Source organism: Poeciliopsis prolifica, unplaced genomic scaffold, assembly GCF_027474105.1.
Source record: "Poeciliopsis prolifica strain line A6 unplaced genomic scaffold, Auburn_PproV2 SCAFFOLD009, whole genome shotgun sequence".
Lineage (NCBI taxonomy): Eukaryota > Metazoa > Chordata > Actinopteri > Cyprinodontiformes > Poeciliidae > Poeciliopsis > Poeciliopsis prolifica.
In genome coordinates this window covers 12083892-12196042 of record NW_026562384.1, presented here as the reverse complement: position 1 = coordinate 12196042, position 112151 = coordinate 12083892, and the positions used below count along the sequence as shown (strand labels likewise).

The 112151-nt window shown below is 39.5% G+C and overlaps 12 protein-coding genes across 27 annotated transcripts; 4 read left to right on the top strand and 8 right to left on the bottom strand.

Moving 5' to 3' along the window:
* Nucleotides 1-653: 653 nt before the first annotated feature.
* On the bottom strand, nt 654-12959 carry LOC129362828 (E3 ubiquitin-protein ligase RNF38-like). Its single transcript, XM_055034586.1, has 12 exons — nt 11590-12959; nt 7017-7069; nt 6693-6874; nt 5701-6103; nt 4547-4687; nt 4257-4445; nt 3228-3389; nt 3035-3135; nt 2853-2934; nt 2644-2765; nt 2163-2262; nt 654-1601 (listed from the first exon to the last, which is right to left on the bottom strand). Exons 1-12 carry the CDS (start codon nt 11879-11881, stop codon nt 1539-1541), a joined length of 1890 nt encoding a protein of 629 aa, XP_054890561.1. The 5' UTR covers nt 11882-12959; the 3' UTR covers nt 654-1538.
* A 1078-nt stretch (nt 12960-14037) lies between these two features.
* Nucleotides 14038-19046, bottom strand: zcchc7 (zinc finger, CCHC domain containing 7). Of its 2 annotated transcripts, none has more exons than XM_055033929.1 (8): nt 18249-19046; nt 17143-17204; nt 16905-17015; nt 16623-16793; nt 16342-16377; nt 15101-15205; nt 14888-15005; nt 14038-14747 (listed from the first exon to the last, which is right to left on the bottom strand). In XM_055033929.1, exons 1-8 carry the CDS (start codon nt 18613-18615, stop codon nt 14281-14283), a joined length of 1437 nt encoding a protein of 478 aa, XP_054889904.1. In that variant the 5' UTR covers nt 18616-19046; the 3' UTR covers nt 14038-14280. The 2 variants fall into 2 exon arrangements, with proteins under 2 accessions (XP_054889904.1, XP_054889905.1); XM_055033930.1 differs by having other exon boundaries at nt 14888-15002.
* A 1956-nt stretch (nt 19047-21002) lies between these two features.
* LOC129362729 (paired box protein Pax-5-like) lies at nt 21003-23556 on the top strand. The gene is made up of 6 exons (XM_055034436.1): nt 21003-21045; nt 21130-21295; nt 21383-21580; nt 21668-21837; nt 23109-23222; nt 23552-23556. Exons 1-6 carry the CDS (start codon nt 21003-21005, stop codon nt 23554-23556), a joined length of 696 nt encoding a protein of 231 aa, XP_054890411.1.
* A 2240-nt stretch (nt 23557-25796) lies between these two features.
* On the top strand, nt 25797-33135 carry LOC129362967 (signal-transducing adaptor protein 1-like). Of its 3 annotated transcripts, XM_055034813.1 has the most exons (11): nt 25799-26005; nt 26466-26537; nt 26718-26834; nt 26959-27015; nt 28037-28194; nt 28285-28416; nt 28630-28699; nt 30237-30339; nt 30414-30593; nt 31414-31515; nt 32364-33135. In XM_055034813.1, exons 1-11 carry the CDS (start codon nt 25898-25900, stop codon nt 32375-32377), a joined length of 1113 nt encoding a protein of 370 aa, XP_054890788.1. In that variant the 5' UTR covers nt 25799-25897; the 3' UTR covers nt 32378-33135. The 3 variants fall into 3 exon arrangements, with proteins under 3 accessions (XP_054890787.1, XP_054890786.1, XP_054890788.1); XM_055034812.1 differs by having other exon boundaries at nt 25797-26005; nt 30417-30593; nt 31414-33135; XM_055034811.1 differs by having other exon boundaries at nt 25798-26005; nt 31414-33135.
* On the bottom strand, nt 32894-41677 carry ankrd13d (ankyrin repeat domain 13 family, member D). Of its 2 annotated transcripts, none has more exons than XM_055034810.1 (16): nt 40855-41677; nt 40617-40752; nt 40393-40517; nt 40116-40161; nt 38965-39108; nt 38699-38888; nt 38515-38581; nt 37901-37982; nt 37460-37521; nt 37221-37351; nt 36978-37135; nt 36662-36787; nt 35930-36102; nt 34745-34824; nt 34124-34391; nt 32894-33401 (listed from the first exon to the last, which is right to left on the bottom strand). In XM_055034810.1, exons 1-16 carry the CDS (start codon nt 40936-40938, stop codon nt 33393-33395), a joined length of 1881 nt encoding a protein of 626 aa, XP_054890785.1. In that variant the 5' UTR covers nt 40939-41677; the 3' UTR covers nt 32894-33392. The 2 variants fall into 2 exon arrangements, with proteins under 2 accessions (XP_054890785.1, XP_054890784.1); XM_055034809.1 differs by having other exon boundaries at nt 34158-34391; nt 40855-41676.
* Nucleotides 41678-42340: 663 nt separating this feature from the next.
* kdm2ab (lysine (K)-specific demethylase 2Ab) lies at nt 42341-57802 on the bottom strand. The gene is made up of 23 exons (XM_055034808.1): nt 57609-57802; nt 57170-57208; nt 54269-54407; nt 54026-54104; nt 53896-53942; nt 53351-53529; nt 53068-53174; nt 52849-52942; nt 52377-52530; nt 52085-52200; nt 50665-50791; nt 50283-50560; nt 50126-50203; nt 49752-50006; nt 49338-49466; nt 49042-49128; nt 48727-48948; nt 48588-48617; nt 46836-47881; nt 45437-45600; nt 45186-45332; nt 44388-44603; nt 42341-44310 (listed from the first exon to the last, which is right to left on the bottom strand). Exons 2-23 carry the CDS (start codon nt 57203-57205, stop codon nt 44129-44131), a joined length of 3912 nt encoding a protein of 1303 aa, XP_054890783.1. The 5' UTR covers nt 57206-57208; nt 57609-57802; the 3' UTR covers nt 42341-44128.
* A 1177-nt stretch (nt 57803-58979) lies between these two features.
* stx3b (syntaxin 3b) lies at nt 58980-77637 on the bottom strand. 8 transcript variants are annotated; one of them, XM_055034815.1, is made up of 12 exons: nt 77240-77637; nt 68897-68971; nt 68703-68802; nt 68320-68394; nt 68127-68197; nt 67793-67901; nt 67639-67712; nt 66532-66666; nt 64572-64682; nt 64185-64295; nt 59662-59753; nt 58980-59572 (listed from the first exon to the last, which is right to left on the bottom strand). In XM_055034815.1, exons 1-11 carry the CDS (start codon nt 77267-77269, stop codon nt 59676-59678), a joined length of 969 nt encoding a protein of 322 aa, XP_054890790.1. In that variant the 5' UTR covers nt 77270-77637; the 3' UTR covers nt 58980-59572; nt 59662-59675. The 8 variants fall into 8 exon arrangements, 7 of the variants coding, with proteins under 7 accessions (XP_054890790.1, XP_054890795.1, XP_054890793.1 ...); XM_055034820.1 differs by lacking the exon at nt 64185-64295; XM_055034818.1 differs by lacking the exon at nt 64572-64682.
* Nucleotides 77638-80535: 2898 nt separating this feature from the next.
* ran (RAN, member RAS oncogene family) lies at nt 80536-83708 on the bottom strand. Of its 3 annotated transcripts, none has more exons than XM_055033886.1 (7): nt 83613-83708; nt 82644-82701; nt 82415-82499; nt 81554-81679; nt 81272-81459; nt 81015-81185; nt 80536-80917 (listed from the first exon to the last, which is right to left on the bottom strand). In XM_055033886.1, the coding sequence occupies exons 2-7, from the start codon at nt 82686-82688 to the stop codon at nt 80873-80875; spliced, it is 660 nt and encodes a 219-aa protein (XP_054889861.1). In that variant the 5' UTR covers nt 82689-82701; nt 83613-83708; the 3' UTR covers nt 80536-80872. The 3 variants fall into 3 exon arrangements, with proteins under 3 accessions (XP_054889861.1, XP_054889860.1, XP_054889862.1); XM_055033885.1 differs by lacking the exon at nt 83613-83708 and adding an exon at nt 82902-83105; XM_055033887.1 differs by lacking the exon at nt 83613-83708 and adding an exon at nt 82821-82871.
* A 794-nt stretch (nt 83709-84502) lies between these two features.
* Nucleotides 84503-89536, bottom strand: ndufs8b (NADH:ubiquinone oxidoreductase core subunit S8b). 2 transcript variants are annotated; one of them, XM_055034775.1, is made up of 7 exons: nt 89489-89536; nt 88207-88255; nt 88066-88131; nt 87371-87460; nt 86760-86932; nt 86477-86605; nt 84503-86348 (listed from the first exon to the last, which is right to left on the bottom strand). In XM_055034775.1, the coding sequence occupies exons 2-7, from the start codon at nt 88253-88255 to the stop codon at nt 86217-86219; spliced, it is 639 nt and encodes a 212-aa protein (XP_054890750.1). In that variant the 5' UTR covers nt 89489-89536; the 3' UTR covers nt 84503-86216. The 2 variants fall into 2 exon arrangements, with proteins under 2 accessions (XP_054890750.1, XP_054890748.1); XM_055034773.1 differs by lacking the exon at nt 89489-89536 and adding an exon at nt 88942-88990.
* tbc1d10c (TBC1 domain family, member 10C) lies at nt 89361-97313 on the top strand. The gene is made up of 10 exons (XM_055034769.1): nt 89361-89469; nt 89655-89902; nt 91446-91545; nt 91704-91811; nt 92528-92634; nt 92833-92947; nt 93267-93332; nt 93628-93817; nt 93940-94097; nt 94735-97313. Exons 2-10 carry the CDS (start codon nt 89766-89768, stop codon nt 97207-97209), a joined length of 3456 nt encoding a protein of 1151 aa, XP_054890744.1. The 5' UTR covers nt 89361-89469; nt 89655-89765; the 3' UTR covers nt 97210-97313.
* Nucleotides 97314-97318: 5 nt separating this feature from the next.
* Nucleotides 97319-103452, bottom strand: rad9a (RAD9 checkpoint clamp component A). 2 transcript variants are annotated; one of them, XM_055034771.1, is made up of 12 exons: nt 103191-103452; nt 103016-103086; nt 102811-102884; nt 102683-102731; nt 101095-101209; nt 100813-100912; nt 100615-100721; nt 100212-100318; nt 100047-100111; nt 99859-99954; nt 98370-98601; nt 97319-97718 (listed from the first exon to the last, which is right to left on the bottom strand). In XM_055034771.1, the coding sequence occupies exons 1-12, from the start codon at nt 103222-103224 to the stop codon at nt 97602-97604; spliced, it is 1167 nt and encodes a 388-aa protein (XP_054890746.1). In that variant the 5' UTR covers nt 103225-103452; the 3' UTR covers nt 97319-97601. The 2 variants fall into 2 exon arrangements, with proteins under 2 accessions (XP_054890746.1, XP_054890747.1); XM_055034772.1 differs by having other exon boundaries at nt 103016-103055.
* Nucleotides 103453-106178: 2726 nt separating this feature from the next.
* Nucleotides 106179-111658, top strand: zgc:113229 (uncharacterized protein LOC550612 homolog). The gene is made up of 7 exons (XM_055034770.1): nt 106179-106272; nt 106543-107267; nt 107503-107636; nt 108650-109067; nt 109168-109303; nt 110447-110661; nt 111034-111658. Exons 2-7 carry the CDS (start codon nt 106929-106931, stop codon nt 111289-111291), a joined length of 1500 nt encoding a protein of 499 aa, XP_054890745.1. The 5' UTR covers nt 106179-106272; nt 106543-106928; the 3' UTR covers nt 111292-111658.
* Nucleotides 111659-112151: the final 493 nt, after the last annotated feature.

Here is a 112151-nt window from a genome sequence, read left to right as displayed (position 1 = left end):
ATAGAACAAAATCACTGAGTTACAACTGCTAAATGTTTCTGCAACTGTGTTTGTAATAAAAACCTCATTCATAATTTTACTCATTATATACCAGTTTTCTCTCGAGCAGAAATATGATCGAAATTAGTAAATGCAGAACAGTGGCAACATCTAGTGGTCAGTTAGGCTATTGCAGCCAATAAAATCTGTCCGCTCTAATGCTGCGTTCCAGTAACCTCGTAACTCAGAAGTCTGGATTTCAAAATGACCACGACCATTGACATGGTTTGCAGTACCTTTTAAAAGCACCATTTTAAGCTTTAAATTTCATAAGCAAATACCACTTTCAATTTTATAGTTGGAGACAGGCGTTAAATGTAACATTTGATTTTAAACTCACAGTCAATAGAGTCCAGTAAAATAACATTACTACAGCTTAGTAATGTTGATGTGAGGGGTAGCCGTAGTGTAAATTTGACTTTGATTAGCATTCCCGTTGATTTCTTTGACTAGGACGTTAGAATTTCCACATTCCGAGTACAACTTGAATGCGGCATAAGCTTCAGGTTTATATACATCAAGACAACTTGCCCAACAAAACCCACATCTTTGACTCACTGTAATTCTCAATCTTTACTCAGAAACAATTATTACAAAAAACAATATTTAAAAAGTTCATATCAAGCCTTTTATTTGGTATATTAATATTCATATATTTTTACAGTATATATAGATATATGTAACATGTGCCACTGCAAAACCACAGACAAACATTTTCTTTGAAAAGAAAGGAAAATATATTTGTTAAATTTCAAAGTGGTGCTATGAAGCATTTGTAATTAGAACGGAATGATGAGGTAACTTTCAAGCAGGAAAACAACCAGTTATACTGCTAATAATAATAATAATAATAATAATAATAATAATAATAATAATATTTCAAACAGGCAACTGAGAAATACAGTGGCAGCATGGACCCTTAGTGTCAAACTAGAGAAAAGTCTATAACATACATACACACCGAGTATGCATACAGACAGTGCATAAACATATAAAAACAGGAAGAAAAGTCAATTATAAGAGAAAAAAAAATAATAATATTGTTACTTTTGTCCAATACAGAAGAACAATTCGTGCATGCTCCAGGATCCCTAAAATCCATCCCACACCGACACACACTGACAACACAGTCATGTACCGAAGCCCTGCAATACAGAGCTGACCAATGTCTGCACAGTTGTGCTGCATACACATCTACGCAGACACACACACTTGCACACAGTACTGCAGGAAGGTGGGTCATTCACTTAAACGTGAGGACCTGTGTGCATGTACTGAAAGGAGTGTGATAAGTTATCGGGCTAAAGAAAACATGTATGATGCAATATTTTAAACAAAAAAAAAAGAACTATGGGGAATAAAGTGCTCCACCGACATGTAAGGTAACGCTGCATGTGTCTGTGTGTGTGTGAGAACGCAGATGTGCATCAATTTATCAGGAGCAGGCAGTGCTAGATGTGTTCGACCAACAGCAGGAAGCGTATGGCTCCCTCCTGTGGTCACTCTGAGTCTCTCTGGACCTCGGAGGCGTCGGCTCGACAGATCGGACACGTCCTGTTGGCCTGAAGACAAACAGAGGAGACATTTCATATTGGCAACCGTGTTCTCAGCAGCAACACTGAACCGATTTCTTTTTTAAAATGACACAAAAATTCACTGACAAATTAATATATCTTGCAGGAAATTAGAATATTGGCTAAAAGTTATAGATTCACTTGACACAGCCCAAATTATGATTTCACGAAGATGAATATAACAAGACAGACATTGCATGTTATAGCTATATTATGATCTATAGTACACAATTATGGGGAAGATACATGACCTGTCAGGTGTTCAGCAGACAATTTCTGACCTTAAATGTAATCGCTGTAACAGTTACAGAGCTCTGGAAACAAGATTATTAATGGACAGTTGAAGAGAAGAAAAGCATTCCAACCAAGTCCTGTTACATACTGTGCAGCACATGAACGTACTTTTCAGTAAGCACACCTTTCCACCGAATCGTTTTTTTAAAAACCAAATTTTCTGATAACCTCAACCGTGCGCATTTATACAAGTGATGATTATCGATAAAGACGAAGGTTTCCAGTTCCTCCTGGACTCAGCGGGCGCCAACTCACCCTCAGCCACTTGTCGACACACTTTCCATGGAACTCGTGGCTGCAGGGAAGGACTCGCAGCAGTTGACGGGACTCAAAATCACTCATACATACCACACACCTGTAACCAGACTTGTGTTAGAGTACAGTTCTGTAACACACAAATCCTGCTGTGCAATACAGAAATTTAAGAAGCTTGTGCTTGACGTAAAGATCCAGAGTATTAAACTGAAGAGACCTTGTCTCTTCGGACATTATTTATCACCTAAATAATGTCTGTCTAGGTGACGTTATTCTAACAGGAGACAGATATCTGTAGTCATTTTAAAGTAGCAAAATCAAACCAAGTATGGAGAACTTCTAGATGCTTTGAGGTTTAGAGAAACACACAAAACATGTAGATTAAAGCCATCACTTTTAAACTGCAGTCTGTAACACAAAGAAAACAATTATATTTGTCTTTTGTCAGCATGTGAAGGTGCTTTGAAAGGGCAGTGCTCACAGTGTTTGCTCAGACTGATGGTTATTTGGGTTGAATCGATAGGAAGGGAGTTGCTCAATGTCTCCCTTGGTCAGTCCGCGGAGTTTGGCTTCTCCCAGGCGCTCAGCGAGATTCAGGAGGGCCTTTGGGGAAAGCATCAGCGACAACGAAAGTGTAAAAAGTCTGCACCTAGCAACAATAAATATTAACAGCAATGGCATAAAGCAAACCTCATAATTCTCCACTTCTCCATCATCTACATCCAGCTCCAGGCTGATTGCAGGACCAGTGGGCTGGACTGGCAGCATTGATCTGTGCAAAGAGAAATCAATTAAAAAGTCATCAGGACAAAATTATGAAACTGTAATTATTTTTTGCTTTTTTAGGCTGGCAAGCTTCCCAGTGAACTTACAGGAAGTAAGGCAGGAGGCTGGGGTGATAAGGCGAAGGTGGAAGCTGCTGCGAACGGTACCGCCGTCCTGGGAGACGCCGAGGAATGAAGTTTGGATAAGACTTCAGGGAAGATAAACGAGACACATGTCAGAGTCAATTCACACAGGAAAAAAAAAGAGAAATGTTGTGAGCCTCTATTTTTCAAGGCTCACCACTCCAAAGAACTCCTGTGGCAGGGGCTCGTGGGAGAGGAAGTGGAGAGGCGTCGAGTGCGGCGCGAGGGCCGGGTGTGCGGCGGGGGAGTAGTGGAGCCCAGCACCCAGAGAAAGATGCTCCCCCAGCAGCTCCACGTCGTTCTCTATCCTCTGTAAAGGCTGCAGAGGACAAAACTGTATTACGGAAAATCATTTCACTTCTCTAACGTTCACAGAAAATGAATTCAAAACAATTAAAAAGCTGCAAAAAAATAAATAAATATCGGAAAGTAGTATTTTTTTTAAAAAGCTGTAATTTTATTTTACCATCTTTTTTAAATCTGACTAAAGAAATATAAACAAAATAATTTGGGTCTAGAAACTAAATTCCCTAATATAACCTTCAGAAAAAAAACTGACAGGATTAACAAACATCTCTCCAACTTTCAAAATGAAGGGCTAATTTCAGCAAATGTCTTTTTAGACACCATTACATCACATATAACCTAGTAATTGTGATTACAAAACACAAGCAGCAAAATGTGTCAAGCATGAGTGGCAGCAAGTGTGAAAAAAAGAGAAAGACTATCTGCCTCTGTAACAACCAGTATCAGCAACATTCATGTTGAACAATCTTGATCCATTTCATCAGACAAGATTCTGTAATTCGTCTTTATCCATTTTGCTCCTTGTTCATTTACACAACTGTAAATTGTTAATAAATTAGAAGTTTAAATGATCATATTTTTGTTCACACAGTAAGGAACAGCCTTACTGCTTTTTGCTAAAGTTCAAGCAATGAGTAGAGACGTCCCTAATAGATGAAGCTTCAAAAAGTTTTTACATTTACAGATTTTTTTTTTTCCCCATCCAAACAGCCACATTTCACATCACAGGACTTAAATCTCTCTCATGTAACTTATAAAGACAGTCATTGTTTTGCATTTAGACTTTGATACAAATAGCTTTTGGCAATTACCAAATGTTTTCACCAAAGATGTGAACGAAGATTACTTTGGCCCGTCGGCTGCGAGGCTTCCTACTCACCGATCGAGCCTGCTGCGCCGGATAAGGACCAAACTGCGCCGGCTGCGGCAAGTGAGGCGGGTGGTGGGAGAGATGCGTTGGAGGGTGGGCGAGGTGAGGAGGGGGGATCAAGAAGGTCGGGTCACTGGACAGCAACGAGGGGAACGGGTAGGGCATGGGCAAATGCTGAACGGAGCAAGTCTGAAGAACCTGACATCGATATGAAAAGACATATATGTTCACTGAAGAAAGTCAAAAATGTCATGTGGAGAAAAAATTTGCTTGAGAAAATGTTGAACTCAAACACTTACAGGAGGAGGGACGCTGCAGACGGGATAGTGCTGGCCGCTGAAAACCACAGAGCATGCTGGGATCTGCTGCGCGGCAGAGCGAGGCGGCAGGCCGGGCGGCATACCCTGAGGCGAGACTGGGTACGATACCGGAACCGAACCCTGAAACCAAACAGAAGATGTAAAAACTTCGGGGACACACAGTGATTAAAAGATGAGCGGCCCACAACAACGCCTGCCAACTCCTGCTTGTTGCTCCAACTGCAATATCACTGAGAGAGGAAAACAGAGCTGAGCTGCAGCTTTGATCGTCTTTCTTTCATTTGTGGTAAATGCTTTGAAATGTGCTTGGATTTCTGCAGAAACATTTTTTTTTAAAGTGAGGATTTAAGTTTTGCCAAAATCTCAAAATTGTAGAAACTCTAGGACATTTTGATTTTTGTTTGATTATGTTTAGTTATTCCTAAGAACAGTTAAAAAAATATATATACAAGTTAGGAAAATGTTGCTGATTCTTTGAGTTAGAACCAGCATTTTGTTTGCATCCAAACAAAAGGGAGGAATTTTTTTGTTTTTTTTCTGTAAAAGAAAAAGAAAAAAAATTGTTGCATTAATTGTTGCATTAAAGCAAATGTCCCTAAACTGTAACAGATTTTTCTTTAACAAAGGTTCAGTTGATTAGTATATAGATTTTAATGTTGGCAGTTCTTAATTTTTCATTTGACCTATGAATTACCAATCAAGCATCTGCAATTGTTACACATGGCAAGATCCTTTCTTTTTGAGAAAACTTATCTTAATTTTAGTTTATACACTTATTAAAAATACAAATATGCCAGAAGACAAGCCCAGCTAATAAAGCGTTCGCTTAAAAAACGATTTCTACGGTTCTAAACGATGTCTCGCATCAAAAAGTCATTTTCAGTTCTGAAGTATTTGCTATACATGGTAAAAAAAAAATCTCCAACATACCCAATTTAAAAGCAAGCAGACAAACGGCAAGAAATTTTGGATCAACTAAACCTGGATTACTGCGAATCTAGACAGCCATTTGTTGCACTGTAAAAAGTCGGTCTTGCTTCTGATCTTTAGTCATTTTTATTTTAATCTTCTCTTTGCATTTTGCTGAACCTTTCTAAAATCAGTTTAATCTGCTTGGTTCCCCTTAAGCCCACCTGTTCCTGGAGGTCTAGGACCCCACTGCTCTGTTGCTGGGACGGGTGGGGGTGTGGGTGCTGCGGATGGGCTCCAGGGTGCAGCAGCCGGGGCGACAGGTTCGGTGACTGGTGCAGGGGCCTCGGGGAGGGGTTGGGGGGATGGTAACCTGGACGGTCTTCGGGGCCGGAGCCCGGCCCTCGGGGGGGTTGCTGGCTGTAGGGTGGGTAACCCTGAGGAGGAGCTGGGTGGCGGTAGTTTTCGTCCTGATGTCCCGGCGACGGGCCGTGGTGGGAGTGAAGATGGTGGTGATGGTGGTGGCTGTTTGGGTGGTGATGGTGGTGGTGATTGTTGTTGCCATTATAGTGGTGGTGATGGCGGGTCAGACGGTCTCGCCGGCCGCGCTGGCGTCTCATTGGAGGGCTGGAGAGAAACAAAGCAGGAAAAACTGAAGAAGACGCAAAAGGAACCATGTTGATAAACTACAAAGCAGTGGTTTAACTTGAATTTCTGGCTGAATTCAAATGAACAAATGGCACTATCCAGTGGAGAGAAAAATCCCACAGGTATTTTCAATAAGTAATTTATTCAATTATCTTGATTAGGGTGAGATAAACAAAAAATACCATAAATAAGTCACTAGCACTTTCTTCATGCATTCCTCATATGCTAAAACCTCACTGAAAATTTGTAATTGCTTCAATTACGGCACATTTTATGTGCAGATTTTCACCTTGTATAATTCAAACATGTATTCATCATACATTTATTCATGTTTCTCTTCTTGTTTATGTGTCTCTCATCACACCTGTCTATATTTAAAGACTTGATGTTTACTGTGAATTTTTGTTCACAACGTCTGACAAAGAACAAAGTGATAAAAGCCTCTCCTTGGTGCAAAAACTGAACCATAAGAGATAGTCTGCAGCACGCAAACCTTTTGTGTTTGTTCTTTTATCTACTATTCTAATCATTAAATGGCACTTGCAAGGGAACTGTGTCACAAACATACCTGCGGCGGTTTCTGACAGGTGTGTGGCATCTCTCTGGCATGTAGTGGGGGTGCGGCCTTCGGCTCGGGGGCAGCTCCCACGGCCGAATGGGAGAGGAAGGAGTGGAGGGAGGAGCCGAGCCGAGGTCCAACATGGACTGCTGGGAAAGACGCTGCCTTTTGGGGCTTGGGCTGTCCTCCATCTGCACATAAAGAAGAGGGAATAAATAAGGGAGCAGACAAAAAGGGAAGGACGCATGGGACTGAATAAACAGCGAAATACAAATTCTATTCAAACCAGGAGCAAAGCAGGGACAACAGGAAGTAATGGCCTTTGATGCTTACTTTGTCTCGATCATCACTGCACACGTTATCTGGATGAAAATGCAGCAACCCTCCTGCAGATAACAGAATAATAATAAAGAAAAAAACTTCATCAGATAAGAATAAAGTGGAGAAAAACAACATCACAAGACAGTGAGCGTCTCTGGCTTAACATATCAACAGTACACAAAAAGAAGGTCGGTCATCATGAACACCAAAAGACAAACAATAACTGCAACAAACTTTGCAGCCAACGGGTGACAGATGTTTGATAAAGATTTATGGTTTTGAGTTCACAAAGTCAGATTTTATTAAAAACTATTTACTGAGGTAAAGAACAAATAAAAGACACTGAACAACTTCAGACAGGCATCGATGAAAAAAGCATATCACACTGGAGTGTATCTGTATGTTTTAGTTACAACTCTCTACAGCTTTATTACTAAAGTTAAAGTGTGTCATCTACAACAGGCCAGGCAGAAACTTACTACAATATTTACTTATGCAAATAAGTCGTTCATTTGTTTATATCAGATGTTCAAATTGCAAGGGTGGCTTTCTTTGTCTGAGCATTGTAAGCTAAATATGTTTTGGTTACAACTGCAGGCTTGCTAAACCAAGGATGCAAATTGAAAATAGATGCAAATCTTAACATGCTCTTAATTGTGTGGATTAGGGTCAACATTTAATAAGCTGAAACATTAGCAACAGCAAAATCAGTCACAACATAGTTTTAACCTAGAGCTCAAAAACTACCATTTTACCCACAACTACTGTCACTATAAACAACCATTTTAAGCTCATATAATGGCTATAAGCTACCCTGAGCATAACTATTAACCATTTATGGAAATACATTGGCATTTTAGCTCCATTATTCAACATTTATCCACAATAAGCAGCAAACAAGGTTCCTTCAGCATAAATAAAGCAGCAAAAACAATTCTTTAACTTCTTTTATACAACACAAGATAACCTTCCAGATTTTAGTATTTTTCCCCAAAAATTGCATCTAGATGACATTTACTTTGTTTTCTAAAAACAACTAACAAGAGCTCTAAAACTACATTTAAAAAATGAATAAGATTTTTTTTTTTTTCTCATTTCAGAGAACACGACAGAGTCCTGCTTCTCCCCTGACAATAACATTTAAAAAACTACCACCATAATAACAAAGAAGAATATGACCACTGAACCTAATACCCAGATTTATGGAAAGGGTTCTCTCATCTATTTATATGACATGTGGAGTGTGGGTGCAACATGAGCACAGACACATTTGAGCACGACCTTAAACTGATAAACATTTTCCTGCTTACAAAAAAAAAAACAAAAAAACACAGGTTATGTGTCACCAAAAATAGGGCAGAAACTCATCCCTTTATTCCTTGCTGCTTCTAAGCCCGCCTTAAACCAAAAAAATCTTTTGGGTTAAACAAACCTCTTTGACTTTCTTTTTTTTGTGACGTCACTCTCGAGTCATACAACCTCTGTAGATGGGGACAGCTCAAACACTGTCAGTAGGTCATTACAATTACAGCAGGCTCAGTACACTTTTATACATCTAACATGTCAATTCTTTTCCTCTGTTACAACTCAAATTGTCCAGATCCCAACACACCCATTTTTATGGAAAACTAGGTCTAGCTATGCTGATTCGTCCCAAGGGCAAAAGGAGAATGGATGTGAAGCCAGAATGGACGGGTTTCACTGGCGAGCCTACATGACCCTGTTTCCTTCAAGCATAGTTGCTGGGGAAGACTGACACCATTTCTCCCTTCCCAGACAAATACGATCGAAAATCGAGCAAGGTCTTACTGCGACTAGCTTTTATATGTGAAACCACTAATAGAAGTGCCGTTTTTAGAGAAGCAATCCATCTACAGTAATGTGGTGTTGCAATTAAAAGTAGTTCTGTTATCAGTCCATGTGGGTGGGATGCAACATTGATTATTAAAGCTGCGCTGTGAAACCACATGCTCCAGACCCAGTACGCGCTGTCCTATACTGCACAAATTGATGCCAAGGGATGTAAAATGCCAAAAAGCACAACCACATAAGCATTAATAATCTTTGCTTGCACACGTAATATGCAGACAGTTGCTTAGAGAGAGATCACAACATGCATGTTTAAGACCCTATCAGAAACCTGCCTGTGGCCCGCAAGATTAGAAAACGACTCTTTGTATTTTGGTTTTTTGGGGACAGTGCTGCTAATACGACACAGTTTTATCGAAAGCTTAAATTTTAATCCATCTCAGAGCTCCACCTCCCTCCCCACCCCCCCCCTTTTTTTTTTTTTTTTTAAAATCCAGTCTGCTGTTGCAGAAGTTTTCTCCAGCAACTTTCCAGAGGTCAGCAGGGAAAACTCACTGAACCTTGAAGTGGAAACTCAGGGCAAAAAGAAATAAGGGTATCGTGGCTACTGCTTGATACTGAAATCCATTTCATTTGTATTATTCATTGTTGTTGTGAATAAATACTTTATTGTCGGCCCATAGAGATAAATCTGACATGGCAGTCAATGTTTGTGTTTTCACAGAACAAAACATAGATGTTGTCTTAACTTTTGTGCTTTTCAAAACATTTACTTTCCTCTGCTATGGCTAAGTCTGACAATTTGAGGACAACTCAGAGCTCCAAGGCGGCTGACTCCAACTTTAACACCATTAGTTGTCATGGATGAAAAGACTAAAAAAAAAAAAAAAATCAACTGAGAGTAACACTCAAGTCAGCTGGTGTCACAGCAGTTAGCAATCTAAGGAGAGAAAATAAAGAGATAAAAAAAAAAAAACTCAGATGATTTCATTTTAAGCTGTTTAGAACGGCTGCTTCAAGGATTTGAAGGGCTCTGCATCAAGAACATCATGTTTGGAGTCAACTGACTGGGGGCTTTCTGTGGGACATCTAAAACTCCGGGAAATGCACTCATCTCTCATCTGATAAATGGAAAATGGATTTTCAGTCCAAAACGCAACTTTTAGAAGTGCATGCATTTTAATTCTCTCATCCTAAATAGAAAATACCTAACTACCATTTAATCCAGACTCAACCAGCAGTGTGGAAAATGTGAAAAGAATCGAAGAATCCGGCTATAACACGTCATTAATTATAGTTCAAAGCCAAGCGCTTGATCACGAAGCAGAAAAAGAAATCTGCAGCAGGTTTTACCCACACTCAGTTAATTGAAAGTACAAAGAAAACACATTATGGGTCAAATTATTAATCAGTCATGTGGAAACGGATGCGAGCTAACATGAGCGTCTCTCTAGATAGCCAACTTTCTCCTTAGACGTGTCTCTATTGCACCTAAATGGACTACAATTAGAAACAAGCAATTCTATTTCTTGAAGGTTAAAAAAATAATAACTTTGACCCTGTCTAAGTTAATATTCTACTTTTATTAAAAGTGGACGGCTCATTGAATTTTAAATAAACCAAACGTTTGAGCAGTTTAAAGTAATGAACACCAGTGGGCAACAGGTGTTATTTGATTTGCTTGTGATCAATAGTTTTCCCCAAACATTTCACATCATCTAGAAATCAGATTTGGACCTTTTAACATGATGTTGGGAAACATCTGCTCCAGGATGTCAACTTGAAGGAACATTATGCCACTTGCAGCACAATGTTTGGGCATCTAAAGCAAACGTTTTCTTGTTTTTCTGAATGTGTCGGAATTGTCAAGGACAACCTAACAGACTTACTTTCACAAGTGGAGCATTACAGCTACGTAATGCAAGTAGGGTTTCTCTACTGAAGTACGGGGGTCAATTAAAGTACTCAATGATTTTGTGCGGCACACGACTCCAATTTAAAGAATAATATAAATCTGGGAGCCCAGCACAAGAAAGTTAATGTAGATGTAAACTTAAAAAAAAAACATTAATGGAATATTTTTGATTATATTGAAATCTTCTTAAAATGGAAAAATGTTGGATATAACACAAAGTGTTTAGCTTTTACTCACTAAGATTTTTCGATTGTAATTTCTGCATAAATGAGACCACAAACTAACTTGGGGAGATCCTTTTAGTAAACTTGACCAAATACAGCAAGAGAATGAGAGACCCTTGTTTGGGTCTTTCCACCGAGAACATGTTAAAATATTTATTGACCAAAATAAATAAATTACTTTATTTTATTTTTTTTTTACTTTAATAGGAGACTTTTTGCATTTCTTATGCTACAATTTAAAAATACAATTTATGTTGCCTGTAAGCACTCTAAACTTGTTAATTATGGGGTAAACCAGTTTTAACACCATTTGTTTTAACATTAGTTTATTTTGGAACAAATCTTTGTAAAAGTGAAACAATGGCTTTCAGAAATCTCCATGGCCTTATTTTTCTGACCTCTCAGATCAGAATAACCTTCACAGCTGAACTTCCACCACAACCTTAAACATACAGCTGGTCCCTCTACGCGTCAGCTGGCAGTGAAAACACTAAAACCTTTTACTTAAATGCCTCAGAGCCTGATAAAGCTGCAAGTGGTCTGCCTGCATCCCTCAGGGGGTTTATCCTGTGTGAGCGCGTAATGATGCATCTACCCCCCCTGGACGTGGGCCCCGTTTATGCTAAAGCCTGCTTACCTGCCCCGGGGTGTCTGTGAGCTCCGTGTGCAGAGTGGCGCTGCACCCCGGCGGACAGGTAGCTCCCCTGGGCGTGCTGCTGCGGCGGCGGCAGCGACTGCTGCTGCTGCTGGTTCTCCTGGTAGCTCCGTCCTCCGTGGTGCGGAGCCCACCCGGGGTTACTCGGAGGCGGGTAGCTCACCCCTCCTCCGCTGGCGCTCATCAAGCCCCCGTCGTTGCCTCCAACGCTGCCGTTCATGGAGAAATGGTAGAAGCCAGATCGAGACCGCGACCGAGTCCTGGGGGGGTCCATGGCCGGAGAGCAGGTGGGCGGCGGTGGATGGATGGATGGATGAGGAGGTGGACGAGACGCGACCAACTTAGCTATTACTTAAGACCAACTACTCTTAGTAATTTCTGATGCATTTAAACGAGCATTTAACTAAATGAGATAAACCTGGAAGCTACAGGTTCAGGGAAGCACAGCCCTTTAAACACCATGCAGACACAATCTGCCCCATCCGCTCACTGTGTGGAAAAACGTTATTTCAGTTTATCTTTTTAACACAATTGCAACCAAAATATCTAAAGGAATATCTGTGTTTGCTCTACCAAAAAAATAAAAATAAATACAAAAAAATCGACAACAAAAATCAATTCTGTTCCTCAATACCAGAACAAGCCTTTTTCCTCCTTTTGTCTCTCGCTTTGAACACTGTTACAAGAAATTAAAGTGTTTTATAGGCACTGGTTACACGAGTGAGCCCAATCCAAACGTGTACATTTAACATCAACTTAACGCCGCCTGCTCTTTGTCACCAAAACCCAACCAAGTTCAACACTTCAAGCCGTCAACCCGAGCAAAGATGGCTAGCCGAGGAGAGCTAGCAAACTAACCCGGATACTCGGCATTAAATAAAAGTTATCAGCAAAGATTTGTGAGGAAAAATAGAAGTCAGGTGGAAGGACTGGCTGTCGCAGGCAGCGAAGTTACACCCCCTCTTTTGTGTTGGCTAACTATACCTGTTCGGTCATTAACATAATGTCGATTTTCCAGCGAGCCCGAGGCTAACAGGAAGCGAGGTCTACGGGGGAAAACAAGTCCAACGCTGCCGACATTACAGCCCAGCTACAGTCGCTCTGCGCCAACGCCGAGCCGTTCCTCCGACACGCGAACCCGCGGACGATGCCGACCCGCAGGAGAACGCAGAGGGCAGCCACGTCCGTCAACCAAAGCGGACGGTTTTTGTCTAATTTAAATCCCCTCTCGCATTCGCTATCGGGTGTTTTCTCTGGTCAGCGGGGAGTGGAGTGGAGATCAATCAATGGGAGCCTCGCATCTCTGTCAAGGCGCAATCAATCGATAACAGAGACTCGTGGAGCTCGTCGGCGCAGACATTTGCGTCACATTTCAAACTGTGCTGAATGGAGAGGGACAAAGAAGAGGTTAATTTCTTAAATATACACGATTCTATATTTTCCGCATGCAGAATCCTTCGTGCGCCATTTTGAATTGGGTTGTTTTTATCAAAGTCGACTACTTTGGTCTGGAAAACCTCAGGCAGCTGCTCTGCTCATTAATAATTCAGCAGCTTCGCAGCACAACTACTATGAGACGAGGCTTTGAAAAACCCCACTGGCTCCACACGGCTTTTATTCGTTCGGCATAAACAAATGCAAGCTTCATATTGACAGAGCGAACCACTTTTGTTTGTTGACCTAAATATTGCACTTTCTTGCAGCCTCAGCATTAGCTTACACTCACAAAATACGGTGTTTACGGTTCAAATGTCACAAGCAATAAAGGGACTTTTTTTTACTACTCGGCATTTAAATGTATTACTGAATAAAACATTATAGGAATCGCCCAAAAGTAGTTTACTGTGTCCACATTGCGACACGTAACACAATCAGCAAAAATACTTTTCATTGAAAATGAATTTACAAATTTTGCCCAGCCAATGTGATCATAGCTAGGAATTTGGCAGTCAAACTATGTAGATTCAGTTTTTTTTTTCTTTAAAGCAATTCACACTTTAGATATATTATTGCGTTGAATATTAAAAATGCAAAGTTTCACCATAGTGAAAAGTGTACCTTGCAAACAAAATTTAAGTGTATTTTGAGAATACATATTCATGTGCAAGTAGTAAAAACACTAATAAAAATGTAGTCATAAAGTAATAGCAATTAAAGTGGCAAAAATCCACCTTAAATCCTCAATGCAGCCCATTTAAAGGCTGGTTTCTACAGTAGATGGTAAATATTTGAAAATTGTCAATGTTTTAAAACCAGATTGTAAATCTACTTGTGCAAATGACAACTTGTGACAACTTGAAATCGTTCGACCTCAGTTTACACAAACTTAAACTGTATTTCAGTTCAAAGGTTCATTCTTGCTGCATAGTAGTAATGAAAAGGAAGAAAATAACCATAGCAAATCAGAGAAACTTTAATGGATCACAAATATAAAGAGACTCTTCACATGAGTTGAATCCATTTGCGCAGCTTTAATATTTATAACATTGTTTTTTAAAAACTTAAAAACATAAGTATAAACTTTCACAAAATAGAAAAACAGGTTTAAGCTACTTTCACACTTGATTAAATAAATTTTTGATCAAGATTTTTTATGCATTATTAAATACAAATTATAAGTAAACTGGAAGGAATATTTAATATTACTAAATGGGCAAAATTTTATATCACCTTTCATCTCCTTCGGTGTCGTACTCTCTGCTTTGGAGACAAAAGGTTTTCACTTCCAATGTCAATGTCTCTGTGTGGATACAAATCCTTGTGTTTTATCCCCCCTCTTTTCCTCCACTTCTCTGCCTCTCTGCTCTTTCTGCTCTTCTTTCCAACACTCTCCTCCCTCTTGTTCTCCTGAGAGGTTTTGGCCTCTCTATGACTGCGTAGGATAGGTTTGTAGGGGTCAGCAGGGTAAACTGCATCATCAATGGTGCAAAAATGCCTCCTCAGAAATCCTCCTTCCTGCTTCGCCTGTGCCTCCCTCCTCAGTCGCTTCACTTCACGCCTCTCTTTGCGCCTTTCAGGCCAGGTCTTCCTCCTTCCAGGATGAGCGCCAGGCTCCAGCTTTGTCCTGCATCTTCCCTGCACCAACGGCGAATCTTTGCAATGTTCCTGCTGTGAAGTTGGGGATCCAGCACTCACAAGGCCTGAAATCACAGACAGTACTTATTACATGTCAAATTTCACAATTTCAAAAACCTTTTGTATAATTAGTACAGCTGAAACACATAGTTCTAAATGTAGATGTATCTTTTTCAATAATTATTTAAAAGCAACTTTTAAGCACCTTTGGCTGGTGTGAGCGTCGGGGCATTCTGCTGGAGAATGTCATCCAGAGTGTCATAATAACAAACATAAGGCAGTGAGGGAAAAGTGCCACTGATCATCCTCCTCTTTGTGCACTTCTGATGTCAACAAAGACAATCATCCAAATGAGTGAGAGAAAATAGACAAAATGTAAGAACAGGGCATCCTGAGATGGTGAAAGTCATCCACTTACATGACCAAGATGTCCCCTTTTTGAGCAGTTGTAGCAATGAGCATGGTGGCTCTTACGTTTGAGACTGCTGGCGTTTCTGGGTCTGAAAGGAACCCCTAACTTGACCTAGAAAAAAAATGAAATTGATCTTTTATGATTTGCTAGGCATTAGACTAAAATGCATTGACAAACCCATACTTCAGTTACTACAGAGTAAATAAAAAATATTTTCCTCAGTTTTTCTTCTGCCTTTATCCTCACCTCTATTATTGGCATGTAAAGTATTGAGACCACATGTACTTTTCCATAGTTTATCACACTATAAATACAAACTTTATTGTGAGTTTTTGTGCTAAATCACCGTAAAGCAGTAAATAATTGTAAAGTGAAGGAAAAATGATCTGTGATTTTCAAGTTTATATTGAAAAAGTGAAAAGTGAGCCATACTTCCTGAGTCAATACTTTGTACAACCACCTGTAGCAGAGCTGCAGCTGCAAGTCTTTAAGGATGTGTCTAGCTTTGGAGACATATGGAGACAGAAAATTTCACCCAGTCTTGCTTGCAAAACTGAATGGAAAGTGTCTGTAAACACTGATTTGGATAATGAACCTTAGCTCTAGTCTTGAGCCATTTGCGGTCTCTAACAAGCTTCCTTGTAGGATTTTTTTCCTTTACTTCCATTGCATGCAAGTACCTCTTGATTTCATGGCAAGTTGAACAATTATTGTCATTCAAAGAACTTCATTTTATTGTTGACCTGCATATGACAAACCAATCAGAATCTATCCTTTAAACAGCTGTAATCATCTCTCAATAAATCCTGACCTGTTTTTCTCCCCCTGTTACAAGATCGTTCCACTATCATGATTAACCGTGGGGTTGGTGTGTTCACGCAAGGATTTGCATGAAAGTTGTATTTTGATCATATCTGACCAGGAAATAATTCTCCACATGTTCGCTGTCTCTAACATGGCTAATGGAAAACTGTAAGTTGATCTTCTGAGGGCTTTCTTCTTGTCTCTTCCATTGACGCTGTATTTGTGGAATGCAAAGCAAATAGTAGGTCTGCAGGCAAATTCTACTCCCTGAGCTTTGGACCTCTGTAGCTCCTCCAGAGTTACCACCAGATTCCTGGCTATCTCGATGACTAATTATTTCCTTGTCCTGCCTGTATATAAAGGTGGACGGCCATGTCTTGATGTTGTAGTTGTGATGCATCTAATTCCAGATTAATTTGGAATAAAACTAAACTTTCTCTTACAGTCAGGTGGTATTGTCGCCATGAATCTGGGCAGGCCTAAAAAAAAAAAAACACAGCAAACAAAGAATAAGAATTTTCCTCTGACCAACATCCAAATACACACCATAGTTTCACAGAAGAGGAGATGCAGAAACAGAGCAACACTTTATAAAAATTGGGCTAAAATACAGGCATATTCACAAGATTATAGAATAAAGTTTTCAAGAATTTCTTTAACACTAAACACACTTTAATCAAAACAATCCAAAGAATTTCTAATGGTAATTGACAGACGAACTCACATCAAACACGTGGCCGGTCACCCCGCAGCGCTGGCAGTGCTGCTTCCACATTGGAGGCACTCGGCAGGGCTTGAGGGCATGCGAAGGCAGCCCACAAGTGGAACAGGGCCGGCTCGGACAGTCTCTTTGGACGTGGCCCTGGACGCCACAAAGGACACAAGTGGGACTTTTCTGCAGGGGAGAACAAGATTTTTTATTGTTTTCGATTGATGACAAGAAGTTGTCAACTAAGTCTTATTATTTCCCACATTAGGAAACAAACATGGGCGACTTTAGCTGTACCTTGTGAAAGTAACAACTTCTGGCAACGTGTCCCATCCTGTTGCAGATGTTACAGACGGATGAGCGACCAGCCATGAAATAGCGACTGCTCAGAGACTGAATGCTTCCATACTGGACACATTGAAAAATACAAATTGTGTACAGCAAATAACTATTTCTGAGCTCTTGCAACACATTTGCACTGAGTATTCTTTCAATAATCAAGCTTAGTGTTTTAAATCCAGATAATAAAGATTACCTTGTCTTTGTCTGAGACAGCCCAGATATCCCCTCCTGATTTCACTTTCTTGTCTGGTTTACCTTGATGAAGAAAATGACCACAAAATATCACCTTTACCTGTTAGTGCAGAGGCCACAAGGGCTGCACAATATGAGGAAAATATGCACTAATGACGGTGAATTCTGGAATAGGAACACAACCGGCAACAAGTGATTAAGTGTATTTTGGTTTGATAGACCCCATGCAGTCTGTCTGGCTACTGGTGGGGATTAAAAAAAATCAATCCATCTTAACAAAAAAAAGTTGGATTGATTTGTTCTGCTTCTGCTTTGTTTATTGAAGTAACTCAGTTGTTGTTTCTTAAGTTTCTTTTAAGCTCCAAAACTTTTTGTGCTGCATTATGTCACCAAATATAGCTCTGGCATTCAGAACCTGAACTCTTAAATAATTTGACATTACTTGTTGGAGTTCAGGCAGTTCTTGGCAACATACAAGGTATGTGCGATAATGATACATTTGCGATATATTGTGCACCCCAGGGAGCGCTGTATCAGCATCAGGAGTCTAGAAAATCTTTACTGTATTAAACATCCACATATTGCTGTACTTTTTGTGTAGCTCTATAATACTGCCTTCACATAAACAATAGATGGCAAAAAAGACCAAGTATAAAAAGATGACTGAGTTTTATTGAATGTAGGGAATTAATTACAAAATTCAAGTCTTTAATACCAAACTTCATTGATTTTTGTAAAAATTATAGTTACAAGCTACTTTGATAAGGCGAGCACTAATGAGAGAAGCAGACAAAGAGCCCGTAGTTACTCTGGAAGAGCTGCAGAGATCCACAGCTCAGGTGAGAGTATCGGCTGAAAGGAAAATAATTTGTGCCCTCCTCAAATCTGCAATCCTGTAAAAAAAACCTGACAGAGGCTGCAGCAGTTTCCTCTTCAGCATGACAACAACCCAAACTTACTCTGGACTACACTGAAATAGGGGCCCTATGCAATCCATTTAGCTAAATTTTATTTATTTATTTTAGTTAAAATTAGACAAAAAATGTTTTGCACTTCATCTACTGTGATAAAAGTAAATACATAATGTTGGCAAAGACGATCTCTAACCTTCATCTTCAACATCCTCCTCAGAGCTCTCCCAGCAGCCGAGGTTGAGCTGGATGCTTGGGTCCTCCGCCTGCTCCTCTCCATCCAGGATCATCCACTCCTCAATAGGCTGATCACTGTCTTCTTCCAGGTGCTCCTGTGAATCAGCACTGGAGATACTGCTGGTGTCCTGCTGAGTCTTTCCAGAGGTGATGGAGAAGGCAAGGAGCAGCGGAGGAGAGCTGTCTCTGCTCAGCTGTGAAAACAGCTTGGCGCTTTTCTCGTGTTTCACGTATCCAGAACACGCCTCTTCTCCACTCTCTGAAGTGATGGAATCCTCAATGAAGAATAGCTGGTCCGATACTTCATCTTTATTGACAGAGTTCATAGTACAGTCTTAGACCGGCTACGCAGCGCCGCTCAATGGTGAAGCCGTGTATTGCAGCTAAGCAGCGCGGGACGATAACGCATGTTACACTGCTACTTCTCAGTTCTTACCCCAACCGAAATTAAATTGGATCAAGTTATTTTAAAACTTTTTTTTCAAATACGTTAAAGGATGTTCAGTAAATGTCTCTAACATGTCAGAAACACGCCAAGGCAAAGGAGCAGTACACTCGCAGCTAGCAAGAAAGCTACATCACAAACACGGCTAATGCGACGTCAAAACAAATGCGCTTTTGTGTAGTAAACTAATTTATTGGACTGCATCTCGGTAGCGATTACCTCTGTTAACTCAAAAGCGCATTCCTTCTATAAAGCAGAGGCAAATGTAGTTCCCAATAAGCAGGTTTTGTGTGCATGTGGTTATGATTTGAATTACCCAGCCGGCGTTTCCGGAAAAAGTTGGACACCCAAAAATAAACCCGGAGTTACGTCACTTTTCTTTTCCGGGGAAATTAATTAATGGAGAAATTACATTACAACTTATCTGAGCCAGAAAGGTCTGCAACCTGCGGCTCTATGAACCTTCCGTAGTGCTTCCTAATAACTTTGACTGTCTGTTTTTAAAAATAGACATGATAAAATTCTGGTTTTAGCAGATTTTCAGTTTTTTTGATGCAATAATTGCATTGAATCTTCACAAGAGATAGTAAAATGTGCATCGTTTTCCACAAGTATCAACATCCTATAGAAGAAATGTATGTCTCTACTTTTTTAGTTAACTCATCAGTTAATTACAAAATATACAACTTTGCAAAAGTTTTTTATTTGAAACCTGACAACAAAAATACAATGAAGGTCTTTAAAAATGACCTATAACATACTTATCAAATTCAAATTGTCTTTTATTAAAATATGTTAATTTTGCAACTTTTTATGTGTTTAATGTACCTGGACTGGGGGAAAGTGGCTTTTTGAATAATAAAGATTGTCGACCTCTAAAACAACTCGTATAGCCTACTCCTAAAGTCTACTGTGTATTTTTTTAATTAGTTGAGGAAATTATATTTTACAGTTGTTAAGGCTTTATAAAATGAGTTACTGTGTCCTATTTTAAATATAAAAATATTCATAACACTTTTTTGTCTTTTTTCTTTCTTGTGATATTACAGCACAAAGCTCAATGCATTTTATTCATAATTTTATCGATATAGCCTATATATATATATATATATATATATATATATAATATATATATATATATATATATATATATATATATATATATATATATAATATATATATATATATATATATATATATATATATATATACATACTGCTGTTAGTTTACAAATCACTGAACGGTTTAGCACCACAATACATCAAAGATCTGCTGTTGTTGTATCAACCTTCCAGACTCTCAGGTCTTCTGGTTCTGGTCTGCTCTGCATCCCAGAACCAGAACCAAGAGAGGAGAAGCAGCTTTCAGCATCTATGCACCAAAAATTTGGAACAAACTTCCAGAAAACTGTAAAACAGCAGAAACCCTGACTTCTTTTAAATCGCAATTAAAAACACCTGTTTAGAATTGCTTTTGAAATGTAATATGTAACAATGTATTGTCTATTATATGTTGCATGACTTAGTGTTCTTGTGTTTATGATGTAAAGCACTTTGAAATGCCTTGCTGAAATGTGCTATACAAATAAATTTTGATTGATTGATATATATGTGGGGGGGGGTTGCGTGTGTGTGGGTGTGTGTGTGTTCGTGTGTGTATGGGGGGGCGGGGTCTTTGTTGTGTGTTCCAAACGTTTATCATTGTTTCATTCTTTAAAGTCCTGCTTTTTGTTCAAACTGATGCATAATAAAAAGTACATTATATTGCAGTTCTTTCTCTCAGCATTGCAAGAGCTCAATGCTGGGTTAAATCTTTATAATATTTCAAAAGGAACAATTGAACGACATCGACAATATGAAGTTGAACATTTAGAACTTCCTTTTAAAATCCAGATATACTATATAAAGCGAGTGTTCGCTTAGGGCTAAAAACGCATTTGTTACAATTTGTCCCGTCTGCGCCCTTCTTTGCGTAAATGCGCTCGACGGAACCATAAGCGCCTCAGCCCCGCCTATGCGCTCAGAGGCTTTCGCCGCTGTTCACTGATCAGGTGCTGAAAGTGTCGCAGGGAGGGAGTCTGCATTTGAAGTTTGAAGTACTTTATTTTCAATTTCTCCGTTTGTTTGAAGGTCCATCGCCAAAAACTTTGGACACAGAGCTGGATCCAGGATGTAATTTTCTTGCACAAGTTTCTGTGTCTTATCTAAACCTTGGCGGTAGAACCGCGACAAGTCCGGCAGGTCGTGGTACTTTTTGACGCGTTCTGTGATGGAAGTAAGCTTTGGACCGGTTCCGTTCACAGTTGCGCACAGTAAGTATCGGAGCCTCGCATCCTCTCCACAGAGGCCACCTGAAGTCCTGGAACTTTGTCCTCTCGTTCTGCGGCGCCTCTCAGGGCTCGGCGGGGTGAACCAGCTCGGCGGAGTCTTCATCAACGGGCGGCCGTTACCGCACGAGGTCAGACACCGGATCGTGGAGCTCGCGCAGCACGGCGTGCGCCCCTGTGAGATCTCGCGCCGTCTGCGCGTCAGTCATGGCTGCGTCAGCAAAATACTGACCAGGTAGTATCAGTCATATTGTCATTCGCGTGTGTCCCAATGTGGAATCAGGAAGTTATGACATCATAAAATCGCTCCAAACCATGCCAGGTATAATGAGACGGGAAGCATCAGACCGGGACTGATTGGTGGCTCCAAGCCCAAGGTGGCGACCCCCACCGTGGTGCAGAAGATCCTGCAGCTGAAACACAACAGTCCCACGATGTTTGCCTGGGAGATCCGAGACAGGCTGGTGCTGGAGCAAGTGTGTGACCCAAGCAACGTCCCCAGCATCAGCTCAATCAACAGGTAAGGGAGTCCTGGTGTGTTTCAGCGTTTCTGCTCATTGACAGCAAAGATCTGCAAAATACGTGTTGATTGTTTTGGTGTTTGTAGGATCATCAGGAGGAAAGTGAAGCCTTGTGAAGATGGTGAGTCTCTCAGTAATACTTGCACCTCTGTATCGGCAGCATCATCTGTTTCCATGGGAGCAGACTGTCCCTTTGAGTCCAGGTTTTCAATAGGAGGGATTCTGGGACTCAGAAAATTCAACAAACAAAACGAAGGTGAGAATCATTATATGTTCAAAGAGCATGTGTCCGTAATACAAAGAGCAAATTTAAGTGATACTGACATTTTGGTCAAATGACTTAAATATTTCTCAAAGATTCAACATCATTTTTGTTGTGAAATGATCTTTGTTCTGTAGCTGGCAAATATGTGTGTTTTGACAAGGGCTTTCTGTAATCTCTAATTTTATCCTTTTAAAATTAAAGGGAATCAAAAGATGTAAATCTATTGATTTACATTATAGACTTGCCCATAATATTTATCAGATATACAGAACAAAAAAAAGTGGTTTAGGTTCATGACAACTGGTATTTCACCAATTAGTTTCAAACAATCCAACAGATGACAGATTGTTTTTTGTCTATAAAATACTTGGTGGGTTTTTTTTAACAAGTTGAGGTGTGATAATTGATGTGGTGTGTTCATTTCGTCCAGATAAACCTGTCATGTTTCAAATTGTTTTAAATTTATCTGAATCAATTTTAGTAAGCTGAGTGTGCATACAATGTTACGTCCGTGTAATCAAATAAGCTTGTCTATTTAGGATATCTTTCATCTGAAATGTGTTTTTATACTAAATGAATGTCTTCAAAAAAATAAAGACATTCATTTATGTCTTTATTTATGTCATAGAATCAAAAGATTTCAATCTTTTGATTCTATGAACTGTTGCTTTTCTGCTTTTCACATAATCTTTGTTGAAACGGTTCACTTAGATGGCAAAAAACTGTTTTCATAATTTTGGGTGATATGTTTTATTACTTTTGCCTGTACATTCATGCAAGCTATATTATTTTATTTTTATATTATTTTTCTCTCCACACATCAAAGCGATTCAACATGTTTAATCACAATTTAAGTTTTTAATCGAAATCTTTAGAGATAAAGGTCACAAATGTTTATTCTCAATAAGAATAAACATTTTAAGAAGCTACGAATACACACAGCATTTGTTAAAATGGCTTTTAACTGGAGACCACACAGAAGACTGATGCATAAGACTTTGTGCTTTATGTTAATATAAGTCAGACGGAGACACTATAGGCAGCAGGAGGTCCACTTCATCTCCACAGGTCTACATCCTCCTCCCTGCCTCCCTTTCCATCACAGAGAGAATTAGAACAGGCGGCTTCAGAGACAAATAAGCGTAGTTATCTGCACGAATACAGCCATTCATGTGGGCTGTTTTCCATTCTTCTAATGAGAACAAATGGAGGTGGAAATGAAGATAAAACTAAACCTATGCTGAAGCTGTTCTGTTTTCCAGGAGCAGACGAGTCCTGCGGTGAGCACCACACCCAGCCCTGTTTCTGGAGCAGGTCTGACCTCAGCTCGACGTTTCGCTATCAGCTGCCGGCGAACCACCATTCAGATCTGTTAGGTTAGTCTGCGCTGATCTGACATGGCACCCGGTGGATCTTTCGCCTTCGGTCTTCGTTTCACAGAAGAACAGAATTCGTCATGTCTAAAATCGGAGAAAACATATTCAAATAAAACTAAAACCACCCTCCTCTTATGTTGTTATTTGTTTACATAATTTGGAGGAAAGAACAGCCAGGTTGCTGTGATCAGTCCAGAGTGTTGTGGCCTGTCCCTGCGGTCATTTTCTGCTCAGTCAGTGGCTGTAAAGCAACATCATTAGAGGCCCCATGATGGACAACACTGACTGCTTGCTCTCCTTTGTGTCCAATTCCCTCGCCTGCTCTCCAGGATGAGGAATCTAGGAAGATGAGAGCTGCTGAAGGGACCAGCGGGGTGAAAAACCCCATCAGAGTAGCTCAGTGCATTATTGTGTGAAGGCATACACCGACCAACAATCAAATTGATTTATGAAGCAGATACTGACAGAATTTCAGATTGATTCTGTTTGTTTCTGCAATGCATGTGTGTTGTGTTGTGATTGAGCAATGAACAAGCTGCCTTTTCACATTTTACTTTTAACATTTCTCAAAAATGTCCCATTGACTTTGTCTCTGTTATGTTGCAGTACAGTAATTCTAATAAGAGGACATTATCATAATATATAGATAAACTACTTTATATACATTGATAATATTAGAAAACAGTACATTTGGTGGGAAAGTGGTCTATAAAGAACCTCAGTGTTTTTCAGCACAGCTAGAAGTAAATCAGAATGAAGCCACAGAAGAAGAAAAAAAAAGGTAAACTAAAGAAAAAACATCTGGGCAGACTTTTTTGTTCTGCTATGTCCATACTCAGTCTCTAGAGGGCAGTGTTTGCATCACAGAGAGTGCCACAGGTTTCTTGCTTATATCTGTGTTAATAAACTAATAACACTACATAACAAGTGACACAAAAACAATCTAAGTTTAAATCCCGCTGCTGCTGTTAATCAATACACCTCAGAAATACTACAGTTTGTAGACCATGTAGGAAACGTCTGTGTTGTCATGGACTCAGATTTTGGTTTTAGCTGTAATGAGTCGACTACCGAGCTGCCATTCTGATAACATTTCCAGAATGAGAGTTTTCCGTATGAATATGGTGCAAAAAATTCCTGTGATCCTTCATTTCCTGTAAGTTATAACAATCTCTGCCTGCCTGCTCATCTGATATGCAGCTGTCAAAAATAAATTCTCATATCACACAAGTTTTTTTTTAAATTATTGCACTGGCTATATTTTTTCAGTTAAATCAGAAAGGTGAATGTTTTATTTCATGTACAAGGCACTGAATGGTGTTGGAGTTTCAGATATGAGTCATGTGGGTCCTTCAGGACATCAGAGGTCTGTTCACTCAGTGCTTCCTGGACCAAAACTAAACAAGGCAAAGCAACATTTATATTTATTTTATTTTTTCTCTGCTCTGCAACAGATTGTACAAACAAAAATGGGGCTGCAGATCATGTTGGCTGCTTGAAACAAGTCAGGTATGATGATATATAGATGCTTTATCCATATCAGGAGTTGATTTACTTTGCATTTTTATGTGGCACTAAAATATCTCATCTAGAGGGAGACATGCTTTATAATGGCCAGAGCAGTAAAAAGCTGTATATGTTCTATCAAGTGACTTTGGAGTAGCTTGAAACTGCAACACCACACACTGAAAAAAGTGTTTCTTTGAGCCAACTTTAAAAAAAATTCTCTAATTTATCACAGCTAATTGTATTAGTTTTGCTCAAGCTATAAATTAAATCTGAATTATAGCTTGAGCAAAACTAATAAGGTTAACTGTAACAAATTATTTTTTTAAAGTGAGTTCAAAGAAACATTTTTTCAGTGCAGTCCGTAAGACATTAAAACTTATTAGAAAATAATGTAAAAAGTTGAACATCCTTAGAGGAGACATGGGCAACATTTATCGATATAAATCTAATCCATTCAGGGAATCTTTAAAAACAACAACAACATATTTTCTTTGACTTTTATATTTTGAAACACAGTGTAACATTTTATTTTCACGATACTTTTTATCTGATATGTTACTGCTGTCGTTGTCACTCTTCAGCACTGACTGCAATAAATCCAGCATACTTAAACCCAGTGTCAGATTTCTTTATTGCCATAAATTCAGAGCTTTTGTTCTTTGCATTATAAAGTCTCACCTTATAGGATTCAGGTATTAAATGGGAGCACAAGAAAATCCAGTGCGAAAAGGAATCTAAACTGAGACTCCAAGTTGAGCTGTTTATTTACTCACACCTCATTTTTTATTGCTAATGATTAATCCGTCCTACATTGAAAAAAGCCTGTGCGTTTGTGTGTGAACTAATGCCAACACACTTTACTGCACATGAGAATAAAAAGCAAATTATCAGGAGTCATGCCAGGTACAAATGCTGATCGTTCTTTGGCTTTTTTTAAACTAACTACTTCCTTCTTTGTAAATCAGTGCAGAATTTCCCGGCTCAGAGCCAGGGCAGCTCTGAGGCTGCGCCGGAAAAGTTAGGATGGGTGGGTTTATAGACCAGTGATAAATCAGTGCATATCAGCTCGCACAAAAATACAGAGGAGCTCAGTTTTCCCAGGACTCAGCTGAAAGGCAGACGAGCGTTGAGGCGAACCGGGCAAGGAGAAGAAAGTCGTTGATCTGATGGAGGGCAGGCCGCACCCGAGAGCTGTGCACAGGAGGAGGGAGACAATCACAGCTTTGCCTCTGTACCACTATGGAAACCTGCAGAAGAAAACCATCAAAGAGCAGGTAAAATAGCCTACACTGCAATTTAGTAGAAGTTTGAAACTGGAGATTTAAACACAGATACTGTCAATACTGGAGGTATTCATGTATTTTTATTATTTTTATTTTTGGGCTGATTCTCTTTGTCACTAATTTTTTAGAAACCTGGTCTTGTTACCGAGGTCGGACTGTGAGTGCTTTATTTTGCGGGAGGCTATTTTCAATCAATAGTTTATGAAGAGGATTGATACCTACTGATAGATGCACATTCTTTGAATAATGAGTCCAAAAAAACTAACTTAAAACGGTACTGTTTTTATATATAAGTAAACTAGCAATCTCAATTACTTAGCCGGAGATTAAAAAAATTAATTGCACTTTAGAGTACCATAAAGATGAGGGTCAGTTTATTGGATTGCAGTTCTGTGCAAAGGTTAACATTTCTTCCCCAGCAGCAACTCAAAAAGACATTTATGACTTTCAGGATTTCAGGAACTTCTACGGAGAGCTCAGAGGATCAACACTGTTTCTGTACAACAATGTCTCACAAGACACAGTAAGGACACAGTTAAAGCTTGTCTGTCACAAAACAATGTGGTCAAACTTAAATGAAAGTATTTTTCATGTGCAAGACACCAAAATTCCAAAGAAACTTATCAGAGGGGCAATAAGGAAGTACAGGTCTGTTGATATTTCATCCATTAAACCGCCACGGGACTTTCTGTTTGTTTGCCAGTACTCAGAAAGGCTGGACCTGGGCCTGATAAAGTCCATGAACATGGAGTCTCCTTATAAAAAAAAAGTGCCAACCATTTTCACCTTAAGCTTTCCCCTGGAGGAGGTGCAGCTAAAGGTTTGTGAAACTTCAGACGGACTCAGCATTCATCACAAAAATGTCACTCAGCTGATTTTAAAAGCTGGATGATGTGAAAACACACTGTTCACCAACACTCGTGTTGTTTTCTGTGACTCTGCAGGTAGATAATGTTGACACAGGAGCGGAATGGAGAGGCTACCTTATGACTCTGGTTAATGTAAGTCAAAGATCTGAAAAGCAGAAAAAAAACTCAGGATGAACACGAGGCTCACAAGCTTGAAAACCCTTGTTTTATTTTGTGTTCATGGGAAAATTACTTTTTCAACGTAGGTCAAGTACTCTGTCATTAGATAAAGTTAAATTCATTTGTCTTTCCGAACTCCATCATCTAATTTCAAGATAATTAATTTCATGTAGACAATCAGTTCAGCTGGAGATGAACTGATTGAATCATTAGCAACACATATGAGCAATAAAATTAATCTAATTAATATAATTGAGATGATATAATTTAATTTTTCAACATTTCAGATTTGTAAATGAGATTTTAAATGTTAGTGGGGTTTTTTTTTCCAATTAAATTCAGTGAGAATTAATATAAAATTAAATATGTCCAAAAACATTGAAAAGTACTAATACAATATTTATCTGTAAAAGTTGTTTTCTTGTGGAAAAACTCATCTAGCTAAAATTTAGGACTGAGCTTGTGTTAACTTTTACATTAGCAGAAAGAATTGATGGAAATTTTATAAAAGATGTTCTTTTACTATCATCCTCCTGCTTGCCATGGTATTGCAGCTTGCAAAACATGTTCATCATCTCTGCTTGTAGAAGAAATACAACATTAGTTGTGGCTGATTTGTAAAGTTACGGCTGAGCTCTTGCTAATCAGTGTCACTGTGTAATAAAATCGAATAAACAATGTGTTTCCACAGCATACGTTGAAAGTTTGTCCTTCAGATTACTGTACATCTCTATAGAATGACTCACAAGTCAGTTATTAACCTGATGTCATAAAAGACTTGTTTTTGAACATTGTTTACCTCAAAGTGCTAAGAAGGGGAAAAAATCCCTCCAAAATTGAGAAAGTGGTAACTCTAATACATAAAGCCTCCTAAATGTGGCACGTTTCAGTTCGTGTTAATATTTTAAGAAAAGTCTGCATTCAATTTTCTCTCCTGTATTTTAATGATGAACTCCGTTGTGTGTTGTAAACAGTAATCTCTATTTTATTGCAGAAGGAGATTCCCTCAGACCTTCAGATGCTGCCTGGTCAGAAAATGAAGCTGGAGGAGATGCTGGTTCAGGAAAAGAAAAGAAACCCTCAGCTGCAGCGCCCTGCTCTTCCACCCCGACCGGGCTTCCTGCAGACCAAAGATATTCCTGACATGCCTGCGTGAGTTAAGCTGACAAAAACAAAACGATTCACTTTAGAAGCTTTTATAGGATGTCGATGGTGTCTTTTTGCTTGCTTTGCTCCCTGCAGTTGTTATTTCGACGTGACCCGACAGGAGGCTGAAAAGCTCCTCAGTGAGAACCCGGAACATGGAGACATCATCCTCCGCCCGTCCACCATGCCCAAGAACTACGCCCTGACGCTCAGACAGAAGACAGACAGGTTCACTCAGACTTCAGCCTGATCTCATTCAGCAGCTCTGATTCCCCCACAGAACTTCAAAAATAAACCAGCTGGCTGTGAAAGTTCATTTTTATAACTGTTATGTTAAACAGACAAAGAAGGAAAACCAAACATTTCAGCCAGTTAGACCAACGACAGAAACAACGTTAATCTGCATTCAGAGTAAGTCTCTTGCTGTGCATTGTGTTGCAGAGGGCATGTCCTGAAGAACTACAGGGTGACCTCCACCAGCACTGGCTTTGTGATCGAACTTGAGACTCCAGTAAGTCAAAAGTATTTGTTTTTACGGTTGAACAGCTCTCCTCGCAATCCACACCCTGAAACTAAAGAAAGAAAATGGTGACATATAACAAAAATGAGAAAGAATCAAAGAACTATTCGGATTATTTACTGAAGTAAATGTCAAAAAAACAATTCATTGATAAAACTATGTAGTCAGCTTTACTGTGCAAACACAGCAAAGAAACCAATTCTAACCAGGATTTTTTTTTCTTTCTCAATGCTTCATTCAATTTATTGTTTTCTAAAGGAAAATGCAGTTTCGCACATTAGCATCCATCCATACTGAGGAAAAAATATTCAGACATTCTGGCTTATTGATGTAAATGGTTTGAAATAATTTAATGACAACAGCCAATAATTCTGTTGTTTTATCAAATAATGTTGTGACGAATTTTAAATAAAGTGCCTAAAAGAAAATTACATTAGTGATTTTTCATATGTAATAACCACTGCATATCAGTTTCATGCGTGTTAGAAAGAACTGTGTTTTTAGCTATTATGTAACTAAGGCTGTTATGAAATGTCATAATGTCATGAGATTGAATAGACGTAGACAGTGCGATCGCACCACTCACAACAAATCAGTTGTGCAACATTGTAAATGATTCACGTCCAATTAAATAAAAAAGATTCAAGGATTTCCTTGTTACATCAGAAGCTAAACAACAATCGACACAATGAGCCACGTCAGTTTCTCCTACAATTTTCTCTCATATTTCTGTCTTAATTCTGGGACACAAACATCGCTCAGTGGATTCATATCCATATTCTTTTCAATAATAATAAGAAGAAGCTCCCATTTCTTTTCACTTTTCTTCCTATTTTGTGATTTTAACCAATTGTTCTTTAGATGTTTCTAAATGGAATCAAAAATTGTTTTGGCACCATATTGTGGAAAATGCTCTTAGTTAACACTAAAAAAAACCTATTCTGTCTTTCAAGATCTGTGCAGGTTTGACTGATAAAACACAAATTGCGTGTTTGACGCAGACTCCAGTGAACAAACGATCGAATGACGTTTTGTTTCATGTGTAGACTAATATCTGGTTCATCTCTTGAGTTCAGGGTGCCTGAAAATTAAAAGGGTCAGCGGGGAACAACGAAACAAACACTCTTGAACAGAAATGAAAAATTTCAAAATTACTTAAATAAATACACCAAGGCCTGATTAAAAGATTAAAAGAAGATCTGGTTCCATCTAAGGACAATATTAGGAAATGAGGGGTGACTGAGCACATTCAGATCACTGCGTGTTACATAGGAATTTATGTTATGAACTTTATATATCAGCAGTTTCATAGTTGATTGCGATATGCAGATTTTTTTAAAAAATCTTGTTTTATTCATTTTTATTTATTTCAGAGAGATCATAGGGGAAAAAATAGCCATGTTTATGTAGTTACTTTGTTGGGACAGTTGAATCTTAGTCTGGAATATGTTTCTCTGACGTCACATGATAAGTACACCAGTGAAAAATACATTTAATAGCTAATTCGTCCTTAATGTTTACTCTGCAGATGACAGTCCGCTCACTGAATGATGTACTGAAGTACTTCCTGGAGAAGACAGAGTATCGTCTCCGTCCCTACGTTGTGGCTCAACCCTACGACACTCGGATTGGTGAGGATTAGCACTCCTCTGAGAAACAAATGAGTTCGCATTGACACAGATTCACATCTGTTTTTGTTTGACAGTAGTGGCTCCTCCCCCAAAATGTGCCAACATGCCACCGCCTGCTGTCCCCAAAGCTCAGGTGGCCCCCATGCAGCGATCCCAGTCCAAAGACAAGCGTCTTCCACCCGTCCTCAAGCCTGATGAGGGAGAATATGTGTTACCAGAAGATCCCATGATGGACGATCAACTGATGAAGAAAGGTAAATAGACACTCAGACAAATTTACTTGGATCCTGAGTAAAGATGTCTTGAAAAACTACCGTAAAATAGATTTTCTTTTTTTCTTAAATGATACCATTTAAGAAAAAACATTGGTTTACACAATCACAAGTGTGTCAGTTATTGGTAACCCTCATTAACAAGGGCAGTTAGAGGTGAATAAAACAAGTCACCATTGGAGAACTGCGTCGTAACAACCATTGGACAATATCTGCATAGCAACTGGTTGGACCTTCTCTGTCCATCCACTTGTCCAAACATGGGGAGTTTGTTAAACTGGGATTTTAATTCAACCTATATGTTTTTGTTAGATAAGATCCAGACAGCCGTTTTTAACTAAAAATATATACAGCTTATTTGATGAGAAACTCAGCAGTATCATGCCCACAGTCAAGTACGACAGTGGAACTATGATGCTGTGGGCCTGTTTCTCTTCCAAAAGAACCTTGTTAGGGGGTGTGGCATCAGTAGACCTTGAAAGAAAATCTGGTGGACTTTGAGAAAACAAAGAAATTGCACAAATAGAAAAACAAAGTTTATTCATGCTCCAGCCTCGGAAAATAGGTAAAAATAAATGTCCAGCTGCTGATTGTATTTCTGAATATAGAAAATGATCCACTGAAAAGAATATGCTCAAATGCGAGGTTACATTTTTCTGAAATGTTGAGTGTGAAATAATGCTTCTGGTATAAAAGAAGAGATTAATTCACATCATAACTAAAGTTCAACTGAATGCATCATCACTGTTTGTGTCAGTAGATCAAACTGATTGTAACACTCTTTTCTTTGGGTCTTAATCAGCTCAGGTGGCTGATGAGCTCCAGGCAATTTTGCAAAAGAGAAAGGAAAACCTCTACATGGAAACTGGAAAGGACCAAGACTGCACGTACCAGAATGAAGAAGGTGAAAAATTCAAATCAAAGGTCCAGTGGACAACCAACGTCTCCATGCCATGAACTTTAACTTCCTGCCTAATATGTGGCTCAAAGATTACAGGTTTTACTGAGTTCTGCCACCAGAATCCATTTTTTTTTTCCTATGGGGATATTAAATGTGTACAAAAGTTAAATCAAACATATATCAGTTCTTAGTTAATTATCAGAGAGGCAGAAGTGTGTGGGAACCATTGAATTCATTTCTTTCAACTCTGTCCAGAGTTAAAAACAGAAAGCAAACATATAAACAGAAGTTTGGGGGATTTATTTCCAAAGAAAGTCACTTTGATGACAAAGATTTAAAACAAGCTACTTGTTTTAAATAAAGGAAATAGTGCAACGTGATTTTTTTCCAAGTTAGGGGGATTTGGTCAAACACTATAGAAGTTTCAAGTTACACCTGCAATCTACAGTCAGAAACCAGTGAAGGAGTAACAATATTTGCTAAAAAAAAAAGTAATATAAAATTTGGTGCTTCTGATGTTTTTGGATAGAAACTTTAACTTCACAACAAACTAAGAAAGACTGTATGTTTTATTGTAAAAGTTGTTAATATTCAACTTATTTGTTGTATTTTATCAATGCACATAAAGCTGATAATGTCTGGATTCGATGCCATTTCATTAAGAAAAGCGTCTTGTGTCAAAATGACTAAAAATCTGACAAGCTAATTGTAGAAGACTGAAATAGCAAAGGAAAAAAAAGTTATTTTAAGAAAGTTTCTAAATCTAGGGTTTTTGCACCACCAGCCCTCCATACATTTGTAGCTTTATGATAAAGTAGTATTTTCTGAAATGGTCCCCTTGTGTCATGAAGGGATTGTCGGCTAGCAGTACCTACACTGAGCTCAAGACTGTCTGCGACCAGAACACGGGCGACCCAAACTTCAACAAACCCCAGAGAACCCAGCTCTTCTGAGAATCTCCCCCTGCACTACACTTTCTCTTTCTACACCATCACATCTGACAGAACCTGCCTGGTGCTCTTCCCTCCACCATATGTGTCTACATATATATGTGTATATATATATTCTCTATATATTCTAGCCTTCTGTTAGTCGATCATTACTGTTAATTGGCTACTAACAGCCTGTTAGCTTTGATATTAGCTGTTTTATGTTATAGCCTCATTTGACTTCTGCCAAATGCATTTATATAAAGTGTGATTTTGTTTCACAACTCACTGTTGACACAGAGAGAGAGAGACTTTCACATGTGAGAAAGCCATGTTACTGTGAACATTCGGCAGATTTTCTGTTTAGAAAGTTTCAGTTTTGGCTAAATATACTTTTTTCATTATTGTTATTGTGACAATGTCCAATGCAAAATAATTCCATAATGAAGATGTAAACATGTAAAATATTTTAATGCAAGTTGAAGACAGAATAATAATCCAAGATTATCTTTTATTTTTTATTTTTCCACACTTAGGAGTAATCCAACATAAATGCTTAGAAGTTTTTTTTTTATTCCATTATGTTTTACTGTATTTTTTTTTCAGTGTAGTGGATCATATAAGCTTAAGGATCATTCATCACTCAAAAACAGCAAGACTGTGAAAAATATTCAATAAAAAAAGAAAGAAGCTCCCTTTTTGTCATCTCCCTCACTTAAAGTGTACAGTATTTTATTCAGAGTAACCCATTTCGCATTTCCTGCATCAGTTCCTTTCAGTCTGTGCATGTTAGCAGCCTTCATGTGACGAAAACAAATAAAATATCTGCAATAATAAATTAATGTCTTGGGATTTAAAAATTAAAAGTGTGGATCCGTCCCGCTGCAGCTGCAGCATCACTTCTCTGTGAGAGACAGCTGCAGGATCCTCTCCAGCTCCTCCTCTTCCTCCTTACACTTCCTGGAACAGAAAGACGAACTGGGTTTAAGAGTTTTGACCACTCAAAGTTTTCGTGGATTCGGTGTTTATGCAGGAAAAGTTTGACTGGACACGTTATCGCCTCTATAATGGGAGCTTCACGGACCAAAGAAGGTGTATTTGTAGAGCTCAGATATGGAAAAACTACAATTTATCCCATCATTTGTCAGCTTGTATTAAAAACTATTTTTACAGAAGTAATCAGAAGTCATCTTACATCTTTGTGGACAAATGTTGAAGAGTTTTTATTTTATAATGCATCTTCAAAACAATCGTAAAGAGGTTTGAAGACATTAAGTCATACAAAACCTTGTAATAGATTACGTGCAGCAGGGAAGCTGGAGTCTGGACTGTTACTGGGAAACTGCAGCACCTTTAGTACATTTTATTGGAGTTTTGCTGCTGTTTTTGAGGATCGTTATTCAGCTGCATCGGCCACTTCGGGTCAAGCTTAAACACACTTCTTCAGATTTCACTAGCACAGTAATAGAAACTGTTAATGAGATGAATTTTCATCACCCCAGTGATAGCAATGAACATAAATACAAACAGCAAATAAGTAGCTGTAGGCACAAAAGGGGAAGAGGGGTTCTGGTGAAGTTTAACCAGAGACACACCAAGTATGTCTCTTCCTTAACGGCCCTGATTGCAGACATCCGTCACTCGCTCAGAGAAGGATCAGATCACAATCTGTCAACATGAACCTTTTGCCTGAGGTGACCGCCAGGCAGCCCCCACCTGTCGATCTCCTCCTGCTCCCTGCACGACAGCTCCATGGCGAGCCGCAGCTGCTCGTCGAAGCTGGACGCCACGCCGAAGGGGCCGGAAAGCCTCGGGTTGGTGGCGGCGCTGTAGGAGAGCGGCGAGTTGGAGGCGGGGTCCTGCGGGGACACGGAGGGGGGCAGGCTCGGGTCGGCCGCGTCTTCTCCCTCTCTGCTGGCCAGAGAGATGGAGAGCGACTCCTGGATCGCCCTGAGAGGAGGCAGAAAGAGTTGTCCAAGACGGTTGTTTTCAGGGTCCTTCTGCTTAAACTCCAGTAGAGGATAAAAGAGACGCGCTGCTCTCAGGAGGAGAGAGAAAAAGCTAATTACTGAACTCTATTTTAATATCTTTCCTTAAATTACAGCTCAAGCCAGAAGTTCTCTTCAAGAAAAAAAGATTAAGACATCATTAGAGTTTTAATTCCCACACATTCATGTCTGCAATTTCTTTATGTATTTATTACCTAGATTACTAATCCATTAAAACAAACAGCTAATTATTCTCGACTAACAGTTCCAGTAGAGTGATGACTGCAGAGTCAGCAGCAGATAAAATCCTCTCACCTCTCCAGCTGAGAGTCCTCTTCATACAGCGGAGACTGCGGACCCGGGCGGCTGTTTGTCAGCGCCTCCCAGATGGTCACCTGCAAATTCAGAAGCAAATGATTCCTGGCTTTAGACAGGAGTAGTGCTTGTTGAGAGTTAAATGATTGATTGAGAAACTATGGAGTTAAAACGAGCTCTGCGCTTTTCTAACTCGAGGAGAAAAACTGATGCAAAGACGACAGTAAATTAAAAAAAAAAAATTTGCTGCTTCTGTAGAAGCTACATCAGACTGGACCGACAACGCCAATGACGCAACATTTTTATGCTACATTATTGGCATTTATAACTAAATATAGGGAGAAAATGTCAACAGTTTTCTGAATTGATTTAATGTCTTAACAATAAACTTACTTTTTTCTTCACTTCAAACATGCACATGCCTCTATCAGTTTTTATCCAGCCTTTGGAGGACAGTCAGTCAGGCATCTTGAACTTTTGCACAAAGTCCAGAGCTTAGTCCAGGTGGACTTGATATTTAAGAGATGATTTACTTTTGCTAAACGTGTAAAGGCGGTAGAGACGAACAACGAAACAGAGATGGTTCGACAAAATATTGGCCAGGGGGGATTGATATCTCCACCGACACTAATAATCTAAATAATCTTCCTAATTAGTTGTGTTTTCCTGATTTTAACCATAAATTCCTCACAAATCCTTATCTACATTTTTTTCGTTTTGTTTTTACAAATAGTTCAGCAATATATGGGGTGTGTCATTAATATGCACAAAGATAAGAGGTGACACTGGGAAACATTCAATAGCTGCATCACATTACAGGGAAGAACAGCCCACCTGCTTCATTTCACAAGTCTATAAAAAATATTTATTCTTGTAAATGAAACTGCAGAATAAAATCTATAAACCTGTAACATGCTGCACAATAATCATCAGATCTCTGTGCAGAACTTCATAAATGTTTTCGATCCACCTTACAGACATTCTTCATGGCCTGTTGGCGGAGCCTCTACTCGTCTTTATGACTCACATTTTATTACTGCCATATTTTGTCACATTCTGCTTGTTATAATAAAGCTATCTATCAATAAATCTACCCCTTTATCTATCCTGTCCAAAGTCTCTTGTCTGTCTGAGCCGATCTGAAGCGCTTCCCTCTTTGTGCCGGGCTGGTTACGTTGCTCGGACCTGATCGCTCTCAGTGCCGGCGTCCAGCAGACTCTGCTGGATGGCGAACTGCAGCAGGTTGTCGTCCTCGTCCCTCAGCGGCTCACTGCGGCCCGGCCCGAGGGTGGTGTAATCTGGAGGGGGCTCGAACACCGAAGGGTCCACCTCGCAATGGAAGTCAGAGGGAAGCTGACCTGAGGAGGAAATGAGATGCGTTCATGACTCGATGCCATTAAAACCCCCTGCAGGCGGGGAGGGAGTAGGAGCGCAGCGTAAAACAATCACAGATTGTCTTTGATTGCTTTAAGCCATTATCACCTGGAGATTTTTTTTTGCCCCAAAGCTCAACCTCCAATACAGACCGTCTCGTTTAAAGTTTCAGTAGAGTCCAGTAAACACTCATGAAGATCAACTTAGACATATGTTACTTAAATATGTTCTCTTGTTTTGAAGAGTGGCGACGACACATGGGCCTCTGTGTTACTTCAAATTTACACAAATATTGGAAACAAGGATTACAGATTGAGAGTTCCTACATACTCAATGAATTTAAAAGTAAAGCATAAACTCACTTTGTAAGAACAGGTGAGCAAAATGTTTTGTTACAGGCAACCACATAAAAAAATATGAAATTATTTTCCACTGAAATGCTCTCAAATTAAAGGTTTGATATGGATTATTGTAATATTTTTCAGTAAACGTAGTGGGACAAATGTTTTCAGTATTTCAGGCATGTGATGGAGTCGTACTTACCCTGAGTTCTCTGTAGTTCTCCAGAGTTCTCTGGCTGGTGAACGATCACAGAGCTGACTGGCTCGTCGCAGCCACACAGATTACTGAACGTCACTCTGGCATTCAACACGTGAAACAGGGGAATCTCTGAGGGGCAGAAAGAGAAACTATTGAAAAGGGAAGGTGCAGCTGAGCGGATTTCCTGTGGCTGTCATTCTACTGGATCAAGCAACGTTTCCAAACTAAAGCTTCAGGATTTAAAAAAGCCAAAGTCACAGAGAAGCTTCCTGCAGAACCGAAACATCCCATCAGACGTGCATCTAATGACCGCACTCGCCTATCTTCACAGGGAAGCCTGGTGGGAGCCGCAGGGTGATGAAATCCCGCAGTTTAGCAAAGTGAGCGTTTGAGATGGCCATGAGGTCGATGATGGGCGTCACCTGCTCAGCCAGGGACAGAGGGTGTGTCTCACTCAGCCAAAGTGTGGCTTTAAACCTGAAAAAAAAAAGATCGACAAACAATGTAGTGTGACAGAGATAATAAACGTGACTGATCAGATCTTGCTCTCCCTTCACCAAACCTCTGCACTTTGCTTGTGAGCTCGACGGGGCGTCCGATGTCGCGGCCGTTCAGGTTGAACTCCGGGTTGAAGTATTCCTCGGCTGTGATGGCCGTGGGGTTGTGAGGACTGGCGCACTGGGACACGTTGCTCTGACAGGAACACACACACACAGAGACGCACAGCGGCAGCAGTAAGTGCGTGTGAAAGGACGAATGAGGCAGTGTGTGGGAAAGAACGTGCGCCGGAGGCTCCGTTACCCCGTTGTGAGCTGTGTGCTGCTCTGCAATCCCCAGGAAGGACTGGAGGGGAGTCTTTGAGCCTGAGAAAAACAGGCAAAATACCCGTTTTAATCAATACGGCCAGAGAGAGGATCATGTACAGTACAGCCAAACCTCTGCTCTGTTTCCCGCTCTGTTGACTACCAAGTGACACACACACCAAGCCATTTTATTTTTACATACCAACAAGCCTAAAATGTAAAGAGGAATAAATATAAGTACAGGTTTTTTTTCTCCAAATAAGTACAAAAGAAATGTAAAACCATATACACAAATCTGACAAAATACTGGGAAGTACAGGAATAAAAATAAGTAGTTTAATGTCTCAGCAGCGACAAATTCCCTCTGCCATTGTTTAGTTGACAAGATTTTGCTCCCAAATCATACAGATAGTTTTTCTGTCCCTGTGAATTTTCTCACCTTTGTTTCTGGTCTTGTCTTGGTCTGATAAATGCTCCGTCCTCGATCGGGTCACCACCTCCACGTTGGTGGCACTGTAAACCTGGACACAAAGAGAGAGAGCGTGGACAACACGTCTTCTGACGCTTTCTTTAAAGCTCCCCGCAGTAATTCTGTCAGCATCAGACAAAACAAATGTCTGGAGTGAAAGTGAAACAGGTCTTTTTTTTTTTTTTTTTGCAGACAAACTAAAATATAGAAACTGTTTTTTTTTTTTTACAACCATCAAGAGCTTCTCGTATGAAAACCAAAAATATGACGACTGGACAAAAACAAAACAAGAACAATGTAGGTTAGTTGTTATGAGACCAGAAGGAACTTTTATAAAAAAATAAATAAAAATAAGTATTTAACTATGTAAAAGTGTCCTATTGTGAGTTTAGTAGTGAGCATCACATCTTTTAGCTCCTCTTAGAAATCAGTCTGAGGTGAGAAACTTTTCTTCTCCCACACAACAAAACCTTTGTCAACTATAAACAGAAGTAAGTTCAAACATATAATTAAGACGAAGTAAAACAAAACCAGTTCTATGTGATAAAACCATCAACGCTGAGCTGGAGCCTCAGCCTCCTAACCTTGGCTTCGTAACCGCTGACGACCTCGGTCTTCTCAGAACGCCAGCCCCAGATTCCCGACTTATTCCTGAGACAAATACAAAAACGCAGGCCAAACTTTACGTTCGGCTGTCATCAATATTTCCATTTTGACTCTGCGAAAGCGATAAACGTCGGCAGGAACGTTTGAGTATTCAGTCGTTACCGCTCAAAGGAAATGTTGCGCGTGTTGAGGTGTGTGGAGGCGATGGGCGACGTGAGCCTCTGCGCCGTGTTCTCCTGCGACGGCTGCATGGCTGCCAGAAGGGACGGCGCGTCACGAGGGGACAGCACGAGCGGTTCCGTGTACACCACCTGCTTCTCGTGGTCCACCTCCATCACCACGGCGCCGTCATCTGAGCAGAGAGACGGACGTGCTGCGAATCCGCTCTGGTGCTGTTCTTCATTCATTTACGCATTTATGTCACACACCTCCACCCTTGAAAATGTAGCTTCGCCGTCCTTTCAGCCAAGTCATGTGTTCAAAGCCCAGTAGGGTGGTGTCAACACGGAGGCATGAGCCGCTTTTCCAAACCCGGTAGACGTCACTGGGGCAAACCTTAGACACTAAGGGTACTGCAAAAGGAGGGGCGAGAGGAAGGGGCTTTTTCAAAACATGTGGCAGAGAAAGCAAAAAGCACATAACCAAAGAAGAGGTTATAAAAGAAAATCTTGTTTTATGTTTTCACCAGTGCATCACATAAATTAATCTGATTAGTCTGAGTAGCACATTTTTCTGCCATTGGTCTCCCTGCGTTCTAAATGCCTCAGACTGAGGAAAGTGTTGCCTAAAACTTCTTAGCAGGATCCTCCTGCTTCCTCAGCATTGATTTTTTTTTTTACGCTCCACACATTCGAAAATGAGGCTGCTGCTTAAACAGGCCAAGGACTTTACAGCCATGAGGGAAAGCCTGAAGAGCCAAGACATTTGTAAAACATTTCCATCACTGCCTGAACTGAAAAGTTCTCTCTTTATGAAGCAGGAGTTTAACTTAAAACCAATTTAAAATAAAATATTGCAAATCAAAGACGTTGTTTCACTTCTGATAGGTCATTTTGATTAGAAATGCATAGATTAGACGGTTTACATGTCGGGTACTCTCAGGCCTGCCGACTCCAATTTCGACCAATTCTGATTTATTTTCTTCAGACTGATGACAGATAAAACTTTTTTTTTTAAGTTTACCTTCTTTGTTTTATTAGATGGACAAGTTTTGAACGCAACAAAAAATTGAATCACAAGATCACCACCATTTATACATCACAGTATTTTCTAAACTATTATCAAATTTTTTATCAATTTAAAAAGTGAAAAGTTTTTAGTTTCATTTATTCATTCGAGCAAAAAAAATTAACAACTTTTCCAATATTTTTTACTGTGGATCTCCAATCAGAGGGAACCAAATCTACCAATTTCAGTCCCTGCTGTGTTAATTGGAGCATGTTTATTTAGAGCTCACTAGTTTTTCCCTCTTTTTCCAAAGGTGTAAATTCAATATTGACAAGGTCTAATGCTGAGGGAGCTGTCCAGCTGCAGCGGTGCTGAAATTCACCTCTGTGTGGGAAATCTGAAATCTACTCACCCCAGCTGGTGAACTCCCACTTCATTTCCACGTAAAAGTCCCGCGCCTGAAGAGACAGGAAAAGGATATAGAGACGGTGACCGTCCTCACCTAATGATGATGCTGACAGATTTTAGCAGCACGTTGGAAATATTGTTTAAAAAGAAAAAGCCACCCTGGCAGACAGCCTTATAGCTCTCACTTCAGTGGAAGCATCTTAGAAAAAGACTTTGGGAGAGCACAGAAGAGTGCATCGATTAAGGAGATGAGGACAAAGGGTGATTTTTTTTTTTTTTACCTGTCTCAGTTTGCTGAGCAACTCTGGGATGCCCGCCAGTCTCTCTGTGGCTCGTTTAAAGTCTCTGTACTGAAGCACCAGCTGCACCAGCTCTGGATCCCCGGTGCTCACCGCCTCCTGCAAGACTGAAGCAAATGTCCGGGTGTTCAACTCGCAGCAGCCTGAGGGCATGAAGCAAAGCAAAGCAAAGCAAAGCAGCAGCATTGGCAGCTCGAAGCACTCACTGGTCCAGCCCTGCGCGTTGCAGTGCGTCGGGTCCGCAGAGTACCTGAGCAGCACCCGGGTGGACTCCAGGTGACCCAGACAGACAGCCAGCTCCAGCGGGGTGCGCCCCCGTGGATCCAGGCGCTCCACGTCCTGCTGCATGTCCAGAGCACATACACACACAAGCTGCGTCAGTGCACTGCGGCGCCACAGAAACTAAAGCGCACCTGTAGAAACCCACCGCCCACAGAGACTCACTTCTTTCTTCTGCAGCTCTCGGTCCAGCTCTAGGTACTGATTGTTCCAGACGTAAAAATGCAAGGGAAAGGCCTCCTGAGCCATGGCTGACACGCACACTCTTACAAAGACTTTTACAGCCACAAAGATCGCAGTGAAACGGATCGGCACCGCTGGTTAGCTAGCTAGCTTCGGTTTTTACTTAAAAATGTTAACACTCTGACAGCAAAAGTTGTGTCACTTAGATAAAAAAAAAACACACCCCGCCACTTGGCAACTCTATTGTAGTAACTAATATGGAGCAGCAAAACTATTAGTGGGCTGAGTCAGGAAGGCGAACTCAGCCCACTAGTTAACTAGCAGCTAGCTGGCTAACCTTAGCTAACTAGCTAACAACATTGTTTTCAGCTTCTGACTTCCATACTGCGGGTTGAACGGGTTTAACCAACGAACAACTCAAAGCGGTGTCCTCTCATCTTTATTCACTTGTTTTCTGTTAAATACTTACACTGGAGCGGTTCAAATAATCTAGTTCAAAGCGCCTGATATTAAAGTTAGCTAGCTCGTCCCGGTGCCGACGGGAGCATCCTGTGTTTCCATCGCAGTGTTGTAACCAAGATAAAGCGAGATTCGGCCCCTTTAGTCCGCTTCCACATCCAGGTCACTCCGCTTCAGAGCCTGATGAGAAGCTGCCAGCTGCTGCCTGATCCCCTGCGATCAGCTCCGCCACAGTCAAGCTGTCCGAAGCTGCAGCAGCGGTTTGTTTAGTTTTGAAGGGGCTTTTTGTTTCCAGGTGGTGGAGAGATGCTGCTGGGTGGAGCCGGGAGGCAGGATCTCTGTCACCCTGCGATGCAAATCTGTCAACAGAGGACTTCCTCTGGATTTCTTCCCGTCTTCATAACATTTTTCAGATGAAGTAGATTTAAAAACAAAATGCAAAAACTCAATTTAGAAATTGTTCCATAAGATCCCCTTTTTCAGCATCACAAATAAACTGTAATTAGCCACATTTTAAAAGCTGGGTCTAATTTCACCAGCCACACCCAGGTCTGATTGTCTGAGCTGAAGGAGAATGAAGTCATTTTATCATTAGAACCTGTCTGATAACATGAAGTAGGCCAAAGGAGCAAAAACACCAGCACATCTTACTCAAATGTAAAGAACAGATGAGAATCAGTGTCACTGACTTTGTTTCTCAAGGGTTAAAAAGTAGTTTATGACAGCTTGGGACTTAAGTGCTATGAATATAGGAAAAACTTTCCCCATTTAAGGTAGTCCGGGAGTACATTAGCATCTCTTAGAAAAAAAAAACATCTAAAGTAATTCAAGTCTCACGTTTGCCAAAGACTTCAGAAAATCTTCCATGGACTGATACAGAAGTTAACTTTTTGGAAAGTCTGTGTCCAGTTATACCTGGTGTAAAACACAGCATTTCACAAAAAAGAAAAATCCTACCAACAGTCCAACATGGTGACGGTTTTGCTTCTTCTGAACAACTTGAACTGAAGGAAACATAAATCATTGATCAGAAAACCCTGAAAGACAACATCCACCCATCAGTTCAAGAGCTTGAAGTAAACCACATCTGGATGTGCAGAACAACACCAGGACTAACCGAGTAGTCGCTCAAAAACAAGGATTTTGAAGCAGCCTTGTCAAAGTTGGGGCGTCGGCCATTCAACACCTCAAAATCCACCAAATTGACCGATCTAAAACAATTTGACAAGAAGAATGAAGAACTCATTGCACCAAAGGCTGTCGCAGCCATTTCTGACTATTCAGGGGGAAATTAGGTCTTCATGTAGTCAGACTGATTAAAGCAAATTTTATACGTTAAAAAAAAATACATTAAAACTGCATTTGTTACTTTTATCCCATTAAAATTGAGCTGAAACATGTTGGAAGTAAGGCGAAGTCGCCGTTTCAACTTAGCAAGGATGCTGAAATCAATGTCAACTTTTTTTTATTTTTCTTGAAAAATAACAACATGAAGTGAAAAAAAGCTTCTGAAAATAATTACAATGCTACACGATCTGTTTAGAATCTAAAAGAGGAAGCCAAAAAAAAAAAAAAAAAACACACATTTACAAAAAAGTAAATATTTATATAATTATATTCATTCTTAGGGGTATGGCCAGGGGAGCAGTCCAGGAGGAGAGCTTTGTTTCAGTTTTAACACTTAAAGGAAACAAAAACAAATGAGCAAATTCTCCAAATAAAATCTTGCATCTCCACACAGACAGAGACAAGTGAACAAAAGTGACTACTTTCACCCCTCCCCCATCCATAAAAAAAAAAAATAAAGAAAATTGTATCAAAGAGGGGCGGGGAGCAGTTTTATCTACAATATTTTTGCTTTCAACATCTGTACAAAAAAAAAAAAAAAAAAACTAAGCAATACGTGTTTGAAAATAATAGCACCTGAAGTTGAACTGCTGTTTAAAAATGCACCATTTATCTGCCACTGTATCCTTGGCTTTTCCCCCCCACACTTATTACAACCTGCCCCATCCACGGGGTGAGGTCTTGTTACTATGTTGATTGCCTACTCACATAGTCTTTGTACCTTCTCAAGCTTTACAACAATGTATACCCCTAACAACTGCTGCAATAAGTCTTTTAATTACAAAGCTGGATGCACAATGGTAAACACAGGCCATTCCAGTAGTCTGATGATTTTACTTATGTTTAGATAAAAAAAAAAAAAGAATCTCCAAGCGTAGCTGTTGTGCATAAAGCAAATGTTGACAATTTAACCCAGAGAAGAATAAAAAGAAAAGCACCCAAATGTAGTTGAAGTCGAAGCGATTCTGTTTCGTCACAATGAAAATAAGATTTGATGATGATTTAGCATAATAGATGAGTTATTTATATCCCGAGGATGCAACTCAAAGTCTTTACTATTTCTGAAAGGCAGGAGTTTGTGATGAGAGCCAACAATGGGACTTTTTTCACACATAAAAAAGTCAATGTGGTCATCCACAGGACAAACTGAGCTATTTGATCAGTCTCATTCCAGTTAATGAAAAATTATATGCTCTTTCCAAAAATTATTTCTAAAATGAACAGCAAAAAGGCTCCTGAGCGTCTCTGTAGGTACACAGAAAAAAATTAAAGTAAGATGTGTTGATCTTGCTTTAACACCTCCCTTTACCAAACACCAGTGAAGTAAGCAAGCGCTCCAGTTCAGACCCCACCCCTCCTGCAGTCCAGTTTCCCTGCAGAGTCAGGTCCGGAGACGCGCCCTCTGCTCTTTGCATCTCAAATCACTAAAGCGCAGCGAGAAGGCAGGCGACTAGGATATCCGCTGGATCAGTTTCTCATCTGATAGGCAGTAGAGTGTGTTGACTGACAGCTCAGAGATGAAGGCCTCGCAGGCCTTTCTGGAGACTCCTTTGCAGCCTCGCAGGTCGAGCAGAGAGATGCATGACAGGCGGCGCAGATACTTCAAACACGCGTCTGTCAGTTTGCTGCAGCCTGAGAGAAACGAAGGCAAAGGTTAAACGTGGCGAAACGCAAACCAAGGTGTCTGTCCCGTTCTCAGCGTCGCTCACCTCCTAGGTTGAGCTCGGTCAGCGTGTTCCGGGTGGACGAGCCGACCGCGGTCAGCAGGTTGAGGGAGTGGTCGGTGAGGCTGTTGCAGTGGGACAGATCCAGTTTAGTTAAATGGGGCATGTGGCGGATCACCAGCCGCAGAGTGGGGTCGCCGATGTCCAGACCTGCAAGCCGCAAGCACTGCATGCTCCTCAGCCGGCTGCGGTTGTCACAGCCTGGCAAGCGGAGAAAAAACAAGTTTGGAGCAAATTATGGCCTAAAAATCAAGTATTTTTACTGCCACTTTATTGGGCTTTAAAAAAAAAATAAACAGCACCTGCAGATAAAAAGAAAATGTGCGCTTAAAAGTTATTGAACAAATAAGCACAACTGAACAAGTTTAGAAATATTTAGTAACGTTCCAATGTTCCAAAGTGTTGACACTTTTTGGCGGTAATGAGCTGCTCCTCTACCAGCTCTACCAATGCAGCTTCAACATTTTGAAATGTTCATTTTCTCTACCTTCCCCTCTATTTGACTTCTTGTTGGAGACTGTATGGGGTGGAGTCTAAAGACCACAGATTGTGCACAGAGCAGCGTCTTAAAGGGACATGAGCATAGCCTACCAATACAGACACAAACAAAGACAACTTTCCTTTTCTTTTATTTTCAATACTGAAAATACTGACATGGGTGAAATCATAGTCATCATCAAATTTTGGTGTCTGTTAAAATTTGTTCCATCACCCAGGTCTACATTAATATATTGTCAAGCAGGTCTTGTAATACCTGCAGTCCAAGGTAGTGATTCTGTTTACCTGGAGGTATGACTAAATCCCTGATCTGTGCGTCTTTGACGCCGTACGCGTTTCGCAGGTCCAGAGAACGAAGGAGAGGACAGCCAGTGGAGCAGAGAGCTGAAATCGACGACCAGGAACAACCAGACAGCATCAAATCCTTTAGTCCTGCAAAAATGGTTAACAGGTCACATTTGTTATCCTACTGTAGCACTACTAAATAAGGCAAAATCAAAATGAGGAGTACAACGAGGCTTGTGCTTGAGTCGTACCAGCCAGGCGGCCGATGAGCCAGTTGAGCTGTTTTTTGGAGATGTTCGTCCAGGAGAGGTCGAGTGTGACGGGTTGTCTCTTTATGATGCCTGTGAGGGCCTGAGGGGTCACAGTGCGCTTGATGCTCAGGTCAATTCGGGCCCAGAGCCTTTTATCTAAACACCTACAGACAAAGATAACTCAATGAAGCATTTCTGTCAAGCAGTTTATTTCAGATACAAAACCCACAATCCTTCCAAGAGGGAAAATGTCCCACGACTAAATTTATAAATCAGGCAAAGATAAAATTTAAGAGCATATTTGCCTGAAATTTCAAGTTTGTTTGAATCACAGAATCAACAAACAGAATCACAGGTTAACTGTGACTGAACGGCAGATTGCAAAATGTACATTTCCAGTTTTTACAGATACGTCTCTTGGATTTTAACTGTTTAAATCCCAGCCTCCATTTATAGCTTTTGTCCACAGAGGTGAAGCATAATCTGTTGCTAAAGCTTATCTGCCGAAGTCAAATCCACGTCAAAACAAGTGCAGAACTTTTTTCCTCAACTAAATCGTCCTTACACACTGGAGGCAAGCTATGTGAAATATTCTTAGATATTGCTTTTGTCACCTCACTACTCCTATAAATATCAAACCGCTGACAGTCACTCAATGTAATTTGATCAGAGGTCATAATCTATCAGATTTCCTAAATGTAAACTACATTACACGGAACACATAATCAATGGGAAGAAATTGTTTTCTGAAAATACTAATTTACATATGAATATGAAATGCAAATACTATTATGGTTATCTCTCTAAAGAGAGATGGTTATCTCTCTAAAGAGATAACCATAATTTCACTACCAAGAAAAATTTACTGATTTTCATTGGTTCAAGCCTGAAATTATGTTTAAAAATGTAAAAAAACAAATCATGGGTGAAGAATGAGAGTAGAAAGGGGTGAGATGACCCAGAGTCAAATTACTTGTTTTGACACCCAAATTACCTTTTGGTGTCTGTTAATTATCAAACTCAGAAAAGACTTTAATAAACATTAGTATGTCAAATATTGACTAGATGAGTAAGAATCTGGGATAAATGTAAAACGGAAAGGGTGAAGTTCACGCTTTAGGTGGAAACCTTCCGCAGCTTATTGTTAAAACTCCACATTAAGTCGATGTTGACTTAACTTCTCATTGATGAATGAAACCAAATCGTGAGCGACTGCTGTGACGGTATCATTTATCGTTCTGTAGCTCAGGTCTACAAATTTAAAATGGACCAGAAAAAAATCTGGTATTTACAAATTGGTCAGTAAAGCAAATAAGTTTAAGTGAGAGGAAATGGAAGGAAGTGAAGCTAGTCATAAACTGTTAATCAGATCTACAATAACTGTGTGAACAGGTCTTACCATTTGTACCAATTCTTGCAGACCGCCATGCAGACACAAAGATCCGTTCGGTTCAAGTAGCGAAAGACGGAGACCCAGACCTCCCTCTCACAGCTCGGACTGCCCGCGCAGCTCTCCCTGTCCGCTTCCCCGCCTCCTTCCTGCAGGGCGGAGAGGGGGACTCTGAGATGCTGAACCTCAGACGATGAAGAGGAGGAAGCCCTGTTGCTAAGTTTAGCTGGTCTGGCTGATCTCGTTTGTTTTGATGTGTCCAGTCTGTCTGGGTTGGAAGAACGAGAGTCTGTGTGTCTGCTCCGAGTGCGCGGTGGCGTCACCCGGTTTGCGTTTCGGTCCGGACAAGGCCCTCGATTTCTGATGGGGGGTCTGTGGAGGGCTTTGCTCTGGTTGGCTGCTCCAGAAGCTGCAGTTTGAGGGGCAACGGCCTCTAATTTCGGGACGATAGCTGAGGAGTCCTGTTTCGCTCTGGGCGGCTTTTGAAGCGTCACTTTAATAAACGAACCGTCTTTGTCCCCTTTTGGAATGTCGTACTCCGTCTCCTCCTCTTCGTTGTCCTTTTCTCCTCCGTTTTGGTTGCCCAGTCCACTTCCACACTCATCCTGTTCTGTGGCGGGCTGCCCTCGCCTCGACTGGGGCCTGTTCTCTTTATCCCCCACCCTCCTGTTGTTCAGCCCGTTTTCCTCCTCCCCCTCATCTTCCTCGCTGCTGCTGCTGTTGGTGCTGCTGCTGCTGCTGCTGTCCTCGCTGTCCTCCTCCGGCTCATGGTGTCTCCCTCCACCTCTGATGCCGCGTCCCGCTCCTCCTCCTCGCAGCCTCACGCCTCTTCCGTGACCCCTGCGAGGCTCTCCTTTGGGTTGAAACACCAGGCCATGGGAAGACTTCTGCTGCCCAAACGATCCATTACCTCCCAGAATGCCGCTGTGAGACGAACCAGTTGCCCAAGCGGAGCCCCGGATTTGGCCCTGAGACAATCTGCTGACTGGAGAGTGCAAGCGAGAAAGCATCCTGGAGCTCAGGAACCGGGGAGAGCGATCTAAAGACGACTGTTTCTTGGGGGGCGGGGTGAAGGTAAACAAGGAGAAGATATTTTTCAAATGCTAAATTCAATCAGTCAAATCTGAATGCAAAACAAAGGCATGGAATAATTCAAGTCAGGGGTGTCCAAAGTTTTTGTCACAAGGTCCAAAATCAGTGAGTTGAAAGGATCTGAGGGCCAAAAAAGTTGGTTTTACCTCATCAACAAAAAGCTAAGAATGCAATAGTTTAAACAAATAAAGTAGTCATTAATCATTCTGCATCAAAACTAAATACTTCTGCAGGTTTGCCTTATTAAAAGAAATGTAACTTTTCAAGGCATTAATAAAAAAATATATAAATATGAAAATTTTGTCAATTTTAAGCAATGAAGTCAGTGTTGAGGTAATCCTTTCTGTGAAAACACTTGGTGGATTTAGCCAGGTTTAATAAATTACTTCAAAGCAAATTTGAATGCAGCAAGACAGCAAATGATTAGTGTTCTTTCCAACATTTTCTATTGTAAGAACATTTTACTTTGTGATAAAAACTTTGTAAATAAACATACAAGGTTTGCATCAAACACCTGTGCTGGAGGCTGGGGTATTTTTATCATTTTTTTATATAAAATTAGGGCCACACACAATCAGACCAGGTCTGCAAATGGCCTGAGAACCACACTTGGGACACCCCAGTTTTAAGCACAATATTATAAATTGTGAAACAACAAAAGTTCCTTACTCTTAAAAGTTTGCTCCTCTCCATTTTTATCTGAAAGATGAAAAATGAACAAACATTGAAAAACAAGGTTTTTCTACAAACCTTCTTTCAGCAAGTAAAATATTGAATAGCAAACACTCTTGCAGTGCGTGGTATCTACCCTTTTCTTAAGTCTGTACTCCAGTGCACTCTCTCGTTTGCGACTCTGTTGATGCTGTAGCAGCAGTTTTTGGGAGGGAGGCGGCGCCGTTTGTCGGCCGTGCAGTCGGCTTCGTTTCCCTCGACTCGGACCTTCTTCACACACGTCATCCTGATACGAACGTTTAGACTCTGGCATGAATGTGGAGCCCTCCGAGTCCTCACTCTCCTCCTCACTGGAAGACTGAACAACACGATAAACCAGATGTTATACTGTAACTGGCTGAAAAAAACTGTTTCTAATGCAAGACCAAGAAACAAAAGCAAAATGTTGTACCTCTGAGTCAGAGTCATTCCCTTGGTAACATTTGGGACACTCCCAGCAGCTGGGCAGGTCCTTATTGATCTTCCCCTCACCGGGTTCCTGAAACAGAAGAAATACTTCTTAGAGTTAATCTAACACCAACCACCAACACAATAATGCATATAGTATCAACAGTGAAACCTTATCCAAGTATTAAGATGCACCTGCCCAAGTGCTGAAAGGCATGTACTAATCGATTTAATGTTTAGTTTTTATTTAGCCATCTCTGTTTCACTGCATCTCCTTCTACACCTGCATAAAAGACTCACCTTAACACACTGACGATGTACAATCTGCGAACAGGCAGTGCACTCCATTAAAGAGTAAGTACTGGGATCTGATTCATCAAACTCTCCTTCTCCACAAACGGCACATCGGGCTGTGTTTGGCAAGGCAGGCTGCAAAAGAAAAAAACATCCCACAAATATGATAAAAAATTCTGATCTCATACAGAAGATCACAATTTTTTTTTTTTTTTAATGCTAAGAATTTATATGACAGAAGAAAAGTAAAATCTCAATTTTGACAAAGAAACTCAATGACCAGTCTCTTATTCTTCAGAATATAAATAATATTTTTGGTATCATTTAACAGAATTTTAAACTAAACATTTCCCTTTGAAAGACATTATTGAGTTTTAACATAATTTTCACAGCACTCCATCACTTTGCATGGCACCTTACCATTAGACATTGCCTCATAACGCAGCTCTTTTTCATTCGTCCAGGACCACCAAATTTTCTCATGTCGAGACAGTACTGGCAGTCCCCACACTCCTTCCTGCAGCAGGCCGAGCATCGCTTGCATCTCACCCGCCTGCGCCGCAGCGCCGAGATGGAAGTGTGTTTGGTAGACCGCTTAGATTTGTGCAGAGACGAACCCAAACGGGGTCGATAAATAACAGGTGCTGGAGGCGTGGGGGGCTGGTACCATGACGGCTGAACCACAGCAGCAGAAAACGGTTGGAGAAACATGTTAGTGTGTAAAAGCAAAAAGAATCGAGCTTTTAATATCACAATATTAAAACAAAGTAGATATATTAAATATCCGTACTCACCCTTTCAGGCCACTTGACAATTGGCTCTCCAGTGCAAGATAGTTTGATGTCGTCACAGGCACACTCCCTCAGAACAGCCTGGACACAACCAGGTAAGATGGAAAATATTTAAGCTTTTTAGAACCATATCACATTCAAGAAATGTACAGCTACCCACCCTCATGTCCTCCAGCAGCGCTGCAGCATTTCTGATTCCTGCAGGGACACACTTTTTATGGGCTGGCAGCTCCTCCAGCTTCCCTAAAAGGTTCCACAGGCCCTCCAGTTCGAAAGGTGTCAGCACAGGTCGAGTTGTTCCCACTTTGCTTTCAAGCTCTTCGTCACCCTCCTCTTCCTTAATCTCTTCTTCCTCCGGCTTTTCTTCAACCTCACCGTCGACCCCATTGGTGCCATTAATGGGGGGATCGTTATTTCCGACATCTGCTCTAGTCAGTCCTGAAAAAGAGATTTAAGACGGAATTGTTTCTGTCCGATCCCGTTGTGGGAGTTCGAAAACTAGAAAAGCATAAAAGGAAAACTTTGTTTTCATTCATTCTTACCAATGCCGAGCGAATATTTCTGGAACTCCGGGGTGAGGTGAGAGATGTTGGTCAGACAGAAGAGGTATCTCTCTACGACGTACCAGCACATCTCATAGTAAAACGGGTACCTGAACTTCGCTGGCACCTAAACAATGATGACAGAAATATGTACATATTTTTAAATAATTTAGTTCACCTCATCATTACTTTTGTTTATTTTCATAAAATTTATTTAGCCACTCATGAAGTAACTGAAGACAAGATTTTCAGTAAGAGTGCATTCACACCAGTCCTGTTCGGTATGTTTTAATCAAACGCTGTGCAATTATACAGGTGAGCAGACAGACTGAACACTACGGGTGGCTACGCATTAGATGATTAACGTAAGTGTAGCTTTATGGACGAATCAGAAAATTTATTTCATATCATCCCAGTCTCAACAAACGTGCAGCAGCGCGCACCGTAGCTGGTAGATGTGTTTTTGTGACGAACAAAGGTGTCAAATCTCTTCGCCAACATAAACACAAAAGCTACAAATGTCAGGGCAAGGTGAGAAGTCATCTATTAAACTGACCGAAGATGAACACAAATGAAAAGCTGGAGTGTAGAAAATTTTTTATAAGCATATTTGTGAGCCTGCCTTTTTATTAAATTGATTATTATATAACTTTTCTTCAGGTTAACTTGGAAAGTGAGCTATTATTGTTGCAAGTTAATTTACGTCTAACAGCTCTTAGTGGAAACTCAAATGTGAAAAATTAGACAGATGTTGATATGCGATAGTAACACTGCTGTTATGTTAGATTTACCAATGTTTTATTTTATTTTATTTTTAATCCGACTACTCAATTAATTGTAAGAATAATCATTAGATGACTCGATTACTAAAATTTTAATGTACAACAGCCCTACTCCCAAGTGTTGAGACGCCCTTAAACTCCCATCAGCTTTTCCTGATCCATGACCAACCGGTTCTGAAAGGCGTGTACGTCTACCAGTAATTCAAAGCTAATACAATAACAACCATTGCTGTTTGTCAGCAAGATTCTTGCATATTCCTATGTTTCATATCATCCCAGTCTCTTTCTGTTATCATCCAATTATCAGCAACAATTATCTAGTTTAAGTAAGAGCAATAGCTTGAAATCTTCTCTTGCATCCCAGGCAGTAGATCAGGAGTTCAATTGCAACATCGCCACGATTTAAATCTTACATTACACAACGGTATATATGTACAAAGATTTACTCAACAAAACACACCAACTGCTGTAAATAAAGACTTAAGACCTTCAGTGGGAAAACTGTGAATCATGTGCAAAGAATCACTCTTATGGTACAGTTGTGTAATCACTTATTCTACACCTACTTAAACTGTGCCTTGCATTGTAATAATAGTAAAAAACTATCTGATAAGCTTAGGTATGATTTTTTTCCTCACCCGTGTGCGGTCTTCAATATTGTAGATGTTGAGCTGCATGGGGATGTTAAAGCTATGGAGAAAGTTCCCCCCAAAGACTAAAGTATCTTCTGGAGTGTACACGGCATGGATCCACCCTGCAGCACATGAAACATTCACAATAAATGTGACGATTAAGTGCGTACTTCTTCAACCTTTATGTAACCAGGATAAAACTCCTTATTTTATCCTCACGGTCAACAAGAGGAAGCAAATGCGTAGAGTTTCAAAAGACAAATGTGTTTGTTTGATCATCATTATTGGCATAACAAACCTGATGGAATAATGAAGGTGTTGCCCTGCTGGAGCTCTATCCTCTGGCAGTCGTAACACTTGTCTCCCAAGAAGATGTCCCCCTGCTTTCCCGATAAAACCCAGTTCTCGTACATGTCCAGGTTCTGAGGCGTTGGTGGAATCAACCAAAACACCTGCAAGAAGTAAATATGAAAATGTTCATAGATAAGTACAGAGTTTGAGTCATCTTAAATATTTTCTCCCAAACCAGATTAAACTTAATCATGTCTTAATCATCAGTCCTTTCAAACAGTCTCCATCTCAAAAATATTCCATCTTAGCAAATCGTTCAACAAAGGTAGGTATGCAAAGGTCACAAAATGAATTTGGAACCAAATTTTTATTTTAATTTCAACTAACGGGATGAAAAGTAATGTTAAGGAAAATTGGCCTATGATCAAATACAGCAAAAGCTCTCTCTTTTTTATATACAGCATCATGCCAAAACTGACCTTTGCCCCTCGCAGAATGTGGTACCAGACTGAAGTTCCACCAAAGTCAATATGGAAGTCTGTGAAGCAGCCCTGTACACTCATGAGACAGTACCTGAGAAACAAACACAGCCAGCTTCGGAAAACAATAAAGCAACTTTTCTTATACAACTATGTATTAGAAATGTTCAGTAGAGAACCCGAACTGTAGTGAATCAAATATCCAAGTGATTTACTCACTTCTGGACTTTGGGATAATGCATGTCAATGATTGCATTAGTGGAGTCTCTCTGTCTCTCCTTCAGATGACGAGGCCACATGTTGTCCACCCAATCAATAAGGTCCACCTGGACAGAGGAGAGAAGAAAAGAAGACTATGCCAATGCGTCTTCTACAATGCAATCTAGTAAATGTTGCCGTGGCCTTGTCAAACAGCCAAAAAGTCAAAAATATGTTAAGTTCTTTGTTATGCAACTGTAAATATGTGTAAAGATCTAAAGTGTGAAATAACTTTGGTCCTTACTGATGCTGGTCGTTTGACCAGGTTCTCCAGCCTGGTGTGGCTGAACTCCAGGCTGATCACGTTGTAGAGTTTCTCTCTTTCTGATGGTGGCGTCTCATAGTAGCGTCGCCACTGAGCCATAGACATCTCAATTCCCTTTTGGGTATTCACGTCCATAACATCTACAATCCGTCGACTGCCTGCAGGCCAGTTGACAAGAGTTCAGCGAATAACACCTCCATAAACCAAGCTAAAACTCAGCCCTGGAATAACTTCAGTTGTGAGCAGGAGGGAAACGTCAGCAGCCTAAAATACACTACCAAGCTAAAATAATTAAATATCAATTAAATTTATGACATATGTTTAAAAAAAGGTGTTGCATAAACTTTTAAATTGTGATAAAACATGTTAGACATAAAGATTTTGCTCAATTTGCATTTTTTTCAAGAAAAATGTATAACATTTAGCTTTCCAACATTTTAAAATAGTTGATCCTAAAGGCAAATAACAAGCCTAAGAAAAAAACTGTTAAATATACAAACAGACACCAGAAGTCAAGAACTTACCAACAAATAACTTGACATCACTCACACTGAAATCTGAGTCTGGCATTCTGTAAGACAGAGTCATTTTTTTAAGTGTTTCTAATTCTCATGAAATGATATTATGAGATGAAAGATAAATACACCGACTTACTGTATACCAAGCCCGTCGGTTGTCTTAAAAATAATGGGGTCCCTGAGCCCTTCTCTCTGTATATATTCATATGTAAAATCTATCAAGGAGATGGAAAAAGCAAAGCAAATTATTCAACAAACAGGACACACTGCTGTACTTGTAACTTTCACCTGCAAGTGAAGAACTAAGTGACATAAAAATAATTGCACTGCCTTTACACACCCTGAGTGGATCCATTTCATTTAAATGTGGGCGTCTCACCTTTACCCTCCATGTGTTTGACCAGATCACTGCCAAATCTCTCACACTGCAGCTTCTCATCCAGGTCAAAGGTTCGTTTCCCTTCGATCTCATCGTCTGAGATTCCATCGTCCTGGTACTGTCTTCGCGGAGCCGTCCGCTGAGGAGGAAAAGTGGATTTTAAGAGTCAGACAGAAACAATTTGAGTGACTCCAATAGCAGAGTCAGTTTAATGTATAGGTGGGAAAAAGCTTTGGAGAATTTATCTCCATATGTTCTCTTGTTTTTTGTGCCCCAAATTATTTTTTAATTCTTTGATTACACTTTTCTCACTTCCCTTTCTCCTTCTGTCATCTTGGTGACTGTATCCAATAAACACTGTTATGTTGTGATAGATCTAAGCTAGTTCAATTGTTAATCATGTGATTCTGTGAAAAAGCAAGTTGAATTTTTTTGAAGTCTAAAGACCCCCAGGATTTCTTAACTTATTGTGAGCACTGACAGAAAAACAAAACAGAACAAAGAAGCAACTCTGGAGACCTTGTGAATGACATTTAAATATAATTCACACCAACATTGAACTGCAAGTTCCTATAAAACTTTAACCCAGATACTTTCCGGGCTAAAAATGATCCTTTTCCAAATTCCTTGACAAATCAGCATCATAGCAACTAATGCAAAACAGAAAACAGCCACATGAGCAAATAAGATGCTCATTTAAAAAGCTGTGCTCCAAACCACAACTGGGACAAAGACTATGCTGCTATTCTAAAGATATTAATTTGGAAAACAGCATGAAAGACCTCAAACTACACAAAAGCAAAGTCAAGTTAAATTCAAAGATAATGGAAAATTTATCCTTTAAAAAGGTTCATTATAGAAGAATTGAAGGTTAAAACAAATAACTTCATTGCAAAGAACAATAATTAAAAGAATACTAAAATGATATTAATATTGTGGGTGTAGGTTAAACAAGAGAATGGCTTCAGAACCTGGAACTTATGAATAAATTTTGCCTTTCAATCTCCAATGAGACTTGTAAAGAAAAGGTTGCAACACAAGAGCACAAAACATGTCTGGCTTAAATGTGATGGAGGTGGCAGTAAAATATTTTATGAAGAATGTTGTGCCTTATGTGGCTGGAATAAATTCTTAATTAACCTTCAGCAGCTCCTTTACTCAGCACCAAAACCACTTTACAACATCATAAAAACTAAAAAGCAACTCACTATTTCACAATTGTTACGATTAAATTCAAGAACTTGGACAAAAAGACTGTCACAAATTTTTAATTTAAACCCAACAATCCAGGCTTTAGCAGAGCAGCTTGAACTTGTTCATAAAAATCTCAATAGTTTGGTTGAGAAACATTTCGGAGACATGGTTTCATCAGGGCAAAGTTTCCACTTTGATTTTTTTAAAAGTATGTAAAGGAGAAGATAAATTATGGTTTGACTTTGTTAATCACCAGGGATTTTTTAAACGGAAAATCATAATAGCAAATGAAAATATTTTTAGGCAACAACTAAAGCAAAAGCATAGGATGCGACAACTAATTGACAAAAATCATTTGACTTTTAATTAGCAGGTGAAATTAATAAAAATAAATTTAAAAAACTATTTGTCCTGATCATTAAACACTGCAAAACTAAGAGCTCAATCAATTTTCATTCTATAAACCCATCAACGACACGTTCTGACTTCTTTTTGTAAAAACAGATAATAGTAGAGACATCCACTTTAATTCATAAATGGGTATATCCTTTTAAGATTTTTATTTTCTTTTGAGTTCAAAACCATTTCCTCTCCTCCAGCATATATTTTTGTCCAATGTGCTTCTGTCATCAAAAACCCAAACACAAGGTTGGCCAAAATCTGAGTCTGCAGCTCATCCCTTAAAGAAAATCATAACTCACTGTCCATCAGAACAAGCTTGTTCCTGTATTTCTAGCAAAACATCAAGCAGCATACCTACTTACAGTACATGCAAAGACACTGGACAAAGCTTGTTTTTGATCTGCTCTGAAATCGTGATTAGTCTTAAACTAATCACGATTTCTTCTAGATGAAGACGAAAAATCAATTTGCCTGAGATCACTCAACCAGCTGCGGTATCACTTCATGTTGCACACAAAGAATTACCACAATACAATGGCAGGAGTTAATCTTCTACACACTGCCCCCTTTCAGCCCCCCTCCCACATGTGAAGCACTGTTTGGCCAGACAGATGGATTAAACCCCTCCACCCCCATTACCAAATATGTGCTTTTCTCACACCAAGCAAACAATTATTTAAGTTTCAAATTGCTTTAAGATTGAGGAGCATTCCCCAGTCTTAGAAACTGTTAATTTACAATGTAATCAAACCAGAACTGCCTAATTATGCTAAAATGTAAAAAGAGAACAGGAAGAAAAGTGATTCATCAATTTAACTTGCAATTACATTAAACTCTATGAGAAACTTAACAAGTGAGTCAACAGGGGGGAAAAAACTATAATTCCAAGCTTTATAAAATGATGTTTAACTACACCTGTCCAGCAAATAATAAGATAAAAGATTTTAAATATATTGTCTAGGTGGACTTTTATTGCTTTAAATCTGAAAGAAAACGGGTTGTAAAAAAAGGTGAAACAAGGTCGCTGAACAAACGCTATTAGGGTAGATGGTGAACTTGACCTTCTATTGAACCCAGGGTCTTTAAACAAGTTCATTACAACCAAAACAGAAAGGCTTCTGCATGGAATCAGATGCACAAAAGAAGCCGGCCGTTTCATTCAAACACATCACACAAAGGTTTCATAATTACTAGCAGAATAAGGCTACATATATTTATATATTCGCTGGGCATCAAATGGATCTTGGACGTGTTATAAACAGCTAAAGTGTTTAGCAGAGGTAGCATCTGGGCTAAGTTGCTTACCAGTCGTTTGCTGTACCGTGTGTGAGGATCTTCCATAGTCTGCAAAAGAGGAATAAAGTTAAATCTCTAAAACGGGCAAACTAAGCCCTTAATGACATTGCTATAATGTCACATTTTTCTTTGAAACTAATATTCTTCTATTTGAGCCGGGCGCTCACTGCTAGTTCTCGACTGCTACTATTGCCTTAGCCAGCGAGCTACGGCTAGCATCACACGATTGGTTTTTTCCACAATATATTCTTATTTTTCAAACTGCTAAAGGTCGAAGCTGACAGCAACATAGTTAATGAACTAATATGTGTCGCTGTAGCCAAACGTCAGCTGAGAGGGCAAGCTAGCTCCGCTGACAATACAGTTCTTAGGTCGTCGGCTACAAATGATGCTAACTAGCTAGTTGTCGCTAGCCCGTCTACGGTAGTTGGGAGATTTTCATCATTACCTTTATGTTTAAACTCCGCTAAGACGGTGTGGTGGAAGTAATGTGTCCCGACTAACGCGCCTGTAGCCTCTGGATACGGTTTCTCCCCATGTTATGCGGAAAAAAGACCAGAATTTTTGAGGTGTTTGTTATTGTGCGATAAAAGTTAGGAGCTGTCGACGGTCCGGGCCACCGCCATTTTCAGCTGGTTAGAAAACACACACAAACACTCACGCACACACACAAAAAGGAACAAGATCGAATCCCCGCCCCCTTCCCTGTTCACCACCAGACTGGAGATTAGAACGAGCTGCTGTGATTGGACACAGCGGGTGCTATTTAAAAAGCTATTACAATATATTAACATTCGAAGGCGTTTGATTTATCCGCCGGCTGACGGATTGGTTACTTTGTTTCATTAACGTCCGGATCAGAGCCGACAGTAATTTTGAGAAGTGACAAACAAAAGAAAGAAAAACAAACTACTTATAATTCGACGAGTTTCCATTTACAGCGAGTTAAAAATGCTACATTTAGAAATCCAACCATCATGAAACATTTATTAATGATGGTGGCTGTAATGAAAATAACACATGCTCAAACGTTGTTATTTTCTAACAATAGTTTTAATCTGAGAAATTAGCCGCATCAAAAGGCATCATGTAATTCACTGAACACCGACGTCTATCAAAAATACATTAATAAAATACAAAGAAAGTAAATAAATGTATACAAAAACATATTTAAAAAAAAACGTTCAGAAATCAGTTTGATATGGGAAATGTTACGAGATTTATATGACTGAAATATTATTCTGACAAATGGGTGGGGGGGGGATAATCACAATTTACCAAAAAAAAAAGGGTTTTCAGTTTTAATCTCCTTGTATGATCCTTTAAAATTTGACACTCTTTTATAAATGAGTAAAACAATAAATCATCTCTGTTTCTTAAGATTACATAATTAAACACTTAAATTTATGAAGTTTAACATAAAAAGTTAAGACTGTCACTTATGAAATTCACACAGCAGCCCTGAATACTTTTATGCATTTACCCTTTCAAAACGTTTGCAGTTTTATTCTCTGAAAAGGGACATTTAACGTTTTTAAACAATTTTGACCCTTCCAGCTCATCCTCCAAATCCGGATGAGCAAAACGAACGCACCCCACTCCAGGTCGAGCAGATGGGCGGGGCTTCCGAGCAGCGGCGAGATGGGGGATGAAATTAGGTCAGAAAGCTCACCCGAGGCTAAACAGCAGAGCCTCAGCTAGACCAGATCTGCACAAATGATCAATGCTACGACATATATATGTATATTTTCTCCCTTCAGCATGTACGATCAGCTGATGCAAACGATTCACTGAAGGACTGAGGCATGAACGGTTCTTGGTTCACTGTAGATTTTCTTTTATTACATAACAGGCTTTATAGAGTTGACATAGCCAGCAAAGCCAGCGAGACCCGCTGTTACAGAACAGATACAAGCTTTTTCTTTTAAAAGCAGGACTCATACACACAAAAATTACATTTATAACACACAAATGCTAGAATAGTACAGATCTGCTTCAGACGTTTTAGAGTGTAGGCAGAGAAAATCCAAGATCTTGTAAAGTTTAGATGACATCCCCAGTCATTTCTTCAATGTTCACAATGGTTATTTCTGCAGAGAGCCACCAGGAGGCGCTGGACTAAAGCTGAACAGAGTGATGCGTGAAGATTAACAGTCACATGTTGAGCCATCTGTCAAAGAGGAGGCAGACTGCGAAAAATCCACACATTTATAACAAGTTTTCAAACACTTTATACAGCAAGAACAGAGATTCAAATGAGAGTCAGAGGGGAAGGGAGAAAGGGTAAGAAAGCAGTGGTTATTTTTTATTTGAGAGCGCCTTAAATTTAATCTACAAATTTAAATGACAGAAACTGGGTAAGAACCACAGGTAAAAAAAAAAAAAAAAGTTTTCTCCTGGAGATGTCTATTCCTAGGAAGAACACAAAGACAGAAAAAGAGTGGTTAAACAGTCAAAGCACCGTGCAAATGGTAAAAGATGATCACAGACTGATGCTTCACCTGTGCAAAATCTTTTATGAGAAGAAACTGTAGAGATAGGAGAACCCAACGATCCCAATGATGGCACAACACAATGTGATCATCATCTTTTTCTGGAGAGTTAAAATACACACAAGAAAGTTACAGAAGAAACAAAATACAAGTGTTTGCATATCTAGGGGAGTCGGTAAGAGGAAATGATGCAGCAAAGGGGAAGGAAGGGTCAGATTATGGTGTGTGTATCTGCATGCTATAGAAGACAGGCGATGCAACTTACCTTCACTTCCTCATATCAGTTCTTTGAAAACTACTTTAACGCAGAGGTCAAGAGAAAACACTTTCACACATCTACTCCACAACAGTCTTCAGAGCTATTCACATGCAGCTGCAGTGCCTTGCAGAAGTATTCACACCCTGTTAATTTGATCAATAAGCTTCAGTGCCATTTATTGGGATTTCATGTCGTGAATCAACACAGACAAATGCAAACTAGCATAGTTTATTTTTTACACAAAAAAAGTCTCTTAAACCCCTAAAAAACTGCAGCTAGTTCCCGTCTCGAATAAATCAACAGAGGTCACCTGAGTGTAATATGAAGGCCGGCAGCATTGTACAATCCATCTTTCAATAAATTAGAACAGCTCAAGTCCAAACCTTCAACAAAATAGCCACCTGTTTTAACTGAGAACGCTGAAACTTTAAGGGTGATATGAAACGTGGAAGAAAAGCCAAACTTTTGGACTACATGCAAAACTCTGTGTGGTGATTAAGATTGGTGGTACCAACGATTATCGGAAGCTGGTCAAAGTTCAGGTAAAGATGGAGGTCATAAAATATAAAGTCAGACGCTGCAGAAGATTTGAAACTGGAGAGGAGTTTCTCCTACCAGCAGGAAATCTACCCTAAACACGGAGCTACAGCTACGTGAGAAGTGGTTTTGATCAGAGCATATCTGGGTCAGACTGGCCTCGTCGAAGCCAAGACCTAAATCCAAATGAGGTTGATGTATTTTGTAAAGAATGAACAAAAATTACAGTCTCTAGATGTGCGAAGCTGGTAGAAACGTACATTAAAATACTTACTGGTTTGATTCTGGGGGGTTAAAAACAAATGCAAATCAAAGCTTCCAGGATTTTATTAATATTTTTTTTAAGTCATGTACCATTTTCCTCTGGTTTTACAAATATATTCTACTTTGACTCGAACTAAAATCCCAATATATGTCTGACTACTCATTGCATATTTTAGCTTGAGACTCAGAAACAGCAGCACAAACAGTCAAGACTTAAGAAAAAAACCCAAATCTTTAATTCTTTTGAAATATTTGACATAAGAAATGTGCAACAAGCTTAAATTTTCCCCGCTCTTCCTTCGGTTACCTGCATGGCCACAAAAATCACGCTGGACGCTGATTTCAAGTATTTCCTGAAAGTGTAAAGACACAGAATCTCGTGAAGAAAATACTTTGGCTCCTGTTGACTGACTGAAATGACATCTCGTCTTTATGTGCACACAACCACCTTCTTTACGTTAAGTGCTAAAGCCAATGTAATGTTTTGTAAACTGTCAGTCTGGAATATTATCTACAGAGAAAAATAATGGTGACCAATAAAAATTCAACTTAACTACCAGCTTCTGAAGTTCACCTCATTATACAATATTTAAAATTAAAGTCAAAGCTCCATAATGTTACTTTTTCATTTCAATTCAAGCATATATAAATAAAAATGATTATTGAAGCCTTTGTAAATTATATAATGGTGATATAATTGTATAAACATGAAGGAAAAATAGGTCTGGACATCATTCTAACAGGAAATTGAATGGATTCACTTCATAAACTGGCAGCAATTAAATCATAATTGTCCTTATGAACAATTCTGATGTAAAAACTTGTGAAATCAAAAAAATATTTACTAGTGTTAATTCTAGTCTGCAAACTCTTTGGTAGCACATGGACAGTTTCTATTACAGTCTATTTGCCAACATTATATTTAAGGCACCTTCTGAAGACAATGGATTACTTGTTAGTCTTTTCTTTCAAGTGTTGCTGAAATATGTCGTCCTTCATATTTGAAAAAGAAAATTTTCTTGCAAGACTGTCAACAGTACACAAATATGACTTCTTTTATTTACAATATAATGATGTAAACCTTAGCTTAATTCGATATTTTCAACAGTGAAAGTGCTGGAGCTCTCTAAAAACAACCATAACCTGGAGAAGCGAACATTCAGTAGCTTTTAAAGTAGTAATATGTGTCGAGGCTCATTCAGGCAAGAAGAGTGGATCTGCTGTGTTGTGTGTGTGTGTGTGTGTGTGTGTGTGTGTGTGTGTGTGTGTGTGTGTGTGTGTGTGTGTGTGTGTGTGTGTGTGTGTGTGTGTGTGTGTGTGTGTGTGTGTGTGCTCCTGCATGGTTTAAAGAACATCTTAGGACAAACATACACAGGGGTGCAACTTTGGCATCAAACGTTAAAAACAATGAAATGTTCGGTGATGGAGGAGTGATGAAACAGTCAGTTATTTTCCCAGTTCCCTTTTTGTTGCTTCCACAGAGGTGTAAGCAGGTACTGAGCTGCATTTCGGTTTTCATTTCCTCATCAGAGCGTCCGTAGATTGTCTGGAACTGAAGTAGTCACAAAAGATCATCTTCCCCTTTTTTTAATACCAGCAGCTCTGATCCATACACAGGAATTTGCTTCTTTTTTTTTTTTTTTTTTTTTGAGCAGATGAAACAAAATGGACAATCTGGGTGAAGAAAACACATGATGGTGATGGCAGGGATCCGGCGGTCCCGTCACAGTGTCTGAGTGAGGATGATAATGAGGATGACGACTACAACCACTGCACAGCACACACCGATGAAGATCATCTTCTACAGAAGGGGAGAGACAGAGACACAATGAGGGGAGAGTTAGAGACAGAGAGCAGGAGCATTTAAATCCCCTGCAGGTCAAACCAACTCACCACTAACACCAAGTCATTTAACAGGGAGCAGAAATGCTAACACACGCACACACACTCACACACACACACACACACGCACACACACACATCAAATAATCTCCCAGGACAGACAAAAACACACTCATTCAAGTCTAAAAGAAACCTCTTTTCCAAAGCAAGCCTTATTCCCAAATGTTACAGCACTACACTGAAGGTTTTCTCCAAAATTACTCACCAACATCTCTTCTTTTAGTCAAACAGCTCCTCATTTTTTCAGTCCTACTGACAACCCGATTATGAGAGCTAGCAATGCCAGTAAGATCACCACAACCACCACTATAATCACAGTTTTCTGTTGGGAATAACCAAGTACACACATTCTGGTCAGATCCAAGTCTCAGTTGGAAAATTATTTAAAAACAAAAAACAAAACAAAAAAGTAGACAATGTGCCACAAAGCTGGAAGCTGTGGAAAAACAAATCTGTACAGTTATGTTCACCTACACGAATGCTTGTGCAGGTAAAAGCAAACAGTAACTTCAGCATCAACAGACGAGCATTTTAGCCATGTTCAAAAACATCAGCAAGGTTAAAGATGAATGAAAAGCGGGAAAAGCCGAAGCGAGAAAACAAGCAGTGTGTGTGAGTGACGGTGTGTGTGTTTCAGTGGGTGGGAGGAGGATCATCTTGGTTCTGGTTTCAAGTCACAGCAGTGGTTTTAATCACAGGGCTCCACACGACACAGAGTTTAGAAATGAGTCACAGAGGGTTGAGGGTCGTCACAAATTCTGAAATGAGTGTGGCTTCCCAAAAGCATCGAGGTGTTCATTTAGTCAACATGTATTTGCTCTTCTCTGGGAATCCTATCAAATTTAGCTGGTGTTTAAAAAGTGAGATTTAAAAGTTAAAATACATTTATTTTTTAAGATGTTCGATAATAAAGCAACTTCTGCTGCTTTATTATCGAACAGAAATGGCAAACCTTAGCTGACAATTTGGAAAATAGTTTATTTGTGGAAATTGATGTACAATTTTAGTAACTTAAAAACTGTTCAATTTAAAAAGAAATAAAGGTTCAACATAACACCAGTAAAACTAAACTACATCAAATCACTTTCTTCAGAGCTTCCAGGTTTAGCTGTACTGCTCATTAACATCGACAGAAATAAACAGCATGCTAATCTAATGCAGTTTTATTATAAGAAAAAACTGACGTAAATAAACTAGATTAAAATAGTTTTATGCTCCAACAGCTGCAGCTTGATTTCAGTAAGAAGTTTAGAAAGGTTTATGTTTAACATGCAACGTGTGCACTTTTAATTTAATCTCTAGTTTTTTACATAAACATAAAATACATCTTAAAGACTTCAAATATCTTCTTGCTGACAGTAAAGTTTGCTAGATATTAGGACAAGAAACCGGTTACCATGACATGTTGACGCAGATTTGAAACGTACTGTTTTTCTTTGATGCTCGTGGACATCGAATGGCTTTATTTGATTTTTTTTTTTTAGAAAGTTGACTCCTCTCGTAAATAAGCTCAAATGTTTCGGGTGCTTTTAGGAAGCCAGAGTTGCAGTTCTTGCCCACAGCCACTCACACGGCGAGCCTCTTGCTGAAACTTGGCAGCTTTCTTAGTATCTGCAACAGCTCTCTCCACAAAGCCCACCGACTGGTCCATGTTGCTCTCAATCCTGTCAATCATCCCGCCCTGACAGGCACGCAGCCGGAGGCAGCAGCAGAAGGAAACAAGTGACAGCAGAGAGGAGGAAACATGCAGCGAGCTTACACATTATCCTAACGGTTGTGTGTGAGTGGTAATGGCAGTGTGAGGCAAACAGAAGAGCGATATGCAGGGCATGCAAAGTGGATAAAATGTGTTAAACTGGGAAAAAGTGCTAGAGTGACTGAAATAAAAAAAAAAAAAAAAAAAAAAGCAGCAACAGGAAAAGGTCATGCTAGTGCGATAGATTGCAAAACACTTTACCTTGCGGGCCTTGGTCTGGTACCTTCCAGCTCTTCCGATCTCATCCTTCGCCTTAATAATGTAATTCTCCGACTGGGATACATTCTGCTCTATGTTGTCAACTATTTCCCCCTGAGAAAAACAAAACAAAAGACAACACATGAACATATATTTTGATATCTATCAAGCAAACATGTGGTCACAAGTTTTGGCATTGACACTTCTGTGTTTTGCAAACTGTGCAGCTTCAGTTTTTTTTTTTTTTTGTGATGAAAGATCAAAAATGTTTTTAGAGTTCTGCAAAGCAAGATTATGCAGGATACGCTCAGGTAAAGATGTGAAAGACTACAGCTGGAATCACCAGCAATCTAATCTCAAACCTAAAATATCTCCTCTTGAAGAGCGACCTAAAAACTTGTTGTCACCAATGAAGAGCTTGCTCAAAACTGGCAGCAGGTGTGTGTGCATGCATAAGCACAGAGAGAGGCAAAGCGGTGTTAAACACGGCTACTGTGAAGAGAACAGCAAAGAAACCCAGCAAAGAATTTAGTTCTTTTTTTGAAAATGACTGCTTATAACTTGAAAGGTATAATTAATGCATTGGACGCATCTTGACTGATGTAAATTGAAATCAGGCGACTCTTTCTCTTTCCCCAATTCAATTTGCAGCAAATAATGAGCTTGCTGAAGTAAAATCAGTCCTAATTGTACTGTTTCACACTAAAATTACTTTCACCGTTTTTTAAAAAAGAGATAATTTTGCCAATCTAAAAAAAGTTAATAGTTTTTACTTCTGATTTTTGATTTAAACATTTTCTAAACATATAATGTCATTGAGACAAGGTAAATTCAGTTCTTTTAGTTAGATGAAAAAAAGAACTGAATGTAATGAAGAATGTAATCTGATTATTCGATACTTTGTTTAGAAGAGTTAAAATGTCAATAAAATACAGGCAAAATAAATTATTACAGGTTAGGTTAAGGTTATTGTAATTATTACAGTCACTTTTCATGCATTATGCTCTCTGCTACTTTTAGAAAAAATATGCATTTATAACTTTGTAAAGCATGTTTACACACCATTTTCATAAGCTACAGTCCTTCTGATACGACTGCCAATCTGTACAGACTAAAAAAAATAGAGAAGTAATACTGAGGTGTTTGGATCTGAATGTGGTAGTGATGGCATCTAAAGAGTCTTTCATTTTCCCTGTTACCACATGCATGCGCAGTATGAGACATTGCTGGCAAATGAATGATGTTACGCAATCCACCGTCCTCCGTCGCTACATGTTGGCTCAGGAGGGACGGTTTGCTGCAAAGTGTGTGACTCAATGCAATTCACCGGTTTCCTTCAACAGCTTTTTTAATAAAACACATGAAGTGTACTTGAAATTTAATTGAAATTGAAGTAATTTAAAATATTTATCAGGGATTTTAACTTCATATCCCTTTAGAAACAAGTGGTAACGTCGGTGATTTATTTATTCGAGAGCAAAATCTTTTCAAATTCCAAACGTGGACATAAATAACAGAAAAAAAAAGGCAACACAAAGAGTGCAATGCAAGGACTCTTACCTCAAACAACCATTTCCCTCAGAAAGCATGGCGGTGTAAGCAGCACAAAACAGTTGGTCATACTCTGGTAGTTTAATTATAGCATTAGCTAAATCTCTTAAAACCCAGTTTGTGATGAATTAGGAGTGAATGATGCTTGGTTCATATCTTACTAAATTTATTAAGGTTCCATGAAGGGAATGAGATGAAGGTGGTGGTGGCAGAGGACAGGTGTAAGAAAAGCACGGAGCTGGAAAAAAGACAGACAGACAGACAGATGTGGAACGACAGTCATAGTACAGCAGAGGAAGAAAGAGGAAGACAGAATCATGACTGATCGCTGTAACACAGTAAAGATGAGCTGAAAGAATGAATGGATGGATTTGAATGAAGCAACAAGAAGGTGATGTCCAGACGAGTGTACCTGGCTCTCCACAAGCATGGCGATGTCTACAAACATGTCATGCAGCTCTTTGATGCTACTTTCCAGACGGACAATATCTTTATGCCTGCATTCAATCTCACTCAGAGCTTGTTTTGAGATCCCAGAGTCCACAATCTGTAAAGACGAGCAGTTCACTGTGACCGTGCAGGCTCAAAACAGACAGCAAATAAATGTCAACATTTACTCATCAAGTATGAATCCAAGGTTTTTTTTGTTTTTTTTTTCTTGAATGTTAATATCAAAAGAAATTTCCAAATGTCTTAAATTGAGAAGCACAATGGTTCTTGTGTTGCTTTTTAATAAATCAAATGTCCTGAAAATGTCCTGTAATTTTCCAATTATTGCTTTTATTGCAACTGTTTGATAGTTTCATATGAGTTACTGAGAACCTCAGGTGTGCATTTACATGATAGTAATAAGATATAGTAATAATAACTTATGCAAAGACTGGTTTGGTCCAGTCTTTGCACATTAGGGAATCCTAAGCTGAACTCTGTGTCCTTGAACAAGAAATTCCTCCTTAATTGTGCTGAAAACAAGCTCCTCTTGATCAAAAAGCTTGAACAGAAGCTGAAGTGCAACATGTTCTCATTTTATCAGTGACACATTGCAATCGAAGCTACATGATTCAGAGCTCCCAGTCACTGTTTTCTTTTTCTAGAAGCCTCCCTACAGCTGTTTTATCTGTTCGCTGAGACGTCACGAACAAGCCTCACTCCTTTTCTTGAATCTTTATGTTTTGGTTATTAAATGCATAAAATTATCATCCAGCTGTGCATCAACTGGCACCACTAAGACATTTTGTTTTAATGCTAGTAGATATCACTGAGAAAAACATTGAGAACAGTTTATATATTTATTATGAACACTTAAATGTTTTGAGTAGATATTATATTCTAGAACCTGAAGAAAGACAAAGTTCCTTTCATCCAAACTTCAGAAATCTAAAAATTAGCAAATAAAGGGCTTTTATTTTATTTTTTTTTTAACAGAAAAACCAATTTTATTTGCATTTTAATCACATGACTGTAGAAAGCTGTTAAAACAGTGGACATAATTGCTCGTTTACACACAAGACACACTCACCCCAGCAGTGAAAACGGCAGCATTTCCACTTTCCAACATCTCCTCCAGTTCGTCATCTGTCTTCGCTTGTCCAGCTGGACAGAGCAAAGTGAAACACACAGATTATTATGGGATTATTCTATACTTTGTTTCTGCGCTTGTAGGTGTAACTTACTTATCTCAAGCTGTCTCTGAATACGTCCTTTACTCCTCTCCCTAAAGTCCACCTGAGCTTCATTATACTTTGTCATCACCTCAACAAACTTCCTGGACAGCACTGCATGCTGGGAGGACAGAATGGTTGCAAATTATGATCACAAATCTTTCTCAGCATCCTGGAAACAGCTGTACAATGTTTACTTTTCAGGGGGTGGGAGTCTAACTTTATATGCTGAAATATCTGACTACATTAAACCCTATGAAACAATTAAATTTGAATTAAAAATCCCTTTATAAAAGTTTTAAAACTATCTGAAATCTGAAAATTCTTCATCCTGCGCACAATTTACCTGTGATTTACGTATCCGCATATCCGCCGACACCCTCTCCTGCTGCTCCGACTCCAGATTTCTCTCGATGGCTGGAAAACAGAGCAACGTTCAAATTAACATCATAAACACATCATCCAACATTTACATCAAATTCAGGAAAAGTTTGACTCATTCTGACAAGAGGAAGTGTGATTGTCACTGCCAGACTTACTCTTGAGTTTGTTTCTTGCATTGTTGGCCATCTTCTTTATGTCATTGGTGATTGATTCCAAGTCATCCTGCGTTTCTGAGAAGAGGAAAAAATGTGTCTTAAACCAGGAATGTTCAGATAGAAATAAAGTTTTTTTTTTAAAAGATGAGGTATGCAGAGAAAATGAGAATGCTTCATATTCTGTCACACTCGGTGTGCGTTTTTCTGCTCAGAATGGAATACAGTTTAAAATAAAAAGAGCAAATAAATAAAAAAATGTAAATAATAAAAAAAAAAACTACAGTAACCTTATTTTTGTGATCCAGGTTCAACTGGGTATGTTTTCATAAAAGAAAAACTAGGCAAAAAAATATAGTAAATCAGTTAAAGGTGAGATGTCTCACTCTGATCCGACGTGGGAGCCGACAGGATGACCGAGTAAAGCTTTTTGACTTCAACCACGTTCTCGTCAATTTTATCAATACTGTTCCTGATGTCTTCAATCTGCAAACAGACAGACAGGTCACAATTGACAAAAGAAAATACGTACGATATGTTGGGTCTCGGCACGACAACAATCGTGAGCATAAAACCTGACCTGAGAGAAGAACTCGTCCATGAAGGCTGCGTTGTCCACAGCGATCTCCACCTCCTCATCATCTTGATCACAAGTCTGACATTTGAAAGCAAGTAAGGTAATTAGTTCCCAATAATGTGAGAAAGTCATCAGGAACTGCAAAATTGTTGAGCCTTTTAGCCTAAAAACAACAAAAATGTCTTTCCAATTTAAGCATTTTAAATTGGAAAAAAACTAAGTCAATAAACAGTTTAAAACTATAAATCTGAAACTGAAACGGGGTTTGAAACAAGAAAAGAAAAAAGGTCAAAACATTTTACAGGATTTGAGGTTTTTTTTTTTTATTTTTTTCCCAATATTGTGCCTTTTTTCAGTTTCAAAAATTGTTTTCCAGTTTCAAATCTTTTATTTAAGTCAGTTTTAGGCTCTAAAAAATTCCAACAATGCGTGGCTGGGAGAGTCTTTGCTGAAGAGGACTCTTTAATCCCATCCATGGGACAAATCTAGTCTGCTTGAATACTCTACCTTTTTCGCCACCAGTTAAACCACATGTACATGATCAGGTTGAAGATGAAAAGTTCTAACCAACATGGTTGATCAACTTCCTCTGAACTGCTGTTTAGAAGTCAAATTAACCTCCATGTGTGACACCTACTGCAAAGTAAACCAGATATTTACATACATCATATAAAAATAAGCTTTCCTCCACCACTGTTTGGTAGTAATTCAGTTCAAACTTCCCTGTTTTAGGCCAGTTAGGATGAGCTGAATAATAACTATGTCCTGAATACTAAAATAATAAATTTTTTAACTTGTGATTATTATTTTCCTCAAAGTTTTTTTTTTACAATCCAGATGCCAGAATGTGTTAATGATGTGGTCAAACAAAAATCCCACTATGGAAATGTCCAGCGATCACACCATTCAGGAACGAGCTGGATGTGTCTCAGACTAACCCAGAGGTTGACGTGTTTCGGTGTGAGCTTTGCATATCTCCGCAAACACAAAAGTGTGTCATGAGAAAATGTGAAATGAATTCTGTGAAACTCAGGGAGAGGAAACCCAAAAAATGGGAGACCCGAGTCAGTTTAAAAGCCAGTTCTATCAAATACAAATGAAATTTATAGTATGTAAACACCTGACTTCAGATGCATAAAAGTAGCTTGCAAAAGTTGAGAGTTAATATCAGACACTACTGGAAAAGGTAATTTGTCATTTTCTAAGCTGTAAAAAAATATATTTGGTTCAAGTATGTGTCAGTTCCAGTGTTTTTAATACATGGTTTCCCTTTTGCTGTGAGGGACTTTTTGCTTGATTATACATACTTTACTGGTTATATATTGATTTGTTCTGTTTGAGTGCGTCTGTTTGTGTGTAGGATAGGAGGTGTGATATAATGACAAAGTTCCTAAAGTTAATGTTCTGATGTCTACCAAGAAAATATTAATAAAATTACATTTAAAAAAACCCCAACTGTATTTCACTTAAACATTTGCCATATGGGCATTTACAAGTTCAAGTAGATTTCTTGAAGTCAGTTAAATACATTTTCAATATGACAAATTTGAGCCAATATTTTACTCAGAGACACTCCATGCCATTATTCAGATGTTGTGGAAAATCTGGAGCACAAAGGAAGGTTTTAGTCCTTCAACTCCCACCTAAAGACCACAGTATACTAATAAAACCGCTTCATTGTTTGGTAGCATGACACATCAAGCTGGGATACTCCTCATCCAAACCAGACCACACCCTATATATTTATTAGACAGCTTTACTTCCAAGAAATTAAATAACAAATAACGTCACTGGGATAAGTTGGCAAACACAGTCAGGTGCAACTGGATGTTTACACTTGCCTCCAGCTGGCATTAAAAACCAAAATGAAAGAGTAAACACGTCAGGTTCGCCTTCTGACAGCGTCAAGCTAAGGGATAAAAAATTGTACCAGTTCATTTGTTTCTTCCTTTATAATCTCTTCCAACTTTTCCAATCAAACAACATTTTTATGACACCCACGCGAAGCATTTGGTTGGTGATCTTTATGCGAGTCAGGTCGTGTGAGTAATGTGTAACCAAGTCCGAACTCTTCAGGTGTGACAGTCAGGTGTGTGTAGCCGGGTCAAAGTCAAAGTATGGAAAAAGTCAGGCGTCACAGCTGTTGGTTTCCCTGCAATCATATCATCCAACTCCGTCATGATCCAAATAAACAGTGTGAACACATGCCATTTGAAATGTTTACATTTTTCCAAGTTAATGCCACAAGCCTGAATTAATTGAATTTCACAACAGACCAATACATGACATGATTTACAAAATTTTCTATAAAAAGAGAAAAGCTGAAGTATTTGCATGCATTCATCTTTAAATTTTTCCAATAGCCATATATAAGATCTAGTGCCACAATGAACAATCATGTTCCTCAAAATCTGACTTAAGAAAGGATGGCAAAAAAACACCCATAAGGATTCTCATGTAACTGTGCTAACTATCAATTCTCGCTACACTTTTCAGATTTGATCAGTAAAAACTTCTTCCACTTTACAATCATACACTATTTCATGTTGGCATATGAAATAAAGTGCCCACAAAATACAGTGAAACTAAAAATGGAGTATGAAAACCTTTGCAAGGGAGCAAATAGCAAAGATAAGCTCTGAACAAAAGTTGTGACGTTTAACTTACAGAATAACATTAACCTGTAATTTAAGTGTTTATACTAACATCTCCCCCTAATTTGATTGTTACTTGGACTATTTTTTTAACTGAAGCACAGCTTTTTTCTTCCACCAGTTCAAAAACCTGTCCTCTTTTTTTTCCAGCACTTCATCCAAGTTCGACTTTAACTTACACACGCCTTCAAAATTTGAATTGCAAATGTTTTCCTGGACTATTTGTTTCACTCTGTCACGACTAACAATTGTGAAGAGAATTCCCTGAATATGTATCCACATAGTTCTTATGTGACTCAGTCATGTGATTTTTCATCAAAAGCAAAGTTTGGCCTCACACATTACAACCTCTCTGACACACAGCGCTTCTGCAGCGATGAGACGATAACAAGAGCTCACTTCCTTCCACCGGCCTGTTCAGCAGAAACAGGAGGAAAGGAGGTTGATCTGTGCAACACGCCCCCCCCCCACACACACACACACACACACACAGCTGGACGCTTTCTGTGCAGGATCACCTCAGAAACCAGCAGGAACAATCAGAGGAAGAGGGGTTATCCAGGTCAAACAGAGAGTTTTTGACGCAGTCACAGGCTCACATAATATATTCGTTTCTGCAGTCAGAAAAGACACTGAAACACTTTGAACACTCAGAAACTAAGAACACATCAGATAATGTCACATGACGGTTTCTGTTCTGAACATTTTGAAGTGCTTGAAACATTTGTCTTTTAGAAAAGATGAACATAAAAACTACACTGACAGAAGACCTGTGAGCTGAAATACAGATACAGCGAGTCACACTGGAGCAAATGAGATTTTGATCTAAACCAAGAAACTGTAATCTCCTACTGAACATTGCATCATCATGAGAGTGAAGTGAACATGAAGCTTAAAAAAAGGCACAAAACACAAATGAACGTGGAAGTGGGAAGACTGGTTTGTTCCTTTAATGCAAAACATCACTACACTCACAAAGTGTCCATATGTCATGTTGCATAAATCCCTCCCAACACCAAGGCGATGCCTGAAAAGGTTTGCTTACAGGTTTTACATTTAAGCAAACACAGCGAACCTTGGCCTCAGAAACCAGTGGTGCTACCTGTCCATCACAGCAGTTTTACAGTAAAAGTGACGGAGGGCTAGCTGCTTCATTATTTCTAAAAGAAAACAAAAATAAGTCAAATGAATCCAACAGTATAGGAATCACAACATCATATATATTTATCCATTAAATAGAAAATGTGCAAAGCAACAGCTTTTTATCTGAGCGAAACGAGAATTTTGTTGGATTCCGATCTCTAATCAATTGATCAGTTTGTCTCTAATTCTGAAGTCGACCCAAAAGGTCCAAGCAGTCAGAGTCAATTTGTTCTTAACTACTGTTTTATTTATTGTACTTTTACTAGAACTGCACAATCAAATCACAGCAGCCACCAAGATATCAACGTGTGCAATACTGTAATCGCAAAAGACTGTTTGGCTTTGGCAGGAAATTATTTATAAAGTTCCACACATATGCCAGTTTTGCAGGCCAATAATGCTTTTAACCAGTTGTGCAGACATTTTTGATTGGAAAGGTCTATTTTTGGTGACTGACATGCTAAAGCTAATAAAGAGTCTAGGAAGTATTGTGGTAAAGGAAGGCCTGAGTCAGGACTATAAAAGGCATCCAGCCATAATAATACAATTGATAGTTACAGCTCAGTGGAAATTTATTTGTTCCTCAATCTTATATGCACTTTCATTGGTGCAATAAACTAAAACCTGTCTTCTGTTGAACTTGCAGTGTTTCCTCAGGTTGATGCATTAAAAGCTCTGTGATTCTGTAAAAACAGTGAAGCACAGCAGAACAGAAGGCCGTCAGTGAATCATTTACATTTAATTCAGGGCTAAAGTTCTTCTTTAAAACGATTCTCACTAATGACTCGGTTATTAACACTTTGCTGCGCTGCACGTCTCAGATGTGGGAATAACGTCACATTTCAGTTTAGCGCTTTCTGGCTGCAGTGAGACTTACTTAATTGTTGATTCAACTAGTTCCAGCAATACAAGCCAATAGCAGTAATGCATTTCTAAAGTATTTCATCAATTTGTTTGTTGATGAAATACTTGAGAAGTGCATTGCTCCTCATCTCAGTCTGTTCAATCAAACTCAAAAACTGCATTTTAGCTTAAAAAGGTAAATATCTGACTAACCTGAATGCATACAAACACCTTCAAGTTACTCAGGTGAAAAAAAGTGCAGGCTGCTCTTAACAGACTAATTTATAAAGGTTTTGCCATTGTCACAATCACACCTTTTTATGTAGAACTCATTGGGCTCATGTGCTGCAGAAGATCAGAAATGAACTCATACTCTCTGTTTAAACACAACAGAGGCTCACTACATCTAAAAACTTAAGATCACTGCAGTTTTAAAGAAGGCAACATGTTTGGAACCAGTTTGTAGTTCTGAAAAATGACCAGCAACGTAATCAGAGGGTTTTTATTATGTTGAATGGTTGGTATGCAGCAAGCATGAAATTTTAGTTGTGTGCAAGCAGAGCTGAAAATTGAAGGGGATCTGGACTGCTGGGTGATTTATCTGAAAATATTATCGTCTCAGGGACTAAACCAAGTTACATCTTCAACCAAAACAAAACTTTTACAAAACTTTCATTTCAAATTTCGGTAGAATTGGCGTCATGTTTGTACATTTCATTCCAATAATTTGTAGTTTTGTGCATCACCCTCGTCGTTCATAGTAGATTAGGATTAAACAGGATGTTTTTCACTTAGTTCTGTTTTTGCTTTATTAGATTGTGCCACAATATTAGTTTATGGCTGATATATCTACTGCAAGGCCGATACCTTCACTTCTTCATTGGACTATGACATAAAACAAGCTATCGGTTAGACAACGGCTAGCAATCTGACAAGAGAACATAAAGAATCTGTAACAGAGGAAGCAATGTCAGTGCTACTACAATCCATCCATTCATTAGGATTCAAGAGGGGAACCAAGACCAGCAGCCTGTTGTGTTAGTTAGAGTGTTGAATTAATGTAAAAATTTTTAGCTTTGACAGAAAACTAAATAACAGAAAGCTGTTTTCCATATCCACCCTTTGTTATGGCACACAAAGGGAAACATCCAATTCAATTATTTGAGTTTAAAATCTCCCAAGAAGCCAGGATAAGTCCAACTAAGCACCATAAAAGCTGCCATAATTCAAAGCAATTTATGTCCCACGGTTTCTTCTGGTCCCAAAAGTCTTCAAGTTTACTGAAAGTCAGGCGACTGTTAGCAGTAGCTTGGGCAAACATTTACAGTAACATAAGGCTTCGGAATGACACATATGCAGTCTTGATTACGGCCAGCAAGTTAAACACGAGGAAGGAAACTCGAGGAAGAAAAACCAAGGTGGAGCTGAGTCCGGATTAGAGGAAAAGATAAAAGGAAAGGTGGTAAATATGAGAACAACGTCGAGTCTGAGAAGGTTATGAAGCTTCGCTGAAGCATGAAACACACATTCTGCCAACTTCCCAACACATGAATGGCCTACTTAGGCTACTATCTGTACTTCCTTTCACTACTATGAGGACAGCTGTGTCAGAGGCATGCACTCCCAAGCGCAGCAGTTTTTAAAACGGCGCAAATATTTAGCTAAATGTTTTAAGAAGCCATAGCAACACACCTCACCTTGGGTTACAACAACAGGATCAAGGCCTCGGCTCTACGAGCACCAAGAGCGAGAAAAAGACTCAACATTGTTTACATCGTTCACCGCCAGACACAGAATAACTTCTTCTCTTCTAAAGGCAGATAACAGACTTTTAGGGTATCTTGTAAAAATATCTAAACTTAGCCATTCATTTCCAAGAATGTGTTTTCAAAGGTTAAATTTTTTCTACCATGAAGGCAGTTTTACTGCTGATTCGTTGCATGGCAGCAGGTGGCTTCGCATGGATTGGTAGAAGATCCTCACAGGATAATAAACTTGCGTAAAAACACCAGAGGTTTGTGGTTTTTACAAGCTTAAAACAAATGCAAAATATCGAACTGCTGTTTTATCAAAGACAAAGTAACATTTATTCCTACGGCTGCTAGAAATGTAACTCAGATTACTGGAGTTTTAATTATGTCACAGTTAACGTTGGAGAAAAAATGTAAAAGAAATACACATTGTTGTCATTCTGCTACTTATCATTACCGCAAAATACTGATTTGGTGCATTTGTTCCAGCAGTAAGACTAAAGTTGAATTTTTAAAGCAGATTTTCAGCATTTATTTTGCAAGCTGTATCTTCAACATCGATGTTAACCTCATGACGGAGCTGTGGAGTTTGCCCACCAATGTGGTCTGTGTTTGTATTGGTCAAAATTTGTTCTTCACAATTGAATTAGTCAAATCTTGTGATTGAAAAGAGAAAGAATGTGTGCCTTCTTTCAGCCAGCTGACCATCCATGTGCAGAAACAGGCAGGAGAGGGGTAGCATTGGCTTCTGCCACCTGAGAAGAACATTTTGGTGACCAAAGTTTGGTCACTCCAGCTATATGTCTGGTATCTTATGAAAAGGACTTCAAACAACTCTTTAATACATTTGACCTCCTACAAATCCAGTTTTTAGCATGTCTATCTAAAAAACTGATTGATTGGTTTTTAAAATAAATCTAAAGAACGTCAATATTTTCAAACATCTGAAGTGAAACTTCAAAACTCTGAATCTCTAAATAGTTGATAACACCTAAAAGATGAGTATAATCTCATATATAAGAGTACGATTGTCAATTACACACTGATTTAGGACAGAAATACTTAGTAAAACCAGATCTTAAGATTATTGAAAATTGTGATGTCATTAACCGACAGTTTCAACATAACTCCCTTATCATCCTCAAGATGTACCCAGAAGGATTCCTTTGCATTAGCATCTATGCCACTAACATCTATATCAGGAGTAGGAATAAAGTGAATAAATAAGTGAAAGACAGTGAGCATAGTATGCATGGTCCCGATAGCAGTCACTGTCACACTGAAACTGAATAAAATCATGTTAAAGTGTTAAGTATTATTGAATAGGTAGGGTTTCCCCTTAGCCAGCTCCAATTTTCTAAATTTTTAAAGATAATTCCCATAGCCCCGTTCATTAAACCTGTCAAAACCAAGAACTCACAACATGTCTGCTCTTTAAATGTCTTAACCAACCTTAGAGTACGTTTTGAGTAAATCAAATAAAGTTTACATACTTGTTCTGAGGCATAAAGGGGATTCAAACATGTAAGCGATAAGAACAAATCTGAATCTAAGGAATCGGTATTGGCATCAAAAATAGTCTGATCAGTGCAATAACTGAAAAGACACACTTTGACGTTTTACCATTGAGATCAAAATAAATTAAAACATCACAATTGATCACCAACTAATCTTTTCAAGTCGAACACATTTGACACAATGACTTAAATGATGCTGATCCTTTACCCAACACCAGGATATTAAATTCACACATAAGCTTCAGTTTTACTGCCATCTATCATCAGTTGTCATCTCATGGCCGGATATGTCAAGAAAATGTGTTTCCTTTCACTCAAATAGTTTGTCAATTCAGTGTCTTCTAACGATTTAAACATTCTCCCAATTAAAATGTGGTTTTTAAGTGTATACACGATGACAGAGGTGGACAAAAAACACATTTCCTGGACATTACTCACCGCTTTCAGCTGTTCCAATCGGTCTTTCATTATTAGTTGTGTAATATAACAGTTCCAGTACAAAAAGACAACACCAGTGTTGCACCAAACTGGTTGGAAAACTATTCCCAGCGCCTGGATTCCTCAGCCAGCTGCAGAGCTAGCTGTGCAGCAGAAACCCAACAACCTGTGAAAGGAAATTTAAAACTCCCCCAAAACTCCTGCAAAGTCTCGGAGGAGTGGAGTTTTTTTTTTTTTTTCCCTGAAAATTGGAGTCTTCCCGTCGCTTTTCCATACAATATGGCTGCTGGGTTTAAAGGCTGGGGTTTTTCTTGCTAAATCTCTTCTTCCAGGGGATTAAAACAACAGTTGTGTGGAGCCGTATAATCTGCCTCTGCGCTGCCCACCACTAATCATTCTGAAACGCACTTTTCTAGCTCACGCATGCGCAAACAAAGTCCTTCTTCACTTGAACAAAGCCACGCCCTGAGCCACCTGCACTGCTGATGCGTTTCGGTGCTGTGGGAATAATAGCGTTGAACGACTCCTTCTTGGGAAACAGTAAGTGTTTGACACTGTTTGTGAACATCAGAGGATATGGAAAAAGCATCAGATTAAGAATATCATACATCTAAATAAAATTACAGCATTTAAAAGCCATGTTGTGATTTTACTAATCTTAGAGTATCTTAAATTTTGTTCGTTGTACGCAGAACTTGTTCGCCTTTTGCCACACTGTAACAAGAAATGGTGATGGGATTTTTACATTTTGTTTTTATTTTATTTTGTTTGTAGTCTGTCAAGGGCAAAGATTAGAAATTGACCATAAAATCTAGGTTTCTAATACATGAAGATGCTTTATCAAAACTAGAGCATCTTCATGTACACAACCTCTCAAGCTACTTGAAGTCTTTTTGAGGTCACTGTCCTACACAGTGAACCCTCTGGCTCGGTTTCAAATTCTTTTGCATTTGGGATTTTTTTTTTTTTGACAGCACCTTTACTCTTGCTACGCTTTACTGCAAAAAAACTGTTTTGTGGGTTGCTTGGGTAATTGTCCTGTTTCACATCAGCTACAAATGCACCACTGGTCTCCTGGTTGCTTCTCGGATTAATCCTGACCTGTCCTTGGTCTTTCATGATGCTGTTTGTTAACAAATGTTCTCTAACAAACCTCCATGACACATAACAGCTGAAATGTAAAAGGCTGTTTTATATTTAAATTACAATAACATGATAAAAGTTCAAAAAGCACAAATATTCTCGCAAGGTACTGTAGTTAATTTAAAGTAGCCGTTTCCAAAAGTTGAGTAGCAGTCCCACTGTGGATGGCAAAACACTATATGGAAAGTCCTGGGGCAATATTTGAAGTCTTTCAAAATAAGAAAGTCTTCAAAAGATTAGAATGAAATTTATGTAGGTATAATATTTCAACAATGTTAACATATGCAGAATTAAGGTCACTGGTTAATTTGTGATTGCTAACTAGAGAACATAATTTCATATAAAATGAGGAGATTAGCTAAACTGGAGCAATTTGTCTCACTAATGAAGGAATATATTCCTCCTCAACAACATGAATTCAGAGGGGAATAAAAATAAGCCAACTAAACTAGATCAAAGCCGTGCAACACTCCAGATTCCTTTGGTCTTCTCTTGAACAACAGAGGAGAAATACCACAAAGATCAGCCTTAATGTCTTGAGATAGCTTAGATCTTCCAACATTTTCAGCAACATGATTGTGGTGAACAGTGGAACTTGCTGCAGCAATGTCCCAGCAGATGGGGTTTATTAAAACCCTCAGGCCTCATGGGAGAATGAACAAACATCACAAGATACAGCTGTATTCAGTCGTTGTATTCTTCAGTTGCAATAAACACTAAAGATCATTTTCATTCATAGTAATTACATTTGACAAGAATCAAATATATACTTTTGCATCTGTGAACCCATTTTTTTGTAAATTACCGGCCCATTCACTTTGTTTTAACTTTTCTACTCAAGTTGAAAAATCTTTATTGGATTCCCATATCAATAACTTCTATCTACACACAGACTATCATTTTATTATGACCATTAAACTTATAATGTGCCTTCAGTGTTTGATTATAAGTAAGTCATTGATATCTTGTCAATAAATATTTAAATCAAATATCACAATTTACATTACAGTATATAGACAATAACTGATTGTGATGTTATAAAAATATTGCCTTCATTGAAAGTAAAAACCTGAATGTAAAAACAAGATTGTAAAAGAATTGTTTGTTTTTTTTCCCAGTCTTTTTTATTTACAGTCAGTAATTCTGCAAAAACCAAAGCGTAGAGGATGCAACCTGATTTTCGGTATTTTTTAGTGTCACCTGAACGCACCACTCATAGTTTCCAGACAAGTATCGATGCAGTAACAATAATACAACACCGTACCGCCATGTGACGCAAGGCTCATTTAAAAAGGCTTCTGGTTTCAAAATAAGATAAGAAACCAAACTGCACAACACGATCATGTTTTTCTTATTAAAACGTGATTGCGTTAGATGGACAACAAACTGCTTTAGGGTCTCACTCAGTGAATTGAGTAAAACCGGTTACACGGTGTTCAACATCCGTCTCCGTGGAAGACAATACACGTCACATTGAATGTGATCAGTCAAACTGTTACGTAATTCATTATAAGGGTTCAATGCGCAACGGAAAAAACCCCCAAGGATGCCAGTGACACCTAGTGGAGAGAAAAGTGAAACATCACTACTGTTAAAACCCAGAAACCAAACCGGTTGTGGAAAAAAACAAAAAACCATTTATTTCAGCTACAATTTCCCCATTCTGAATCATCTTTAAAGCAACACCACATCTTTTACAGCAAAATATAATATTTCTCTGTGGATTTAAAGGTAGAAGTTTATGCAAGCAAATTGTGTATTGCATTTTCAACAGTGAGGTCATTTTGGATACATTTGAGTTTCATACACATATAAAAGGGACTAATTTATGAGCACTGAAAACTGCTCACTATGTGGTTATTCCCTGGCACTGAAGTATGTAAACATGCAAGTATAACTTGCAAGCACAGCTCCTTTCTTTCCAAGTACGTCTTTGAAAAGCCTTTGTCCCCACAAAAACAACTGAGCAGTGTTCTCTGAGAACACAGTATGGAGTGAAGAGGAAGGGCTGAAATGGGATTCAGCCTGTTGAACAAACTAAATATCATGCCTTCATTTGCCCAAACAGAGTACAACTGAAATAACTTTTGCATAAATTTTCCTTTGGATATTCTAGGTCTGTGATCATATCTAAAATGACTGAGGCAAGGCAATTATGTTATACTGAGAATGTTTTTATTCAAAGTTTATTCCCCTTAGTGCTTCCAGTACACCGTACAACAGCATTATGTGAGCTGGATATGTGCAGCGGAGGAGGGTGCTTGACGACGAAGAGAGCAGCATGTTGCCATGCCAAACAACACTAGGGAGGGTGTGTCATACAGTGAAATTAGAACCACAACTTTTGCACCAAGTTTTTTCTCTTAAGTTTTAAAACGAAAAATTCAAAAATAAAAAATCTGAAAAGGGATTTTACAGTAAAGGGGGAAAAAACTCAAACTTCCTGTCCACAGCCGGGGAGGGGTGAAGGGAGGGAAATCAGAAAACAGGTTAGAGGTCATCTTCTTCATCTGGGAGCGCTGTCTGTGATGCAACCTGGAAAACGAAAGTTAGTTTTAGCTTCAGGTTGGAATGGCTTTGACGAGCTACAAACGATCAAATTTGCATCACAAAAAACACATTTAAGACTTACTTGAAGCTCTTCCTCATACTTGGCGGCAAGGGACGGGTCCATCTGGACCTCTGGGGGAGCCAGGGCTGGCATAGCCACAAACTCCAAGTTGGGATCACCGATCAACTTCCTCGCTAGCCACAGGAAGGGCTTCTCGAAGTTGTAGTTACTTTTGGCAGAAATGTCATAGTACTATGGAGAGAGTACCCACAAAAGACAGACTTAGACCCAATAACCACTCAACAAACTCTGAACGAAAACAGGAAAGCATTCATCACCTGCAGGTTCTTCTTGCGGTGAAACACGATGCTCTTGGCTTTGACTTTCCTGTCTTTGATGTCTACCTTGTTGCCACACAGAACGATGGGAATGTTCTCGCACACACGGACCAGGTCACGATGCCAGTTGGGCACATTCTTGTAGGTGACTCGGGAGGTGACATCAAACATGATGATCGCACACTGGGCTGTTAAGAAATAAAAAAAGATCAAGATGACGCACTACACAAAGAAAGAGGCCAGCCTAACTGCATCCAAGCTGTTTTAGGGGTGGTTTGGTACCTTGGATATAGTAACCATCTCTCAAGCCTCCGAACTTCTCCTGACCGGCCGTGTCCCACACGTTATACTTGATGGGTCCTCTGTTGGTGTGGAACATCAGCGGGTGCACTTCTACTCCCAGAGTAGCTATAAATGAAGACGAGTTGTATGAGAAACTTGAAACATTTTCAGGATTTGGCATGTGTGCATATTTCAAAGCCTGTATAGATAAAACAAGTCTGGCTTAATGAAGCAACTCAATGTGCAGCTCTATTTCAGAGGGAAGAGGTTCATTTTTTTTCCACCAGGTCTTGAATATTGCCTTCGATATTCAAGCTTTGCTGGGGGATAACCGATCTGTTTTACCAAGCCTTCAAACTCATATGAAGAGATTTGTAGAATATTTTCTGCCCATTTGCACCATCTTCAACTGAGTTTTATGTATTTAAAATTTGTAAGTCCAATTTTCTCCCATTTTGATTCATTTTTAAATTTAAGGATCTTAAATCTGGCTTAGAAAATAGTCAAATTTAGTGACATTTACTTCATAAATCCATCTTAATATTTTAGCAGGTCATTGTTATAATAAAACCTTTTGCCTCCTTAAGACCTTAAAGTAATTGTTTTATTCTTAATAACTTGTAAGAGCAACTGTGAACATGGGAAAGTCTAGATCTTTTATTTCCAGACATGAAACAGACCCTTAAGTAACTTTATATATATTTAGTGCACTAAAAGTCTAGCATTTATGTTCAAGCAGTACTGACATCACCGAGACACTTACAAGAATATTTATAAAAATACAAATGACATCACCAGACAGAAATGATCTGTATATTGTTTTCTGACTTCTTCATGTGAACTTCATGTACGAGTACTCACCAACATATTTCTTCTCAAACTCTCCTGTAATGTGTCTCTTCACAAAAGTCGTTTTTCCTGTGCCTCCATCTCCAACCAACACCAGCTGAGGGGAACAGATAGTAGTTAGTCCAAACTGGCTAGTACCGGTTCACAACTGCTAACCCATGACTGCCTCGACATCCCCATTAGAATCCCTCACCTACAGATAAATCAGAAAATAATTGCTACCATTGAGTCGAAAGCTTACCTTAAACACCGCCACAGGTACGCACTGTCCCATAGAGTCAGCCATGGTTGCGACTTTTCTGAATTGAGAAAAAACAGGGCGGGATGGTCAGTTTGCATCTTGTCCGTTATCCCCCCCAGTTGATCATGCTAGGCTAATCGCGTTAGCAGCTACCCATTTTATTTATTTTAATCGCACCTCTAAAACAATACTGAATCCATCAACAACGAGGGTTTTGGGTGGTTCGTTTAATGTTTGAGAAATCAGACTGCTACATACACAACTTCTTCTAGCATGTTCGATCCCCGCTAACGTTCCGACACGCAACAAACGCGGCGTTACGTTAACGTTAGTGCGTCTAGCCTCAAATTGTCTCAAATAACACAGCGTTCTGCACCCAAATGCGAGGCAAATATTTCAAACTTCATCTCGGATGCGTGTTTAAACATCCCCGGGTAGCTAACTAGCTTAGCAGCTAACCAACTGCTGGCGTTAGTTTAGTGCGCCATATGACGAGCGAGCGCACTTTTTCTTGTTCGAGTGGAACAATCAGCCTGAAGAAGCAGCTAATGTGTTCCACACTGCGGCTAACTTTAATCATCATCAACAGTTCACTAACTGTATCAAGACTACTGTCCAAATTCAGAATATACGTTTTGAAAAATAAATAAACGCAAATAAATGGATGCCAACAGTTATAAAGAACAAAGCAGTGTTACGAGAGATAGCCATGCATGCTAACATGTTACCATAGCATGGGCATGGAAGCCATTCTTTCATACACGCTAGCGGCTAACTTAGCTAGCAAGTAGTTAGCACACAAGACAAAAAACATCGATGGCTTGATTTAGCTTTTCGTGTGGCAACAGCCGCAACGGCTAAAGACTCCAATGAGCACCTGAAAGGTTTCGCCTGCTCTGTCTGACTTTCTGCGCAAATATAAAGTTGAAGTTTAGGCCGAGCCGCAGTGAGGAAGGAAAGTAGACTCACCGGTGTCACTACGAAGAGAGGAAAGAGTAAATGGCTGCTGCGTTCGCGGGAGATTCAGCGTGGACTATGAGTCAGTTTCCGCCCTGGTCACGTGACAATGCAGCGGCAAATACGTATGAGAAGCGTTCATTCCACACATTGTTGCTCAAGTACAAGTAAAAATCTGAAATGACTCAATTTAAAGTAAAAGGGTATTTGGTTAAAAAGCTAATGAAGTACTGAGCATGAAACACACACAAAAAAATAAAGCTATTTGAAATGTTGGTACTTCAACTGCAATAATAATGTCGTAACCACAACAATAATAATAACATTTTTAAAGTCATAAACTCATACAGAGAAACTTTTGTTCCCCAATATGAAACTAATACTGCACAATATTAGAGCAGGCAAATACAGTCTTCCAACAACAATTTATGTTTGCTCCATTTCCATATGACACAGCAGGCTTAACATATAGAAACTAATAATAAAGCAATCAAGTGTGTGTCTGAACAAATGGTCTGACTGCATTTTATTGCTATGAAGTGGATAGAATCAACAAAATAAGGAGGGAATTAGATTGTATGTAATCACATAAAAAAATGATGCGCCTGTCATGGAAAGTGCCTTGAAATGTTTGGTGTGAAGTCATACAATGAAGTAAGCTGACTTTTATGCTTGAACTCACAAGCTGCCTTTAAAAGTCATAAACATGACATAACACCTGTCACGAACATGAGTAATACATGAATATTTATGACTGTTGTCATAAACCTTTGCTTTAATAACAAAAAGCTACATAATTTTTAAAGTGTAATCAGTAATACGTTTATAACAAATTTATGTCAGATCATGATTTCTTGGTTAATGTCAATACAAAAATATTTTGAATAATGTCAACTCTGTGTTAAAAGTGTTATAATTTACCAAATGACACCTAAAAATCAATGCATCATTTCATATCATAAATTCAAACAGTCATGGTTTAAGATCTGCTTTATTCAAGTGGACTAAAAAGCTTTCATGCTTTATAATTACTGACATAAGTTTAAGTTATACAATCAAAATATATATATCACTGTGTCACAGTAATTCCTCTATAAAGACTGCAAAATTTCACATAAAACAGATTAAAAACAACACGGCTAGGCCAAAAATAATGTATTAATGGGGGTAAAAGTAAGAACTTTGCATTAGAAAACAAACTACAAAAATGTCACACTTCTGTTTTGCATCAAAGAAGTAAAAAGGGAGGCTTCTTAAATCAGGGGTATTCAAATTATTTGACACTTGGGCCAACATTGTCAACCTGTCTTTAGTTAAAAACACAAGAAACTGTGATCATTTAACAAGTAAAAACAAATATATATTTTTCACAAACTAATTGCAATATTATAATGAAACAAAAATAATATGAGTTTTGTTGGGAAAACATCTGATGTCTTAACTGTTTGCGGTCAACTGATTTCTATATTCTTTGTTTAGGAAAGAATATAGAAAGATCCCTCTTTTCCTCAAAAATGCTTGATCGACTTAGCCATATTTAATGAAACTTGCTATGAATAAGCTGGATGTTTGTCATCCTGTATAGTATGTGACTAAAATTAAAGCAAAAGGCAATGTACATAAAAGACAAATATAGAGTTTAACTTTTCCATTTTAAAAAGATTTGAACTGTCAGTGAAGACCTCGCCATAAACAAGTTTTGAAAGTGACCGTCTGCATCACTTGCTTGTGTTAATACCAGTAGTGCCATCCTTGGAATAAGGAATGTCCAATTCATTATTAAAATCTGGTAAGATGCTGATGAACTGTGACATGCTTCATAAATAAATATATATTTAAATAAATGCAATCAACCAATTAATTAGCACTTGGAAATACTCACTGTAGTCAAATTAAACGTAAAGAATGCAAAGTGGGTATTGCTCCAATTAATTGGACTAAACAGCTGCAAGAAATAAAAAATATTTAATAAAGTTAACAGTGGAAAACATCTTACATCAGCTTAATAGAAAGCAGAAGGATTATAATCTGAAACAATGGCATAAATTCACGTGGTCTAATGAGTCCAACCTGGCCCTGATTCAGAGTGATGAACGCATTATATTAAGAGGAGGAGTGAATAAGTTAATGAATCCATCATAAATAGTGTGAATCAGTTATAAAAAGGCAAGCTGACCACCCAAATGTGTTAACTGACCTTTTTTCCATAAAAAGATTATTTCTTTTCTGGTGGCAGGTATATTCTAACATAACAGTTTTAAGACTATTAATCATCATTTTCACACATGGGTGGAAATGATGTCCACCCAGGACTTAGCTCTGGCAAGAAATGTCCTTAAGACTTAATACCATCCTCCATGTAATGTCTTAAAACTTCCACTTTGTTTGAGAATAGTTTGTTATAAGCTCACCGATACATTAAAATTATGAGCCATAGTCACAGCTAAAAGTAGGTCAGTAAAATAATACAATATTTTTCACCAGGCAGTGTATAATTTGTGCGTATCTGCAGCATGGCTTCAGTGTTTACCCCTAATTCACTTTTGCCTCAGAGAGGCTCCATGTAGCTATTTCTTTTATTGCATATATATGCTGAAATGTTACTGATGATGCAGTTCATCTGTAAAGATAATCAGCCTGTATGTTGGCTGCTATCTCAGCCTCCCATCGGTCTCCATTGTTGAGCAGCTTCTCTTTGTTGTACAGCAGCTCCTCATGAGTCTCTGTAGCATATTCAAAGTTTGGCCCCTGGGGAAAGAATCAAATGAGAAAACTGACGTTCAGGGTAATATGCAGTCTATCCCTCTTAGATAACACCTCTTTTGTCAGGGGTTTGTTTGAGGCAAAACAGAAATACAAAAATACACTTTTCTCACCTCAACAATGGCGTCAACAGGACAGGCTTCCTGACAGAAACCACAATAGATGCACTTGGTCATATCGATATCATACCGTGTAGTTCTCCTGCTGCCATCAGCTCGAGTCTCAGCTTCAATAGTAATGGCCTGAGGAGAAAAACAAAATGGCCAATAGTGGAATGACCTTTTTTTTTTTCTTTTGCTGATAATTAACAGAATAGCCAGTGCTATAAAGAGAAGTCTTATAGAACTGTAATCAGTAAATTTTTGAAATTCAATGTATGACTACATTCTTGTTTACCTGAGCAGGGCAGACGGCTTCACACAGCTTACAAGCAATGCAGCGCTCCTCTCCATTGGGGTACCGGCGGAGGGCGTGCTCGCCACGAAACCGTGGTGACAGCGGACCTTTCTCAAACGGGTAGTTGATGGTAGCGGGCTCACGGAACAGGTAGCTCATGGCCATCGCCAAACCTGCAATGAATTATCACCAGAGTGAAGAAAGGATTGGTGATGACCTTAATTGATGCACTTTTTAATTTAACAATTGCATCAAAAAAGGAGAAAATCTAAGATTACAACAGCATATTTTTATGAAAAGCTCTAGAGAAACCTCTGTGGATTCATCTTTGATTGTCTGTGGCAGCAGGGCGTCCTTCCCCTCGTCGAGTCAAATTAATTAAAATTATTTTCTAATTAAAATGCATTGAGCATCTTAAGCTACGAACAGACTCAGAAGCTGTGTTCATCACTGGGTGAATATTTGCAGTGAGCAACAAATCAGCTTTCCCTACACAGTGAGCAGCTGTTTAAGTTAAATGTTGGTCTTCTCATGACATTTGATGAGAATATACAAATTTTAGCATGAATCGGGTCATGTGCCCAGAAATCACATCAGCTCTGAGCTCTGACCTCTGAAAAGCTCGGTCCATAAGAGGGTTGTTGCTGCCCGGTCAGTGATGGACCTCAGGTCAGTTGGCTGCTCCTGGGCATTTACATACTCTAAGAGAAGAGAAAATAAATAAATATGTGGTTAGATCATCTGTTTGCTTTGGTCATTTTTCCTAAATACGACTAAAGTATACTCGAATGCATCCTTAGGATGCATTCAGCATTTCTTGGTGAAAGTGTCAACCAACAGTCAGTGTTGAAGTAGTCAGACTTCCTACTTCAACACAAAAACTGATGTAAAATTAAATACGTGCTTTTTATCCAGTCTGACTTGAGCAATTTTTCACGTAAATAAACTTTATATGTATACTGTATTTTTTAAAAAATCCCAAAAGAACTCTACAGTTATACATGCAGTAAAACAAAGTAATAATAGAGGAGAAAATATAAATATTTGACTTTGCAGCAAAGTAAAATATTTACATTAAAAAGGCAAAAGCCATGGACCTTAGTTACAGAGAAAGGGAAAATCGAGGCCTTTAAAATCAAATATTTTCTTACCAACTGCAAATGTTGCACTATTTTACCATATGTGGGTCAGTCATGTGAAATCTCAATAAAATACAGACAAGTTTTGTAGTTGAAACATGACAAATGTAAAAAGTTGACTTTACTTCCGTAGTGCACTACTGTACAGTGTACTGTCCAGTACTTACTGTAGCCTTGTCTCGGCGCGCTAATGCTAAGCGTGCGCGTAACACCAGAAGCATGTCCAAATGCGCCTGGAGAAGCACAGACACGAGGTGAGCCCACATGATTTTAGCACACATGCATGTTATCATGATGTGGTTTAGTACCTTTCTTCGAGTAGCAGTGTAACAGACGCAGACTGAGTGCAGCAGACATCTGATTAACAGAGAGTCAGAAAACAGAACATGCAAACAACAACGACAACAATGGTTGTCACAATCTCAACAGTGACAATATAGATAAACTCAGTTAATCAAAACTGAGTTTATCAACTGGCGCTCTGCAGGCAGGCCAGCAGAGCGCCAGCTGAGGACAGCCCTGCTGTAATCTGCTGTATGACACATTCGCGGCACGCCGGAAAAATAGGAAACTAGACGTACGAACTGGGTTTTAGGGTGTCCTTTGATTATAAGCCAATTACCACCATGACGCAATTTTACGTGAACAAAAATGACAACAAAACGGTAAATGTATTATTTCTTCAAGCGTAAGCAGCATGTAAGAAGAAAACTGCAGCTATTATGGTTGTTGTAGCGATTAAACCAAGTTTTGGAGGATATTTTGTTCTTTTGAAGACGGACTGAATGATGCACATAAACACTTGGCCCAACATCGCTTAATTTACCGTTACGCTTTCTATTTACGTTTTTCAGGTAAAACGTGTTTGTAAGTCCACTCTAAAACTGGTACTTTGCTCTTACGTCGCTTCTTCCCAGTTGTAGAGCTGAAAATTTTAGGTCTGTTTGACAACAGAAAACAAACCACATATATTCAGCATTTCTTGGTGAAAGTGTCAACCAACAGCGACTGTACAATTAATAATAATCTTTAACAGCACATACCTCTGGAGAGAGATTAGTGATGAACTCCACCGGTCCCTGAACTGCGCAGTTTTAGAAATGCTGCGTTCAAAGCGGCTCGTTTATTCCCCTTTCTCTCTGAGTCACAATCTCTTCACCCTGTTAACCTTTTGACATTTCCCCCTTAATTTGTACTACTTTTGACACTACATATATTTGCAACGCAGCTATTTGGCAATGCAGTAGGAAATGATATTGAAAACCTTTTTAAAAAGAATATTACCCTCTTTTTTTGTTTACAAATGTGTCATGCTGCCAAAGTAATATTAGTTTCACTTCCACAAATATTTAGGATCTTACAAAAAAAAAAAAAAAAAACGTTAATAAAGAACCACAGTGTGTTTCAGAGGAAAAGTGAGTCAACGAATTGGCAACTGTAACAGGCAAGGGCGGTGTGCAGATTAACAGCAGTAAATAGAGAGAGGAAGTTCATCTTCTGCTTCCATTTCTGGAAGACCTCGCTCTGCACCTTCTGCAAACAAATACACAATAATGGAGGGAATCTGAAAGGTATTTACATTTAAATTACATTTCATTTGATGGTGTGTCTGGTTGAATGGCAGGAAGTCAACACTCTATTAACTTCCTGTTAAAACTCTCCCAACCCTTAGTCAAGTGCGTGACAGAGAAATAGCAGCAGAAGAAAAAAACATGTAGAAAACAGGTAGATTACTGACTGCTATCACTTGTTTCAGATGGGATTATTACTCCTCAAGATGCGCAGCCCGACTACCATGAACTCTTCATGACTGGGGATACCTTTACAAAGTGAACCACGAGAGCCTCCGTCTTTCTGTGCTGCGAAGATGTTGAAAGCATCGAGTCAACCCCACAGGCATCAGAGTGAGGAGGACAGCTCTGGGTCGGATGCCGGATCAGAGGTCAGTCTTGAACCAGAGACGGACCGGTTTGGCTTCATTCTGACCAATGGATCCACAGCTGGGTGAGTTACACTTGCAACTGGAGAACTGCTACTCTACTGTCAGGAAGAGTTATACTGCTATAAAAATCACATGCACCGCTTAAGGAAATAAGTCAAGTTCAGATACAAAAATTAAAAACACTCAAAATAAAAGCTCTGATTAATTGATATATAAATAATTTGCAAAATAATTTAACCTGCTTGAATTCATGAGGGTCATATATTCTCCCTCCATTGTAATGATTTCTCTTTTCTAATTTAATGATACAAAAGTTCCTTGCTTTTTTTTTGAACAAAATATAATAAAAAGGTTCAGACTAGCAGGATCAACTTGAGAAAACGTGTACGAAGGGTTCCCGGAGTGACAAATAACTTATTTTTGTCTTCCCATGGTGAGACCAGGAAGTTATACCAGGCCACGTATCTGAGGACTGATGGGTTAATGCAATAGAGAAACATCTGTATCCTGCACACTAAAAGAGAGAGAAAAAAAATCAACAAAATATGTTTTGCACAATAAAATGGCAAAGGCACAAAGGGGGCAAGAGTTAATGAAGATGAACTTTTTAAGATAATAAAGGGAAAATGCACCACCTGAAAACAAAGCACAAACAAATAACGTATTATTTGATTTTTATTACAGATAATTATCAAATTATTATTTGCAATGAAAACCATTTTAGGTCTTTTTTTTAATATTATTACGAGAAAAGATAGAAGCTAGAGATAGAAGATGACTTCTATAACACTTTATTCATTTAAAGAACAAACAAAAAGCTTGTCAGATTGTTAGAACATAAACAAGCTCACAAAATATTTTCTACAAATGAGAATATGCCCACAGTAATGATTAACACTCAGTGTACATTTGAGCATTAAAAAAAATGAAAGAGATTCCCAGTTTATATACACTGTTTATAATTTCATGAATTTGCGCTTCTTTTACTTTCCAAACTATGAGTTTCTATGACACTGCCTGACAGCCTCCTTTCAGGCAGCTCACTGGCAGTGTGCAGCAACAAGTGGGGCGGGGGCAGCGCTGCATTATCTTATTTATTAAACAGTTTGGTGCATCTTCAGTGACTCTGACAGTTGCTCTAGCGTCTCACAAAAAGCATGTTAACGTGCAGGCAGAGTTCAAACAGGAGGTTTTAAGCCCTTGATAAAGTTTTATGCTGCAGCATCACGCATCAGAACTCTCACACTTTGTCACTTCACTGCGTCAAGTGAACACTTGACCCAGTGACGGTGGTAGATGAAGCAGTATCAAATCAGAGTAGGAGAGCCTGAGCAACCTGCTGCCCGTCATCTTCACATTTTCCCCATTGATAACATCCTGACCTGTTGCCACGGAGACGTCAAACTGCTAGCGTGTGGTTTTCCTGTTTCCTGCCTTGTTTTTCAGAGCTCCGCGTCTCTGTGCAGTGAAGGCACAGAGCAGCACTGCAGGCTGACTTTAAAAGCCCCCTAGAAATTAGTTCATAGGTTATCTTTTTTTCTTCTTCTTTGACGAAATGCGCTAAAACTACTCACTTGGTGTGTTTTGTGCTGTGTTGTGTGTCAGGAGTGTGGGCCCATCCCCTGAGCTGGTCAGGCAGAGGGAAGCCAAATGGATCAACATCATTGGCCAGTGGGACCGCATCTTGTTGAAGAAGAGCAGCAAGGTGGAGAGACGACAAGCACATAAACTCTTCTTTCGCTTGTCCATAGAATGATACAAAGAGAAGAATAGCCTTGTTTTTCTTCACTGTCACGACAAGCCAAATTGTTTGCTGTCAAAATGGCTTATAGGGATTCATACTGGGTCTTGATGTCTCTGCAGGTCAAACTGCAGTGCCAGAAAGGAATCCCCGCCTCGCTTCGAGCAAAGTGCTGGCCTCTCCTGTGTGGAGCATCAGACAGAATGAGACAAAATGAAAACCTTTATGAGGCAAGAGCTAATATGTTTTCACTGGAGTTAATGGTTTTTAGCAAACAGAGTTTTGTGGGGTTTTGGGGGTTTGCAACAAAAGCTGCATAGTTGTTGCAGGAATATGGCTGATATTTCTGCTGAGTAATTTGTGAGAAGCTGAAAATAATTTCCTGATTATTGTGATTTAAAAATGGAAACATGTTTGCGCTATATGGCACTTCTCTGAAAGTTAGCATAGCATTGAAAAGTTCATTTAGTTCTTTTTATTTTGTTGAAGGTCATCAATTTCAATCAATATCAGAAAACTTGACCTTATTATTGAATATAAAAACAACAGGAAATAATTCAAGCAAATAAGAATAGCAAATGATGATGACAGATGTGGATGGTGAGTACAAGAACCAAAAAATGAAACTATTGCTCTAGAGTCCAAATGTCCTTTTTCAGATTAAATTCTATTTAGAATCTCACTGAAAATCAAGATTAGAAGGGAAAATGGAGAAGAACAGAATCCAAATTTCTGGAGGCCCACGGTGACATTTCAGCATCCAGTGATGATTAATTAGGGAACTGTAAGAGATGGCCATAAAAATTAACTTGTGACCTTTAAAATCTATCACTATGTTTGCAGTTAATGTTTATTGTACAACAATCAATGTTCACTAAACTAGATAAATCAAGTTTGCCGTTTTATCTCTTTGTGACATTGGAATATGAATGATTTGTCATTTCAGTCTCTAGATTCACAGCCAGGTCTGCAGAGCTGGGTGGATATAATTGAGAGGGATCTGGACCGACAGTTCCCCTTCCACGAGATGTTCCTCTCCAAAGACGGACACGGGTAGGTTTGTTTTCTACGCATTGTTTCTGACAACTAGCTGCGAGCGGAGAACGACTTTATGACGCCTTTAGTTACTGCACCTGCAAGATAAATCATTGCTTCTTCAATTAAAACAGATAAATGTTTCTGATTAGTGAGAACACTTGAGATAACTGCTCTGCATGTGCTGTGTGGTTGATTATTGTGGTGTGTGTGCAGGCAGCGGGGGTTGTTCCGCGTGTTGAAAGCCTACACTCAGTTCCAGCCAGAGGAAGGTTACTGCCAGGCTCAGGGGCCAGTGGCTGCGGTGCTGCTGATGAACATGCCTGCTGAGGTTGGACCAAAATCACGTTTCTGTTCTGCAGACTAGGTGCAAGTTCACATGGAGAACAGTCACCCTGAAAGGGAGAATTATTTCTGTCAGGGCAGACTGAAGTTTTACTTTTACTCACTCATCTCATGCATGTGTCTTATTAACGGATGTTTTTGTTTTTCTTCAGTTTTATATCAAACATTTACTTAAAAATATCTGATATAGAGCAGTTTCCATGTGCCTGCTCTACCTTTCCACTCTTGGTTTTAGGGGGAGTATTTATGTTTACGAGCCAAACCTCTGGTCACTATATCCTGACATTCTTGTTCATGTCTGGCAGGAGGCCTTCTGGTGTTTGGTTCAGATCAGTGAGCAGTACCTTCCTGGATACTACAGCCCTCTGCTGGTGAGTGAACACTTAGTTTGGATGAGCAGTAAAGCTTCCTTCATGTTTCATCTTTCCAGATTTAAGTTTCAGACCCAAACAGATGAATGAATGATGCAAGGAAAGGTGGAGTGATGAATGGAGGACAGATGCAAAGGAAGACAGAGACATCTTTTAGAGTACTCTCGCATACCTTTCCAAATTGTTCTACAGGGAAACCTTTTTTCCTCCACTGCATCAGAGATTTCCAGGAGACACACCTGGTCAGCGTTAACAAGGTGTGGCTCTCTAACAGACAAACTGGTGTTTTGTGTAGGAGGGAGTCCTGTTTGACGCAGCCATCCTTTCCTGGGTCTTGAAGAAGACGTGCCCGGCTGCACACAAGCATCTCCAGCAGCACGGCGTGGAGCCGCTCATGTTCGCCACCGACTGGTTGATGTGTCTGTTCACACGTCACCTGCCCTTTAACACGCTTCTCCGAGTGTGGGACCTCTTCTTCTGCTATGGTGCGTCTACGTGTGTTTTTACACCAAAAACTTATTCAAATCGAGGCCATGTGAGTTTTATGTTTGCCACTGCAGTCGCTGTTGTGCATCCTTAGTGAAGTTCTCCCACCGCTGCCGTCCAGGTGTGAAGGTGCTGCTCCAGGTGGCGGTGGTGCTGGTGCGACGCGTCCTGGGCCGGGCCGAGCAGAGGAAGCAGTGTCCGGGCCAGATGGAGACTCTGGAGAGGCTGAGGGGGGTCAGGGAGCATGTCCAGGAGGAAGAGGAGACTTTTATAGCAGAGGTGAAACTGAAAAGAGTTAGCACTCCTTGTTTGTTCATTCCCTGCAGGGGAAATATACGTCAGGTTGCCAGTTTGTCACAGGGCAACACAAAGACAGACAGGACAAACAACCATGCACACAAACACTCACACCTAGGGAGAATTTAGAGAGACCAATCGTCTTTTTTTATTTATTTTTGCACTGTGGGAGGAAGCCACAGTGCAAAACATGCAAACACCATGCAGAAAAACCCCGGGCCAGGAATCGAACCCAAAAGGGCAAAAAGGGCTAAATAGAGGAAGTGTTTTTAAATAGTGATTTAAATGCTGCTTTTTGCTCAGAATTGGCTTAGTTTATTGTTGAGAAGAAAAAACACCGCTCGGACTACAGAAATGCATTACTGTTGAACCAGTATGAAAATGTATCAGATCAGCCTTTTCTGTAATAAAAAGTTGTCTTTTCAATAAGTAATATAATCAGGGACATTATAGATGAACCCAACAATAACTCTGCTATACTATCCTGATTTAAACTCAGTTGAAACTTTGCATTCAACTGCAATAAAACCACATTTTCCCCCCACTGCTGCTCTTTTGTTCTGCAATCATGAATCACTCTTCTCAGATTCATAGCTGCCTTCTCTCCTCCCTCATTCAGGTTTGTTCAGTGCCACTGTCAGGTAAAGACCTGGAGAAGCGGACGGAAAAGGAGTTGGGAAGGTGGAGGACAGACAAACCCTCATCTACGTTCGACCCACGGGGTCGTTGCTATGGGTATCGGATGGCGTGGGCGAGAACCCGACAGCAGAAGGAAGAACGTGAGCAGAAAGAGAGAGAAACGGGGAATCTGTCTGTTCCTCTTGCCCGCTCCGCCTCCACTCTTTCGCTCTCACCTGCCCTCCTGCACAAGAGGTTCAGGAAAGGAGGAAAAGGCAACGCTGGCGAGTGGGAGGCCGGCAACAAAGTTTCGAGGCATCTTTCAATGGGAGCGAAGGATGACTGGAGAAACTGGAGCGACGCAGAATTCAAGAAAAAAGTCCAAGACGTCAAAGAGGAGGATGCAGTTTCAGATGGACAGAAAACAGAAACGGAGACAAAACCAGCAGACGAAAATAAACGGGAAGAAAACAAAAGTCCGCCAATGGAGCACAAAGACGAGACAGCAAAAGTAGAAGAACAAACCGAGCCTGAAGCAGGAACATGTGAAAAGGAGGAAAGAAAAGAGACTGGAGAAAGCACAGTCATTTTAGAAAAGACAGAGGAGTCTCAATCTGTTGAAAATAATACCCAAACTGCAGAAGAATCAAATGAAAGTGAGCAGAAAGAGGAGCCGGGTGACACAAACCAACCACTGGTTCAGGAGGAGCAAAGTCAGGAGAGTGAGGCTGTAGACAGAAATGAGACTGAGAACCCAAAAGGTCTGCACACTGTGAGCCAATCGCATGTTACCGACGAGCAAAATAACAAAAACAATGAGGAGAGTGGGGATACAGAAATAAGCAGCGAGGCGGAGAATCCAGAAAAGCTGCAAAATACGAGTCAAACTTATTTTCTGAAAGAGCAAAGCAATGAGCCGCAGACTGAGGTGACTGGTACGCACGAAGAAGCAGAAAACAAAAATACAACCACCATGGAGGAAAATCACGCAGAGATTCAGAGAGAAAACACAAACGCCGAGTCTCACGCAGAGTCATGGGAGGAGCCAGCTGGCACAGAACCAGAAGCTGGTACAGAAACTGAAAATTCACAACAGCTGCCGCTGGACTCCATCACTGAGGTCACAGGAACAAGAAGTGAGACAAACCTGGATTCAGAATGTCACCGAGACCTGGATCCTAAAACGGACACAGAGCAAGAGCAAGAAGAAGTGATCACAGAGACACACAAAAGCCACAGCACTGAATCATTCATAGAAACAGAACAGACCGAGACAGAAACCGATGTCCTGGCAGAAAATGTGGCCGTGCAGGACCTACTAAACCTTACAACGACACAAACAGAGCAGGAAGATTCACAGACAGCGTCTACACCTGAACGCACCCTGCAAGAGGAGGAGAGTGATACCAAGACTGTGGCTGAAGAAGAAATTGGAGCAGGAAAGGATTGCCCTGGACAGGAAACAGGGGAGGTAGTTGTGCCTGTACATGCACAAAGTCAGGAATGTATTTCTAATCCAAAAGATTCAGAGGAATTACAAGAACCCAATCAGCCAGACGAGGAAGCTGCGGAGAGCCCACCACATCCAGAAGAAGGTGAGATTTTAACACAGGATGAGACTGAAGATAAGTCTGATCAAAAACAAATAAGCTCTTCTGAAGAGTCAGCAGCTGGTGCTGTGGAGAAAGCAGAAAGCACAGAAAATGTTCAAGAAAGCCAAGCAGGAGGGAATAATGTCCCCATTTCTTCTGCACCAACAAATACTGACAGCGACACAAAAACCCAATCCAAAGTTCATCAGGATGCAAAAGATCTTCCTGAACTTGACGACGGCAGCCAGGAGCAAAGCTCTGTGCGCCGCAGCAGTCGCTCCTCTGCTGATCACTGTCTGAGGAAATCCTCCGGCTCACGTGGCTCCAAGGTCACGCGTAGGCTTTCAGAGGATCTCTTCAGCGGTCCTGAGAAGACGAACCAATTCCAGTTCAGCGCCAGTCAACCAGAATTACAACCTCAGGAAGCACAATCAGAGCAAGCCGTTGCTGAAGTGACGGATGACGCGGGGGAGCGACAGGAGCAGCAGGCCGACGCCTCCAAGCGCTTCGGACTCTTCCGCAAACTCAAAGGGGAGCAGCCCAAAAAGGCCAAGCCGAAGAAGAAGCCCAAGATGCAGGTTCCCAAAATCTTGATTCAGGACTTCAGCGACGTGATGCCAGAGGACGAGCTGCAGGTCCAGGGAGACGGGGAGGAGAAGCTGAGCTCCAGGGAGAGGAGGAGGAGGCGGAGGGCGCAGGAGAGAAAGGAAAAAGAGGAGGAGAAGCTGAAAAAGAAGAAAGAGAAGGAACAAGAGAGGGAGAGAAGGAAACCGCAGACCAGAGGGAAAAGTTTTCAAGGCCAGAAGGAGAAGGTTAGCGATGATGTCGCTAACCTTCCAAAGACCACTAGAAATTCTGTTTCTTATGCTAAATCTTACTTTTAACAAAAACAGCTTCTGATTTTAGGTCATATTGTTTCCCTTTCTTGTTTGAGCTCAACCTTGGTTTATACTTGAACCTTTTCAGATGTACATAAATAATAAATACTGTTCATAAGATATGAAAAGGAAATTTATTTTCTTTGGTGCAACTGCTTCTCCATCAGCCAGACAGAGTCAAAGCAAAAATGAACTGAAGTGCTTCATGTGTAGCTTCACTTCGTCACAGTTTTCAAGTTCAACATGAACATCAGAATCCTCAGTAAAAACAGCACAGCGATATCTGTCCAGTAAAAACAAAAAGTCGGGTCCGAAGCGTCAGTTTTTTTCGTTTCAAGTAATCCAGGTGTGGTGGTGTAACAGCGCTCCCACGTTTTGCCTCTGTCAGATCTCTGACGTCATTCTGCTTCAGTTTCATCCTCGCTGTCGCTTGCCAGCACTTCCTGAGTCGTAAGCGGCTGCGTGTTCATCTGAGAGGAAGGAGGAAGGACTGATCCAAAGAACAGGGAGCGGAACTGTGGGAGAATATGGGAAGCCATTAAAAAAATGAATTTTATCCAAGATAACTACTTGTATATGGGCCTCAAAAAATGTTAGCATTTCCTGATATACCATTCCTACATGTGCATGTCCCCTCCCTGACCTGTTGCTGTTTATGGCCGGTCAGCTGGCTGAAAGAAAGGAACTACACTTGCTTTTCCCTTGCTTATTTGAAAAACGATGCAGCCATACATTGCACATCTCCTGATGGATGACAATAGACAATGGGTATAATATTTTCTGTTTCTATTTAATCATAAAACAGGAGACTGAAAAATATTTTATACTCCTCTAGATCAGTAACTGAAAAGCCTTTATTGGGGTTACAGCTGTCAAACCCTTATAACGACTACTAAACAGCTTTTACATGTTTCCACTTGTAGAGGTTGGAAGGCCTCCCTACCATCACCCTAATCTTTAGCTCCTTACACAGACTGCCAATCACATTCAAAACGTTAATATGAATTTGACTCAGTCAGAGAGAATCAAATATTTATTTTACATCTAAATCTGGCAGGGGTAAGAAAATTTTGGGGCTTAACTATATTAATGAATCAAAATGTGTGACTAAATAAGTAAGTCCAACCCTAGAAAGCAGCGTCTCACTATCTGAGAAACTCTTGTACCTTTTTATCTGGCGGTCTCTCTGGATCTTCCTCCCCATCATCTTCCTCCTCCTCGCTGTGCGTTCTGGTCCTATAATTGGGTGCTGGGGGCTTTCTGGGTGTGGCTGATGAAGGTGGGGGGGGGTCTGCGGTGGAGGGACCTGGTGCTGCACTGGTATCCATGGCAATCAGATAGGCATCCATGTCGTCATTCATGAAGTCATCGGCAGGACGTGTCTGGTCTGCGTCGCCTCTGAGGAGATAGTCAGGGAGAATGAGGAACATATCCATTTTCTGAGTTGAATCTATATGAACTTTATTTCTCTCTTGTTTATTTAAATGGGAACAAGTGTTAAGTATCTAAGGCAAAGCACCTGTAAGTTCGTTAGTTTGCAATGCATATCTCCAGGTGGGCCTTTTACATTTACTGCTTCCTCTGACATACAGAAAACCTTTGGTAACACAGCCAACATCCTGTGAGCCAGACTCCTCTGTAGTTAACGTTTTGCTGCCTGAACCTATTTTATGCCAAGACAATTGATTCAGTGATGGCAAACAAAGAAACACTCTTTCACTTCTAGAGTTTTATGCGTCAGAATATTTCACAAATGATCTGGTCTTTTACAGGTTCTGAAATTAAAACTAAGTTAATTAAACACATCCCACCATGTGTATTGTTATTAAACAGAGATGAAGACAAACATTGAGAAGTTGGATATGTGACACTAAGCGCAGCTCCTCATTTAGCTTGTAACAAAACAAATAGATGTTTACCATTTGATTATATCTCTTTCCTAAATGGAGGACATTTGACAACAAAAACATTGCTTAACAGCTTATATTGCCAAATTTTTGCCAAGCTTATCTCTCATCAGATAACCTTACATTTGACTCTAGAATGCTTTGATATGCAGAGTAATTTGTGGTTTGCAAGGGATGCAGGTCTTGTCACAAAAAAACAATTATCATTGCTTCACCACGGTGTTTGACAGCTGCTATGAGGCATCTGTGCTAATATTGTCTGAAAACGGTCTTATGAACCTACTCAAGTTGTATGCTGACCTAGGATCATTGCTGGCATCTTGAGAAACATGGAGAGCTCTAATTCTGGGACATACTGAACTACTGACCACAGCAACCCACAATTATATCAGACAGATCCAAACGAAATAGCTATTATGCTGTCAGTGTTGTGAATATGAAACAGAAGAACTAGCAGCTGTCAGAAAAAGGAAATAGAGTCTCAAGCACAGTGACTTCCAGCTGAATAACACTAACATTATCCACCAGGTGGCATGAAGGAGTAAATACTCAGGATTTCCTGTCTGCTTTTCAAATGAGTCAGACAGGAAACATTGACTGAAAGTTAAAACATTGATCTGATTTTCATTTGTTCAGCGTTTTTTTTTTTTTTTTTTACTGACAGCTGACTGGTGTTTTAAGGCTTGTAAAGGCGTTCTCTACAAAATCATAACCAGTAATATCTGTTTGCTCGTTTTTTTTTTTTTACCCTCTGTTGCTCTTTTGAAGATCATGATCATCCGAAAGCGTCGCCAGCACAAAATTCCCCTCCAGAACGCTGTCTGTTACTGAAAGCACCACAGGGCTGACACACAAACACACAAAAGACGCAGATCAGTGGCCAAAAGTGGAACAATTATCTTAATATGTGAACACTCTGAAAATAAGCATGCTCACCTGCCTGGTTCATCAAAGTACAGAGACACAGGGAGGCCAGTGGACTCAGCAAACAAGAGCAAACCCTGGAGGGGAGAAGATAACAATTTTTTTCAGACTCTCAACCAAAAGGAATCCAGTCATCTTGTCAAAGCGATTTCTCTCTCTCTCTCTTATCTGTCACACCCGAAGCTCCTTTAGACAAAAAGTGATGCTGTAGTGAGCTTTGACGGCAAAGTGGTCGAACTCATCCGCAGCGAGACACAGCTCAGTGAGCATAGCCTTCGAGCGCTCTGAAAGGGAGAAGCAAAACAGAAAAGAAATGAAGACCTAACTTCTGCTTCTGTTTTATGTAACTATTTAATTTGCAAGAGCATCTTTGGGCTTAAATCCATTTAATATAATGTTAAATGTTCTCAACTTTTAGCTCCTTCAGACTGACTCAAATGAGAAACATGCTTTCTCAAGAGGGGGAAATGAGAAAGGGAGTGTTCACTTTGTAGTTTGATGTGAATATAACTGAACTAATCAGTTGATGTTAACCGTCATGTTATTTGTTGGCTGGAGGGGGGGAAAATATTTTTTTCACCTGCTTCATCCTCCACATGATTTCTGATCCACATCCGTTCGTCACTCACTGTCACTGTCACTTCTTCCAGAGATGTAGGGAAGTGCACAACTGTGTCCACCAGCACTCTGAGGACAAAGGACATCAGAACCTCAGATCGGGCTTAAATTTAACGGTGGCATAATGAAAGCAAAACAAAATGAGTGACTATTTGAAAACCTGGGTTGGGCTCTGAACACATTGGCACAGCTGTTTTTATCAAAGACTGCCTCCAAGCTTTCACTGTCCTGGTAAGACAGGTTATGTGTCTTCCTGAGGCCTGGAAAGAACGTCCAAACACACAAACCTTAAGAACTAAAAACAACACCAGACAGAATGCAATGTAATGAATACGCAGTTCTGCAGTTAGTACTAAATATGTCAAAATGAATGACAAATGTCCCCTGTGAAACTCTTAGTGTACAGCACGGTAAATCTGAAAGGGAAGTCGGGTGGTGTTACCATGTTTGCAGTGCAGCGTGAAAGTTAGGCGATCTTTTTGCTCATCAAGACCAATGTGACATTTTTCCACCGTTTTCTCTAAAGTTGCAAGAGACTTGAAGACGGACTGCACGCTCTGGTAAAGTAAAAAGAAAACAGGAAGTAAAGCAACACCTCTATAACAGATGAAGGAGCTTCTGTAACTTTATCTGCAGTGAAACCATCTTATACTTGTTTTATGTCATGTAAAAAAACACTTTCGGCATGTTACAGGCCTACTATAATCTTATGTATACGTGTGTGAAATGGACGTTTTTACTAGGTGAGATTTTCTGCAACAATCTAGGGCAGGAAGCGCAGAGGTTTCACACTGATAACCACAACTTCCCGATACCAACGTGGCACAGAAAACAGCAGGTAGAGATGAGCAAAGTAGGAAAACGTTCAGATGCATCCATTTTCTTCTTCTTACTGAGAATTATTCAACTGGGATCAGTCATAAAAATCAGCAATCGGGTATGGTGAACAGATGATGTCAATCTATACATGGGTTGGTAATTCTCACATCAAAAATCTACTTATGAAAATGCTGCTGTTTTATACAAGCACAGAAACATATGACAAAAATGTATAACATGACATCTAATTTCCTTTCTTCAAAAAAAGAAAAAAAAAACTACTCCAATTGCCCCAAGAAAAACATTATACCAATTTATGGTTAACTCAAAAAATCAATCCAAGGTAAATACACTATAAATTTTGTTGTAAAAGGGTCATTTTCAAACAACCACAATGAAAAGCATAGTGGTTTTCTTTCAGCCAGCTGGCCAGCAGTGCTCAGCAGCAGGTGGAGGAAGGAGAAATTTACTCCTTAGGCTTGAAACACCCGCAGAAAACTCCAGTTACGCCATGAACTTTAATTGGCACCTCAGTGAAAAAAGGAAAACTTTAACCCCAGAAATATCAGGACGTTACATTTGAAGGTTTGAAATAACATGTTTAAATCTGCCCATACAAGTAAGAGCTCTTTGAATGGATTTACTGAAAGATCAGTTTGCTTTCATTGTTAAGCACCTTGAGGGATACATTAATGCTATGAGATCTTTTGTGAATAAATGTCTTCAAAGCAACATCACAACATTTAGAAGATGAGAGGATTTGCAAGAGGAACAACTTCGATGTAAAAGAAGAAATTACAATTTGCATTTGATATAAATACCATATTGTTTTTAAAGTATGGGGAGCTTGCTTTAAAATATCCAAAAAGGCTCTAAAATACTGGAAAAATATCGTACACATGGCGAATGTGGTTCTCTTTATAAAATGTTTTATGGATTACTATTTAATGTAGTTTGTTTTGTCGTGAGGTAAACTAATAAAACGGTTTTGATACTAGGACAAATCTTTTAAAAATAAATGTACATCTGACAAAACAGGGGAAGCTGTAATTGTACATAAGGAAAATCTTGTAGGAACTTATTCATCATGTCTGATGTGGGAAAAACTGCAGATGATGGTGAAGCAGTTTCTGGTGGACTTTATGGTTGTACATTCCGCAAAATTAAAAAACCACCAACATATTTTAAATTGTGCATTTGTGCTCTCACACCTTTATTGCCATCTTGCAGCGGAAGTTGAGCCCAGTGGGAATGGAATACCTGCACAGAAGCGTGAAAATGATGCGTAAATGTGACGCTTACTGATGTACTCCGCAAGACAGACAAATAAAACCTGCACCTGCTGAAGAAGAGCGGTGCGAACAGGAAGCAAGCATATGCCGATCGAGAGGAGTTCACAGACCGCAGGGCGAGCTACAAGTGAGAGAGAAATACAACAAAATCAACATTGCTCATTGACGCAAGGTTTGCACTAACAGGAAGAAACCAGACTGCATGCATGGCTGAAGGAAGTGTCGTTGTATCTGACAGCAGCAGCAGCTCACCCCGTCTTCCAGAGGCTCCACATACAGCTCGTCCCCGATCCTGGACAGAGAGTGGATGGCTTTGGCCAGTACTGGTCAGTACATGCACACACACAATCAGTAATTAAGTCATTACTAGCGTATATTGCGTATGACCTAGCTGGAGAACGACGGGACAGCAGGAAATAGTCGGTACCTTTCACGTTTCCTCCCGTTACGACACATTGCATTTTTACAAAGATATCGGTTGAGATGAGCAAACCTTGCTAAAAGTTTTCCAAAGCTACCAAACAGCTTTAGAACCAGTTTGTGGGGTTTTAATAGCGACCGCCCTCAAAATAAATACTCCGACGGAAAACATACTTATTAAAGCTGTGGTCGTGTTTGTAAAAGCTTATTTGCGATGACTGCTTCACTGAATAACCGACCATTGCCTTGTTTACGCCGCCATAACCCACTTCCTGACTGTCGACCTATCAGAAAAGAAGGAATCGAGCGCATGCGCATTCACTTTTCTGTGGGTTAAGCTCGGAATCGACTCTTTACTGTTTTTAAACAAGTATGAAAGGGGGCATTCTAACCCAATAGCATTGGGTTAGAGTAGCATTTTTATGAATATGAATTTAGACAGAAAAATGGGTTTCAACTAGTCACCAACGTTTTATTTAAGATATTGATCAAAAACATAAATGAACGCTTTCCTGCAATGTCTCATTTTTGCTCTACCCATCAGTATGTCTCCCTTGTAATTTATCATCTCATGGTAAGGACCTAGTTTGTCTTGTGTGACACACCTGAAAACTTTCAAACCTAACAGATGTTGCCCTTTTTTTAAAAAAAAAAAAAAAAATGCAGTTAGTTTCATTACATTGATGTTGCTAGTAGAAACTTTCTGCTTTGAGTGGTTCCCAACCTTGCTCCCTCAGGCCCACAGATTTGCATATCTTAGATTTCACCCAGTTTTTGCACATCTTGCCTAAATTCACGAGCAATTAACAAGCTTTAACAAAACCTGGCAAAATAGTGTACGCTCATATTTCACTAAAACAGATCGTTTAGCTCTGTCAGATAAAATGCAAACAATTTTCTGTTCATAAATTTTACAATTAAACAGTTGCTGGTAAATAATAAAATACATCAAAAGGCATGTCATTGATTTGGAATCTGCTTACTGCATCCTGCAGATATTTATTTCTCTCACATTGTTTTTCTTACACGTAATGCATAGTAAACAAAGCAGAATTCTCTATAAAGCTTCTTTTCCCCCCTTTTCTTGGTGTAAGAAACAGAAATAAAACTGTAACTGAATTGAGGTTCATTAAAAGTATGTTTTAAAAGTGGTCACTTTAAAGTATTATGGTGCTTGAGATCCATTTTAATAAAAGTATGCCTTTATCTTCACTCATTAAACCTACAGCCTTATTTCACTTTTGATTTTGCCTTTAATAAGCCTGGATTGCTGTGGAATCGGCCAGATGTTTGTGCTGCAATGAACCTCACTAGCTGTTGGACTAGATTCCTATTCTCACTCCTTACAGGAGGTGATACTTCAGAGGCTACCAGAAAAACAACAACACTTTCATGAAAACACTATCAACCCTAAATCTGTTTTTATCCTTTTCATCTGGTGATGGATTATACTTTAATTATGACATCGCATGTTAATAGAGATATTTAGGATAACATTATAATGCTTATATTACAGTCCTTTACCACATTTTAATTATAGTTTCTCAAACTACAACCACAAACATCAGTTTATGTTACTGAGGTACTACATGACAAAGCAACAAAAACATTGCGCTATTGTGAAGTGAGAGGTAAATAATGCTTGGTTTGCAACAATGCAAATACAAATATGAAAAGTAAAATATATGACTTTTTTTGAGTCCCACGAAGTCAATAGTTTGTAAAACCAGCATTCTTCTTCACAAACTATATTTCATCTTTTGTATGATGTGTTCAAGGTGGTTTGCCATGTCCATTGTTCCGAATAGTTGTTGCAAGTGAAGCAGAAAGTTATTTTTTGGTCTTATCTCACCTGTATACCTTTTTCCTTCTTCCTGCTATGTGGCAAATTGGACTTTCTGCTCATCCAAAAGGTTGAAATTCTAGCCTGTCCTTCATTTTCATAAAGGCCAGTTCCTGGACATGTAATAAATACCCTTTTGCTGTCGATAGATTCTCTTGGTTGAACTGTGAATCTCTGTGACTCCTTCAGAGTTACCACGGGGGTCTTGGCCTCCTCTGATTATTGTTGTCTTTACCCAGCCTGTAACTTTAGATGGACGAACATGCCAACTGATGTATTTACACAGAGTTGGCATGTAATTTGAAATGAGGTTTTTTTGCACGGGACTTTATTTAGAAAAGATCAATGTAAAAGGAAGCTGGATACACTAAAATAAATGTCACTTTCTCTCCACTTCACAAATTGTGCAATCATGATAGAGCAACTTTGCGTAGAACTCTAACAAATTATGTGTAAGTTGGTGTTTGTGACAGTTTCTGGAAAGGTTTAAGAGAGATTAATACTACGACAGATTACTGTAGGTCCAACATCACTTCTGAAGAACCGTTGACACAAAATGGGTTGCTAAATATACTACATAGTTTTCTCTCAATCTAAAGAAGCTAGCTGTAAAAATAGCTGCCACTCTCAAAGTAAACCTCCCTATAATTACCAATGGAGGGTCACTGTGGGAAGATAGAGGGTGTGCATGTGCTAGACTCAGCAAGAAGTAGGAAGGAAGGGCGACTGAAAACTCAAGCAGAGTGACACACAGAGGGAGAGTCACTGTCAAAGTGGAATTATCTCACCTCTCTGGTTTGTCTTGTTTGTCTTCTTCAGTGCGTAAGATGTGAGGAACGCTGCCGTGAACTCACTCTCCTCCCATCAGAGGTGATATAAGCAGCTGCTGAAGAAGAAGTATTACTAGAACAGGCTTGTGTGCCCAAACGGTGGACATTTAGAGAAAGAGAGACACTTTTACAAGAAGCAAGAGGAGCTATGTGAAGAGCTTGGTTTTCAAGAGATAAGAACTTTTGTTGCACAAGTTGAGGACTGTTGAATGAGTGGATGTAAAATGACAGCGAAGTGTATTTGAGAAGAAGCAGCAGGAAGATAAGCGGTAAAACGTGGGCCTTGGTTTGATGTCGTGGTGAGGAACTGTTCGCACGATGAAAAGAGATCAGAAGACTTGGCAAGAGCAAGCCAACCCTCGCCGGAGTCGTTTCAGCCAAAGCTGGATTAAAGGAGAGAAATGATCACAGCACAGGTACGTTTTTCTGTCTTGGCATCCAGCCTCAACAAAACGCAGCAGTGAGTCGACGCTGTCCCTGTTGCGCTGGGTGTGCTACGTTGTTCACATGCGTTTCAGCGAAACCAGGATCTGACACACCAAAGATTTGTTCCTAGATGTCTCAGTTACCTCATTCAACAGACAGCCAGGCCGTGTTGCAGTCCATGCTGCAGAGACTGAAGCTTCAGTCAGGAAGAGAGGGCCAGGTGCAGGTGCATTTTCAAACCCCTGTGTCCTCCTCTGCAGCTCCGGCTCTGGGGCAAAATGGTGAGAAAGGAGCTGCCAGCCTCCAGGGAGTTCCCACCACTTCTGTGAATGTGCTTAGTTTTAATGGGAACCCTTCAAAGGAGTGCCCAGTCTCAACCACGAACAGTACTTCTGGCTTCCTAAGGGATGAAAAACACCAAGCAAGTTCTGCTTTTGAAGGGAGCAGGAGTCCAACTTTCTTCCCTTCACAGAAAGTCAGCCCCAATGGAGACTCGGGCAAGAAGTGGAATCTGGGACAGGCTCCAGGGCCTGCGTTCTCCCCAACGAGTACAAGACCGCTTTTTCCTGCTAAACCACAAAAGGAGGTTAAACTCACTTACTTTAAGAGGACAGACATAGAGAGGGAGAGCACTGGCAGCACCTTGATGAGAGAAGACGTCCCTGCTAATACCGGTGCTGTTTTGAACATGATGGAAAACCAGAACCACATCCCAGCATGGTCCATGAACAGCACAGATGCCAGTTTAGCCGGTGGGGGAAATACAGGATCCCATATTGGAAACGGAGGATTTGGCAACTTGCAACAAAATAACGACTTGCAGGTCTTTTCAAACAGCCAAGTAGCAACAAACGTGAGGAGAAAACGATCAACTGAGAATAAAACGAGAAGATGGACGCAGAAGCTCAAGGAGAGGTTTAAGGACAGACATGGGAATGCTGGGAAAAAGGGAAAAGGAGACGGACTTCTTGGACAAGAAACACAAGTGAGCAGTGTTCTTTTGTTATTATTATTGTGAATAATAATCTGAAGACATATTTTAGTTTCTTATCACATTTCAATCTCTGAAAAAGTTCAGATTACATATTTTACACATTAAGCAGGACACAGTAAGTCCAACAGAATAAACCTTCATAGAGGCAAATAAGGAGATGAACAGAGACATCTGGAATGACGTACACAGCTGACATGTTTCACATATTCACTCAATCTCCAACCAGGTAATAATGCCAGACACACCAGGCAACAAACCAAATAATGATCCAGATGCAACCTTCTCTCCTTTGGACTGCACTGATGCCAGCAAATTACATCCTGCACAAACAGAAGACAACACTACTGCAAGCAACATCAGGTAATCACCAAACAGACTCACTCTTAATAATGTCCAAACAGGCCCAAATTATTTCTGATGTCCTAAAAGCATTAAGAGTTAGATTTTATTTATTTGTATTTTTCCCTTTATTTGCCTTTCATAACTCATCAGAGTTATGAAAGGTATTTGGGATCTTTCCAGTAATAGCTTTGTGACTACTATACCTGACATTTTCACATCTAATGTATCAAGAACGCTCCGGTCATTGACAAGATCTGTCAACAGATTTCTGCAAACACATTTTCAGACAATGTGTGTTGTGATTCTTCTAAACAGACCATTTGAGGAAGCAATGGCTGTTAAGGAAGAAGGAAATAAAATTACATTTTTGATTTTATTATTCAATTGGCTGACAGCTTCAACTCAAAAGCCCTTATTGTTCTATAATAAAAACATCCTCAAACTCTTCTCAGCTCCTTTTTACAATGAAAGGTGATGAAAAAGAATATGTGAGAAATAAAACGCCTGCACAGGGATTATTTTTGTGGTAAAATTTCTGAAATATTTCTGTGAAGAGTCTTTTCAAGTTGGGATTTTTTCAAGTAAAATAAAAAAATATGGGTAGAGGATAAAACAATCTCTGAACCTTTTCTCTTTTCAAGGACTTAGAAAAAGATTTACCAAATGTTATCTGTGGTGAGCCACAGGGTTCAAGACTGGGTTTAAACCTTTTATTTTGTTTACAAATTACTTTTGTTATCCAGAACTATAATGTTCAATTTATTTGCAGATGAAACAACGAAACCATGTTATGTCACTCTGATGAAAGTTTGTAAGCAACCTTTGAGCCAAACAGAAAGGAAAATAATGGTTTTAGAGAAATGCTTTGAGAAAAATAAATACTCACTGAATTACAGCAGAACAAAATTGTGTAAAAATGAAACTGAAATTCGGGGTAAAAATCATTTTGTCAGTGACATGTTCTGGATTATAAGATTTTAATGTTTTGCTTCCTAAAAGCCAAACTGAGCTTAAACTTCCTCTTCTTTCAGGCGCAGCAGTGACTTTGACATCGGCTTGGGGTCATTCAGCCTTCTGGACGAGATCACCAAGGGTCAGGAGTGGGCTAGGTTTTTAAACCCAAACCTCTCCACATCCTCTGTAACTGAGAGGCCATCAGAGGAGTCATCAAGCCAAATCCATATTCAGCCACAACCTCACAGTCTTAATCAGTCACCGGGAACTTTGAATCAGGTTGGAGTTGGGAACAACCCGTGGAGCTTCAGGAGCGCAGAGTCCTCACCTGGTCCAGTCTTCAGCATGCCACAGTCAGCCCCTGCTTTCACACCTGTAAACTTGGACACTTCAGCATTAAAGCAGCCGGCTGACCACTCGGAGCCAATGGAAGATGGACAAAGCCGATCGGAAATGCTGTCCAAACTCCAGCTTAGGTTGTCAGCGTTTGCAGAGGTCAGATGTTCATTTCTTTCTGAAAGACAACATGTAAAATATTTAATTGTATTTTTTTTACACTCCCAGCATTAAAAGTATTAAGTGTTCTTGGTTGCAGCCATCAGGGAATCCTTACCATTCAATAGCAAGAAACAGAATCCAGATGAGCAGAAAGAGGCAACATCAGCCGGCTGAGAGGAAAAACGAGGGATTTCAGACTGAGAAACTGAGTGATGGAGGAAAGACAGACAAAGGTATGCAGAAACAATATGAAAACACACTATCTATGTTTTATTATTCAGTAAACATTGTCAGGTTGTAGCACATTTTATATAAATATATGTAGAATCAGGTCCTTAAAGGGCATCTATACTTACATAATATCTGTGATGCTTATGGGATACCTGCAAGGGACTTAAGACGGTATTTAAAAGTTACTTTTGAGATACTTACACACTATTTACAGCTCAAGTATATAACTTCCTTAAGCAATATGTTTTTTCTTACATATTTGTTAAAACTGTCACTGTTGTGAAAGTAGAATGAGAAACAGATAATATGAAAAAAATCAAAAAATCCTCTGCCTCCTCTCTGTGGACCTAACACTATTTTCAGAAATAACAAGTGTTTCTGAAGATAGCAACAATAAATTAATAACATAAATTGGCAAGAAACAACCAATCAGAGGCAGGAGGAAGGTGTTAACTTTAACTCGTTATTAACTTAAACTACCTGGACTTTATTTGTCAGGAAAAAGGCACACCATTGAATCCAAATTGGATTTATGTAAGACAAAGAATTCTACCTATTAAAATACATATTGTGTATCAACAGCATGCTATTAGGGGTCACTATGGGTGCCAACAAGGTACATACAGGGAACCTAAGGGTAAGTAAAGGAGTACTTGGAGAAATACAATGATATTATCAGGCTCGCTACAGGAGTTGTAAGGATGATATGGATGATTTGTCCATACTTTGAACTTTTTTAAGTTAGTTACAAAACCTGAACCTGGATTTTACTCAGTTACATTTGAAGACATATTCACAGTGACTAAAAAAAAATCAAATATAAACGCCACAAAAGACGGCATTGATCCTTCTGCTCGGTTAGTAATCAGATATCATAATGTTGCATCAATTAGAAAGCAGGCTCAAACATAGTTAACCTGTGCAAAAAAGAAGAAGAAAACTCATGGCTGTAATAAGGGACCAGGTTAACTAGGCAACAGCTTTATGATTTTATACCTAACCCTTTAATTCTTGGTCTGTATTGCTGCCAGTTTTCATCCTTCATCTGTGCTTTAATAAAATATTTCCTCCTCTAGCTTTCATCAATAATGCCGTTTGCTGCAGTTTTTGTTCATCAACTTTTTTCCCCTCTTATGATGAACCAGGGCCCATATCTTCACCATCCTCAACCAGCATCCAAATGATGGGAGAGTCAGTGGAGTCACAGCAGGGAAACATCTCATCTTCACAAGAGCAAAGGACTCTTCCTGTCTCTCTTTCTCCAACGTCACTGAGTCCCTCTGCCCCGCCTCCCCGGAGTGTGCTCAGAAACAACATGTCCCATGAAGCCGAATCCGCAATGGAGACGATGACAAAACGGGTGAGAGATTGTGGATAACAGCGCTCCCTTGTGGTGAAACGTTTTAACGCGAAAGGCGCACTTAAATATCAATTAGCAGCTAAAAAACGGTTTAAATCACAATTTGAGTGCATTTTTTATGCATATATGTCAAATTAAATATGGATTGCATGCATGTATATTGTTCTTGATTCTACAAAAAACATAAAAATAAACTGACCCAAGCTAAAAGTTTTACTTAGACATTTCAGAAAATTACAAAGCCATTCAGAAGCCGCTCTGTTTTTGATAACATCATAACATGTCAAACACATTTTGGTAAATTTGACACTGATTTTTTTGTTGTTTTCCGTCTGTATTCCCTTTTTGGTGATTCACGGTTCTGTGACGCAGAGGCGGGTCGAGGAGAACCGGCGGGTTCATTTTTGCGAGCAGGTGATCGCCATAGAGTCGCCGGACATCATGGACGATACGGTGGAAGAAGAGGAGGATGAGGAGGAAGATCTGGAAGCAGACGATGACTCGTTATTCGAGCCGGACTTTGAGGCAGTGCATGGAGAAATAGGCGAAGTGTTGCCGGCCCGTCGTTCAAATCTCCCTGCTTGGATACAAGTTCTGAAGAGGATGAATGCTGGGAAAAAGCACAGATAGTGGCTGTAGATCAGAAATGATTCTACTGAATAAGTAATGTTTAAGTAATTTTAAAAACCATCATATTTGAGGAGAGTTTGTCTCCAAAACAGGTTTGCAAGGTTGTGAGAGTGTCAGAGTTTTTAAAGTGGTTTGAAACCACTTATAGTCTGGGACTCTTTGGTTACAGGAATTTCTGTCATTTTATGCATTTTTCCGGCCATACATGGAAACCATGTAACTGAATATTCCTGCAGAATGTGTGCCAAATATCTCTGGACATTTGCATTGTCCTGCCCAGAAACTGCTTCGTTAACAAGCATTCAGTCAGATCATATGCGTCTAGCAATAAAGTTTAAACGAAATGATTAAAATGTTTTTCTGCTATTGTTGCAGAGTTGTTGTGTGTTGTCCTCCATTATTCCCCTACTGGACAGCAGCTGATTGCTGTCTGATCTAATTGCTCTGCTGCTGACTCCCACACATATCCTCTCTGCAATGATTCGCTACCAGACAGTCAGAGCAATTCACTGCCAAGAGAGGAAGATTAAAATAATTATAATGATTCTAACCAGCGTCTGTGCAACTCAGTCATTTGCTTGCAAAGTGAAGTTTTCAGGCCAGGAGTGTTTTCATCCTGCAAAGAAAACAATTTTTGTTATCAAACAATTGCAAACTATGTGGACATAACTAGACTTACAGTATGATGCCATGTCTTTGTATGGTTTGCATCTGTGCCCCATTAGTTCCAGATGTTGGATTGAAATTCACCACATATTTCACCACATGGTATTAAAATTTGTATTTACAATCAAAAGGGCTAAAGGTAACAAGAAGTAAATATTTTTGGAAACCCTCTGAATTGAGATAAATAATAGAAA

Coding starts and splice junctions, on each gene's coding strand:
- kdm2ab (XM_055034808.1), bottom strand. CDS start 57,205: ATGGAAGATCCTCACACACGGTACAGCAAACGACTG. Junction 53,175..53,350: donor TGGTCAAACGACCAGCATCA/GTAAGGACCAAA, acceptor TCCTCTGTCCAG/GTGGACCTTATTGATTGGGT. Junction 50,204..50,282: donor CGCTGCTGGAGGACATGAGG/GTGGGTAGCTGT, acceptor GGTTGTGTCCAG/GCTGTTCTGAGGGAGTGTGC.
- ndufs8b (XM_055034775.1), bottom strand. CDS start 88,255: ATGTCTGCTGCACTCAGTCTGCGTCTGTTACACTGCTACTCGAAGAAA. Junction 87,461..88,065: donor CGCGCCGAGACAAGGCTACA/GTAAGTACTGGA, acceptor CTCTTCTCTTAG/AGTATGTAAATGCCCAGGAG. Junction 86,933..87,370: donor ATGGACCGAGCTTTTCAGAG/GTCAGAGCTCAG, acceptor AATTCATTGCAG/GTTTGGCGATGGCCATGAGC.
- ankrd13d (XM_055034809.1), bottom strand. CDS start 40,938: ATGGCTCAGGAGGCCTTTCCCTTGCATTTTTACGTCTGGAACAATCAG. Junction 38,582..38,698: donor CGCAACATTTCCTTTGAGCG/GTAACGACTGAA, acceptor TATTTGTCTCAG/GAATAAGTCGGGAATCTGGG. Junction 34,392..34,744: donor GAGGACTCTCAGCTGGAGAG/GTGAGAGGATTT, acceptor GCCTCCTCTCAG/GGCGATCCAGGAGTCGCTCT.
- zgc:113229 (XM_055034770.1), top strand. CDS start 106,929: ATGAGAGAAGACGTCCCTGCTAATACCGGTGCTGTTTTGAACATGATG. Junction 107,268..107,502: donor TTCTTGGACAAGAAACACAA/GTGAGCAGTGTT, acceptor ATCTCCAACCAG/GTAATAATGCCAGACACACC. Junction 107,637..108,649: donor ACTACTGCAAGCAACATCAG/GTAATCACCAAA, acceptor CTCTTCTTTCAG/GCGCAGCAGTGACTTTGACA.
- ran (XM_055033885.1), bottom strand. Junction 82,500..82,643: donor TACCTGTGGCGGTGTTTAAG/GTAAGCTTTCGA, acceptor TGTTCCCCTCAG/CTGGTGTTGGTTGGAGATGG. Junction 81,680..82,414: donor GTTTGAGAAGAAATATGTTG/GTGAGTACTCGT, acceptor CTTCATTTATAG/CTACTCTGGGAGTAGAAGTG.
- tbc1d10c (XM_055034769.1), top strand. CDS start 89,766: ATGTTGAAAGCATCGAGTCAACCCCACAGGCATCAGAGTGAGGAGGAC. Junction 91,812..92,527: donor AAAATGAAAACCTTTATGAG/GCAAGAGCTAAT, acceptor TTGTCATTTCAG/TCTCTAGATTCACAGCCAGG. Junction 92,948..93,266: donor TGATGAACATGCCTGCTGAG/GTTGGACCAAAA, acceptor CATGTCTGGCAG/GAGGCCTTCTGGTGTTTGGT.
- LOC129362729 (XM_055034436.1), top strand. CDS start 21,003: ATGGAAGTAAGCTTTGGACCGGTTCCGTTCACAGTTGCGCACA. Junction 21,581..21,667: donor AGCATCAGCTCAATCAACAG/GTAAGGGAGTCC, acceptor TGGTGTTTGTAG/GATCATCAGGAGGAAAGTGA. Junction 21,838..23,108: donor ATTCAACAAACAAAACGAAG/GTGAGAATCATT, acceptor TCTGTTTTCCAG/GAGCAGACGAGTCCTGCGGT.
- zcchc7 (XM_055033929.1), bottom strand. CDS start 18,615: ATGAACTCTGTCAATAAAGATGAAGTATCGGACCAGCTATTCTTCATT. Junction 17,016..17,142: donor CTGTCTCAGACAAAGACAAG/GTAATCTTTATT, acceptor CAATGTGTCCAG/TATGGAAGCATTCAGTCTCT. Junction 16,794..16,904: donor GAAGTTGTTACTTTCACAAG/GTACAGCTAAAG, acceptor TCTCCCCTGCAG/AAAAGTCCCACTTGTGTCCT.
- rad9a (XM_055034771.1), bottom strand. CDS start 103,224: ATGCAATGTGTCGTAACGGGAGGAAACGTGAAAG. Junction 102,732..102,810: donor GCACCGCTCTTCTTCAGCAG/GTGCAGGTTTTA, acceptor GCTTCTGTGCAG/GTATTCCATTCCCACTGGGC. Junction 101,210..102,682: donor GCTGCAAGATGGCAATAAAG/GTGTGAGAGCAC, acceptor TTACTTTACCAG/AGCGTGCAGTCCGTCTTCAA.
- LOC129362967 (XM_055034811.1), top strand. CDS start 25,898: ATGGAGGGCAGGCCGCACCCGAGAGCTGTGCACAGGAGGAGGGAGACA. Junction 27,016..28,036: donor ACCTTATGACTCTGGTTAAT/GTAAGTCAAAGA, acceptor ATTTTATTGCAG/AAGGAGATTCCCTCAGACCT. Junction 30,340..30,413: donor ACCCTACGACACTCGGATTG/GTGAGGATTAGC, acceptor TTTGTTTGACAG/TAGTGGCTCCTCCCCCAAAA.
- stx3b (XM_055034814.1), bottom strand. CDS start 77,269: ATGAAAGACCGATTGGAACAGCTGAAAGCG. Junction 67,902..68,126: donor TGCGGATACGTAAATCACAG/GTAAATTGTGCG, acceptor CTGTCCTCCCAG/CATGCAGTGCTGTCCAGGAA. Junction 66,667..67,638: donor CTGCCGTTTTCACTGCTGGG/GTGAGTGTGTCT, acceptor TCGTCTTTACAG/ATTGTGGACTCTGGGATCTC.
- LOC129362828 (XM_055034586.1), bottom strand. CDS start 11,881: ATGGACCCCCCCAGGACTCGGTCGCGGTCTCGATCTGGCTTCTACCAT. Junction 7,070..11,589: donor TCACAGACACCCCGGGGCAG/GTAAGCAGGCTT, acceptor TGTTATCTGCAG/GAGGGTTGCTGCATTTTCAT. Junction 3,136..3,227: donor CACAGGAGTTCTTTGGAGTG/GTGAGCCTTGAA, acceptor TCTTCCCTGAAG/TCTTATCCAAACTTCATTCC.